This window comes from Oryctolagus cuniculus, chromosome X, assembly GCF_964237555.1.
Source record: "Oryctolagus cuniculus chromosome X, mOryCun1.1, whole genome shotgun sequence".
In the NCBI taxonomy this organism is placed as follows: Eukaryota; Metazoa; Chordata; class Mammalia; order Lagomorpha; family Leporidae; genus Oryctolagus; species Oryctolagus cuniculus.
Genome location: NC_091453.1, coordinates 113,787,529 through 113,906,334, shown reverse-complemented (window position 1 = coordinate 113,906,334; position 118,806 = coordinate 113,787,529). Strand labels below are relative to the sequence as shown.

Sequence of the window (118,806 nt, the reverse complement as noted above, 5' to 3'; positions counted from 1 at the left end):
TCTAACCGGAATAAGAGAGGGAGGAGATGTACAATTTGGGACATGCTCAATCGGACTTGCCCCAAATGGTGGAGTTAGAATCACACCAAGGGATCCCAATACAATCCCATCAAAGTGGCATGTACCAATGCCATCTCACTAGTCCAAGAGATCAATTTCAGTTCACAATTGATCACACTGATAGGTCTAAGAGTCAAAGGGATCACACAAACAAGACTAGTGTCTGCTAACACTAGCTGATAGAATCAAAAATGGAGAGAACGATCCATCATGGGAAGCGGGAAACACAGTAGACTCATAGAATGGCAGATGTCCTAAATAGCACTCTGGCCTCAGAATCAGCCCTTAAGGCATTAGGATATGGCTGAAGAGCCCATGAGAGTATTTTAGGCATGGAAAGCCAAGACACCCTGGAAAAATTAAAGAAGAAGACCTAAATGGAAGATCTCAGCGAGTGAGAACCCAGTGGAAAGAACGGGGCCATCAAAGAAGGAGGTACCTTTCTCTGAAGGGAGGAGTGAACTTCCACTTTGACTATGACCCTGTCGGAATAAGATTGGAGTCGGTGAACCCAAAAGGCTTCCATACCCTTGGCAACTCATGACTAGAGCCTAGGGAGATTACTGACGCCATAAACAGGAGTGTCAAATTGTTAAGTCAACAACAGAAATCACTGTGTACTTACTTCTCATGTGGGATCTGTCCTTAGTGTGTTGTCCAATGTGAAGTAATGCTATAACTAGTACTGAAACAGTATTTTACACTTTGTGCTTCTGTGTGGGTGCAAACTGATGAAATCTTTACTTAATATATACTGAATTGATCTTCTGTATATAAAGATAATTGAAAATGAATCTTGATGTGAATGGAATGGGAGAGGGAGCGGGAGATGGGAGGGCTGTGAGTGGGAGCGAAATTATGGGGGGGAGCCATTGTAATCCATTAACTGTACTTTGAAAATATATATTTACTAAATAAAAATAAATAAATAAATAAATAAGAAGTCGATGGGGATGCCTGCAAACATTTCTAACTGGAAATGGACCAGAAATAGAGGGTAAAGTTGTTTCATCTGCCCTGATGTATCTTTTTATAATGAAGCCAATACCAACTACCAACATTACATTTCTAGAAGTAAGAGACAAATTTTAAATGCTGTAAAGACTCTCTCTATAGACACTCTTTTCAAAAGCTTGCCCCTGTCCAGGAACACAGCAAAAGCCTTATGAGGATCCCTTTAAAAACATGTTCTTTGATATACTTTCCTTGTCCCTACAAAACTGCAGCCCAGTTAAGTGGAAAACCCATCAAATCTTTCTGTTCATAATAAAATATTTTTGCTTTAACTGTTTCTAATTTATTGGAGTTGAAATCAAATAGAATAGATTATGCCAGCACATGTTGGTCAATCTGACACAGTCCAGAATGCAATGCTTATTTTATTTTGTTGCTGCAAAAATACTGTTACAAATATCTATGACTATTGCATGCATAAGGTTGTTAAAATACATTCTCCTACTATAGCAGCACTGATAAATTACATAAACAAAGCTAGGAGCAAGCGTATTTCATTTGCTAAAATAACACTAAGAATGGTACTGAAGCAAAGCTTCTAATGGGCTAGCAGGCAGCAGGGAGATAATTTCAGTGATGATATGACATGATAAATTGCCTCTGCTGTGCACAACTTTCACTCCAGAAAATAATTCATCACCTACTCCCATCTCATTGTTCCTTCACACTGGTTCATGCATTATTTCCATTATCTCTGTGCAGGACCACGTTTGTCCTTTGTGGCTGTTCCTCCAAATATGCAAAATCACCATGGAAGAATGAAGCCACAAAGTACCACTGGCTTCTGGGTAACTTCTTAAATGTCAATATCATTGTTTGGTCTCATGTTCATGTTTGCATTGAGAGTTAGGAGATGCTCCTAGAATAATCACATTTTGAGGCAAGGCACCTTGAGAGGAGGAAAAAACAGCCATACTGTAACTATATAGAAGCTTGCTGTGGTGTTCTAGCACTTACTAGATGTGTGAATTTGTGGAATGAATTTAACCTTTCAGTTTCCTCATCTGGAAAAGAAGAATAATAATATCCATGCCTAGAGTTGCTATGAAAACTAAGTGAAATTATGACAATAAAGTGTTTAGCCATGGTGGGCATTTGGCCTGGTGGTTAAGATGCCAGGTGAAATGTCCACATCCCACATCAGAGCAATTGGGCTCAATGCCTGGCATGGCCTCTGAATTTATCTCCCTGTTAATGCACACCCTGAAAGGCAGTGGTGATGGGTCAAGTAGTTGGGTCCCTGAAATACATATGGGAGACCCAGATTGAGTCTCTGGCTCCTGACTTTGGCTCAGTCCAGTCCTGACTATTGTGCAAATCCCCCAATCCTCTCCCTATTTCCATCCCTCCCTCTGAAAAAAATGAAGTGTCTAGCCAAACAATTTGTGTCTGTAAATTGGCACCTAAGTACGATCAATCATTGAACAAATATTTATTGAGTACCTACCTAGCTAGTACTTGGCTAACATTGCTAGAAATACAACAGTGAGTAAAGTAATCAAAATCCTTTCACTAACTGATCTTAGATATACTGAGGGGAAAGCAAACAATAAATGTAATAAATAAATAATACACGGTAATTTATCAGCAGATGACAGTTTCTATGGAGAACAATGTAGCATGGAAGGAGAATATGGAATGCTGGGATTGGGAGTTGGGTGCTGGTTTTGGAGGGGGTGGTCACCTAAGATGGTGACATGTGAGCAGAGACTGGAAAGAAGTGAGTGAGTAGGCTATGAGCCATGAAAATATCTGGGGGAAGTATTCCAGGCAGAAAAAATAGCAACTCAAGGATATCAAAGTAGCAGTATGCTGGGGAGGACATAGTTCAGAACACCAGGGAGGCCACAATGGAGTGGTCCTAATGATAAGCAGATTAGCAGGAAATGAGGTCATAGAAGTAATGGAGACTAGGTCAGGTAATGCCTTGTAGTGCCTGGCATGTTGCAAGTGCTATATAGTCACATGTAATGGTTATTACTGTAAGACCATCATTATCATGACCTAAATATTAAAAGACTCACCCTTTGTTGGATTTAAAAATAAACTATAGAAGGAACAAGGGTGGTAGCAATAAGCACATGAGAGATGATGGTGGCTTGAATAAGAGTAATGGCAGTAGAGCTTGTAAGACATGGTCAGATTCTAGATATATTTTGCAGTTAGATCCAACAGGGTTTCCTGATTTAGTAGCTGTGAGGTATGAGTGAAAGAGGAGTACCGACGACTCAAAAGTTCTGTGTGGGGAGCAACTCTGACTAGACTGTTACTGGAATTAAGACTTATTCTATGCATCTGCTCTCCCACAATATGGCGCTGAGAAGGGAGTAACAACTTCTACGCAGCTGCCTCTCGCCAACTTGACTGATAAGCTGCAGGAGCTGATCCTGCTCCTGATTGGAGGAGAGCAGCGTACTCGGCGTGTGGGTAGCAGAGTTGGGATTGGTGGAAGAGGACTATAAAGGAGGAGAGAGACAACATGCACCAGGAACATCTAAGGGGAACACCTGAGCAGCCCCCGAGAGAGCCGGCCGGTGGTGTGCCGCTCCCCTGCAGAAGTGGGGAAAGTGGCAGGGGGAACCGCCCTTCCACGGAGGTGGAAGGGACGGTAGCCAACCCGGGAAGAACCAGCAGCAAACCCGGGGAGGGCCAAGCAGACAAAAGAACAGCGCAGGGTCCTATGTCGTTCCTCTGTGAAGAGGGGGAGCGACATAATGGGGCCGTGACTCAGATAAGAAACCTAGGCAGGGTTTAGTGTCGTTCCTCCACGAAGAGGGGGAGTGACAGTTCTGGTGCCTGAGCAACTGGAAAGATGAAATTGTCACACCCTTGGATGCAGACTATATGGGTGGAGCAGATTCTAGGCAGTCAGCAGCTACTTGTGAAACATGTAAAGTTAAGAGATGTCTGTTATACATCTGTGTGGACAGAGGAAGTAGGCAGTTGGATACAAAAGTCTAAAGTTCAAGGGAGAGGTCCATGCTGGCCTTATCAGTGTGGGAACTGTATATAAAACCATTTGAACTAGATGAGGTCACTAAGGAGTAAGAGCAGATGAAGAGGAAAAGGGACTGAATCATGATTCACTGCAATGTTAAGAAGTCAGGGAGAAGAATAGGAAAATCTATAGGGATACAGAGTAGATACAATCTTTCAGCAAGTGGGAGTGGACATGGGGTGTGGCTGCAAATAGGTAGGGGGTTACTTTTTGGGTGTGTTGGACAATGTTATGCAATTCATGGTGATGGCTGCACAATGTGCGTATATGAAAAACCACTTAATTGTACACTATAAAAGAGTAAATTTTATGGCATGTGAATTTTATCTCAAAGAAATCATGGAGAAGAGGAGGAATAGAGAGAGGAGATTGATAAGGAGTGGTCAGGGTAGTGGGAAGAAAATTATGAGTGGATTACCCAGAAGGAAAGTGAAAAAAAAAAAAAAGAATGTTTCAATAGGAATGTGACTAATGGTGCTGAAACTTCACCTAAGTTGAGTACAGAGGCTATTTCATTGCATTTTGCATCATGAGGATCATAGATGACCTTGATGAGAGCCATTTAGCTGGAATGGTGGAGATGAAAACCTGACTGGAGTGAGATGAGAAAGAAAAACTCATGGTCACACTTGGAGGATGCTGGGAAGGCATCTCATTGTTTTGAAAACTGGTAAATAACGGGAAAGAATCAAGCATGTCTCTCCTGTCTTTTTATAGAAGCATACTACTATAAGACCATATAGGAGATGAGAGGACATTTCTTTTTATAGAGATATTCCAGACAATTACCAAATGAGGATGGGATGATAGAATTCTTTCACCACTTTGCAATCCCCAGTGGAGCAGCAATAGCTGCTAACATCACACACACAGACCTTATCACAACTTGCCCCCCCCGCCCTTGCCTCCTAAAAGAAGCACACAACACCACTGACAAAGTGGCATTGCCCCCCCCCCCCCAAAAATCAACCCCACACTGATTAGGCTTCTAGATGCAACTAGCAACGTCCAGGAAATATAGGAGACAGAAGAGCACATTAAATGACATCACAGCAATGCAGTCAGTATACTCCAAACTGTGGGAAATTCTGTAAGATAAACAGTTTTCTCAAAAAAAAAATAAGTTTTAAGGGAAAAAAGGGAGAGAGGAATTAAATGTAAGAGAGATATATCAATTAATTACAATGCATGGACCCTATTTGGATTGTAATTTAAACAAACTTTTTTTAAGAAAAGTTTGTCCATTGTGAGACTATTGTAAACTTGAATACTGACACACTTTACATATTTGTATACAATGAAGTATAGAGTAGTTAAAATTATATAGGTATAAGCTGAATTACGATACAGTCAAAATTATACAATGTATGGGTTTTGATTTAAAATAATTTGGGAAAGAATTGGGTGACAGATTTAAAAAATGCTAGTTGTCAATGATTTTTGAAGCTGGTTGATGAGTATATGAGGGTTAATTGTACTATTTTTCTATGTTATATTATACTACACATTCTACATATATATATTTTTAAATTCTCCATAGTAAAAATTTGTGTAATGCACATATACCAAAAGAATCTTAAGATTTATTTATTTAAAAAGCAGTTTGATAGAGAGAGAGGGAGAGACAGAAGAGAGAGCTCTTCTAATGCTGTTTCACTCCCCAAAAGGATAATTGGAATATAAGTATTTGTTATAACATTCTGCATAGTTTTCTATATTTTTACAATTCCTCACAAATCCCAATGACCATGAATTTTAAAATGCAATAGAAGAATCTTAATTGTATTGTCTTATCCTTTTCTGAAATTATGGTGTCTAAAAATTTTGCTGGTGAAACTGGGATTCTTTTTGTAGATGTTAGGAAGCTTCATAATTTTCGTGGAATTATGTTTCTAAGAAATTCTCAAGGTCAGATGTCTTGTTCCATGTTTTTTCTATCCCTCTGGGACACTAGAACTGATTCAATGTTCAAGGAAGTACTCTTTTGGTCTTAAGTTTGTTTAAAGTTTTCATTTTCACTGCCCTCTAGAACTCTGCATTCCTTGCGAACCATCATTCTGCATCGTTTCCTTATATGTATAATAGATTATGGGGAAAGGAGGGAATGTGGGAGGGAGAGAGTGAGAGAGAAAGAGAGGGAGAGAGGGAGGGAGAGAGAGAGAAAGAAAGAGGGGGGAGGGAGAGAATATGAACAGGAGTAGAGAATTTAGAGACAACGAGAATAGATAACTCCTTGAAAGGGCTATAGTGTACAAGGAAAGACAAAAATGAAGCAGTTTCTAGAAAGGGAATTGGGTCAAGAGATGCATGTTTTCACTGATGGTAATTATCTAGTAAAGCAGGAAAAATTAATGATTTCAAAAGAGATGAGCTAATTGTAATAGCCATATTCTTGAACAGGTAAGAGGGGTGTGGGAATCTACTGAACAAGTGGAAAAGACACCTTAGATAGGAGATAGAAATTTCTTCCATTGAAGCATGTAGGAACTTTGGGGTGTTCTTTCTACCTTCTGATTGTTTCTATGTTTTCCGTAAAATAGGAGATTAAATCACAATTGTGAGAGTGACAATGGGAGGGGGAGTATTGGATGTTTGTCGAGAGAGGAATAGCTGTGATGTAGTCTGAAAGGCGAGTTGGAGAATGAATATCTATGGAAGTAGTCTGGTTGCCAGGAAGCTCTAAGGACTCACTTGTGGTTTATGGTCATCAATTTAAAGTGAAATCAGTCATCAGTTTCTGTGGTTTTGCATTTTCCTTTGGCTGTATTTCAGCTGCAGGTGCAGAGTGAGAAGAGAGTTGAATTTAACTAGGATTGGAACTTTGCCAAATGAGTAGGACAATGTGAGAAGTTCAAGGATTTGGATTGTATACCAGGGAGTCATCACAATGATTGGTGCGTGAAATTTTGCTCAGTGCTGTGGGGAGAGAGAGGACATCAAGGAGAGGAAGGACAGTGAAAAACTAGTAGGATCAATGGTCTAGATGTTCCATGCACTCCAAAGACAGTTGGAGTCACTGGTGGGAGAGAGTTGGACAGGAAAGAGATTCTACTCTTGCAAAGAGACATTGAAAGATTGGGGAGAAAATCTGGTAGCCCAGGTCTAGGGTATGATCATGGCAATGGATAGCTGAAGTGGGGCCGGGCATGGACAGAACCACTGGAGGTGAGGAGATCATGGAATGGAACGATCAGGTGCTATGTGTTTGTCCAAGTCATTTGTTGGAAAGTTAATCCTCAAATTCATGCATTAATGGTTCCTAGAGGAGAGGCCTTTGGTGTGCACTTAGGAATACATAAAGTCATAAGGGTGGGGTCCACAAGCTGGCATAAGTGACTGGAGGAGCAGCTGGAGCTAGGAGCTAGCATGCTTGCTCTGCTTCGGCATGTGGTGCCCTCTGCCATGTTCCAATGCAGTGAGATGCCTGGTCCATAATTTTGGACTTCCCAGCCTCCAGAATTGGGAGCCAGATAAACTTCTGTTCTGAACAAGTGATCTCAGGCATTTTATTATGCCAACAGACAATGGACTAAGAGGGGCCAGCATTGTGGCATACAGGGTAAAGCCTCCACCTGAAGTTCCAGCATCCCATATGGGGGTCAGTTTGAGTCCTGGCTGCTCCTCTTCCCATCCAGCTCTCTGCTGTGCCCTAGGAAAGCAGTAGAAGATGGCCCAGGTGCTTGAGCCCCTGCACCCACGTGGGAGACTGGAAGAAGCTCCTGGCTCCTGGTTTTGGATCGGCACAGCTCCGGCCGTTGTGGCCATCTGGGGAGTGAATCAGTGAATGGAAGACCTCTCTCTCTGTCTCTACCTCTCTCTGTAACTCTGTCTTTCAAACAAATAAAATAAATCTTTAAAAAAAGGTGGAAAATAAGAATGAATGAGTTTTATCATGAGTGTGCTGCACCCTGATCATACAAAACGACTGCTGTGGGTTGAACATGATTTGTTCTCTTCGAAACTTATGCCAAAATCTAATTGCCATGATGAGATATTAAGAGGTTGGTCCAGGAGGGACTTTTAGGAGGTGATTAAGACTCTGCCTTCATGAATGGGTTAAGCCATGTGTGCAATTAATAGGTTAATGAGTTATCTCCGGAGTGGGGTTGCTAGTTCTAGTGTCTCCTCTAGGTGTCTCATGTGCTTCCTGTCTCTCACCATGTTATGTCCTGTGCCATCTTAGGACTTGTCTAGCAAAAGGCCATATTGCCGGTTGTGGCCACTTGAACTTGGACCAGAACTGTAAGTCAAAATAAACTTTTCTTTCTAACTTACCCAGTCTGCGATATTGTGTCACTGGCTACAGAAAATGGACTAATACGGGGACTCTTTTTTGCGAGCTTTGTAAAGTTGAGAGAACAGACTCTGTCTGTGTCAGATGGGGGTGAGCAGCTCTGTGAAGGGAGACTGGGGAAGTGTGCAGGACTGATGCATTCTGTAAAGAGTGGCCATTGGTTTTTTTTTATTATTATTATTCAGGAGAGCATTAGGGATTGCATGTTGCATGAATAAGGAATTCACCTGTGTGACTTCCCCTGCCCAGACCACTGAGGATTTAATCTTGGTCAGCAACCAAAAAAAGCCTTAACAGTGGAGGTATACGCAAACTTGGGCTGCACCCCAAGCCACAAAATGCTGCTGCCCCACCTTTTCACACCCCACTTTCATCTCTACTGGCTCCAATCAGACTTCCAGGCCCCTCGCCTCTCCTGAAATGGTTCTAGTCAAGGACACTAATGACCTCACTGTACTCAGCTCAACAGTCCTTCCACCATCTCCATCGCAGTGCCCAGCAGACACACTCCTTCAAAGAAACAGCATCTGGGCCCCACCCCCATCTCACTGGCTGCATGCCTCCTCCTCTGCTAACTTCTTTTTTTTTCTTTTTTTTTTTTTTTTTTTTTGGACAGGCAGAGTGGACAGTGAGAGAGACAGAGAGAAAGGTCTTCCTTTTTCCGTTGGCTCACCTTCCAATGGCTGCTGCGGCTGGTGCACCGCGCTGATCCGAAGCCAGGAGCCAGGTGCTTCTCCTGGTCTCCCATGGGGTGCAGGGCCCAAGGACCTGGGCCATCCTTCACTGCACTCCTGGGCCACAACAGGAAGCTGGACTGGAAGAGGGACAACTGGGACAGAATCTGGCGCTCTGACTGGGACTAGAACTTGGTGTGCCGGTGCCACAGGCGGAGGATTAGCCTAGTGATCTGCGGCACCAGCCACCTCTGCTAACTTCTAAATGTGGCAACCAGGGGCCTCAGAGCAGTCCTTGGTCACCTCTGGTCTTCTGTTTTCTCTCTTTCTATCTGTTTCCCGTGGCGTTGCCTGTCCACCTCCATGGCCTTGACTGCCATGACTCTCTCCCATGCATAGCTCTTCCTCAGCCTGAACTCCCCTCTAGAATCTAGACTCCCACGTTTCCATCTACTTCACAGACATCTCAAACTCAACAGGTCCAAAATAGGGCTCCTCAGCTGGCCTCCTGTACCTTCAGCCAGTTTCCTACAACCATCCCTCACTATCTACAGTGGACTGGCTCCAGAACATCCCGTGGGTAACAAAGTCTGCAGACGTTTAAGTCCCTTGCATCAGATGATGTAGCATGTGCATATAAGCTACACTCAGCCTCCTCTACACTTCAAATCATCTCTAGATGACGTATAACGCTGAATGCCATGCAAATGCTATGGAAGTGGTTGTCGCAGTGCATTGTTTAGAGAATAATGACACCAAAACGCACTGTATAAGTCTGATACAGCTGCAGTTTTGTTCCAAATATTTTTGATCCACAGTTGGTTGAATCTGAGGATGCCAAGCCCAGGGGTGCAGAGGGCTCAATGTCATTACTAAGAATGTAATGAATGAGCAGCTGAACAAACCCAGATCAAACATCTTCTTTACGGGGCTGCTTCCTGTGACTCATTTTATTCTCTTCTGCCTTACACTCGGGAGAACACTAGAGTTAGAGCTGTGGCACAGCAGTTCAGATGCAGCTTGCAATGCCCTCATCCCATTTTGAGTCCACATCCCAACACTGTTTCCAGACTCCAGCTTCCCATCAGTGCAAATGCTAGGAGGCAGCAGTGATAGTTAAAGTACTTGGGCTCCTGCCACCCATGCAGGAGACCTGGATGGAGTTCCAGGCTCCTGGCTTTGGCCAGATCTAGCCCTGGCAATTGCAGGTATTTGGGGAGTGAACCAATGGATGGAGGCGCTCTCTCTCTCTCTCTCTCCTTATCTATCTCTGCCTTTCAAATAAGTAAAATTAATTTTTTAAAAAAGAATATCTTTTTGATAGTTATTTCTGGTAGCCATCCCAGAAAGGGAGACTTTTGCTTTCAGCTGGCTGGGTATTTCTGACTCACAGTGACACAGCCTGGCAAGCTAGCCCACGAGCGTCTCTTCCCATCCCTGCAGCATGCCTCATACATCACCCTCTGCAGCTAGCCAATGTTGTAACATCAAGGAGATGCACAGTGTAGAACATGGAACTGGCAGGGATGAGAAAGACACATTGGCTGAGTTGCCGTTGAGGAGCACAGAGCCCTGTGAGTGGTTAGTGTGGGCTTCTCAATCTCTGCCTTGTGAGCACTTGCCGTATCTACTCTTCCTGGGGCCTGGGAAATCATTGAAAGGGTGTGTATTTAGGAACTATGCTAGGGGCCACCATTGTAGTGTACACAACGGGTTAAACTGACAAAGCTGGCATCTCCTATCAGAGTGCCAGTTCAAGTCTCTGGGGGCTCCACTTCCACGGAACATGACTCTAGTACTTAGGTCCCTGCCACCCACATGAAGAAGTTTCTCACTCCTGGCCTTTGCCTGTGCCAGCCCTGGCTATTGCAACCATTTAGGGACTGAACTAGTGGACGGCAGACTGATCAATCGATCAATCAGTTCATTGGTCGATTGATCTCCATCACCCTGCCTTTTAAATAAGTATATAAATCTTATTTAAAAAAGAACTAGGGTAGGATGAGCTAGTTATAGATGAAGGAGAGAAAAGTAAAATAGATAAGGCCCTTTTAATTTTCCTCTTTGGTCATAGTCTCTATTTCTCAAAAGTAATGACAATGATAGTTGTCATTTTAAAAAAAGATGTATTTATTTTAAAGGTAGAGTGATAGAGAGAGAGAGACAGAGACAGAGACAGAGAGAGAGATCTTCCAGTTGCTGGTTCAATCCATGAATAGCTGCAACAGCCAAATCTGGCCCAGGCCAAAGCTAGGAGCCTGGAATTCCATTCAGGTCTCTCACGTGGACAGTAAGGGCCCAAGCAGTTGGGCCATCATCTGCTTCCTGCCAGCACATTAGAAAGAAGCTGGATAAGAAGCGGCCCAGCTGGGATACTGGGGATAGGGGATACTGGCACTGCCAACAGCAGGTTAACCTGCAGTAGCACAAGGCTGGCCTGGTGTCATTTGCTGAAGCACCTCATCTAGGCCAGGCACAGGGTGAGGCCTCTCAAGTGTATCCTCACAACGACCCTCTGAACCAAGCACTATTATCATTTCTTCTCTTTATTGATAAGGAAGAAAGTGAGGCTCAGAGACGTTCAGTGACTCCCCAAGATCACACAGCAGCTCAGTGCAGTGGCTGGACTCCCATGGACCCACTATCGATGTTAGCTGTTAGGGTTGCTACTACTCATACGAATCATGGGAAATACCTGAGGCCATCGCTGGCTCCAAGCCGAGTACAGGCTCCAAGACCCCAAGCAGGCTCTGAGGTGCACACCCCCAAGGCCTTCTAGAGTTTCGGGGGCCTGCTCAACGGGCCATGGGGAGCCCACCTTCCCCTGCTGCTTCCTCAAGACTTGGGAAGGAGGCTCCTTGGGTGGTGGGGAAAGTGATGGCTGGGTCTGTGTTTGGCTCCTTGGTTCCCACAAATGTCCTTAGCGTTTTCCATTTTCTGAGCACTTTTGTGAAACAGCTCTGATGTGGTTGATGGGATCTGTAATGGGAGCCAAGTCAAAGCCTTCCTCTGGAGGAAAGCTGGAAGCCTTTAAGGGTCTTGTCAGCGCTCACGTAGCCCACAGCCGTGTGCACCGCGTCGCCCCAGGCCGAGGCTTCCCGGCAGTGAGCTGGCTGAGCACAGTGCGCTCATTGATCCCCTGGGTGGGAAACCCACACCCTATCGTCCTGGCTTGGGCTGGCAGGCGCCTTTTTGCAAGGAGAGCTGGGCCAAGGCCTCTGATCTGCCCCGATGCTCCTTGCGGTTCGGGGGCTGCTGTGTCCAGCTCAAGATGCTTTCCCTGCCCATGTTGCCTGCGGTTTTTCTTTCCAGGACCCTGCAGAAGTTTTCAAACTTAAAATTACCCACATGCCAGGAATCCCCACAGCCTTCTTGGGATGGGGTAGATGAGCACCATATGCTGTTTATAGAAAAAATCAATGGCTTCCCCCATGGAGCACAGGGGCTGAATCGCTGGCTAACCCCTCATTTACCTTCGCAGCTGGAGCAGCAGCCCTGTGCATGGGACACGGATACAGATAGAAACTTGGCTCTGAAAATCTGCAGTTTGTATGAGAGCTGTGTTGCCTGCAGAGGCAGGCAGTGGGGAGGTCGGCATGCCCTGGGGGCCTAGAAGGCAGGAAAAGAAGACAGGTAGTGCAGCACAGTTACAGTCCTCCTCCCTCCCCTCCTCCCCAGAGAGAAGTCCTCATCTTCACCCCACCCAACATGAATCCTCAGAGAAAGGAGCTCTTTTGCTGGACTCCAAATACACATGCTCCCTGACTTCAATGTGGTCGTGTTCCTGTAAGGTGAAAATATTGTGAGTTGAAAATGCGTTTGATCCATCTAACCTAGCGTACATCACAGCTCAGCCTAGCTTACCTTAAACGTGCTCAGAACACTTCCGTTAGCCTTCAGTTGGCCAAATCATCCGACATAAAGCCTAGTCTACGATAAAATGCTGACTCTCTCATGTAACTTAATGATTGTGGTACTGAAAGTGAGAGACAGAATGGTAAAGGTACCCTTCAGCACTGGCATTAAGTCTCAGGTCATCAGCACTCAACTTATTGCGTGGCATGGACAATAGCTGCTCCTGCCTCCAGTATATCATTCATCAAGCCATTATTGAGGCCCTGCTATGTGCACGTGTGGAATTTCACTAAGTTCAGCCCCAACCACTTGACCCCAGTGATGACCCATTGTGATCACTGGGCCAAATCTAGAAGTTTGGAAGTGAGGGAAGTGAAAACTGGGCAGCTTGGGCAGCTAGTGAGTGAACGTTGCTGAGTTCCAATGGACTTTCACTCCTTCATTCTTGCATCCATTCATTCATTCATTCATTCACGCAACAACTCCTGAACACCAAGTGCTAGGGTGCCCACAGGGAGTAGCCTCACTGCAATCAGAGGTACTTTCAGATAACAGTAGCTAGCATTTGCTGAGCACTGACATGCTGAATGCTTTCCATATCTGTGTCTTTGATTGCTCTTTCCAGGCTGCCAAGGAGGCCCACATAGAGGGGGAAACTGAGACTCAGAGATTTTCCTAACTTGCTCAAGGTCACACAGCCAAAACATGGCAGCAGAAAAACTTGGAAAACCCAGTTGAGTCCAAATGCCTGAGGTCACGTTCTTTACGCATTACTGTGACTTCCTGTGATTTATTGCCTATTGTGGGGGTTTGCCAGCTGCAGCCTGCAGATCAAAGCTGGCCCACTGTCTGTTTTGCACTGAGAGCTAAGAATGCTTTCTATATATTCAAATGGTTGACTACAAATCAAAGACTATTTTGTGACACATGGAAATTATACAAAAATCACACTTCAATGTCCATCCATTAAGTTTTATTGGAACACTGTCACAACTGTTCATTTGTGTCTTGTCTAAGCCTTTTCCACTGCAATGGCAGAGATGAGTGGTTGTGGCAGAGATTATGTAACCTGAAGAGTCAAAAATACTTACTGTATAAACCTTGACAGTGAGGGTTTGCTGACCCTGGCCTAGCAGGTCAATGGCAGAAAAGGAAGAAAATTTCACCCATCTCTGAGTTCATGTGACCTCCAGAGCCCAGTACCCCATCTCAGCAACCTGGGGAGATCTCCAGGGAGCCGCAAGTGAGCATTTCAGAGGATGGCTGCCTTTGAGTTGTTTTCAGCACTACTTTCAAGAAGAGTCTCTGATGCCTGAGATGCTCAGGGTGGTATTAAGTTTTGCATCAAATGTTTAAAAGAAAATGTAGACGGCAGACTTGGAGTTGTTTGTGAACAAAGCTCTGAAAAGTGATCTTGTTGGTCTTTGCTGAGAGGTGCCAAATTATCTCAGGCTCCACTGGGAGCTGCCTGGGGGGCCTTATATGGGCATAATCTCCTAGCCCAGGCTTGCATTGCTCTGCAGCATGGCCAGATCCACTTTTTTTATCCATTTATTTATTCTTAAATTGACAGATAAAATTGTATGTGTTTATCATGTCCAATATGATGTTTGGAAGTATATAAACATCGTGCAATGGCTAAATCTAGCTAAACACGTGTGGTCAGATTTGCTTTTAAGGTTATGTGTGAGCAGTCTCAAGCTGTAGGGAGCGAGCTTAGCTTCTGCTGCCCTGGAAGAGAACATGTCTTGCACATGTCTTGTTTGTACATCTAAGATGACAATTGCCTTCCTTTTGGCATGTATCTTCCCTTGCGTTTGTGTGGAGGTGGAAGAAGCATTCTTGTAAGGGCTGGAGTGGGGGAACTGTCACTTCATTAGTCTATTTGTATCCTGGTATTAGTGTGTTTGAAGAGATGTCAATTCAGAAAACATCTAGTGTATGCTCATAGAGTGTTAGCTTACTAACAGTTCATAGCATGCCTTCACTCACTTATTCAACAGATATTTAGTGAATGCCTGCTAAATGCCAGATCTGCGGTAGACCAAGACTGCAACAATGAATGTGACAAACACAGTCCTTGTCTTGATGAAGCTAATATGGGGGGAGAAGCAGACAATAGACAACTGAAGAAAAATTAAAGATCATTCCAGATTGTGATAAGTGGCATAAGAACAAAGTAATGAGGAGACCAGCTGAGTCTAGGCAGTCAGAAAGGGTCTCTCAGATGAGGAGACTCTTCAGACCTGGAGGATAAGAAGGAGCTGGCTGGCAGCTGAATTTCCATGTTCATTGCACCATCATTAACAACAGCCAAGATATGGTATCAAGCTGAATGTCCATCTGAAAGGTTGTTCAGCCTTAAACAAGAAGGAAATCCTGTTTTGGCCACAGAAACACAAGGAATGGATGTTCTCAATCATATGTGGAAGCTAAAAGAATTGGTCTCATAAAAGTAGAGAGTAGAAGGTTGGTCACTAGAGTTCAGGAGAGGAAGACGGGGCACATCAGATAACAGCCACCAGGATATAATTAGATAAGAGGAGTAAGTTCTATTGTTCTCTAGTACAGTAGGGTGACTATAAACCACAGCTAGTATTTTTTACAAAGAATTGGAAGAGAGTTCAAAGTTCCCCAACACAAAGAAATGGTAAATGTTTAAGAAGCTGGAAATGCTCATTACTATGGTGTGATCATTACATATTGTACACATGTATTGAATTATCACATTATACACTGTATGTAAAAATACTTAAATTAAAAAAAAAGAAGGAGCTTGCTGGGAGACTTTCAGTAACTAAACTGGAAATCTTGGTGTATGAGAGTCTAGTTAAGAGAGTTAATGAAAGATTCATGCCAGTAACTCATTGACCAGAGAGCTCCATGTTGAAAAATCTAACACTGTAAATGTTTTTTGTTCTAGAGACTTCAAACTGGAATTCTAGCCTAGATTGGCCCCCAGACAATCTCCTCTGGTCTAAAGGAGAACAACAGGGCACCCACTACTGGACATTCAATTCCACAAGTGTTTATGGAGCTTCTTCCACAAGCCTAATGCTGTCTAGATTTTGTGGATCCAGAGACAACGAGACAGCAGAAACTCATGGTCTAGTGGTGGAAATAAGTCGCATAATCAAATAAGCGATTCGACAATGTGGTGAGTACAGCAGATGAAATATGTACAAGAGCCCAAAGTAGCCCAAAAGAGAGGGTGCTAAATGCATTTGGAAAGCCCAGGAAGGATTTTTGAAGGGCTAGAATGGCCTTCCAGAAGAAACGCCTATGCCCAAAGGTCCAGGGGCATGGGAAATTAGAAGACTGTGTATTTTTGAGCCTGAAGTGTAAGGTAGAAAGGGGTAGACATTGAGATTTGAGCAGGGAGCAGCCACAGGAGAGCTTTGGGAATCAGTGTTGCTAATTTGAACCACACTAAAGGTATGTAAACATGGGAAAACAGATCTCCCTGTTAACTTGCCTCTCTTGTTACCTAATCCTACTGGTTTAGACTCAATTTTCTAGGAAGCTATGGGGTTTCAAAGAAACTGCCTGATCCTTTTCCAGACAGATTTCATGCTTTTGGAAGTTGCTTTTTCTCCCTAAGTACTTTTTACTTTTCTTACAACTTTTCAAAGCATTTACCATATGGTATTTCTCCCAAATGAGCCATTATAGCCCCTTTATTGGAGGAGGGGTCTGAAATGAAGTCATCTGTCCCCTGAAGTGACAGCTGCAAGCAGAGATGTCCAGAGCGCCTTCGCCATGACTAGCTGTGGCTTCTCGGCCTCCTGTTGCTTCCTTCCTTTTCTCTCTGCTTCCCATTATATAAGAGCATTTTTGCAGAGATGAGCTCTGGGCTCGTTCTGAATATTTTAGGTGTCAAACATCCTGTTTTTCTCTGAGTAATGTGACCCTGTCAATGACCCACTGCATTTCAGAATGACATCATGGGATTATACTGAGAATGGTTGCAGAGAAGTGATTATGGGAGCCCAGAGACCTCTGCTTGGCCCTTTACCTTCCAGCAGTTGTTTGGCGAGGCTGAACAAGAAGTCTGCAAATGAATGTCCACTTGGCACTAGGGCAGAGGTTGGCAAGCTGGAGGCACTGAACAAAATCTGACCCACACAGCAGATGCATCCCAGCTGATTTGCAAATAAAGTTTTATTGGCACCCAGCCATGTTCATTTGAGTACTATCTACAGCTGTTTTTGCACTACCTGTGCAACAGCAGCTTTGAGTTAATGTGACAGAGCCCATGTGGTCCAGTAAGCTGGAAACGTTCACTATCTAGCCCTTAAAAAAAACTGTTTGCTGAACCCTGCACTGAAGGCCTCTCTGCTCACCCCTAGGAAGAGGGCATGTGAATTTAATGACATCCCACGATTCCGAATACCAACGCCCATTCCGTTCCCCTCTACCCCAAACACATGGTACAATAACAAAGTGGAGATTGATTTTTAACAAGCATATCAGAGCTTTCATGTTTGTCCGATGACATCAGAACTTAAACATTTGTTAAAGGAGCATTGGCCTTCCAGGAAGTTCCCTCGGGAGATTGCACACTCATTCCACTGCCGCTGCCAGCGTGCCGGACACTGCTGGCGCTGCTCTTCAGAGCCAAGCTATATGACACCTGCGAAAGGCCACTTCATCTTGGCTTTTGGATCCAAAGTAGTCTAGCCTTGTTGGCACAGCTGCCTAGTTGCCATGGATCAATGTTGGCCCATTTATAAAAAAAAAAAATCCAATGAAGCAGTAAAGATTTTCCTCAGAACAGGCGGCAGGTTCTGAAGGGGGCTCAACCTACGATGTCTTTAGGCAGGGGAGCTTCACCCAAAGGGATCAATTGTTCTGCTTTGGGGCTTTGAGTGCATGTTTTCAGCAGTTGGGCAATGTTATTTCTCACAAAAAGAAGTGCTCAGCAAATGGCTCACCTCCCTACTTAGAAACTGCTTCAGTGCTTCAAATGACTTTGCCACTGGTCCTGTATTTCCCATCTCTGCAGCTGCTGTCAGTGGGCTTTGTGGTGGTTTGGTGCATTGCACCCATTTAGCTAAAACTGAGATGGATTGAGATGGGCTAAAGGGTGGGGAAACCCTTTGCTCAGTTCCATTTCTCTCAGTCAAGTGTGGATGGGATAGGGTCTCCCAGGAACTGGAATGTGGTATGTTGTGGGTGGCCTGGCAGGGTTAGGAGAGAGTGAAGGCACTGGGCATGTCAGCATCTGGTGGTCTTTCTTGTCTCATGGACCACTATGTGCTCTGGTCTGCTGTGGTGGTTGTGGCAAACCATGAACCGGGTACTTATTGCTCCACATTTCTGCTTTCTCATTTTCCTTAATCTTACATTGCAGTGGAGTAAGTGTGTGGCCAGTCCTGAAGCGAAAAGATAACCAGTTAAGCAAGTTGCTTTTTGTATTTTCTTGTTCCTTTCTCTTCTTTCCATCCAGAGCCACTGCCTCCCCCCAAAAATGTCTAACTTTCATAAATCCACAGTTGCTTCATTGCCACTGTCTCAGCCACAGGACTCCAGGGGAGAGTTGCTCAGATTTGTGTCTGTGTACACACGTCCCACTAAATCAATTGTGCTTGGGTGATTGGGGGCAATCAAGTGCATTGCTAAGGGGAAAGGAGGATTAGGGCTGGAGCCACGAGTGGGAATCCTTTCCCAGAGCCCCTGGATTTGCACCCCACCCTCAGCCTGGAATTCATGAGGGGGTGGTCTGCGTCAGAAGGCTCTTTTGGTTTCATATATATATATATATATATATATATATATATATTTTGCTCCAGGGGTCAGAATTTAAACTTGAGAAAGTGGGACCTGGTCCTGATGTTACTGAGCCAGGTCTTTGTGTTCTGGTGGCCAAACAAAACCCAAGAGCTTCAACGCACTCAGCAGAGCTGGTGCAGGGGGAGGACGCTGACCATGCCATATTCATCTGCACTGCACACCTCTTATTAACATGTGTCTTTTCTGTACATTATGACCTACCCCACTGGGCCCCTCCACACATAGAATGTCTTGTATTGTTTGTACAGCACCACACAGAGATTATGTGCCCTCTTGGACCAGAGGGCACATAACATGCTTAATTGTCTATGACAATATGGCAAATACCAAGCAAGTGGGACTTGGGAGAATTTGTTTTATATTTTGAGCTTGGTGTTTATGTTGGTAATACTTAATGTTAAGTGTCTTCTGTGTGCAAATCTTTCAAAGGTCCAGTCCCCCAGGACTTCCATCAATCTGGCAGCATCTGAAGGAACTTGTGCTTTGTTTATCAAAAGCCTGGCATCACTGGTCCTTGGGAGATATCCAAGTTGGCATGGATTGCCACCAGAGGGAGGGGGAGGGGCACTTTGCTAGAGAGCGCTTTAGTTGACAGCTTTCAAAAAGGAAGAGAGGTGGCTTCAGCAATGTTTGTTGGAAAGCTCACAGCCCCAGTTGTGATGCTGAAAGAGAGAGAAGCTGTCCTCGCCTGGGCTCCATTCAGGTTCACTTCTTAATTCATAGGGGTGTGGAGCTCTGTTGGATAGGCTGGCTCCTTCTTGTGGGCAGAGCTTCTGCAAGCACAAACGTGCTTCTCTGTTCTTGTTGTTGGTAGTGTGGGTGTGGCGAGTGGGGAGGTGAGAGTCAAAGACTGCTAGAAGCTTCTCTTCCCTCCAAAAGAGCTGAGCATGCTCAAAAGAGCCATCCAGACAGCTCAGTCCTACCCTAGTGGTATGCTGGCTTTCATGAGTATCCATGTGACATCTGTGTCCTAGGCCTAACCTGTCACTAATTAAACAGTTCTTTAGCATCCACCAAAAGTTCTGAGGAGCCATCCTTTGCTGGCCCCTCCTTTCAGCCCGTCACTTGGCAGGGGGACGCTATTTGTTCTTCTTCCCGTGTGAAGGGTCCGCTCTATTTAGGAACATTTTTTGGCGATTGCCCTCCAAAGATCTCCCTTTATGAGTGACAAGGGCGATTCATGCTGGGAGAATGAAGGTCAAGGTCCTTAGGGAGCCACTGATGACACATCATGGGTCCCAGCTGAAGATTCCAAGTTCTCACATGGTTTATGGCTTCCACTTGAGGACTGCTGCTATCTTCCACACCTATCTTTGCTTGATTCATTCATTGATTCGTCATTCATTAGTCCATTCATGCAACCTATCCAACATGTGTGCATCCAACATTCATCTTGGGCCAAGCTTTAGATGCCATGTTATAATGTGGGCAAAATCAGACAAGTGTATCTTGTCTGTCGAGTGTATCTTCCTGCTGGGGAAGATAGGCAATAAGCAAAAGGGAAACACACGAGACAACAAGGGCCACCCTTACCACTCTTTTTTTAATTATTTATTTGACAGAGTTATAGACAGTGAGAGACAAAGAGAAAGGTCTTCCTTTCATAGGTTCACTCTCCAAATGGCCACCACAGCCTGCGCTGCGCCAATCCAAAGCCAGGAGCCAGGTGTTTCTTCCTGGTCTCCCATGTGGGTGCAGGGGGCTTGGGCCATCCTCCACTGCCTTCCCGGGCCACAGCAGAGAGCTGAACTGGAAGAGGAGCAAACGGGAATAGAACCCGGCACCCATATGGGATGCCAGCGCCACAGACGGAGGATTAACCAAGTAAGCCACGGCCCCGGCCCCCACCCTTACCACTCTTATTCAGCATAATACTGAAGTCCTAGCCAGGGCAATCATACGAAAGAAAGAAAGGGCATCCACACTGGAAAGCAGAAAGTCTAATTATCCATGTTTGCAGATATAGAAAAACCTAAAGATGCCATCAAAAAGGTGTTAGAACTGGCAAACAATGGTAAAATTTATTTTCAAACAGTACTTTATACTTTGTGTGTCTGTGTGGGTGTAAACTGTTGAAATCTTTACTTAGTATAGAGTTGATTTTCTATATATAAGACAATTAAAAATAAATCTTAATGTAGAGTGGGATGGGAGAGGGAGTAGGAGGTGGGATGGGAGTGGGGGTGGGAGGGCAGGTACAGGGGGAAGAATTGCTATATTCTAAAAGCTGTACCTATGACATTTATATTTATTAAATAAAAGCTTTCTAAAAAATAAAAAAAAGAACTGGCAAACAAACTCAGCAAAATGGCCAGATACTAAATCAGCATAAAACAATAGCATTTTTACACACCAGTAAGAAACTTACTGAAAGAGAAATCAATAAAGCATCCCATTTAAAATAGTTATGAAAAAATTAAGGAATAAATTTAACCAAGGAAGAGAAAGATCTCTACAATGAAATTATAGAACACCAAGGAAAGAAATTATAGAGAACCACCAGAATGGAAAGATGTCCCAAATTCAAAGATCAAAATAATTAATATTGTAAAGGAAGGAGGCTGCCCCTGGGGGTACAATCATCTTTCTGTATTCATGGATTCTGCAGTCTCAGATTCAACCAACCTCAGACTGAAAATGTTTGCTAACTGTGTACTTAACAGGTACAGACTTTTTATTCTTTGTCATTATCTCTTAAACAGTACAGTCTATCAGCACATCATATAGCATTTACACTGTCTTAGGCATTATAAGTAACCTAGAGATGAATCAAAGTATGCAAGAGGATGTGTCTAGGTTATATGAAAATCATACAGCATTTTACAGAAGGGATCTAAGCATATGCAGATGTGAGGATGCTTGAACCATCCCCCACAGAGATAAGGGACGTTGTAGCTACTCTTTGCTGAGTAATATGCCAAGTAATGCAAAAAAAAAAAAAGGGACAAATGAGACAGGAGTGTCTGTGCCTATGGGGCTCACTGTTTAGTAGGGGACGTGGACAAAAGAGAAAAACAAATTTTAACAGTGAGAAAAGCCCCCTGCCAGAGAGGAGCACAGGGCAAAGTCACCAACCAGAGGAATGGGCACCCAACTCAACCTGGGAGTTTTAGTCTGAGAAAAAAAAGCCAATAGCAAAAAGAAAAAAACAATAGAGATGACCTTGGATTAAAACAAGTGGAGTCAGGAGTCCTGGAGACCAAATGCAAAGGGTGTGGAACCTCCAAAGGCAGTTTGTGATGGGGTTCCCTGGGTCTCTGCTCCTTGTCCATCATTGTGCCTGTTGATAAGGTAGGCTCCTGCCTCTAACCCTTAAGAAAGACTTGGTCCTCAAGGAAATGCACACAGGGTGGGCATTTACTCTAGTGGTTAAGACACCTGCACCACATACTGAAGTGCTTGGCTTAGACTCCTGGCTTCAGCTTCCTGCTCATACAGATCCTGGGATGCAGCAGGTAATTGCTCAAATAGTTGGGTCCCTGAGAGACCTGGATTGAGTTTCCAGCTCCTGGCTTTGACCTGTGTCCTGACTGTTGTGGAAATTTGGGAAGTGAACCAGTAGATGGATCTCTCTCTCTCTCTCTCTCTCTCCCCCCCCAAATAAATTTTTAAAAATTTAAAAAACACAAAGTACTCCTGATGTTGTTACAAAGTATAAAATAAAAATATAAAATCCTGTATATGGGATTTCAACTTTCTAAGTTTTATTTGTGTAACTAAGTATTTATACAGTTAAAAGACAAAAAGAAAATACATCAAAATGTTAGCAATGTTTATCTTTGGGAAGCCTTTTTATTTAAAATAATTTTAAAATGGACACATGATGATTGTACTGATTTATGTGGTTGAATTGGAAGTTTCTGTGCACGAGTAACTTGTGTAATGGTCCAGTCAGAGTAATTAGCACATCCATCACGTCAAACAGTTGTTTCCTCATGGTGACATACTCAGGGTCCTCTTTTCTCTCTATCATGGTAAGGATCTAGAGAAAAGGGAGCCCTCGACATGGTTGGTGGCAAAGTAAATCAGTACACTCACTGTGGATAGAGATTCCTCAGAAGCCTAAAAATAGAGCTGTATACAACACGATCCAGCAATCCACCTCTGGGTACATATTCAAAGGAAATGATATCAATGTCTGAGGAAAAACATCTCTGCACTCTCATTTGTAGTGCAGGGAAGCATTTTACATCTTCGTATGTCTCAGTTAAATATTTTTTACATAATGCACAGGCACTGTATAATCTAAAAAAGCATTGTTACTACTTTGAAAAAAAAGTGCTGTGTGATTCTGTTTCTGTGACATTCTGGAAAAGGCAAAACTACAGGGACAGAAAAGAGATCAGTGGGAGGGCATGAGGGGGCAGGTGGTGTTGTGGCATAGCAGGTAAAGCTGCCGCCTGCCGCGCCCGGTCACACCAGCATCCAATATGGGCCCAAGTTCATGTCCCAGCTGATCCAATTCTGACCCAGCTCTCTGCTTTGGCCTGGGATAGCAGTAGAAGATGGCCCAAGTCCTTGGGTCCCTGCACCCACGTGGGAGACCTGGAAGAAGCTCCTGGCTCCTGGCTTTGGCCTAGGCCAGCCCTGCCCTTTGTGGTTACTTGAGGAGTGAACCAGTGGATGGAAGATCTCTCTCTGTCTCTACCTCTTATTATAACTCTGACTTTCAAATAAATAAAGAGAGAGAAAGAGAGGGAGAGAGAGAGTGAGCGCAGTGGTTGCCAGAAGCCTGGGATGAGACAATGGGTTAAGGACAAAGGGGCAAAACGGGAGCTTTGGGAAAGGTGAGGCTGTTCTGTGTCTTGATTATGGTAATAGTCACATGTCAGCAGGTTTTCTTTCTCAAAACTCACAGAACTGTAAAATAAAGGGATAAGTTTTAGAATATGACAATCATACTTCAGTAAGCCAGAATTTGTTTTGAAAAGTTAGGCTGGGTTGGCTGGTGCCGCGGCTCACTAGGCTAATCCTCCGCCTGTGGCACCGGCATACCGGGTTCTAGTTCCGATCAGGGCACCGGATTCTGTCCCGGTTGCCCCTCTTCCAGGCCAGCTCTCTGCTGTGGCCCGGGAAGGTAGTGGAGGATGGCCCAAGTGCTTGGGCCCTGCACCCCATGGGAGACCAGGAGAAGCACCTGGCTCCTGGCTTCGGATCGGTGTGGTGCACTGGCCGCAGCGCGCTGCCAGAGCGGCCACTGGGGGGGGTGAACCAACGGAAAAGGAAAACCTTTCTCTCTGTCTCTCTCTCACTGTCCACTCTGCCTGTCAGAAAGAAAGAAAGAAAGAAAGAAAGAAAGAAAGAAAGAAAGAAAGAAAGAAAGAGGAGAGGAGAGGAGAGGAGAGGAGAGGAGAGGAGAGGAGAGGAGAGGAGAGGAGAGGAGAGGAGAGGAGAGGAGAGGAGAGGAGAGGAGAGGAGAGGAGAGGAGAGGAGAGGAGAGGAGAGGAGAGGAGAGGAGAGGAGAAGAGAAGAGAAGAGAAGAGAAGAGAAGAGAAGAGAAGAGAAGAGAAGAGAAGAGAAGAGAAGAGAGAAAAAAGAAAAGGAAAGTTAGGCTGCGGGACAGCACTAGCAGGTAAAGCCCCAGCCTGCAGTGCCGGCATCCTGTATGGGCGCTGGTTCAAGTCCTGGCTGCTCCACTTCCCATCCAGCTCTCTGCTATGGCCTGGGAAAGCAGTAGAAGATGGCCCAAGTCCTTGGGCCCCTGCACCCACGTGGGAGACCCGGAAGAAGTTCCTGGCTCCTGGCTTCATATTGGCACAGCTCCAGCTGTTGCGGTCAACTGGGGAGTGAACCAGCGGATGGAAGATCTCTCTCTCTGTCTCTACCTCTCTCTGCCTCTGCCTTTGAAATAAATATATAAATATTTTTTAAAAAATAAAGAAAAGTTATTCTGGCTCATGTTTCTAGTTCTATCTTCTCTGGAGGATCTGGTGAAAGTCCTGAAGGTTTCAGAGGGTCTGGTCTTGTAAGGAAGATTAAAGAAACAGGTAAGGAAAGTTTTCATATTCCTGTCAGCATCTTAAAATTCAGCCTCAGCCAGTGCGGGCTTGAGCTTTGTTTTTGTTCTTTGCTCCTTTATTTAAAGTCACTTGAGACCAAGATTTATGTGAAAGACATAGTTTTCCTTGGTATTTAATGAGGTGACTTTAGTATGAATTCAAGTATATGATTTACAAGTTGAGTGATATCTTTATGAAACATTTACATGTGTGACAACACCTAGTAAAACTTTTTATTGGAAACATTGCTTATATGGTGAGAACAGACCGTCAAAATCATCCCCCTTGGAGCAGACACATCACAAGCTGGTTATTTACCCTGCTGTTCTTGCCAGCATCATATCTAAATTCAATCTGACGAGGAATAAAGGAAAGAGCGTGTCACTGACATGATGGTGTTCACGAATATTGGGGTTTTCATTTATTTCCAGGGACATTACATAAAGACTATCTGTCAGTAAGAAATTACATGAGTTAGAAGCTCATGGTTCCTGTCCTGAACTACTAGGGGGGACTTTTTTTTTTTAAAGATTTACTTATTTATTTCAAAGGCAGAGTTATAGAGAGAAAGAGGGAGGGGAGAGAGAGAGGAGAGAGAAGGAGGAGGGAGGGGGAGAGAAGGAGAGAGAGAGAGAGAGAGAGAGAGAGAGAGAGAGAGAGAGTCTTCCATCCACTGCTTCACTCTCCAAATGGCTGCAATGACTAGGACTGGGCTGGTCTTAAGCCAGGAGCCAAGAGCTTCTTCCAGGTCTCCCACATGGGTGCAGGGGCCCAAGGACTTGGGCCATCTTATGCTGCTTTTCTAGGCACATTAGCAAGGAGCTGGATCAGAACTGGAGCAGCCAGGACTTGAACCAGCACCCATATGGGATGCCAGCATGGCAGCTGGCTGCTTTACCTGCTATGACACAGTGCCAGCCCCAAGAGACACTTTTTCAAATTCAGTCACGTCATTTAAATAGTTGAGACCTGTTGTGTGCATTAAGACAGAATTACATCATTGTCCATAGCTACTGATGCTAAAGGCTGTATAGTTGGAGTGTAACGGAAGCCACCCTTCTGTTTCTTCCTCAAGTGAACAGAGAGTGTTCTGCAGATCACTGTCATGGAATGAAGGTGGGTCACTGGCTCAATACAGAGAGCAGAAGCATTCCAGGTAATTTTGGCTTTAATTGACTATGAAATCTCTTCTGTTTCTCCTTAAAAGTGATTTGAAATGCGTGACCCAGGGACTGCACATACAGATGCTCCTGGTTCAAAGAAAATCAGTTGACAAATTATAAATACCAAAAATGCCAAATATCTAAGCTACCAATCCTGGTAAAGGGTATGGTGAAAAAATGGCAGAGTTCTTGACAGAAAATAATAAAGCCATTTCTTCTATTATATTTATAAACTAGGAACTCTGAGTGCTAAACCCATATATCCAATTTTATAGCCTTGTAAGTCTGTCTGTGCTGCCAGGCTGTGAGCCTTTTGAGAGCAGGAACAATTCCTTATTTGCTTCTGACTCTCCAGTACAGAGGGTATGTGGGCACTCCAACAAAGTTGTGTAAGGAAAGAAGGAAGTAAGGGAGGGAGGGAGGGAGGGAAGGACAAAAAGGAAGGAAGGAAGGAAGGAAGGAAGGAAGGAAGGAAGGAAGGAAGGAAGGAAGGAAGGAAGGAAGGAAGGAAGAAAGGAAGGAAGGAATGAGGGAGGGAGGGAAAAAAAGGAAGAAGAAAGGAAGGAAGGGAGGGAGGGAATAGAATTAGTAGAATCAAGCCATGGGTCACGTGTGAGAGGTCTAAATTTGAAGCCCACTAGCAACACCCCAACAACAGGCCAAAATAGCAGAGTTTAGCTGGATACAGTCCAGTATGAGAACAAAATTGCTAGCTTTACATGGACTATGCAGCTTTTGTCCTGGACTCTAACCAGGGCCAACTGGGGAACCTGAGTAGCCATCTTGAGAATGCCATGCAGGCTATCAAGAGGAGTAGTTGAGAACACAGAATCACTAGCCCCAGTGGTGGTAGGGTCTAGCCTCGGGAAGCAAGCTTCCTTCTCCCACTGATGTGTACACCTGAGCTCCCTCTGTGGAGTGGGGGCTGGGGCTGGTTCAAGAAAACCTTGGGAAGAGAGAAGGGTGGCTTTTCCTTCTTTAGTGTCCCTAGGGGCTACACCCCACTCTCACCTGGGAAAGACCAAGGTGAGCCACCAAAGTTGCCTTTATAGGTGAAGGGCACTTTTGTGGGATTCTTGGCTTAATATATATTTTAGGTCAGCACATCTAGTCCTACCGTTTCTATGTAGAGAAATAAAACCCCACCAAGGAAGAAATGCAATCATTGTTTAACACAGAAGCAATCTTAGGCAGTAGCTATCGAGGCCAACACTGCATTTTTGAAAAATGACATCTCTGTGGATCATCTTTCCCTCAAGGTAATTCTGAAATGACGTTTCCCAACTTCTCTGGAGGTAATGAAGTCTTCATCTCGGAAACACTGGCTGGGTGAGCTTGTGACTCACACCTCAGATGAATTAATAAAAGTTGAGAAAACAAAACCCAGATGTTTCCCTCATCTTATTATACTCCTCTACACTTTTTTTTTTTTTTCAGTTATACTGTCCCACTGGCTGATTTGCTTCTATTGAGGCAAAAATCAATTTTTGCACGGTGGGTGTGCATGCCTATTCGATGAACTCTCGCAACAGTTGTTATTTGGCTCAGGCTCCCACAGAGGCTGCAGCTGAGGCCCCTTTTTCAGCAAACTAATGGCACACCGTGTTTGAGGACAGCATAGCAGAGGGCTTTGGACACTAGATTGAATTTGCTAGCGAACTCTTGCGATAGCCTTTGGGGAAAAGCAAGAAGCCAAGCAGTCCCTCTTCTTGCACATAAACCTCCACAGAACCAGAAAGGGTCTGGCCAACTAGCCGTGGCTTCCTTTCCACATCCAGGATTCATTCCTGGCCCTTGACCCTCCTGGAAAATGCTAAGAACTGCAGTTTAGAAAGCCCACAACATATATTTTCATTTTTTCTGGCCAGACTAGTGAGGCTACACTGAAACCCAGAGTGACGCACTTATAAAAGTTTCCTAATAACACCAACCATCGGTCCCTGAGAACTTCTGAAGCTATCTGATTTTTGCAAGGATGTAAAATAATAGATTTTTCCTCCATCCATTGTACTTGGTTAAAGTAAATATTTCCCCCCAGACACCACCCAAAGCAAAAAAGCTCCAGAGCTTCCTAGGTTAGGATGGGAGAAATGATTGCAAAACTCAACATCTTGCAAACTTGCATCCTTTCCCAACCTTCTTGTTTGGGCTCATAGTCCCTTTCTCCCATTCCTCTCTTTTCTTGAATGGGCTCCATGAATCCTTACATAAGTGATCCAGAAGGAAATAGCCCCACTATGATGCTTCTCACACAATCGCAATGCTGTTACCTAGTAGGATGCACTCTTGGTCACCTCTGTGCCCCCAAGTGCTTGGCTCAGAGCTCAGTCGGATGAAGTGCGCAGTGTGTATTAACTGGAAGTTAGTAAAGAAAATATTGGTTGGCCAGATTGTTTAAATATCAACCTCCTGATTGTCCTTAGGGAGTGAAACTGTTGAGTTTCAATAAAGTGTTTAAAAAACCAATCTTGTAGCACAATCAAGGGGTCCAATTGCCATTTCCTTGCTTTCTCACCCTAAACCAACTCTGAGATTGAAAAAATAGGCCACTTCCACTATTTGACAGAAGTCTTCCAGGGTTTTCAAATGAAAAAAAAAAAAAAAACCAGCTCACATGCTTTTTGCCTAGTCCACATGGGAACACAAATGTATAGGAAATTCAAGTGAACAAAAAAATCATGCAATAAAAGCCTCATGACTCCCAAAGCAACCAAAAATTGAATACTTCTCAAGCAATTTTTGTAGGATTAGTATTTAAATACACAGTGAACCACTTCAGTTCCAACAAATCTGGAGAAATTAAATCTTGTTTCCAAGAAGTTCTCACAGAGCTTTCAATGCATTTTTCCATCACTGCAAAAGAAATAATTTGCACAACTAAGCTGCCTCTCTTGAGTGGGGCCTAGTGCCCAACAGACAGCACTGAATGGAAAATGAGCAGAACTGGTGTCCGACTGGGACCTTGAAGACAGGACTCCCCAAGCTGAAATTGCATTTTGGGTTCCTAGTAAGAGACAGGTTCCCTTCATCTGGCAAACTTGGCCAGAAATGGTCAGGTCTCATGAAGTTCAGGCTTCAGCATGTGACAGCCTGGACTAAGCCAGTTCTGATTTCAGTCCTCACCACGGCAACTACTTGGGACATCTCCAACTTGCTGAACAGGAGACTCTGAAGGAAAGCAGCCCAGACTAGCTGCATGGTCGGCACAGAATTTTCCATATTTTATTGAATAGCACCTCATCAGCAAAACCTTAGAGGACTTAACTTCAGTTTCAAAAGCTTTCTGAATTCCAGTCAAAATGTCTCAATGTACAGCATTGCATTTGATCCCCCTAACAGTCCTGGCAAAGCTATGTGGGACTAGCTTTCTAATCCAGTACCAACCACAGTGCCTGGCACATGGTAGGAGCTCCATAAATGTTTACTGAATCTGTGAATTGTCATCATTTTAAAAGAGAAGAAACAGGCTTGAAGAGGTTTGAGCGGTTGCCTGCAAATGCCCAGTGGCAGACAGGGCTAGGCCTCTGGTCTCCTCACTGTTAGCTCGCTTCTTCTCCCATTCCATTGTGCTGGCCTTCACAATCCAACTGATTAAAGGCCAGGCAGGGCATTTTGCTCCTTTGTTGAGCATCTACCCTATACCAGAACTTTGCACCACTCTTCCCAGTTTCTGCCCGGTTGGTTCTTTCCAAGTCTTGGTTTTACTGGTACCCCATAAGCAAAGCCTAACTACTCCTCCCACCTACAACTGGCCTCCTCATACCCATTACCCTCTGTCACGTTTCCTATTTGTCACTCATCCAACCTTTAGTTATCTGATGTGTTTTATGGTCTATCTTGCCCAGCTGGAACGTAAGCTCCACAAGGGCAAGGTGCTAGCCAAGGCTTCGACTGTCAGTCCACTGTGAGATGAGGGTGTGCTGCAAGCCAGTGTGGTCCAGGCGTATTCAGAAAAGCCTTGAGAACAACGGACTTCTATGGTTATCCAGAGAATAGGAAGGAGATGGGGTTGTTTGGCCCAGAGACAGAATTCAGGGGAGACATCCAGCTCCTCTTTTCACATGCCTGAATTTCAGGCAGTAACAAAGAACAGAGGAGTGGACTTGCCCAGGAGATCCATCAGGATGGTGGATGGCAGCGAACTGCAGGAGGGGGAGTGGATTTAGGTTCAAGGTGCTGCTGCTTATGCTTGTACCTGTACAATTGTTGGAGGCTTATTATTTTCCCCCATTACAGATGCCAAGAGGGTATTCTCACATCGATTTTAATCCTCACTCTACACACACAGCACAGAGCATGGTGTATTTGTCACCCAATAGATATTTGGCTGGCTGGCAGCTGTATGGAATATCAATTGCAGGCCACTGTTCACTTTGCTTGTAATGCTCTTCATCCTGCTCCTCGTCCTCACTCACCTTCACCTGGCTGACCCTGGACATGAGGTCTAAGCTTAAATCACTTTATAAGGAACATCTTCCCAAGTCTCCACACCACCTGACTACATAATACTCCATACTTTTCCTTCATAGCATTTATAATGATTGTATTTAAAGTCGTTGATTACTTAAGATGGACATTGTTCTACTAGAAGACAATCAGCCTTTCTTGCAAGAATGATTCCTAACTCCCGGAGACAGCTGTCAATACCGCCTATAGAATACTTTCCATGAGCACTGGAGCTGCTTAGGTGTTGACTATTTTCATCATGTGGCCACAAACATGGTGCTCAGATCTCTCTTGAATGAACTTTACAGCTAAGAAAATGGGAGGGTCAGAACGGTTGAGTAAGTGGTCAACACTGCGCACTAAGCCAGTAGCACAGCCTGCCTAACTTCAAAGCCTGACCTTCTTCTACTACACAAAACTGTGTGGACGTGAAGCCATTGTGTTCAGGACCAGAAACTCTGCTATGAAACACAGATGCTTTGGTGAAAATATCAGGAGGCTAAGTATGAAGGAATGCTACTAGCTAGGCTGCATTACCCACGGGTTTGATGAGACACAGGATGGCCCTTTGCTAACAATGCAACAACCTTCCCAATCAGTGGAATTCATGCCCAGCAGCTGCCAACAATGTAGTAAATGGTGAGACAGCTGAGATTTCATGCACTACCCTGGCCTAATGGCAGGTGGTGCCTGCTGGTTAAAAGTCTACAACTGGGGGCCAGCGCTGTGGCAAAGCAGGTAAAAGTCACGCCTGCAGTCCCAGCATCCCATATGGCTGCCGGTTCAAGTCCCAGCTGCCCAACTTCTGATCCAGCTCTCTGCTATGGTCTGGGAAAGCAGGCCCAAGTCTTTGGGCCCCTGTGCCTGCATGGGAGATCCAGAGGAAGCTCCTTGTTCCTGGCTTTGGATCGGCCCAGCTCCAGCCATTGTAGGATGGAAACTCGCTCGCTCGCTCCCTCTGCCTCTCCTCTCTGTAAATCTGCCTTTCAAATAAATAAATATTTTTTTAAAAAAAAGTCTACAACTCCATCAATCTTTCTGGTTATACTCAAGGTGGATTAGACACAGCCAGTAGAGTAGTGGTTAAGAATCTTGCCTTTGGAGTCAGACTGGATTTGAGTCCTGGCTCTGTCAGTTACTTGCCATTTCTCTGTAGCTCAGTTTCCTCATTTGTCAAAAGGGGTTAATAACAGAATGTACCCACACAGCATGATTAAAATTACACTGTAGATCCAAAAATATCTTGTGTACACACTGCCTATACCTAAGAAGAGCTCAACAAAGCCTCATCCTACATCATGTAGGGTGTACGTCCTGTGAAGGACTCCCTGATTACGTCAAAACATCAGTCCTGTCATGGCCTTAGGCTCCTACACTGGGTCAGGTTAACAAATGCACTTTGTCAAATCCACTGTGGTGAATTTGTAAATACAGATTGGCTGAAGCAAATAATCTGTTGCATGTAGGTCCCCACTCGTGTCCCTCGGGGGCCATGCATAAGGAAGCTGGAGTTGACAGCAACACAACAGTACCTTGCCATTGCCAGACCAGACCATGTTGCTGTCAGCACACTCTATCCCATAAAAATCCTCAGGTACAAAGAAAGATGTTTCTTTAACTAGGAGGAAGGGCTATGTGTATGATCATGCTGTCAGCCAAACTTGGATCCACCCTTCTACCCAACTGGATACAGAATTTACTCTCAACATATAATGGAACAAGCATTTTCATGACACTCTCCATTACTGAACTAACAGGCTACAAATCAATGCAATGGAATTTGAGGGCTTTGAGTCATATTTCTTAAGTGGTCCAGTCATGACCATAAACAAATACATCCACCCTTATACATAAGCACCAAAAATTTGCCACCCCATAAGTTAAGTTCTGTAAGGTTTCTGTTTGTTTTTTCAGTCTTCCTCCTTTTCCAGTAGGTCTATAGGTAAAAAAATAAATGAAGTCAGCACTCTTTACATCACATTAAACCGTGACTCAAATACAGTGAGTGGTTATTTGCAAGGCTATAATTTTTTTAATGACAGATTTTTCCTAAAGGAAACCACTATAACATCTGTCCAAGTACTCCAAGGGAAAACAAAAAAAAAATACGTAAAGATTAGAAGTCTATTATTTTAACAGCACACTGCCAAACACGGACAACCAGGATTAATGCCAAGAAACCTTAAAAAATAACTTTAAAGTATGCAACGTTCAAGTCATCCAAACATTTAGGTGCCACAAACAACGGAAAAACAGGTCCAAGAGCAGTTCTACTTGTGCATGATGGCAACTCAGACTGTACTTCATCAAGGTCCATTCCGGTGTCTAAACCCAGCATGTGTCTGAGCAGAGATGGTTTTCTCTTCTTTGCTTGGAGATGTGTGTACATAGATTAGAGGAGAGGAAATATCTTCCAGATGCTGATGGAAGCACAGCAGGCTTGCTTCCCCTTTGATAAAGTACAAAGGCAGGTTTAGTTGACTCAAGCTTTATCAGTTTCCCTAATGAAAAATCTTACGCATGCTCAAACAGACGAGTTACTGAATTTGTCATGCTAAGTATTTACAGCCATTTTCATAAAGTGAGCTCAGTAACCTGACAGAACAAAAAAAAAGTAGTTGTTAAATTATTATGTAACCTTTTACAACTTGGATAGTATAATGGGTAAATGACACTGACATTCAAAGTTCCTCAAGCATATATATTAACAAGAAATTATTTACTGCATGAAGAGGCACACATCATATAAAACATACACTTCACAGGAGGGATTCCTGCATGGCAGGAAAGTCGCTACCACTACATAACAAATGGCTATGCCAACAGTCAAGGCTGCCACTAAAGGGTACAACAGAATTCCCTTAAAATCTCGAGGAGTGCTTGCAACAGCACAGATACCTTTGGGAATAGGGACACGTTTTGTTAGCAAAGATTATTTCTCTGTGGAAAATTTGGACATCATGTAAATAAATCAATTTTCTGACTGGATAACATTTAAGGCAATGCTTCACAGACCTGAGGAGGTACATCCACAAAAGTTTCTTTCTTCTGAATCATTAACAGGTCAGAATCAGCATCAAAAAAAAAGTATTCCCCTTCCAAGCTCTCACTGCACCTTCAAGTCTTTTCAGCATTACAAATTAGAATCTACTCTCACACCCTGAATATGAAATAGGAAATGCTTCTGTGCTCTTCCTTGAAAACTGTCAGGAAAACAAAGACATGGCAGCTTAGATATTTGACATGAAAAATAACATGAAGAGGAAGACAACTACACTGTCACACACAAAGGAGCCACCTTACAATCAATGCTCCAGAGTGCTAACATTCCCCTTACGGCTGACTTTGGCATAGTGTGGATCGATCATGGATTCATAAATTAAGTTTTAACATCAACTACAGACTAACAAATGACAATTAGACACAGTAAGTTCAAAAATTTTACATTTTTGCTCCTGTTTGGCTGCTAAAGAGCAGCGATTTGAACTGATATAAAAACTTCTGACAACAAAGCTTGCTATACAGATAAAGTATATAATCAAAAATTAAGCAGCAATTAACTTTCTTATTTAAACTTATCTGGTATAGAGTATTTACACATTTGGGAAGAGAGATCTCTAAAACCACCATTCTCTTTATTCCCGTTGCCCTCTGCCTGCCCCAGTCCCTCCAAGTCTCAGCCAAGTGCCCTGAACTCTATATGCCTGTACTTTGGCTAAGCCAGCTGGCTGACTCCCATGTTCTTCATCTGCAAGAAAAGAAATAAGGGTCTTCGAAGTCATCTGCAGCCTCCTTTCTGCACAGCAGTGTACTGTAGTCAGCAAATCTGTTCTTTCACAGCAAGGCAGGAGAGGGCTTCCACACTCCCTTCCCTAACCCGAATGGGGCAAGATCATAATGCTATCAGCTCCTTGCACCAGAGAAAGGGAAAGGAAAAGGTCACAACAAAGGCAGTACAGTCAACAAAAGTTTCCCAATAAGGAGCCTCTCCTGTCCCTGGTATCCTAGGAACTAACACTCCCTCTTCCCTCTCCCTCCTCCACTGCACACACAGAAAATTAATTCACACCACAGGAACTTGGTACTCTGGTTAAGTGTCAGGTAAATGGAACAAAGAGTTAACTCTGTCACGTTTTGTAATTTAACTGGAACAGAAAGATAACAGAACACACAACATTACTGTGAAAGAAACTTTCTAAAACAGATCCAGCCTACACAGTACAGCCAGGAAAACTAAAAAATGATCTGTTCACAATCTGCCTTGTACAGGATATTTATATTCGTTCTAAGCCATATAAATAGCATTTATATAGCAGACACATTCAGAGACATGCACTGGGACTTTTTAGGTAGTACAAATTTCTTCACAATCACATGTGCAAATTGTACAAATCACTAAGTGAGGACTAATAAGCTTAGGCTGGGCCGTGCCTTGTATTATCTAACAAATTTAACGGGGGTTCAGAGTCATCCATAGGAAGAACCAGGCGTGTCCCACGTATGACCAGTTCATGGTCCCCAAAAGCAAGCTCTCGATCCAAGGCATCTTCAGAATTGTTCCCCATGAATCTTCTAGGGGCACTGGATGCTGCTGATTCAGTGTTCACAGTAGAATCCCCATATGTCAAACTGATATCGCCATCGTTAAGAATGAGATCGGAATCGTCATCTTTCAATTGTTCCTGGTTCTAAATATAAATGAAATAAGGTTTGAGAATTGTTAACAAATTTAAAAACAATTTCCAACAGGAGAATTTTAGAAGATTTCCTATTTAAAACCCTTCGGCAGTAGCCAATTGCCCTCAGAATAAAATCCAAAGTCCTTATCTTGGCTTAAAAGACCCAGTGAGACCTGGCCCCTTCAACTTTGTCTTCTGCCACAATCTCTCCCACACCAAAAGCCCCATTGTGTCCTGGGCAGACTGAAGTGGTGACAACTGCCGAGATTTCTGCTGCTTTCCCTTGGCGTCAGGCTGCTCTACATGCTGTCTTCTCTACCCCCTTCACATGACTAGCACCTGCTTATCACTTTCTACCAGAAGTCTTCCTTGAGCTTCCAGGTCTAGGTCAAGTGTCCCTCCTATGTGCTCTCGGGGCATCCCAGCCTTGGCCCTCTCCCTGTAGTAGTGCTTACTATTCTACATGGTTTGCCTTCAAGGGGCTTAAGTCTTATGAGGGAGATTGGGAGGAGAAGATGAAGACATAAGTGGTTATGACACAAACGTAAGTGCTACATGGTCCAACCAGCTAACAGAATTTGGGGCATAGAAAAATATACAGACCCCTCACTGTATTATGTCTTCTAGCTCCATAAGCTTTGGTTCTAAAGAAAACCATGTGGCCAACATGGTATACTTAATAAAGTTCTACAAAGGGAAAAAAAGTCAAGAATATATAGTTCTGGGCCCAGCATTGTGGCATAGCAGGTACAGCCACTATCTGCAACACTGGCATCCCATATGGGCACTGGAATGAGATCTGGCTGCTCCACTACTGATCCAGTTCCCTGCTAAGGCACCTGGGAAAGCAGCAGAATATGACCCAAGTGCTTGTGCCCCTGTACCCACATGGAAGACCCAGAAGAAACTCCTGGCTCCTGGCTTCTGCCTGGCCAAGCCCCAAACATTGTGGCCATTGGGGAGTGAACCAGAGGATGGAAGTTATCTCTCTGTCTCTCTGTATCTGTCTCTATTTATTTCTCCTCCTCTCTAACTCTGCCTTTCAAATAAATAAAAAATAAATCTTTTAAAAAAAGAATGTTTAGTTCTATTTTGGTAGATAGAACACGTATGGGTATGCAGAAAAACCTGGAAGGATATTCAAAAGATAATGAGTTTCATTTTCTTCTTGACATGTTTCTGTACTAGTTTGCTATTGCTAGAAATTTCCCTAAATACTCAGAAACAAAAAAATGGAGTCAAGCACCCAGAGTCACCAACCAGCCAAAATCCCTTCCTATCTAATGTGGTTATAACAATAAGCCCAACTTTTGTCTTTCACAACACAGCTCGTGTGGCTCTTTCACAGGGCAGCAGAGGCTTGTCAGTACCTTCTAATGCCTTTATTGAGTTTGAAATTTGGGGTATTATCTACAAAATTTTAAGATCCACATGCCTTTTGACCCAGCAATTCTACACATTTTAATATGCTTGGGTAAATTCATACGTAAAAGGAGAGTAACTCTAAGTACTGTTGATAATAATAAAAAGTGTCTATCCTTAGAATAATATATACATGTAAGTTTGTATAGATAAAATATATCAGCAAGTATTCACTGTAAACCTTCAAAAAACACTGCCTCTGGGGAATGTAGGTAAGAAGGTGGCAACTTTCACTTTTCACTTTGTATATTCCATATTGTTAGAATATTTGGCCATGAATATGTTAGTTTTATAACTAACACAGTTAACAAAAATAATGTAAAATTAAGTTTAATGTCTGTTTTGAGTTAGATTACCCCCCACCACCATTAGATGTTGAAGTCCTAACCCCCAGGAAATGTGAATGTGACCTTGTTTGGAAATCAGGTGGGCCCTCAGCTAGCATGACTATTGTCCTTCTGGAAAGGGGAAATCTGGACACAAAGATAGGCACACATCCAGGGAGAATACTATGTGAAGATGAAGGCAGAGATTTGGGTGCTGCATCAGGAAGTCAAGGAATGCCCAAGATGGCCAGAAAATTCCAGAAGCGAGGGTAGAATCCTGGAGCAGATTCTCCCTTACAGTCCTAGAAGGACCCAATCTTGCTGACACCTTGACCTTGAACTTGACCTTGAACTTCCCAGGCTTAAGAACTGTGAAAAAAATCTTCTGCTGTTTAAGGCATTCACTTCATGGCACAGGCTGGCATCAAAGGTGTTTCAGATTTTGAATTGTCTTCAAATCTTAGAATACTGGCATATATATATAATGAGATAGAATCCAAGGCTAAAAATGAAATTAATTTATGTTTCATATACTCATGCTCTGAAGGTAATTTTATATAATATTTTTAGTGTGCTTGTGTTTTGACTGTAACATATTATATGAGGTCAGGTGTGGAATTTTCTACTTCTGGCATCCCACTGGTGCTCAGAAAGTTTTTTGGAATTCAGATTTTGGATTTTCAGATTAGGGATGGTCAATGTATACTTCGTTAGATCAGTGCTAGCAAACTTAAAGAGCAGTGTGTCATGTCGTGCTGTATTGCACAGACACAAAATTGTTGTGCACCTTTTTTCGCTTTTTGTGATGGCAAGCAGTCTCTCCTGAATCTATAAGCCAAGCTTCAGTACCAGAACTAACAGAGCTGGCTGAACTCTCTGAGAACAGTCACTTGAGCTAACAGAGCACAAGAGACATGGAGACAATGCTTGGGAGAGGAACCTGGACAAGATGGGTGGGAGAGACCAGGCAACATGGGATATTCACATCCCACCAGCACAGTCTGTCAGAAATGTATACTGATTCAACATAATACAAAGCTGTCAGGTACTTTTCTCTGGCCCAGATGCCACCCCTACTCTGCCTACTGGTTCTCATGCATTGCCTGCAGAGTCTGCTCTAATGTCCCCCAAAGGAGGTTGTAAGAAGTGGCAGGTGCATGTCTGTAATGCTTCTGTCTATTGAAGGTTCTGAGTGTTGTATCCAAGAAGTCAGAACTGGTGGGCTTTGTTAATAGTGGAGCCTACTGCACATCTAGAGCATCTCTAAAGGGTCAGTTTAGAATCAAAGGGATTTTTTTAAAAAATTTTAAAAATTAAAATGTTTACAGCTAAAAGCAAAGGCTGTTAGCATATCTGTCATTTTTTTTCCTTAGCTGCAACATTTACTGAATTACTAATCATATGTTGGTAGCTAAGGAAAAAATATGGTATCTAGATTCTCTATGTACACTTGTGCCTCCTAGCAATGTGGAAGAGAGGCAGATAAATCTTCCCTAATATCTAAAAGTTAGGAGGTATGAAATAATAATCTGTTGCATTTCAAAGGTGTCAAACATTCTTTTGTAATCTTCTTACAGCAACTCTGGTGACCCTAATTTGTAGATGAAAACATGTACATTTTGTACTGGGGTCAGGCCACATACTACAAATAAATGAAAGACAGCATGGGAGCACAATGACTTATTATAATCCTCTATAATGAGGTACTCTCCCGTATCTGTTATCAACTCATGTCTCAGAGGCTGTGCCCTATACATAGGGTTCAGTGTACTGCTTGGGTAGACAAAATATGCTTAAATTCCCTATCATGGATCTTGTACCTCAAAGGCAAACTGAAATAAAACAGCCCATCCATAGAACACAGACATACAACTTACTGAGGAATTTAGTTTGTGGATAAAAGCAACTTACTTCGTAAGCCTGGGGGCTGGTCAAGCATCTGGCGATGGGTCCGCAGCAGGCAGGGAGTGTAGTGGTGAGAGGAGGCCCACTGTGGGTCAGCAGAGGCTTCAGATAGCTGCACTGATTAAGGAAGGGCTGTATTCTTTGGTTAACAATCACTGTCACAGCGTACCAACCACTTCAGAGGCTAGCAAGAGGCTTTCCCATATGCCATATGATGATCTCATTTCATCATCACGTCATGGCAGTGACATCAAAGGGGGATTTCCTTGTCATCTCTATTTCACAGACATGGAAACTGAGGCTCAGAGAGGTGAAGGATCTTCCTAAGGTCACACCATTAAGTAAATGGGGCTGAAGCCACCAACCCAGATTGGTTTGATTTCAAATTTTGTGCCCTTTCCGCTAGTATATCATACTGCTTTTTTGATTTCACTAAAATCACAGAGAACACAATATCAATCTAGGATTCTCTAGCACTGAGGGAGATAAGACAGAATGAATAGAATGATAATGGTCAGAAGCCAGGTTGAATAGTCTAGTAGAATATAATAATATTAATGTTTGTAATCATTTATTGTGGATTCACGTGGCCTCTTGAATGCTATGCATCAAAGCTCAGTATCAGGTTGATTCTTCTCCCATGAGGCTACAAAGAGGAAAGGGAAGTCAATTCTCAAAAGATATTTTAAAAAACTGCCTGAGGGGGCCAGCGCTGTGACGCAGTGGGTAAAGCTGCAGTGCTGGCATTCCATAAGGGGACTGCTTCCAGTCCCGGCTACTACACTTCTGATCCAGCTTTTTGCTATGGCCTGGGAGAGCAGTAGAAAATGGCCCAAGTCTTTGGGCCCCTGCATCCGCGTGGGAGACCTGGAAGAAGCTCCTGGCTCCTGATCAGCCCAGCTCTGGCCACTGTGGCCATTTGGGGAGTGAATCAGTGGGTGGAAGACTTCTCTCTCTCTCTGCCTCTGCATCACTCTTTCAAATAAATAATAAATCTTTAAAATACCTGCCTGAATCAACAGTTTCTCTACCATAGATCCTCATTTCAGTATTTACTTATTCTCCAAAAAATAAAAATAGATGTGATAACATGATATCAGGAGAGAAAAGTGGGACTCACCAAAAGAGAGAGAGAAAGGAAGAAGGACACATATGCCATATTCTTCACTTTCTGAGAACCTAAGGTTGTTTGCAATTAAAAATGAGAAAGTCAGAGAATATTTCATGCATTCCCATAGTAATAAATTCTAAGTAAAGATTAAGGCACTCCATGTAAACACACTTCATAAAATACCTGACTACTCTAATTAATAGGGTGCCTAAAAGGTTATCTATAGAAGTGAAATTGACACTCTGAGATGCGATGATTTTGAACAGCCCTTGTCTCCACTACAGAGGAACAGTTTTTTTCCCCCATACTATTTGCTGAACGCTGTACTTAGTGTAGGGTTAAGCTGATGTGTATAAAGTTAATCTAAAATAGATCTTCGTAACAAATAAGAATGGGAATAGGAGAGGGAGGAGGAAGAAAGGTGGGAGTGCAGGTGGGAGGGAGGGTAGGGAAGGAAGAATCACTATGTGCCTAAAGTTGTATTTATGAAATGCATGAAGTCTGTGTACCTTAAATAAAAGGATTCTGGGAAAAAAAATACCTGACCACTCAAAGCCACTGAAAAACTGGAATAATGAATTCTACTAGTGCATCAAGTACAGAAATGACCAGGTCCTGATCTTATGGTACTAAATAGGTGTTTGTATAAAAACAAACTCCTCAAAAAGCAAAACTTACCAAATCATAATAAAAAGAAAAAAAGAAACAATAGTTCTCTATGTATTAAAGAAATTTTAAAATCTTCCCAGACATATAGCTCCAGGCCCAGATGCTTCATTGGGAAAATATTTCTAGCACTTAAGAAAGAAATTACATCAATGTCATATAAACTCCTTCAGAGAACAGAAAAGGAGGGAAAAATTCCCTACTCACTTTACAAGGCCAGCATAACCTTGCTATAGAAATCTGACAGACATTACTATAAAAAAAGATCGCAAGCTAACATCTCTCATGAAAATAGAAGCAAAAATCAAACACAAAATATTAACAAATTAAATCCAGTGACAGACACGAGGGAGAACACATCATGACCAAGTAAAATTTGTTCTATCGATGCAAGACTTGATTAACAAACAATCAGTGAAATCGACATAACAGATTAAAGGAGAAAAAAATAAAACCTCAATTGGTGCATAAAATTATCTGATAATATTCTATGCCTGCTCATGATAAAAATCTAAAGTATACTAGAAATAAAAGGAAATATTCTTAACTTACTACAGGTACCTCCAAAATCCTAAAGCTTAACATCATACTTAATGGTGAAATAATGAAAATTTTCTCTGAGGTTACAAATAAGAAGAATGTCCTGCACCATGACTCACATTCAGCTGTTACACTGGAGATGTTCAGACAGTGTAATAAGAAATGAAAAAGAAATATAAGAGATTAGAAGGAAAAAATAAAGCATCATTATCCATACGTCACTTCATTATATACACAGAAAATTAGAAAGAATCTATAAACTATTAGAAATAGCAAGTGGGGGTCAGCATTGTGGCACAGAGTTAAGCCACCTGTAATACCAGCATCCCACATGAATACCAGTTCAAATCCAGGCTGCCCCACTTCTAATCCAGCTCCCAGATAATACACCCAGGCAAACAGCAGAAGATGGCCCAAGTACTTAGGCCTCTGCCACACATGTGGGAGACCCAGATAGAGTTTCAGGTTCCTATCTTTGGCCTGGCCCAGCTCTGCAGTTGAGGCCACTTGGGGAATGAACCAGTGATAAAGATCTCTCTCTCCCTATCTCTGTCTCTGTCTCTTCCTCTGGAACTCTGGCTTTCAAATAAATAAACAAAATACATAAATCCTTAAAAAAAGAACTAGCAAGCAAACTTAGTAAGATTATTGGACACAAGCTGAAACTGTAAAAACTGACTGCATATCTATATGTTAACAACAAAACGGGGTGGATATTTGGTGTAGTAGTTAAGACACCACTTGGGACGCCTACATTCCATATCAGAATGCCTGGGCTCAAGTCCTGGCTCTGCTTCTGATGCCAGCTTCCTGATAATATATACCCTGGCAGGTAGCAGGCAGCAAGAAATTGTATCCGTGTCACCAATGTAGGAGACTCAGATTCAGTTCTGGGCTGCTGGCTTCAGCCTGACTCAGCTGAAGTTGTTGTGGGCACTGGGGAATGAAACAGTAGATGGAAGATCTCTCTCTGTGCCTGTCTCTTTCTCTTTGCCTTTCTTCTTCTTTTTAAGATTTATTTATTTATTTGAGAGGCAGAGTTACAGAGAGGGAAAGAGAGAGAGAGAGATTGATTGATCGTCCATCCACTGGTTCACTCGCCATATGGCTGCAATGGCTGGAGCTGGGCTGATCCAAAGCCAGCAGCCAGGAGCTTCTTGCAGGTCTCCCACATGGGCACAGAGGCCCAAGCGCTTAGATCCTCTTCCACTACTTTCCCAGGCCATTAACAGGGAGGTAAATCAGAAGTAGAGCAATCAGGAATTGCACTGGAGCCTGTATGGGATGCCAGCACCACAGCTGGAGGTTTAACCTACTGTGCCACAGCACTGGCCCCTATCTGCCTTTCAAATAAATAAAAATAAATAAAAACAATAACAATAAACAAGTAGAAAATTAAATGTCATTTGCAACACCATCAAAAATATCAAATACTGGGGTAAGCATTGTAGTGCACTGGGTTATGCTGCTGCTTGGGACACCTGCACTCCATATCAGAATGTGGGTTCGAGTCCCAGCTATTCTACTACTGATCCAGCTTCTTGCTAGTGGCCTGGGAAAGCAGCAAATGAAGGCCCAAGTACTTGGATTCCTGCCACCCACATTGGAGACCCAGATGGAGTTCCAGGCTTGTGGCTTTGGTCTGGCCCGGCCCCAGCATTTATGGGCATTTGGGGAGTAAACCAATGGATGAAAAATCTTGCTCTCTGTCTCTTCCTCTCTCTCTCTGTCACTCTGTCTTTGAAATAAATAAATAAGCAAATCTTTAAAAAAATCAAATACTTATGGATAAATCTAAAGAAACATGTACAGTACATGTAGAGTGAAAAGGACAAGACATTAATGAGAGACATTATAAAAGATCTAAATAGGGGCCGGTGCTGTGGTGCAGCGGGTTAACGCCCTGGCCTGAAGCGCCGGCACCCCATGTGGGCGCTGGTTCTAGTCCTGGCTGCTCCTCTTCCAATCCAGCTCCCTGCTATGGCCTGGGATAGCAGTAGAAGATGGCCCAAGTCCTTGGGTCCCTGCACCCACGTGGGAGACCTGGAAGAAGCTTCTGGCTCCTGGCTTCAGATCACCGCAGCTCCAGCTGCTGCAGCCAACTGGGGAGTGAACCATCAGATGGAAGACCTCTCTCTCTCTCTCTCTCTGCCTCTCCTCTCTCTCTGTAACTCTGATTTTCAAATAAATAAATAAATCTTTAAAAAAAATCTAAATAAATGTTTATTGATTTAAAGTCTCAATATTAAGATATCATTTCTCTCCAAATTCAGTATGGATTTAATGCAACACCAAGAAAATTGTTGGTAGTCTGTGTGCATGTGTACACATAAATTGAAAAGCTGTTTCTAAAATTTATTAATGTAAAAAACTAAAGTTGCCAACACAATATTGGAGAGCAAACTTAAGAGATTTACCCTACTATTGGATAACAAGACTTTTAACACAGTATAGTAATAAAGAGAGTGTGGTACTGATATAAAAATAGAACTAGAGTCTAAAAATTGACCCCCACTTATTCAGTCAAGTGATTTACAACAAACACTCCACTGCAATCCAGTTGGCATACGGATGGCATTTTCAATAAATGGTACTAGGTGAATTGGATATCCATGTTAAAATATAGATCCTGACTCATATTTCATATAAATAAAAATTAATTTGTAACAGATCAAAAATATCAAATGTGATAGCTAAATAATCAAACTTCTAGAAGAAAAAACACGAAAATATCTTCTGAACCTTGGGATATACAAGATTTCTTAAGACACAGAAAAAACTAAATAAAAGAAAAGATGAACAAAATGGACTTCATTACAATGAAGTTGTATTCCTCAAAAGTAAAGATTAAGATGAAAAGGCAAGATACAGATTGAGGGAAGATATAATATATGTAATTGACAAAAAACCTAATTCAGGGATATGTGTATAAAAATAACCATAACTCAATAAGAAAAAGAAAAAGACAACTCGGTTTAATAACGGACAACAGACTTGAACAGAGACACTTCACAATTGGATATCCAAAAAGTCAAAAGACATATGAAAGGGCGCTTGAACTTAAATTCAAAAGGCTAACCAATACCAACTTTTGGTGGAGACATGGAACAGCCAGAACTCCTTTAACTTGCTGGTGCAGGTGATAATGAATGCACCAAATTGGCTGCAAACAGTGAAGCTGGTTACAATCACCCTGGAAATCTGCTTGGCAATATCTATTAAAGCTAAACATACACTTGTCTTAAATTCCATTCCTTGGTACATACTCAAGAGACATGAGTGCTTGTGTCCACCAAAAGACACATGTGTGTATTTGTGAATGTGTGCATGCATACATTATGGATAAACTACACAAAAGATGTTGAATGAGAGAAGCATAAAAGAGTGCATAAGGGACAGGCATTGTACAGTAGGTTAAGTCACCACTTGGGGCATTCACATCCCATACTACACTGGAGTGCTGGTTTGAGTCCTGACTGTTCTGCTTCCAATCCAACTCCTTGCTAATGTGCCTGGAATCCCTGCCATCCATATAAGAGACCCAGATGGAGTTCCAGGATCCTAGCTTCAGACATGTCCAGCTCTGGCTGTTGCAGGCATTTGGGAAATAAACCAACAGATGGAACTTCTTTCTTTCTCTCTCTCTCTCTCTCTCTCTCTCTGCCTCTCCCTCTGTCACTCTGCCTTTCAAATAAATAATTAAATCTTCTTTAAAATGAATATATATGATTCCATATTCATGAAGATCCAAAACAGGTAAAACAAATCCATGCTGGGGGACAGGGAAGGCATTACTGACTGCAAGGAATCACAAGGTACCTTCTGGGGTGTTGGAAATGTTTATACATATTTTGATATGGCTGATAGGTACCCAGTGTAGACATAGGTCAATATTCATTAGACTGTACACTTAAGATTCATGTACTTTATTGTATTAAAGTTATACTTTAATTATCACAATCTGGCTACACAAAGGCATTAACACCTAGAATGATGAATAGTTAGTTCTATCTGGTCACTAGGTATTAAAATGATCAGATTTTTGTTGAGTACTACTTAATAGGGTTGTACTGAGCCAAACAAATCTTGATGCTTACTTCTATAAGAATATATAGAAAAATAAGCTATCATTCTATTCTTTCTCTACATGAGGATTATTCATTTGCTTTGTATAATGTGTAGAAAATATGCAAAACATTTTATGTATGTAAATACTGCAAGTTTTTGTTAGAGATGAAAAAGTCCCAGGAGACAAAGGAGTAACTTATATCCAAATGCTCACAGTGGAGCCAAAAATGATGACATAATTTTTAAACAATTTTTAAAAGACAGGTGCTCTCTCCCAAAGGGAGCTTTAATACCACAGATATGACTGTACTTTTTGTTTCCATATAGTAATTTAATTTTGAAGTACTTGCAAAAAGTGAACGCAAAAATCTGGTAAACAGAATACAGTAACTAGTAGTTTCTAATCCTAAGTGTCAAGTGCACTTTTCTTAAATATTCAAGGCTTTGATCATAAAGTTGGAAGGAAAAAAAATCTTTACATGACTCTCAAATTTGCTTCAATGGAATCTACATGAAATTTTGATTTATTTACTCATAAATCTTAGCCTGAAAGAACTCCGTTTTCTATTTTAATTTTTAAGAAATTAATTTTAATTGTGCTGAAATGCTTTTTAAAAGGCATTATTTAAGCAGGTTATAGACTATAACAATACTCAAAGTATATATAGCTATGAGGAAGACTCACAACAGGACAAGAAGGAAATTTTGTGACCAAAAAAAAAAAAAACATTAGCTACCAATAGCATTCTGAATGAAGAGGGGGACTTTCAGTTTTTGGAATGTCAGAGGGTAAAAGGCATATTCTTGAAGATTGCAGTATCTGACACTGCTGCTTTCTTATCTCACTCTCAAGTTTTTTCCCTTTTGGAGTCTTTTCTCTTTCACCCCATCAAGTACACTACGAAGAACCAACAAGTACCTTTTTCAGGCGTCAGTACATTAACCAAAGGCCAATAAATATTAAAATTTGCTCAATAAATAAACCCATATAGCAAAGAAAGCATGTCATGCAGGTTCTGGATTCCCTCCACATAGGCAGCTTTTGTACTAACCAGTCCCTACTGGCCTTCTGGCTTTGCACAGACATTTATTTGTATGGGTTTCTTTTTCCACTATACTGTTGGAGAACCAGGAGACTGAAGGTAGGTTTTGTATTCTTCAAGAAAGCAATGGTCAAAACAGTTGCCTACTAAACTGAAGTTACTCATGTTCATACTATAATTTTTTTCTCAATGATCTTATGATCAGCTGGTGCCATAGCTCATTTGGCTAATCCTCCGCCTGCGGCACCAGCACCCCAGGTTCTAGTCCCAGTTGGGGCAGTGGGTACTAGTCCCGGTTGCTCCTCTTCCAGTCCAGCTCTCTGCTGTGGCCCGGGAGGGCAGTGGAGGATGGCCCAAGTGCTTGGGTCTCTGCAACCACATGGGAGACCGGGAGGAAGTACCTGGCTCCTGGCTTTGGATCAGCACAGCGCCGGCCGTAGTAGCCATTAGGGGAGTAAACCAACGGAAGGAAGACCTTTCTCTCTGTCTCTTTCTCACTGTCTATAACTCTTTCTCTCACTGTCTAACTCTGCCTGGCAAAAAAATTAAAAAAAAAGGATACTTATGATCAAAGTTGTACCATATCCGGAAAAGCCAAGCACTCTCTGCTTTGGTAGTTCTCCTTTCATTTTCAGGAACACCCTGCAGACAGGTAATATATAAATCAGTATATAAATCAGTATATACACAAAGATACAACCACATTTATTTAAAACTATCAGAAACAGAATAAGAATTCGTTCCAATGTGGATAATATTAGAAATCTAGTAGCATGGTGCCAGCTCTGTGGTGTAGCGGGTTAAGCCGCCACCTGCAGCACTTGCATCCCATATGGGCACAGGTTTGAATCCCAGCTGCTCCACTTCTGGTACAGGTCCCTGCTGGCGCTCCTGGGAAAGCAGCAGAGGATGACCCAAGTACTTGAGCTCCTGTACCCACACAGGAGACCCTGAAGAAGCTCCTGGCTCCTAGCTTCAGATCGGCCCAGCTCCAACTGCTGTGGCCATTTGGGGAGTGAACCAGTGGATGGAAGATCTCTCTCTCTCTCTCTCTCTCTCTCCCTCCCTCCCTCCCTCTCTCTGTGGGTGTGGGTGTGTGTCTGTAACTCTGTCTTTTAAATAAATCAATCAATCTTAAAAAAGAAATGTAATAGCATGTATTTTTAAGCTTTGGAATAAGAAACTGAAATATTATTCTGAATACCTCTATTACTCAGGTGGCTTGATAATTTGTGACTGTACTGTCATTTTTAAAAATCTGTGTGTAGTAATTCACCTCCTAAATCTGAAAGAGTTCATTCTTCCAGGCACTTTAAATAAGAAACATCACATCAACATCCTTGAGAGTTGTCATGAGTATCAAAAGTAGCCAGTTTTTTCAAAGTTGCTACAATGTTCTTAGAACACTAGCAAAATGAAAACAAGTAGGGAAATTTAGTAAGGCTGACTGGTTAGGAGGGAAAATGAACATAGTAAGCAGGCATCTTTTAAAATAGCTTCCAAAAGTAAATCTATGTCCCTATTTGTAATAGGATGTAGTCAGTAATGCAGTTCTGTGTTTTGGTTCCAGTTTCAGCTCATTAACATTAGTTTATATACATCCTTTTCCCTCTCTGGACCCAAACTTCTTCAGGTATAAAATCTAAGGTTTAGAGACTTCTCAAGGCTGTTCCTAACACCAATATTCACTAACAATGAATAGCTCCACAAATAGCACAGAGTTTAGATGTCCCTCCTAGTCCTCAAAATAAAAGACTCTTTACCCCCAACATGTATCCACACACAGGCAACATAAAAACATCTGAGCACACTGTATAGGCTTACAAGAGCCCAAAACCACCTGAATTGTCGATTACTTTTTCACATCGTTAGGCGTAGTTTGTGTGTCTCCACTGCTGGAAAATCAATTTATCAATAGCTCTCACAGTGGCCTCACCACATGAACACCTGATACCCATACCCCCCATTCCATACTTACTATAATGTTCCTCTGTGCTTCCTAGTGGACATGCAAAATTATTGAGTAAACAGAATAACCAACACATTTAAACAGTTTTTAAGGCAAGCAAAAATTGATGTTTTTCTGTATGTTACAACTGGTACCCATATACCTGGCGCTCTCTCTGTCGCTCCATTTCTCCCCTGTGGTGACAGAGGTGACAGAGGTGGTAGTTTTATACAGACAGTGGTCAAGCATTTGTCTTGTGACCTCTGTGGTGATTTGATTCTTGTTTTGGTACAGGAGTGGAGGCACTGAGGAACCAGTTCCCCTGGGACTCTATTCCTGCAGCATGGCATAACGAGAACTTACCCAGCCTGGTTTGTGCAAGCTTTCAAGCCCATGAAATTCTACTTTAAGGTTCTGACCACAAAAGAGGCATGTACTTACTATATCACATACACACAAATTTACTCATCACTCAACAGCTGACAAAATTAGCGCTTAGGAAATGAACCCGATAAACATTTTTTTGAAACATACCCTAAAGACACATATACTGGGGCTAGCTTCAGTTAAGACAAAGAATTGTGTTTTGAAAGTGTTTTGAGACACTTTCCATTTTCAAAAAGCTACTTTGTGTGAGTTCTCATCTAACATCTAGTACAGTCACGTATTCAGTGGGGCTCAGAAGTCAGTAAAAAAGGGGGATGGAAAATACCAGAAAAGGGTTGTCAGTTCAGAGAGGCAGTCAGTTACACTGCAGTCAGTCCAACAGGCTCAGGTTCACTGAGAAACAGAGACGTGGAAGGAAGGAAGCAAGGAAATGTGGCCAACACTGAGGCACAGAGTAAGAAAGTGTGTTCCCCTAGTACAAGCAGGGAAGACTGGGTCAAGCTCCTAGGCAGTTCTCAAGGGCAGCTGCTGGTCATCCAAACTGAAAGTTATACAGGAAGAGCAGCTGGAGTGAGGCTTACATCAGAGACAAGGCTTCATGCGCACACCAAAGTGGAAAAAGGCTCCTCGTGCCAGAGCAGTCACTTGAAAACCCAGAAGCACTTAACAGACTACTCTCCTCTGGGGCAAAGGCCAGGATGGTGCACAGATAGGAAAGGTATCACCTTTGATATCCACATGCCACCTAAAATTTGGTTCTGTCTGTATAGCGCAGTGACAAATGCCAGGAATGATGTAAGTTAAAAGCTGAGGCAAACAGCTTAGGATCTAAACAGTAGTGTGAAGTCTACCGTAGAATGTTTTCTTTCCAAATGACCACACATTCAACAGAAATGCCAGGGACAACACAAATGCATATTTACCAAATGTTCTTGGTCTGAATCAACACCAACCCTAAAGGAAAAAACACAAAGAGCAAATGAGATTTTGAAACCATGAAAAGGTCTATCTACAAAAGTATACTTGGCCAGCAACTACCATTCCCAACACAGAAGCTATGTAGAACAGTTAATAGCTTCTTGCTTCTCTGCTGTTGTCGATGTAGATTTTTGGCTCCTGCTACTTTCCTTAGCAACAGCTTGGATTCTAAGGCAAGCAGAGTATACTAATGATCCTCTTGCTGAAATCTCACTACTGGTTTCAGAAAAACAACATTTTCTTCCCTGAATTTAAGTCTACTTTAAGCAGACTCAGGGAGAACACTGCCTCTACTGCTGAATAAGAATGACTACGTAGATCTAAAATCAAGGCTGCCACAATGGAATTCTGGGAGGGTGCTGCATGTTTTCGGACCTTGGCACTCTCATGGCAACATTCTGTTATGACGACTGAAGAGAGGGTCCAATTACAATTTTCCCATTGAATAGACAGACATTAGTCTTGGTTCTTCATAATTTAAAAATATGTTTTCCATAGCCCAGGAAAGAACTTCATTAAGAAATTCTCTTTGGATCTGTGATTGTGGTGAAGCAGGTTAAGCTGCCACCTACAAGCCAGCATCCCATATTACAGTGTTGGTTTGAATCCCAGCAACTCTGATTCCACTCTAGCTCCCTGCAAATGTGCCTGGGAAATCAGCAGAAGATGGCACAAATACTTGGGCCCCTGACATTCACATGAGAGACCTGGATGGAGTTCCAGGCTCCTGGCTTTGACTTGGCCCAGCCCCAGTTGTTGTGGCCATTAATGGAGTGAACAAGCAGATGGAAGATTTCTTTCTCTCTGTCTCTCTCTTTCTCTGTTGTTCTGCCTTTCAAATAACAAACAAATCTCTTTTTAAAAGGGAGGGGGTAGTGTGGCACATCAGGTTAAGTCACCACATACAGCGTCAGCATCCCTATCAGAGTGCTGGTTCCAGTCCCAGCTGCACTGCTTCCAATCCAGCTCTCTGCTGATGCGCCTGGGAAAGCAGCAGAAGATGGCCCTACGTTGGGCGCCTATCATCCATATATGGGAGACCCAGATGGAGTTCCTGGCTCCTGGCATCAGCCTGGAACTGAGAGTTCCCAGTCCTAGCCACTGTGGCCATTTGGGGAGTGAAACAGTGAATGGAAGAACTCTTTGTCTTTCCTCTCTCTGTCACTCTTTCAAATAAACAAAATAAATGTTTAAAAAGATAATTAAAAGTTCTCTTAGACACCTTTGTAGCCCTTAAACACAGGAATTATCAACTGTTCTTTCTTCCTCTGTTTCTCAGGTGTTTTCTCTCCTGGCCATCCCAGGCACTCCAGGGCAGGGACTCATTCTGACTCACAAAGTCAGCTGCATAAGGTTCTCCTAGCTGCCCGGCTTCCAAAGAGCTAGCTTCTAAAGCACAGAACTCACTGGGTTCCTCCTTTGACAACACTCTGAGGGTGGCTTACATCCCACAGGGCCAAATCTGTAGGTCTTTATGTGGCACTCAAGACTCTGTATAAAACGAGAGCCTCCTCACTGCAACACACCTTGGTACACTCACTTCCCCAAATTCTCTCTACATTCCTTATACTAGTCATATTCATCCACCCCTCTCCTCAGACCTGTCCTCCCCTGAGCTTCCATGCCTTTGGGCTGCTATTCCCTCAGCTGACATGAGCTTGCCTTCAATTTTCTGTCCTACTTGTTTTTCAAGTTCCAATATTTCTATGTCCCACCAAGCAGAATCATTTTGTCCTCTGTGCTTTCACAGCACTTCCTAGAGTTCTTTCTTAAAATGCTTAGTATAGTAGAGTTATTTACCTGTCAGTCTCCCCAAAAAGACTGTGAGCTCCTTGAGGGTAAAGGCCATGTCTCAATTCATCTCTGTATCCCCAGAGTCTAGCACAGTACCTGACACACAATAGGTGCTCAAAAGTTTATCTATTAAGTTAAGTACTGCAGACAACACAGAAAAAACAGCAGCATGAGAAGCTGTACCAGTAGCATCCCAGAATACAATTAACACCACAGGGGGAAAACTGGAAGACAAGGGAATCACAGTCAGGTATTTGGAAACAGAAGGCCATGACCAGATTCATAATCCAAAGAAAGGCTCATTTTTTTCTTTGTTAAAATGGCCAAGAAGCTGTTTAATATCTTCTTAGTCACATCAAATGCTAACATCATCTATGCATCTCAAGTGACATCTAGTGGTCTTGCAGAAAGCACACTTGTAATACTTAGATGGAACATTATCAGAAGCCAGTGCAATTGAATAACATTTATAGAGCACTTATTATTTGCCAGGCACTGTACTAGGCACAGGGCATAGACATGAATTAAACATGGCCCCTGTACTCCAGGAGCTCAGAGACCAGTGAGGGAAACGGACAGAACTACAGCATAATCCCTAAGGACTCGCTATCAGAGAGTACTGTGTTCAAATCTGGACTCAACTGGCTTTGGCTGTGAGAACTCAGCCAAGTTATGCAGCCCTATGAATTGCAATCCCATCACCTAGAAAACGGGGCTAATATCCACCAGAGTTGCTACAAGGACTAAATGAGAAAAGGTATTAAAATATTGTAGGGGGCCGGCGTTGTGGTGTAGCAGGTAAAGCTGCCACCTTCAATGTCAGCATCCCACATGGGTGCTGGTTCCAGTCCCGGCTGTTCCACTTCCAATCCAGCTCTCTGCTATGGCCTGGGAAAGCAGAAGATGGCCCAAGTCCTTGAGCCCCTGCTCCCACATGGGGGACCTAGAAGAAGCTCCTGGTTCCTGGCTTCAGGTCAGCCCAGCTCCAGTTGTTGCAGTCATCTGGGGAGTGAACCAGTAGATGGAAGACCTCTCCTCTCTCTCTGCCTCTGCCTCTGCCTCTCTGTAACTCCACCTTTCAAATAAATAATCTTTTAAAAAATTTTAAGGATGTCTGATACATTATTAATGAACTCTAAGTAGAAGCTCTTAAAACACTATTATTACAAGGCTGAATGAGATCAGTGCTATAATAGACCCAATGTCACATAAACAGTAAAGCGGTTCTGAAAGAAAATAATTGGGCAACACAGTGGTTAAGATGTTGCTTGGTACATCTGCATCCCTAAGAGTGCACTGGTTAGAATCCTGGCTCTGCTTCTAATTCTAGCTTCCTTCTAATGTGAGCCCCCAGAGGCAGCAGGTGATGTGTCAGAGCAGTTGGGTCTCTGTCACCCACATGGGAGATTTGGATTGAATTCCAGGATCCTCACTTTGGTCTAGCCCAGATCAAGCTACTGTGGGCATTTGGAGTGAACCAGTAGGTAGAAGATCTCTATCTGTCTCTGTCTGTCTCCCCCTCTCTTTCTGCCTTTCAAATAAAATCAAAGTAAATCAATGTTTAAAAAAAAAGGAGGAGGGGGAGGAAGAGGAGGCAGCACTTAGCCATGGCATCTTCTAGGCCACGGGAAAATAGGAACAAAGGCTTGAAGACAGATAAATGCAAAGACTACATGCTAAATGACAGGAAGCCAAATGTGACTGTCACAAATTATGTGAGAGGATGCAGGAGAGCCGGAGCTGTGGTGTAGCGGGTAAAGCCATTGCCTGCACTGCCAGCAACCCATATGGGCACCAGTTCGGGTCCTGGCTGCTCCACTTCCAATCCAGCTCTCTGCTATGGCCTGGGAATGCAGTAGAAGATGGCCCAAGTCCTTGGGCCCCTGTACCCACGTGGAGACAGAAGCTCCTGGCTTCAGATCAGCACAGCTCTGGCCACTGGGGCCAACTGGGGAGTGAACCAGCAGATGGAAGACCTCTTGCTCTCTCTGTCTCTTCTCTGTGTAACTCTGACTTTCAAATAAATAAATAAATCTTAAAGAAAAAAAAGGATGCAGGAACAGGTGGCTGGTTCTAATCCACTGAGGAGCCACTGGCCACACAACAATGAGAATGATCCTCTCACACTGTAATTTAATCTTGTCACTCCCTTGTTTTAAAATCTTCCAAGATTTCCAATTATATTTTCAAATCCAAACTCCTTATCATACCTTTCTGAACCCTATGGTAAGGGTTCCACAAACGATACCCCATGAGCACATTTGGTACCCCTCCTGTTTTGGTAAAATAGGGTTTTGTTGGGACACAGTCACATTAGCTGGTTTATGTACTGCCTATGGTTGCTTTCATACTAGAGCTGAGTAGTTAAGACAGAGAGTCTATGGCCTGCAATGCCTGAAAGATTCACTATCAATCCCTTTACAGGAAAAGTTTGTAGACCCTGTGGTCTTCCCCACCTCATTTTCTACCTATCTTTCAATCACTGTATTACTCCAGCCATGTGAACTATGTGTATTAAAGGGGCCAAGTTTGTTCTTGCCTTAGGGCCTCTGCACTTACTTTCCCTATGCCTGGAATACTGTTCTTTCTCATCGTTTACCTGGCAATACTGTGTCACTTGCACAGACTGAGCTCAAATGTAACCTCTCAGAGACACTTTCCTTGCCTCCTCATGTAAAATACACCACTATTGCCAGTCACTATTAAAGTTCCTTATCTGACTGCCATCACAGCAATCAATATTATCTATTCATTTTATCAAAAGCTGTCATGTTCTTTCATTTGTTTACTGGCTTACTGTCATTTTCCACTAAAGTACAGTCTAGGAGAACAGGAACCTTTTCTCTTACTACTACCACTGCCTTTTTCTAGAGCTCAGTTTCTTAACCTTAGCATTACTGACATTTGGGCCCGATAATTCTTTATGGGCAGGTGGGGAATGTCCTGTGTACTACAGAATGTTTAATAGCATCCATGGCCTGGGCCTCTAACCACTAGATACCAGTAGCAGGCCCTGCTCCCAGTTATGACAATGAAAAATGTCTCCAGACAACTACCAATGTCCCCTGTGGGGAAAACAACTATCCTAATCTGAGTTGGAACCTAGAACAGTATCCAGTACATGGCTGGTATAAATTGTTGTCAAATGAACAAATACAAAGTACAGTCGAGATGCTGTACTTTACAGACATTAGTTCACTGAATCCTTACAACAACTATAGGAAGTAGGTGCTAAGAAACACATATTACAGATGGGGAAACTGAGGCTTTAAAAGGTTAAAGGTCACAGCAAGTGAAGGAGTAAGAACTCAAAGCAAAATCTGTCTACATGAATCATAAGCCTTCAGGCCTTATCATAATCCTCAAAATTGTACTAGACAAACTTTAGGGGAGAGAAGGGAATCTTAAAACACAGCCTCTGTTTGCAAAGGGCCCCTGAACTCCAATAAAACACTAAAACTCAAGAAGTTATCTAAGACTGTAAAGCAATGTATATAATTAAGCGCCAACAATGTTATAGGACAGGCAAGACAGGCCAAAGAGCTTTCAAAGCTTCTGATACAGATTATGTATGTGAGTAATTAGAGCCTTATCTTGTGTTGTTCTTTTGGAGGAGGGTCAGGGTGAATATGGGTATTTTGTTTGGTATTTGTGGAGGGCAGTTTGGGAAGAGAAATGCTTCTACTTAAACACAGAAGACTCCATTGAAGACTATTACTTTTCCTTAATTATCTTTAATTTTGTTCTCCTTAGTAAAGTAAGGAAGAATCTTCATTTCTAGACTGTTGGGAAAAGAAAAGGGCTCAGTCCTTCTAAAACTGACCACACTTATTTCTTGATGCAACTCAGTGTAGAAGAAATCCAGTGAAAAGTGGAGGTCCCTTTGTCCACCAAGTAATTATTTATATAACTTGAACAACTAAGAATCTTTCTAAGTCTATTTTTTCACTTGCAAAATGGAGTTTACTGTGATTAGATAAATAAGTAAAAAGCACTTAGCACAATGCCCAGCACATAATAGGTGTTCAACAAATGCCAGGTCCTTCTTGAAGTAATATTAGGGTTATCAGAACATAATTTTTGATCAGGTTTTTCTATTATACAACAACAGCACATAAGTTATAAGAAAGGGATTTCATTAGTAAAGAAAGAGAAAGATAGTAACAACAACATCCAAAGTATGATTTGGAGCTAGCTGGGCTTTAGAACATTAAAAGAAAGGCATAATAGAATGGGAAAAAATGGAGGACAGATTCTACAAAATGTGTAATCTGTTTTCTCTAATGAACCTGATGTATTCTGGAAGCTGGGTAGCTTTTCACATCTACAAAGTTTCAGCCAAACACAGAACTAAAAGCTACAAAGGCTTTAGCAACATCGGCTGCTGTATCCATGGAAACAAATGCAGAACTCTTGAGATACAACAGAGCTTTCAAATTGAATACATTAACTAGTACACATCTAAGACTAAGACCTCAGGATCATGGCCTTGTATTTTTAGGTTAGAAACAGTGCTGATCATAAAAATGAGAAAGAATGTGATAGCATCTAATGTTGATTAAGGTTGGAGAAAATTGGATTGCCTTATATGCTATAGATAGAGGAAAAAAATTTTCATCCAACCTGATGATATGGATCAAAAGCCTTAAATATAGATATATCCTTCAGACCAAGTAATTGCACTTCTAGGAATGCTCCTTAGGGAAACAATCAAACAAGGACACAGTAGTATGTACATTTAAGAATGTTCACATTGCTAATGGTAGCGGCAGCAGCAAAGTCCTCAGATGATACTGGTAATAGCAAAATCCTAGAAACAATATGAAAGTTCAACAACAGGGATCTGTTTAACTAAATCAAGAAAAAGATGTAAAAATATTTACTAATGAAAATGTCCATCATATATCACATTTAAAAATCAGTCCACAACAGAACCTTTAGTGCTGCCCATTTTTGTGAAAAATAATACAATGCATAGCAAGTGGTCTGGAAAGATACCCCTCAAACTGTTAACAACGGTTTTTATTTTTCTTTTGAATTTTTCATTTTTTGAACTACATGTCACACACTTTTTAAAAGAAAAAATAATTTGCAGATTCCAAAGCTTCAGAAAGCCAAAGCTGAAAAAGCTCCTCATGACTAAAAGAAAAATAAACCAAATGCAAAGTTAATACTACAGTGAGGTCCTCAGTTACCACTTACCTGATATGCAAGCACGACAGCATTGCAGTAGTGCCGCCACCAAATACCCACACAGTAAAAAACACTATCAGAAGTGTGGTGCTGAACATCATTTGGCGAGCATAAGTGGCAGTATCACGAATGGCCAGAGCAAATGCCATTGCCCCACGGAGGCCTACAATGGAATGGAAGAAGTTTTTTTTCTAGTAACTCATTACCAATGCAGGCTTTATAAATTCAGAGTAATAAATTACATTCTAAAATCTTAGAAGCATGAGAACAAATACATAATAAATAACAGAGTACTTCAAAAACTTTATGGAAATGGAACTATATCATCTTATCTTTAAAATCCACACATAGTTTTTTCATAATATGAATCTTTTATGAACTTTTTGAAGACCTCTTGTATTAACATGCTTGAATGCATATACAAAGGATTTAATATATGATAGTGGCATCATTTTAACAAATCTTTAAATTTTATTTTTAAATTAACATAAATTTGCTTTTTATTACATCTCTATGAGTTTTGACAAATGCATTGAGATGTGTGACCCTGATCATTATCAAGACCCCCACGCCAAATTCCTCTGTGCTATCCATTTTGAGTTCAACAGCTTCATCACCTCCCCTCTCAAAGCTCTGGCAGATCACAGATCACAGATCTGTTCTCTACTGCTATGATTTTGTCTCTTTGAGACTGTCATAAAAAAGGAATCATATATTATGTAACCTTTGGGCACTGGCATCTTTCACTCAGCACAGTACCTCTGAGACTCAGCTATGTTGTGTGTATCAATAGTTTGTTCTCAGAATGAATGGTATTCCATGGCATGGTCAAGTGAGTTGTATCCAGGTTTTGGCAATTATGAACAGAATTGCTATAAACATTGACTTACAAGGTTTTGTGTGAAAAAACATTCATCTTTATTTTCCTCACTTTATGTGACATATTTCTAAACCAAAGATATAGATCCAGCATATGAAAAAATTCCCATAGGAATGAGACACTATAAAAAGAACTTTCTATTTCAGGATGCAATTTCAATGCTTTAAGGACTCTTATGCTACCAGCATAACATTTCAGCTTGAAATCAAGCTCACATATGAATTGTGAAGGGCTTCTTGGGGTGGGGAAGAGACAAAAATTATAACTTACCAGCAAACATCATCATATGCTGAAAATTTGATCCAATCTTACTTCTTCTACCCAAATTAAGTAAGAGGGACAAGGGGTAAATATTGGCAGCTCTTCCCAAGAAAATAGCAATCTAAAATTATTAATAGGTTAAGGATCATGTTTTTTTTACCATTAATATCTCTCAGACTCTAAATTCAAGATGGTAAAAGACTATTTTAGGGAGCCCAGTTTTTACCAAACAGTTGCTTGGTTCCATTGTCTAACAGAGGACTGTCCCACAGAACCTTCTACAGTAGAAATTTTCTGTATCTGCACTGTCCAATATGGCGAGCACCTGAAATGTAGCCAGTGTGAAGGAGGAACTGAAGTTTTAATATCTTTTCTTTTTTTTTTTTTTAAAGATTTTATTTATTTATTTATTTATTTTTTGACAGGCAGAGTGGACAGTGAGAGAGAGAGACAGAGAGAAAGGTCTTCCTTTGCCGTTGGTTCACCCTCCAATGGCCGCCACGGCCGGCACACTGCGGCCAGCGCACCGCGCTGATCCGATGGCAGGAGCCAGGAGCCAGGTGCTTTTCCTGGTCTCCCATGGGGTGCAGGGCCCAAGCACCTGGGCCATCCTCCACTGCACTCCCGGCCACAGCAGAGAGCTGGCCTGGAAGAGGGGCAACCAGGACAGAATCCGGCGCCCCGACCGGGACTAGAACCCGGTGTGCCGGCGCCGCTAGGCGGAGGATTAGCCTAGTGAGCCGCGGCGCCAGCAATTTTAATATCTTTTCATTGTAATTAATTTATAGCAAATAATCATATGTGGCTAGTTGCTACCAACTTAGACAACACAGTTCTAACATGGAAAATTCATTAGAGGAAGAGAAACATGTTTAAGCAGAGCTTCTTTACCATATTTTTAAAAGACTCATTCATTCATACACTCATTTGAAAGACAGAGCAACAGAGAGAGATGGAGACAGAAAGAAACAGTGACCTCGTCCATATACTGGTTCACTCACTGAATGGCCACAAAAGCCAGATCTGGGCCAGGCCAAAGCCAGGAACTCCATCCTGGTCTCCCACACGGGTGGCATGAGCCCAAGGACCTGGGCAGTATTCCACTGCCTATTCAGGAGCATTAGTAGGAAGCTGGAGTAGAAGTAGAGTAGCCGGGACTGCAACTGGCATTCTGATATATATGAGATGTTGGTGTCACAAGGGGCAGCTTAACCTGCTGAGCCACAACGCTGACCTATCTTTACCATGTTTTGAAGATTGACTATAATAGGTTAATTCAAGGTCATTGTCAGTGTTGACAGAATGAGGAAAAAGACTAGCTAAACTTCCCCTTCCTCCCTCAGAACAAAGAAAAGGAGCACATTGACCACATCATAACACTGAAATTCCTGCTAGCCCTAATATGTCCCAGTAAGTCTACACTTCCAACCTGCTCCAAAGGAAAGGTTTAATGTGCACTCAGATTGGTTTTAACTAGAAACCTTTCCTCCAGTTGCTAGCTATAGATAATCTTGTTTTACAACTACATCTTTAATTTTAGGGTTCATAACACAGTTTCCACCCCATTTCCTGAAAGGAACATAAAGGAAAATGTCATTAAAAACAAAACAAGGTTGAGGAAATAGTGCTGGCCTAAGGAATTTGGGAAAAGGGTAGGGTCTGTAAGCTGAAAGGTGACAGGAACTGCCACAAAGCATTGTATGCTCGTCCATAAAGTTGCTTCCTGTGGGAGTGCTGGTTCACAATTCTGATACTGTTATCCAAGTCTATTGGAACTGAACAACTAAGTAAAGGTATGGCAAATGGCAGGAGCCAGGTTTCTTGCTGTTGAAATGGGAGTTTACAGATCAATCAAGGGAAGAGGCTGTGTAGACAGTGATATGAACTCATGTTTAGCTTAATAGTGATACAGATGGTTACACAGAAAACACTGATAGATGTATGCACATCTATGAGTTAGTACATCCATACAGATTTAGTTAGTATATACATATGTATTTCCTTGCTCTGTCTGCCAAGAGGGCACTTTGGCTTCCACCTTGGTACACTCTCAGCTCATTCATTCTGGCAGAAGCCATGCTATGAGCTGCTCCATGGAAAGGCCCACGTGGGAGCCTCCATCCATCAGCTAAGCCAGTGAGTTGATTCAGCCCCAGTCAAGGCTGAAGAGAAGCCGCTGCCAACAGTTTAACTGCAACCTTGTAGAGATAGATCCTAGAGACAGAATCACCCAGAGAGGCTGCTTCAGGATTCCTGACCCTTAGAAACTGTGTGAGATAATGCACCTTTGATGTCTTAAGCAGCTAAGTTTTAGGGTAATTTGTTACAAAATAAATGATACACTTCCTTATGTCACTCTCAGCAGATGATCTCACCTACTACTTCACAGATAAAATAGGCCCCCTCCAGTAGGAGCTCCATCTAATACATGCCTGGCATCTCTACATAACCTATTCTCTCTTGTCACAGTGAAAGAGCCAGCCCTCCTCTTAGTGAAGGGCAACTCCTCTCCATATACTTTGGGCTGTATCTCCTGCCTTCTCTTGAAGCTTATGCTACTGACTTCTCACTTACACATACGCAGCTTCTTTCTTTAAATTGGTTTTAAAGACTCAATTTGCTCATATGAGTTAGTGAAGGGAAAGAAGGAGGGAATGAGAGAGCAAGCACAAGCATACATCTTTTTCTTTTTTAAAAAAAATATTTATTTATTTATTTATTTTGAAGTCAGAGTTACAGAGGAAAGGAGAGACAGAGAAAAGAGAGGTCTTCCATCCACTGGTTCACTCCCCAGTTAGCTGCAACAGCTGGAGCTGCACTGATCTGAAGCCAGGAGCCAGGAGCTTCTTCCAGAACTCCCACACAGGTGTAGGGACCCAAGAACTTGGGCCATCTTCTACTGCTTTCCCAGGCCATAGCAAAGAGCTGGATTGGAAGTGGAGTAGCGGGGACTCAAACTGGCACCCAAATGAGATGCCGGCACTGCAGGCAGCCGTGGCCTTAGCTGCTACGCCACAGCGCCGGCCCCCAAGCACACATCTTAATTCAACCTTTTCTCATCTTGTACCTACTTTCCTGTGGCATGATCTGCTAACTGTTCCCCAGAATCTATCATTTCCTTCTCTTTAGTAGAACAGGACAATTGTATCTTTTGGACTTGGCAGAGTCTCTTGACTTTTATGATATTTCAATCTGTCAACAATACTTGTGCAATAAACAAAAATAAAAATAGGGGCTGGTGCTCTGGCACAGGAGGTTAGAGCCTGGCCTGTAGTGCCAGCATCCCATATGGGCACTGGTTCAAGTTCCAGCTGCTCCACTTCCAATCCAACTCACTGCTAATGTGCCTGGGGAAATCAGCAGAGGATGACCCAAGCACCCACAAGGGAGATCCAGAAGAAACTCCTGACTCCTGACTTTGGATCAGGTCAGCTCTAGCTATTGCAGTCATTTGGAGAGTGAACCGGTGGATGGAAGACCTCTCTCTCCCTCCTCTTACTCCCTCCCACCCTCCCTCCCTCCCTCCCTCGCTCTCACTCTCGCTCTTGCTCTCCCTGTAACTTTCAAATAAATAAAATAAATCTTCTTAAAAAATAAATATAGATGGGGCCAGCACTGTGGCTTAACAGGTTAAACCGCTGCCTGCAGTGCCGGCATCCCATTTGGGCACCATTTCAAGTCCCGGCTGCTCCGCTTCCTATCCAGCTCTCTGCTGTGGCCTGGGAAAGCAGAGATGGCCCAAGTCCTTGGGCCTCTGCACCCATGTGGGAGACCTGGAAGAAGCTCCTGGCTCTTGGCTCCTGGCTTCGGATTGGCTCAGCTCCAGCTGTTGCAGCCAATTGGGGAGTTAACCAGTGGATGGAAGACCTCTCTCTCTCTCTGCCTCTCCTTCTCTCTCTGTGTAACTCTGACCTTCAAATAAATAAATAATTTTTTAAAAAACATCCCATAAAAAATAAAAATAAAAAATAAATAAATATAGAACAGAAAAAAAGTTGTGGGGCCAGTGTTGTGGCACAGCAGGTAAAGCTACTGCCTGTGATGCCAGCATCCCTTACGGGCACCGGTTCATGTCCCAGTTGCCCCACTTCTGATCCAGCTCCCTGAAAATGCACCTGGAAAATGCAGCAGAATATCCTGCAAGTGCTTGGCCCCCTGCTACCCATGTGAGAGATCCAAAAGAAGTTCCTGGTTCCTGACTCCAGCCTGACCCAGCCCTGGCCATAGTGGCCATCTGGGTAGGTGAACCAACAGACAGAAAATTTCTGTCTCTCTCTCTCCGCCTCCCTCCCTCTAATTCTGACTTTCAAATAAATAAATAAATCTTTTTTTTTTAAAAAAAAAGTTGCAATCTTAGGGCCAAAGCTGTGGCGTAGCAGTTAAGGCCGCGGCTGCATGCAGTGCCGGTATCCCATATGGGCGCCAGTTCGAGTCCTCGCTGCTCCACTTCTGATCCAGCTCTCTGTTATGGCCTGGGAATGCAGTACAAGATGGCCCAAGTCCTAGGGCCCCTACACCTGTGTGGGAGTTCTGGAAGAAGCTTCTGGCTCCTGGCTTCGGATCGGCACAGCTCTGGCTGTTGTGGCCAACTGGAGAGTGAACCAGTGGATGGAGGACCTCTCCCTCTCTCCCTCTCTCTCTCTCTCTCTCTCTGCCTCTCCTTTATCTGTGTAACTCTTTCAAATAAATAAATCTTTTAAAAAAAGGTTGCAATCCTTATCTGCCTTTCTCAAAGGAAATTTTATACATTTCAGTGTGTTCTTATCAACAATACCCACCCCAGACTACATGAATATCTCAATTAAAAATAGTTTGAAAATAGAACACATGATAAAGGATACAAATGCTCCTACTACAAATGTTGGGTTAAAGACATGGTTCTGGAAGGTGAACAGTGTCAGTCCCATGTAGGAGAAGATGAAATTCTCTGCCAAGAAATTGAGAAGCTCAAACAACTGAAATGAAATTTTAAAAGATTAGTCCAGTAAATAAATTCCATCATACAATTTTAAAGCATGAGTATTATTAAGATAATGAAACACACATTTCAAATACAAGATGTTCATGCATACACCAAAAAATATGTAATTCGGAAGGAAGCAAATATAGATGGCATTTCCAGTCCCATAGAAAAAGCCTGGAATGTTATCACCCCCTGCCCCAATCAGCTTCTCTTCTCCAAACTCCCATCTTCAGTCCTTCTTCTCTTCCTCCTCCAAACCCTGACGACTTTTCTATTGGAATGTTCCTTGTGTCCCTGCCACTGGCCTAGTCTAGCCTTCATCACTTCCCCTAGAATGCTGCCAAACAACCCTAACTGGTATCCTGCCACCCACCATCTTCCACCCTGCCCATCCAATGCATCCCTAAAAATAGCAGTTTAAGGTACCTCCCTCTTTTTTTTTTTTTTTTTGACAGGCAGAGTTAGACAGTGAGAGAGAGACAGAGAGAAAGGTCTTCCTTCCGTTGGTTCACCCCCCAAATGGCCGCTACAGCCGGCGCGCTGTGCCAATCCGAAGCCAGGAGCCAGGTGTTTCTCCTGGTCTCCCATGCGGGTGCAGGGCCCAAGCACTTGGGCCATCCTCCACTGCCTTTCAGGGCCACAGCAGAGAGCTGGACTGGAAGAGGGGCAACCGGGACAAAACCGGCGCCCAATCTGGGACTAGAACCCGGGTTGCTGGTGCCACAGGTGGAGATTAGCCAAGTGATCCGCGGCACTGGCCAGGTACCTCCCTCTTTACTAGCTATAAATCTAATTCAATTTCTATTATCCTGGCATAGAGAGCTTCATGACAACTCTTAATTTTAAAGTGGTATAACTGAAACACAGTTATATAACTTGCTTCTGGTTACACACCCAGCAATGGGTAGAGTCAAGATTTGAAATAATATATTTACTTCAGAGTCCCAGGTTTAATTAACACCACAGGGGTTGGCAAACTTTTCCTGTGAGGGACCAGAGAGCAAAATATTTGGGGTTCTGCAGGCCACAAGGTCTCTGTTACAATTCTGCTAGTATAGCACAAAAGCAGCTAGACCATATATTTTTTAAAAATCAGTGTGGCTGTGTGCCAAGGAAACCTTATCAGTAGACACTGGAATGTGAATTTCCTTTAACTTTCATAGGTCACAAAATATTTTTTGATATTTTCCCAACGGTTTAAAACATAAAAACCATTCTCAGTTCTCAGAATGGTGAGGGCTGGATTTGGCCCAGGAGGTTCAAATTTCCCAAGCCCTGCTCCACTTCCTACAGCCATCTAAGTGTATTAATTCGCCCTAGACCTTTCCAAGTCCTTCTCAACCGTCTAGGCACACCACCTTCTCTACGACAGGTCCTCAACTTTTCTGATGTCTTCTATGGCATACAATCTGAAGCACACCATCTTAAGTTCTTATGAGTTGTAGGCATCTTGTATCTACAAGTTTTCTACCACTAACAAGATTGGAAACTTTTATTCTGTTGGTTTTTATTCCCCACCCATACTACGTAGGAAAATAATGAATCATTCAGCTGGTTTTCTTCTCTACACATAATGCACTGAATTTACTGGTAAGAAGGATTTGTAACCCAAATTATGTGCTTAAGGGGGGAAAAGCCTACTTTCTTTTGAGGTGTTGGGAAAGCAAAGGTCATTCACTATGTTTGTGGCTCAAGAAGAAATAAATAAAGCAAAGGTACCATTGTTCCTGCTTTAGCATTGGTCCTCTCTACGCTAATTTCACTATGTTCTAATTATCTGGCAAAACTTAAAGCTTCACAGTTCTCACTCTAACCATAAGCAGGTATTTATCTGCTTTTATTCCTTGAAGGCTATTTCCTTTACAATTCCCTCCAAGTACCCTACACATCGAATCACTCAGCACCATCTAAAGCCCAACCACTGTTGTAGTCTCCTGATGTTCCAGAACCAAAACAGCTTTGCATTGCTTGAATGGAGACTGAAGAAAGTTAATCATCTCTGTATCACTCAGCAGAAAACTGAGTCACACCAGAAGTTAATCAATCTGTACAACATGACAATCGTTCTAACCAAAACTAAAGTGAACTTCCAAAACATTCCTCTTAGAAGTTATTAGATTAGGAAAACAGTATGCGAAAAGGAAGTTATCTGACTGGTTATTGGAGCCACAATAATAATAGGTACTACATATTCTGCTGACCTATGTCCATTCTAAAAGTTGTCAACCTTCAATCTATCAGTTCCATTTATTTCTAGAGTCAAAAGAAGAGTCTTAAATAGATCAATGATTAATTCTGAGTAAAAAAGAAAGCCTCTCTGTTTTGAAAGAAGGAAGTTTATTGTCAACTACAATTTTCTCACCTGTTTAGTTCTGTGCTGAGACTCCGTAGACAAGTTATTGTAGGTATAATGTGCTTGTGTGATGCCACAAAACAATACTGCAACCACACCTATAAATATAATGAGTTCCAAGTTTATGTAAAAGGATGATTCCCAACTTTTACACTGAGGCTTTATTTTACAGACACAAATTATATGCTTAGGATCAAAAGTTTCATTTGTGACTTCCTGTTGAGAAGAAGCACATTTCATTGAAAATATTTTTTACATTCTAAAGTGGTAGCCTATATCCCAAGCATAATATGTTCAAAATACTAAAGAAGTTGATCCATTTGTAGAAGAAGTGACTTGCAAAGTCACTCCTCATTAGGGTTTATGATCAGAAGGAGAAAGTAACCTACCTGTGAAGCCCCATGCTTCAGCCAAGAGGAAGGTACTCCAGGACATCAAGAAGAACAAGCCTGTCTCCAATAACTGGAACTCCCGTAATTTGGTAAACTTTGTTACGTAAGACTGTTAAGGTTGGTAACAAGATCTTGTAATATGACAGTGTGAGCAGACAAAATAGTCTAAATGAGGCAATCATAGAGGCAAAAGAAAGGTTCTCTGGCCTAACACAAAAGTCAGAGAACAAGGAGGCACCAAAGTATAAAAAATTTCTAAAGTGAACATCTTCCTGCAGTTTTCAGCCTTCCCTTTAGTGAGGAAGTCCTACAGTTTAGCCACGCCTATTGCTTTAAGGGTGTCACTGTCAGAGACCTTGCCAGAAACCATGCAGCAAGGACAGAGAGCCAGGAACAATCAGGCCCACAACATGCCAATTCTATTAATTTATGACTCAAACGAAGACTTCTGCAATTTTAGCAATTTAAATTTATTAAAACATGTAATTTGCATGAGATTTGACATTTATTTGATCTTCTATCACCTTCTGTGATGTAGAGCACTCATTCCATGATGAAGAAGAAACTAAGGCACTTCATTCACTTACACTACTCTAAAAAGTATCTATAGACAACAGTGGAAGGGGCCTATGCCAAAGAGTGACAAATCTCAGACCAGAATCTAGAACCACCTCGACAACTACATGTTGCAACAAAATGATAAATAAGATATACCTGTAGTTCCTATCCTCAAGGAATATGCAATAAGGAAGAGATATTATCTGTTCTGTCTCCTTCTTCATAACTCTTTCACTTCCCCTTTATGTCTCAGTTCATCATGAAAAGGTCATAAAAAAGTCTCTTCCAGCACAAAGAAGCAGTATACTAACCAAAGAGAAAACAGAAATATTAAAAAAGGTATTTTTATATTAAAACATATTTGTTGTATAAGAAAACAAATAAAAAACAAAAAAAATTTGTTTTAAAAAAACAAATAACATGTTATTTGTTTTACAAAAATGTATCTTTACAAGTTTTAGAGCTGGAAACTAGATACTATCTAGTGACACTCATCTTTCTGTCATCCCTGCCCTCCACTTTCCTATACTTGAGAGCCAAAGAGGTGAAGTGTCAGTTTCTATCATGTTTGCATCTGTCCCTATAACAGAAGCTCCAGGGAAGCAGAAGCCACATTTGTCTTGCTTATCTTTGATAACCACAGTCCACAGTACAGTATCTAACATGTAACAGGCAATGAATAAATGCCTTCTGAATGAATACAAGAATTGCTTGCCCAATATTTCTCATAGGTCATTAGTGGCAGTACCAGGACTATAGCCCAGATTCTTGGCGTTCCCAACCTGAAGCTTTAGAGCATAAAGGTTAACACTGGGAAAGCTGAGATGTCCTCTGATATATCCTAACCTGGAACCACATGTTGTTCATTTGGTGGCATGGTTGTACATTTCATACTTGTCCTATTAAAAAAAAAGAACAGAAGATGGCCAGGCTGACCAGCAGCACACAACACCCAAAGGCTTTTTGGAATATATCTGCTGCTACATCGATTTAATTTACAGCCTTAAAATTCACCCTCAAGGGGATACTATGTCTAATTAGATTATTTTTTAAATTTAAGTTTTAGATTAACATAATATTTGAACACATTTAAAGGAGTACACTGCAACTTCTCAACACTACAAAAAGTTTACACTAATCTTACCAACTCATATTGAATGCTTTAGGGCACTGAGCTCTATGCAAAGCAATGAAGTCCTCTAATTTATTTACTGGTAAACATTATTGCTTAATATTTTCAAACCAAGCACTTGGTTATAAGGTTAATAATTACAATGCAATATCCATCAGGGAACTGGGAGAAACCACAGAATACAGCATTCAACTACTCAATTAAAGAAAAGATTAACATAATAGCAGGATATTAAAGCTGTCACCACTCCAGTAGCAGCACCCATGGCGAAAGATCCACTGAAGATCCCAAGGAAAATCCCAATAGACTTGAACATGGCTGTGACATCAAAAGTGTGACTGTTGTCTCCAGCTGGCTGGTATGCCACTATTGAGCTACAAAAGAGAGAACATTCTTACTTCTAGAAGGAACTTTTACTTTAAAACATTAGCAGTATAGAGATTAAAAGAAGAAATCAGAGGAAGAAAAAAATCTCCAAAATCTATGGGTTTCAATTGCCAAAACATTGTCAAAAGGTGGTTTTTCATTAAATGACATTTTAGGAGGTGAACCTTTTAAATTCCTCTCCTTGTAAGCAGAACCAAGATTTTCCCTCCAACCTCAATATACTGTACCACACTATTCTTTTGTGATTCTGTTTAATAAATGTTAGTGTTGAGTGCCTGAACACCCTAACATACTAATGGGAAAGAACTAATTAAAAATTCTACTTGTTTCCAGCAGAGGTACAGATACAAAGATTATTGATTGTTCAATACTCAACTTGATCACCTTTTGGTTTTCCTATATGGGAAAAAAGATTACTGAAAGACCCTTTCTTTCCAACTTTCAGAATATCAGAATGAGCCATGTGCTAATATCTATTCACTCACTCAAATGGACTTTTCTTTTTTTAAAGATTTATTTATTTGAGAGGCAGAGTTACAGACAGAGAGGCAGAGACAGATCCACCATTCGCTGGTTCACTCCCCCAAATGGACACAATGGCCAAAGCTGGGTCAATCCAAAGCCAGAAGCCAGGATCTTCCTCCGGGTCTCCCGCAAGGGTGCAGGGGCCCAAGGACTTGGGCCATAATCAACTGCCTTCCCAGGCCATTAGCAGGGAGCCTGATTGGAAGTGGAGCAGCCAGGACTCAAACAGGCACCCATATGGGATGCTAGTGCTATGCCACAACGATGGCCCCTCAAATGGAATTTTTCAGGAGAAAGGATTCAAAAGGCCATACAAAGAATTAGAATCTCCTTAACAGTACTTTGAACACAGATGGATCCTCTACCCCAAACTTGGGACAGTAAGTCACTCTGAACCAGGCTATGAAAGGCAATTATAGAAGACACTCTCCATCTTGAACTCACAGTCCAAACGTGGTCTGAAAAAGCTTCTTTATAATGGTCAGCCTAGGAAATAGAAATAGCTGAGAAAATCACTGCTGCCAGCAGGTCTCTGCCAACAGTGCTTATCATTATGAAATCAGTTCTCATCTCAGTTAACTGAGATACCAACATTATAAAAAGTCCAGACTCCAAGACATCATACAAGTTGAGTCAAAGAAAAGGAAGAGGAAAAACATATTCTTAAAAAATATAATGGGGGTTGACGTTGTGGCATAGTAGGTGAGGCCTCCGCCTGTGGTGCCAGCATCCCATATGGGCACCAGTTCAATCCCAGCTGCTCCACTTTCCATCCAGCTCCCTGCTGATGGCCTGGGAAAGCAACAGAAAATGGCCCAAGTGCTTGGGTTCTTGAACCCACATTGGAAACCCAGAAGAAGTTCCTGACTTCAGATCAGCACAGTTCCAGCCATTGCAGTCATTTGGGGAGTGAATCAGCAGATGGAAGACCTCTCTCTCTGTCTCTCCCTCTCTCTGTCTGTAACTCTGTCAAATAAATAAGTAAATCTTTAAAAAAAAATAATTAATTCTCCCTGTGGTTTCTACAATGTTTCTCTAGTTCAGGGACTGAAAAAAATCTGCTTGCTATATCATGTACAAGTTTTTTTCATGCCTCCAAGATTAAATTAAAAAAATCTAAAAGCAAACTAAAATTTCCTAATGTGTATCTATTTAATTGAAGTATAACACTGACATTAATACCTGGTAATGACACCTAGAAATTTCTGAGACTCCATCTGAATTGAAAGTTTTAAATATTTGTGTTTAAATGTTCAAAATAACTAAATCCTTTTTTGGACCAGCCATTTGATACTGTTTTGATAAATAGGAAGAAGCTTTTAATACTATGCTTTTTGTTGTTAAAACAACCTTCCTTCTCCCTGGCAACATTTTTCAAAATGCTGAGTGAAAAAAATATCTATGCCATGCCTCCTGAGGTTGATTCCCCTGGATCAGTTCATGTAAATTCAAGATTCACACTAATCATTATTTATTCTTTAATCACTAAAGTATGTATGAAACATTAAAAATAATTTGGGCTAAGAAGAGATGAGAGAGGTTTGTTTTCTTCTATTTTAGGCCAATGCTTGCCTCTGCATTGAAATCTGAACTAATTTTTTCCACAGCGGACATTTTATCTTTAGGCAGCAATATTTTTATGATTTACAAATCCTGAAAGTAACACAACGTACTCTTTAGAGGGAAAATACCACTCTATCATTTCACTACCCCTACAGACCTTATTTTCTTTCTGGGTTTCCTCCCTCTCTTTTTTGTTACATGCATTCTGTTTCATCCTCAATTGTAGTCCTAATGAACTCACAGCTTCAAATTCTACTTCTTATTACAGTCTCTATAAACATGTTAACATTTCAAAGTAATCCAACTGGATAAAGCATCATTAAACCATTTCCCCAGGGTTAGACATTTAAAGGCTGATTCTAATATTTCTGCTACTATAAATGACAATGTGGATTAACATCTTTGTGCTTTTTTACATATTTTGAACTATTTCCTTGTACTACATTTCTTTTTTTTTTAAAGATTTATTTATTTGAAAATCAGAGTTACATAGAGAGAGAAGGAGAGGGGGAGAGAGAGGAGAGGAGAGGGGGAGAGAGGGAGAAAGAGGGAGAAAGAGAGAGAAAGAGAGAGAGGGAGGGAGAGAGATCTTCCATCTGCTGGTTCACTCCCTAGTTGGCTGCAATGGCTGGAGCTTCCACCAGGACTCCCATGTGGGTGTAGGGGCCCAAGGACTCGGGCATCTTCTACTGCTTTCCAAGCCATAACGAGAGCTGGATCGGAAGTGGAGCAGTGGGAACTCGAACTGGCACCCATATGGGATTCCGGTGCTGCGGGCAGTGGCTTTAACCACTATACCGCAGCGCCGGCCCACTTGCACTACATTTCTAAACATGGACTACCATCTTACTTATGGCTAGTTTCACATGTTGCTCAACTACTTTCAAAATGTTCTTAGTGTAGGGGTGGGGGGCAGGTGGGAGTAGTGTCATGATGCGGCAGGTTAAGTCAAGTCCCAGCTGCTGCACTTTCAACCCAGCTTCCTGCTAATGTGCCTGGGAAAACAGTAGAAGATGGCTCAAGTCCTTGGGCTCCTGCCGCCCACATGGGAGACCTGGATGAAGCTCCTGGCTCTTGGCTTGGGCCTGGCCCACCCCTGGCCATTGTAGCCATCTGAGGAATGAACCAGAAGATGAGAGATCTCTCCCTCTCTCTCTAACTCTGCTTTTCAAATAAAAAATCATTTTTTTAAAAAGTTCTCTGGTCCAGCAATGTGGCACAGTAGGCTAAACTATGGCTTAACAAAACTAGCATCTCATTGTAGAGCTGGTTTGAATCCCAGCTGCTCAATTTCCAATCCAGCTCCCTGCTGCTGCACCTGGGAAAGCAACGGAAGATGACCCAAGTCCTTGGGCCCCTGCCACCCATGTGGGAGAGAGAGATGGATTCCTTGGCCCCTGGGTTGGGTCTGGCACAGCCTTGGTTGTTCTGCCATTTTGAGAGTGAACCAGCAGATGTAAGAGCTCTCTCTGTCTCTCCTCTCTCTGTTTATTCTGCCTTTTGAATAAATTTAAAAAAAATAAAAATGATCCAACAGAAACATTCTCAATAACTCGCAAAAATTTACACATAAATATCCTTATTGCAAAGCTAGTCATGGTAACGTAATATTAGAAAACATCAAATATTAATCAATAGGGGATTGGAAAGGTTAATTTGTAGTGCATCCATATAATAGGATAATAGAGGTGTTAATACAGTACCATGTGCAAGTGAAAAATTCAAGTTACATAAAATTAGATATAGTACCAGGCCTATGTTTAAAATTATTAATGTATTTGTATATAAATGTATATAAATATCCTAATGAAAAAAGTCTGGTCTCTCTCATTTTGTTTCAGGAGCCATGTGGGAGACCCAGATGAAGCTGCTGACTCCTGGCTTCAGCTTAGTCCATTGCTGGCTGTTGCAGGCACTTGGAGAGTGAACTATTAGATATATGATCGCTCTCTCTCTCTCATTTTCTTTCAAATATAAATAATTAATTAAAAAACAACTTCAAATATAAATTTCAAGAAGGGTTGATTAACATGTTAATTGGCAAACAGAACTCTTTCAGAAAGAGGCTCCCTCCCCTTTGATGCAAAGCTATTTAAAATATATGAGGAGGAAACCTATTATCTTTTAATCCCATTTTTGAAGCCCCTTCATACATGGCAGATTATCATCAAACTAAGACCATACACCACAGAGTGGAATATTTGCATCTTATGTATTTTAAATCACATCAAAGGCAGATAAAAGATGATAATCAACACATTTCCAAGCACTCCAGCCAGTAACCTCCCAGAGTCAGCAACACAACTATTTTCCCTTCAGCTCTTGGACAAGAACTCATTAAGATACTCACACAACTGACAATGTTCCTGCTCTGACACTATCTAGACAGAGTCCTCTTTCATGAGAGTTCCAGCATAGAATGTAATGAGTTAACTTATCTCATCAACCTAGAATGGTACTAGCTACGTGCCATCCTTAGGAGAACTGAGAAAGAATCACACAAATGGTTTTCCATTCGGCTTCATTCTCTCACAGAACACCATTTGCAAAAGGCTGCAACTGAAGGACCAGCACAACCCTTTATGCTAAGTGCTATATGGAAAGGGCTTCTCTTTATGTATGATTCACACAGAACAATGGATCCCCCCCTCTCCTGCTCCAAGCTCAAAATCTTTCAATAAGGTTTTCTTGCTTCCCCCAACAATATTCAACCACTCCTAGAGTTGCAGGAAATAAGAAACCAAAAACCAAGGCACAGGGCACATCACTTCAAGACAGGACCAGAGCAGAGATTGGCTGACTCTTAATCCATCAGGACAATGAGAAAGGAACATTTCCTTAATAAGATGATTAAGCAGGAGAACTGATGCTAAAAGTAACTTCCTATACCATATTGTTTTCATTCAGCAGCACTGATAACCTCACATGTATCTAAGTACTAGAAGATTAACCATCTTTATAGCTTCATTTTTATAACACTTAATTTACAACTACAGTATCCATTTCTTCCTCCCTTCAAATAATATACAATTTTCATTTTGTACATATCATCCATCACTCAGTGCTTATGTTCAGTATCAATAGGAGCTACAGCCTTTAGATTTTATTTCTTAAAATAAACTTACAGTAGTTGCAGACAGTTGCAAAACAATCCAGCAATAAATATGGCAGGGACGGTGTGACATTTATATAAGTTGCATTCCCAAAAAAAGACTGTATCTGTTTTATATATTTCATACATATCATTTAAAGGATTAGTGTAACATCTCAGAAACGGTAATTCCCCACTTAGCAGTCAGGCAATGAAGGCAACCAGGCTATGCAAAGCAGAGTGACTTACTATTCTCTTTTAGCTATTAACAAGGTAGAAATTAAGGAGAGGGGCCAGTGTTGTGGTGTAGCAGGTAAGTCACCTCCTGCAAGCCAGTTTGAGAACCGTCTGCTCCATTTGCAATCCTGCTCCTTGTTAATGGACCTGGGAAAGCAGCAGAAGATGTCCCAAATGCTTGGGCCCCTGCACCCATGTGGAAGACCTGGAAGAACTCCAGGTTCCTAGCTTTGGCCTAGTCCAGCTCTAGCAGCCATTTGGGAAGTGAAACAGTGGATGGAAGATCTCTCTCTCTTTTTCTCTAACTCTGCCTTTCAAATAAATAAAAAATAAATATTTAAAAAATGAAGGAGAAACATATAAAGAGACGATGTGAAGGGCTCTTCTCACAGAAATTTCTGGTATGAAGGGAAGGCAACTATCTATAGTGGGTAATATTTGCTTAGTAAGAGTGGGTAGGCAGGACTGAGTTTCTCAGAGCTTCAAACCTGTTCTTCCACGTGCAAACACCTTGTAATAACTTGTACAGTAATTTCTATAATTAGACAAAAGATACTACTCATTCAATAAATGTCTTCAATAAAAATATATCAACACTTCCAAAGATTAAAAATCTTTCTGAAATGATTATTTTAAATAAAAGAAACACAAATTAAGGTACAATGAGATACTTCTCAATTATCAAGTTGGCAAAAATATAAAAACTTAACAAACTCTCTGGTGAAGCTATAAGGAAACAGACACTCCCTTAATTCAGTGGGTAAAGTGCAAAGTGGTATTATTATTTTATAGGCAATTTAGCAATGTTTAATAAAATTCCAAATATATTTATCCCTCAACCCACCAATCTCACTTCTGGGAGTTTATCCTACCCTCATACTTATGCATGTACAAAATGAAAAAAGTTCAAGATTAATCACTGCAGTGTTAATTGGGTCAGCATAGAGTTGAAAATCCTTCAAATATGCAGCAAGGAGAGACTGAGCAAATAAACTATAGTACAGTTCACACGTAAAATTCTATGTAGCTGCACACAAAAAATAAAACTCGTTTTTAATATGAAAGATCCTCAGAATATACTTATGTGAGAGAACATATATAGTAGGCTACTTTAAAAATAAGAAATGAGAGGCAAGTAAGTACAGTTATGTATATTTCTGCTTAAATTTGAATAAAAAATATTAGGATACACAAGAAACTAATGAAATGGTTATCTTAAGGGTCTGCGAACAAGTGGAGAGGTACAGAAGTAAAATTGACTTGTGAACATGTGAATATATTATCTGCTCAAAAAATTAAATCCAATTAAAAAATAAAATGGTGGTTGTCTTCTTGGAATTGTGCCTATGAAATACATAAAATCTGTTCTCCTTACAATAAAAATGTTTAAAACAATATACACAAAAATATTAAAATACAAAATTATATAGAGAGTACAATCATAATCTTGTAAAAAGATCATGCACAAGAGTAATATATAACATTTTCTCTTCCTTTTCCTTCCCTTCATTTTCCAAGTTATCTATAAAGTATGTCTTTCTTCAAGAGACAAAAAATGCCTCATTGATGCAAATGTTTCCATTCATAATGCACTTTATTCAATAAGAGCCTTCCCATTCCTAGTAAACACACTTTGAACATTTAAAAAATAATAAGAAAAGAAACACTTACGAGGACAGCACTATGGCCACAGCATCATTGAGGACACTTTCACCAAACAGAAGTGCATAGAGTTCAACATCTACTTGAAGCTCATGGAATATGGCAAGAACAGTCACTAGCAAGTAGAAATAGAAATATTCAGACATTACAAATAACACATATTCCCCTCACCAGACGATTATAAGAGTTATTTACAAATGCATTTCTTCATCTTTGAATTCAATCCCCCAAAACATTCTCTTATACCATATTAAAGATTCAGTGATTTCATGTCAATATTTTGCTCTTCCCTAAGTGTATACATGGAACATCTCCTTTCTCTCTCTTAAAAACAGCTGAAAATAACCTAGCAGGGCTGAATTGGCCTACATTTTTCATGCAAATGTTAATATTCCCATTTGTGCATTTCCTTTCCATAAAGAATAAATTCAAAATTTCTTATAGACCAGGTGATCATGAATTTTTAATTAAGAAGAATATTATGAAAAGCATCTCCTGCTACAAACATTATTTTTGCCTTGCATCTTTACAGCTCACTTCTATTTGACTGGCAAACTGAAAGTACACCAGTTTGGCAAAGACAGTAGGAAATGAAAACACAAGTTTAGTTTTTAGTTGGGATGGAATTTATGACCAGAATTATAGCTGCTATATTTGATTTAAAAAGAAGCCAACTATCAGGATATTACCGCCTCTGAAGGAAAAAAACGAAAACAACAAATCTTTCTCTTAGGAAAGCAATTACATGAGAATTCTTAGAAAATCAGATGAGATTGAAAAGTTGCATTATAACTGTAACTGCTGAGTCACATACAGCTCACTCAATAAATAAACCCAAGTAGTCATGAAACATTAATATAAGTAAAGATAGGGAGCCTTTTCCAATGTCAGCTATAAAAACAGGAAACCTGCATTTTAAAGATATAATTTCTACTGCAAGGCATTGCAAGTGGGATATACTGATACCAAATCTTTCCAAGAGAAAGAGAGAGGAAGGGTGAAGCAGTGTTGCTCTTTTGTAAAGAGAACCTATCACTCACCCTTCTAGCAAGATGACAATTGCAAAATAACAGAATTGGGACAAGTACCTACATACTTCAGAAAAAAATAACTGTTCAACTTTATATATGCAAAATATTTTTGCTTTAATCATTTGGGCAATACTATATATTAATATAAGAAGTCAACCAACTTAAGTTTTTCATAGGCTCTTGAAAAGTAGAAGAGGTTGCTGCTAGCATGTGGACACAGAAACTGGAGACAACCGGCTCTTTGCAAAAAAAAAAAAAAAAAAAATTCCTACCTGCATACCGATAAAGGGAGTAGTACAAACCAAAAGGTGACAACCTTGGTTATCTTTAAGGAAGCATTTTGATTTCTATCTTTAAAAATGCCAAACTACACAAATATCTCTAAAACAGTCCTCTGACTAATCTTTAAAATCCTCTCTTATGGAGTTGACACTGTGGCGCAATAGGTTAAAGTCCCCGCCTGCAATGTCGGCATCCCATTTGGGTGCTGGTTCGTGTCCCGGCTGTTCCACTTCCAATCCAGCTCCCTGCTAACATGCCTGGGCAAACAGCAGAAGATGGCCCAAGTCCTTGGGCCCCTGTACCCACATGGGAAACACGGAAGAAGCTCCTGACTTCAGATCGGCTCATTTGGGGAGTGAACCAGCAGATGGAAGACTTCTCTCTCTCTGCTTCTAACCGCTATAACTGTCTTTCAAATAAATAAAATAAATCTCTAAAAAAATCCTCTCTTATGAGTATAGAACACATTTTTCTCCTTCCTCATAATGTCATGTGTTATCAGCATTAACACAGGAATTCAGAGATAACCTTATGATCCTTCCTTTAATTGTGCTGGAATGATAACTAAAGAAGATGATTAACTTACAAGGTCAAAGGTAAAACAGAACAAACTTCTACCAATGCCTCAAGGTATAATAAAAGAAAACTTCCATCCTTAGTTCAGAAACTTCAGTCTATGTTCCTATCTCAGTATTTTCATCCTACATTTTCCTCACATTCTAATTTGAATGTGGTTGTTAACTTTACCAGAACTATTAGGAAAATTAAAACCTAATTCAGTACAAGTAAATTCATTCTATAACACAACTTTCCAGAAGATCTGACACTAAAAGGACAGGGGAACAAGCTGTGTTAATATAAAAATAATTTTATAACCATGAGGCCAATATTATAAAAACAATTCCTCAGTATTTATTAAAGGTGACAAAGGACCCAAAATCATAGCCGTGTTAGCACAGTTGCCTAACAATCATTTTAAAACTTTGTTTTCTTACTGTTAAATGCAGATAGCTGAGTATAAATGGAAGATTTTTAGGGAACTGGTTTTCAACACATTTGGAAGGACGTATATAATTATTACCCATTTAAACTAATTTATAATCAAGTTCATCTGCTCCTATACGCAATCACTAGGGACAGAAACCAGTCTATGTGGTGGGTGTTCTGGCGCAGTGGATTAAACTGATGCCTGGGAAGTCTGCAACCATACCAGAGTGCCAGTTCAAGTCCTGACTACTCCGCTTCCCATCCAGCTCCCTGCTGATGCATTTGGGAAGACAGCAGAAGTGCTTGCATCCTTGCCATGCATGTGGGAGACCCTGATGAAGTTCCTGGCTCCTGGCTTCAGCCTGGCTCAACCCTGGCTCTTGCAATCACATGGAAAGTAAACCAATGAATGAGGTCTCTTTAACACTGCCTTTCAAATAAATAAATCTTTAAAAAGAAAAGAAACCAACCTGAATTTCTGAAAAGAAAATCTTATAGCCCTTAAATAAACAATTTGTGGACTGGTAATAGGCAAATGTAAATAAAAAGTTAAAAAAATACAAAAATCTGTGCATAAGTCAAAAAGAATCATGAATTTTGTTTCTTCCTCTGCAATTGGAAAGTATAGTACCAATCATGAATTCTACACCCCAACAAAATAAATACCCACATGTGCTTTGACTGGAAAACACTGTATCTGAAGTGCTAAAGCTCCATTCATGGAAAACATACCTGGATCAGTCGCCGATACGATTGCACCAAAGAGTAGGCAATCTGTAAAGTAAAAATCTCCTGCAAGTTGTCCAGTCACTTTCATCAGTGTCACACAGCCATACATTATTGACCTGTTCAATAAACATACTCTTGACTTTAGAAAAAAATTAACTGGGTTAAAGAAGTTAGAATAAGAATTAAGAAGATGCAAGGAGGGTGCTTAGCTAAGTAGTTAAAATGCCCATGTCTCACAGAGGAGTGCCTAAATCAGATTCCTGGCTGGGAGGCAATAGGGATAACCCAAATAATTAGGTTCCTGTCATACCCTCCCTGGATGCTGTGGCCATGCAGGGAGTGAACCATGGACAGAAACACCCTCTTTCTGTCTCTTTTTCTCTGCATTTCAAATAAAAAATAAAAAATAATTTTTACAAGAAGAATAAAAAGATAGGTCTACTGTAGTATATACTTTCTGACTAATCTCAAATTTAATTCATGTCATTTAAGTATGGTATCACCAAAAAAGGCAATTAAAAAACAAATAAATAAATGTGGTAACACCCTGGCCTTAAGGAAAATTTACTGCAAAAACCCTTAGACACATTCAGAAATATGACATTTAATAGATCAAAAATGCATTATTTCAAAATTACATTTTGAAGTTTAAAATGTATTTTGAGCTTCAAATACTTACCCAATAACAAAACAAGAAATTGCTGTTCCAAGAAAGGCATATGCCAGAATAGATCCAAGGTTTCGAAAGAAATGTCTCTGACAAAAACAAAAAAAAAGTTACCCTATGTTAGAATATTCACCAATTTCTTGTAAAAGGTTTTCCATTTTAGTGTGTCATGCTAATACTATATGTATTATTCACTAGAAGAAACAAGAGAATTCTTACACAGGCATAAATTTCAGCATCTAAAAAGGATAAGGAGAGGGTAAGCGAGGAGACTCTGGAAACAACGGCCTTTTTCTGAAATGTTTAATATTCCTTAAAACCCATGAGTTTGGGGCTGGTGTTTTGGTGTAGCTGGTAAAGCTGTCACCTGCAACTCCAGCGTTCCATATGGGTGCCAATTCAAGTCCCAGCTATTCCACTTCCAATCCAGCTTCCTGCTAATGGCCTGGAAAAATAAATGGAAGATGGTACAAGTGTTTGGGACCCTGCCACCCAACGTGGGAGACATGGAAGAAGCTTCTAGATTCCAACTTCAGCATGGCCCACTCCTAGCCATTGCAGCCATCTGGGGAGTGAACCAGTGGATGCAAGATCCATCTCGCTCTAACTCTCACTTTCAAATAAATAAATAAAACTCCATGAGTTCAAAGGAAATGAAATACAAAAGCACTTACCCTTTTGAGACTATAACCTGCATAAAATATGATAGGAGGAAGTAGTATGTTGAAAAATACTTCCGGATCAAAAGTAACCTGTTAAAACAAAGAGTTATTTTAGATGAATCCCCTTAGAAGGCCTCATATTACATTATCAAATTATAATAAAGAAAAAAGATGAAATGTTACACTGGTCAAAGGCAAGAATATTAGTATGGTAACAATGTTTCATATAGGATAACTGTTGTTCTGATAATCTCAATAACAATAAATTATGAAATACTTTTCAACCACATAACAGAGATAGTATTGGAACAATCAATTAAGTCATATCTGTGGAAAGTACATTAAAATATTTAATAAAAATCTATAAAATAGGAGAAACCATGAACATATCTTTGCTTTAAACAAAAGAGAGCCAAAACTGGTGATTCTAAAATTTAGAAGCATGGCATTATCATTGGCAAGAGGAAATAGATTTGTTATATCAGTGATATCTCTAAAGTGTTGAACATCTCTAATTTGAAATTCCCAAATCTGAAATGTTCCAAAATTCAATACTTTTTGAGTGCCAACATGATGGCACAGGTAGAAAATTCCACCCCAGGAAACTTTGTTTCACGCATAAAATTATTTAAAATATGATATAAAATGAGCACCAGGCTTTGTGTATAAGGTATACATGAAACATACATGAATTTTATGTTTAGACTTGAGTTCCAGGATACCTTATAATGTCTATACAAATATTCCAAAATCCAAAATGCTTCTGGTCCCAAAAATTTCAGATAAAGGATACTCAACCTGTATAATATGGAGTTAAAAAAATTCTATAAAACCAGATTTCTAATCCTGAAAGCCCAACTCATTTTAAGACTTATTTGCTATAATAATGCAGATGCCCCCTTCTGCTCATAAGGCTGCAGTAGGATTTTACATAAACACAAAGATGCCACAATTACACATGCTAACATGTAGTTATTTAGCATTTTTAAGAAACTGGAATTTTCCACAAGTGGAGAGAGCTCTTGCAAGTAAATGTTAAGGTCATATGATATTTTAAAAGCATTAAAGATGGTCAGCAACACAATTTAGTAACTATAAAAGTCAAGTCCTGGGGCCAGCATTGTGGCATAGCGGGTTAAGCGGCCGCCTACAGTGCCAGCATCCCATAAGGGCACTAGTTCAAGTCCCAGCTGCTCCACTTCCAATCCAGCTCCTAGATAATGGACCTGGGAAATCAGTAGAAGATGCCCTAGGTACTTGGGCCCTTGGAGACCTGAATGAAGGTCCTGGCTCCTAGCTTCAGCATGGCCCAGCCTTGGCCATGAACCAATGAATGAAAGCTCTTTTTCTGCCTCTGCCTCTGCCTCTCCCTCTCTGTAACTCTGCCTTTCAAATAAATAAAACTTTAAAAAAAATGAATATAGGGGCCAGCACTGTGGCTTAGCAGGTTAAGTCTCGGCCTATGGAGCTGGTATCCCATATGGGCACCAGTTTATGAGTCCTGGGTTGCTCCACTTCTAATCCAGCTCCCTGCTAATGTGCCTGGAAAAGCAGTGGAAGATATTCAAGTGCTTGATCCCCTGTACCCAAATGGGAGACCTGGAAGAAGCTCCTGGCTCCTGGCTTTGGATCGGCCCAGTTCTGGCCACTGCAGTCATTTGGAGAGTCAACAAGTGGATGGAAGATATCTTTCTCTCTGTCTCTACCTCTCTCTAACTCTAGCTTTCAAATAAATAAATGAATCTTAAAAATGAATATAATTAAGGCAAGAAAGAACTCAAAGAAATAAAAAATGTATGGAATGTTTCAGATATTACCAAATAAACTAAATGTGCTAAAGTACTATAAGGACCATCTGCACATTCAAATGTATATAAATTCTGCTTAACTCAATTCTGGTCACCATTTATTACAAATGTAAGTGATACAGAGTGAAACCAAAAGGGTTACAGCACTTATCCTCAAGGAGAAAATGAAATGTCCAGACATACACATTTCCTTACATTATTACATTTGTTAACCGAGGTTTAACTCCATTTAAAAAGACTAATTATTTAAAATATCATTTATTTGTTGTTCTTTTGAATCACTTGCTACCAGTTAACATACTTGAAAAAAAATCCAAAGATTCCCTTTAATATATAAAACTTACCTTTCTAAGCATCTCATTATCTTGAACATTATTAAGTTCATGGGAACTAATCTCTCCTTTCAGTGTATACTCATAAAATTTTCCACTAACGTTTACCAACAAGGTAGTTGGACTTGACTGCACTTCACAGCTCAGGGTAACATTATTTACATCGCTTGGAACATGAATGCCGTACCGAAGCACAAGGCCCACCAAAAGACCTGGAAATAAAAAAACAACATAAGCTCTTCTTGGGAACAGAGATCACTTCTTTTGTATCCCCCATCACCCCTCTGGATTCATAACAGAAAATCTCTGATGGTAGTCTCCTGTGGCCTCAAATCAATTTTTAAACCAAACACAGTTACAGTTTAAAGTATTACTAAATTCACATATACAAGAGCCCACTTCATATAATCAAGTACAATAGGAAGAAAAAAACATTCCTTAGGGTAACGACACAGATCACTGCATCTCTAGATCAATACAAATGATAAGGGAAGTGACAAAATGCCTTTGGGGCTGACATCGTGGCACAGAGGGTTAGGCTGTTACCTGTGATGCCAGCATCCCATATGGGTGCCAGTTCAAGTCCCAGCTGCTTCACTTCTAATCCAGCTTCCAGCTAATGCACCTGGGAAAGCAGCAGGAGATAGCCCAAGTATTTAGGGCCCTGCCACCCACATGGAAGACCCAAAGAAGCTCCTGGCTCTCTGCTTTGGCCCAGCCCAGCCCCAGCCATTGTGGCCATTTGAGAAGTAAACCAGTGAATGGAAAATCAATATATATATATATATATATATATCCATCTCTCTCTCTAACTCTGCCTTTCAAATGAATAAATCAATCTTTTTTTAAAAAGAACAAATATCTTCAAATTATCTGTACAAAGAATATGCTCTAAGGCAGGGGTGGGGAGCATCTGGCTCATGTCATATAAGGCTCACAAAATCATTTGGTCTAGTCCTGCCATGGCATCCACAGGTGGCACTTGAAATCCAATGAATTTATAGCAGGGTAATTTTTAAGTTGATAATATTATATAGCCTGCAAATGATGTTATAATATCCAAATGGCCTTTGGCAGAAAAAAGTTTCCCCACCACCACCCCTGCTCTAAGGTGTCTCAACCTGACAGTTCAGCCATGTTAGAATTGTGTTTTTCTACCTAAATCCATCAATTCACAAAACTTAAACACATACACTGCCCAAGCTTATTCCCAAACAACATGGCTGGCCAAATAACACACACTTGACAATTGGAAAGTCAATATTTGTAGATTGACTGAGTTCTTCCATTACTGAAAGGCCAGATATTGCTTTTAAAATATCGGCTTCAAAATCAAAACACAGAATAGCAGTCCTGAATCTGGGGCTATGAGATCACTATATACCTAGGATTTTACCTGGATCATCCTATTGATATTCAAATATGCACAATGTTCAATGCACAATAAAGCTGTATTGATCAATCACAATTTTTTAATAACAGCTTGAGAAAATTCACATATCATAAACTTCACCTTTTTTAAATTGTACAACACCACGGTCTTCGGTATGTTCCCAAAGTTGTATATCAATCATTACTATCTTAATTTCAGGATATTTTAATTGCTACAAAAAGAAGGTGCAAACCTAACAGTCCATTCTCCAACCTCTCAGTCCTGTACCCCCAGCAACAACCAGTCTGCTTTCTTTCTCTATGGATTTTCCTATTCTGGACATTATATATAAATGGAATCCCGTAATATGCTGCCTTTTGTGTCTGACTCCTTGCACTTAGTACAATGTTTCCAAGGTTGATCCATGTTGTTGTATATATCAGAATCTCATTTTTATGGGCAAATAATATGCCTTCGTATGGATACATCTCAACAGCAAATTGAAGCCAAATTTCTGGAACTTTCCTTAACTCCAAGATGCACATCATATTACTAGCAACATTTTATCTTCCTATTGCCTTTCATTCTGACTAGCCAGCCATTCTTTTAATATGTGACTAGAGAACTATGCTAGGTAGGCCCCCAGGGTTCAGGACAAAAACAAGGTCTCTCCTGCAAGGAGTTTCCAATCCAGTCAGCAAAAATAGACCACATAAAAAATCATATTACAGCATATTTGTATAGAAGGCATTAGAAAAACAGAGAAGAAATACCTAACCAAGCCTGAGGTAGTGAGGCCAAAGGGGAATTTTTCCAGAGGTGTCAACTGAACAGGTAAGCAAAAGAGAAGAAAGGTTCTATTTCAGTTAGGGGAATAGCAGCACATATCCAGTTAACGAAGCAGGAGAGCACACAGCCCATCCAGGGAGTCAAAAGTAGTTTAGTATGGCAGGCTTCTAAACCGCAAAAGTTGATGTTAGGAAGATAGGCAAGAGCTGAATCATAAAAAGACTTTACATGTTGTGGAAGGGAGTTTTAACTTTATCCCAAAAGCAAAAGGGAATCATTAAAGTGTTCTAAGCAGCAGCTTTACATCAGATTTCTATTTTCAAAAAAGTAGTCTAGACTAGAGACAGTCTAAGAGGCCAGCTAGATGGCCAGCACAGGAGTTCAAGAAATAAGAGTTTAGGATTTAATCTACAACAAAAGTGACATAAAGAGAATACAGAAAAGGACTTTTAGAAGATACTAAATTTCAGAAATATTTGACGACACAGAATAGAATAGGGGTTAGGGAGATCAAAGACAGAGTCTTAATCAACTTGGTAATCAAGTGGAGAAGTTGGCCTGAACACCTAGGTGGACAGCAGGACCATTCATTGAAGTAAGGGATACAGGCAGAGTAACAGATTCACAGGCGGAAAGGCTCAGTTGAGTTTTGGACATGCTCAGTTCAATGTATCTGTGATGCATGCACAGTTGGAGTATGTGACATCTGAAGCTGGAAGAGATATATACTTTTGGAGATATATACTTTACAGTAATAAGACAGTGCAAGTCAGGTGCAGATGAGATCCCCTGTGGAGCAAAGAAAATGGAAAGACGACTATAGATACAGACCTGGGATTTTATTCATTAATAGCCAACATTAAGGGGCTGCTAGAGGGGGAGGGACTAATGGAGACCAAGAAGGGAAAGCTGCTGGAGTAGGAAGAAAAGAGAAGCCAGTTGGTGGCAAAGAATTCAGGAATAAAGGGAAAATTTTCTTTTGATGAAGAGCAAATGATGAAAACTATCAAACACTGTAGCAAAGTCAAGTGAAGCACATATTAGAAGTATCCATCAGGTTTGGAAACAAGGAGGTGATGAGTGACCTTGATAATGGCAGTTTTATTGGAGTAGTAAGGATAGAAGCCAGACCACAGGGTATAAGAGCAGTAGTTGGCCAGGAGTGGAAGAGGGAGCAGGAAGGGATGAGGGGTTCTTTTAGTTAACTCATAGTCACATATACAGCTTAGTATGGGGCCTACACTGTGGTGCAGTAGGTTAAGCCACCACTTGCAACACAGTCATCCCATATCTGAGAACCAGTTCAAGTCTCCACTGTTCTGCCTCTGATCCAGCTCCTGCTACTACTGCTAATGCAACTAAGAAGCCAGCAGATGATGGCCCAAGTACTTGGGCCCCACCACTCATGTGGGAGACCCAGATGGAGTTCTTAGCTCCTGGCTTCAGGTCTGGCCCAGACTTGGCTGTAGTGGTCATTTGGGTAGTTAGCCAGTGGATAGAAGATTGATCTCTCTCTCACCCTTGTTTATTTATTTGTTTCAAATAAATAATCTTTTTTTTTAAAGAAGCTCAGAAGTTGTCCCCTTATATTTGCATGTAAATATCACAGATAAGCTACAACAGATACTAACATCAGCAGCATATTTTTCGAAGGATTATTTATTTGAAAGTCAGAGTTACAGAGAGCGAGGGAGAGACAGTGAGAGAAAGAGCTTCAATCTATTGGTTCACTCCCCAAATGGCCACAAAAGCCAGGGCTGGGCCAGGCCAAAGTCAAGAGTGTGGAACTCTATCCAGGTATCCCACATGGGTAGCAGGGTCCCAAACACTTGGGCCATCTTGCACTGCTTTCCTAGGCATGTTAGCAGGGAGCTGGCTAGGAAGCTGATCAACCAGGATCCAAACCAGAGCTCATATGGGATTCTGGCATCTCTGTGCCACAGTGCCCGGCCATAAATTCTTCTCATGTCTCCAAGCACAACTGTGCAAGGAACCGTATCCACTGGTTCTACTGCATGCTCAACCGTATGCTAAAATATCACCAGGTGCCCTGAGGAGGATCAGCACTTGGTCAGCTTTGAAACATACCCTTTGGCAGACAGAACAGTATGGGCGATAATTACTGAGGCTGGGGAAAAAAAATCAAGATCCTTTTATGATGGCCATAGGCATGTGAAAAATTTAAATTTGTTTGAAAAAAGTTGACAGATCAAGTTAATATGGGTTCCTTAAAGGTCAAATTCTGGGGATGGTGCTGTGGCATAGAGGGCAATGCCACTGCCTACAGTGCTAGCATCCCATATGGGCACCATTTCGAGTCCTGACTGTTCCACTTCCAATCCAGCTCTCTGCTATGGTCTGGGAAAGCAGCGGAAGACGCCCCAAGTCCTTGAGCCCCTACACCCATGTGGAAGACCCAGAAGAAGCTCCAGGCTCCTGGCTTCAGAGAGGCCCAGCTCCAGCCTTTGTGGCCATTTGGGGAATGAACTAATGGATGGAAGACCTCTCTCTCTCTCCCTTCCTCCCTACCTCCCTTCCCCCTGCTCCAACTCTGCCTTTCAATTAAACAAATAAATCAAAAAGAAAGAAAAAAGCTGCTGTTCAGAAGATAGTTAAAAAATACATTTAAAAAAAAGGTCAAATTCTAATCATGGAGTTAAAGTGATTCTCAGTACAGAGAAAGCACACACAAAAAAGTGTGTGTTAAAAGTCTTTGTTAAGATAAGGCAGAAACTTCTAGACAGAGGCACAAAAAATACTGACATTATAAAATTTAAAATTACCACTAACAGGCAACAAGAAACACAACCACAAAGAGATATCTTTCACTCAAACAGAGAAGCCCTACTCCTCCTACACATTCCTGACCCACTTGTACTGGAAACCCTCCCAGTGAATGAAACTCAGAATCACCCAAGGCCCCACCATTGCAAGACTCTGTTAGGAGAAATTGGTATTCTTATGGATTCTAGCCCATTCTTCAAGCCCAGAGCACCTGACACCTCTGACAGTCAAAAGAAATCACTGCCGAATCAAGTATGGCCAAAACTGGTAAAAAAAAAAAAAAAAAAAAAAAAAAGAATTCTACAGATTAAAAGAGTGTGTATAAACATATTTACTACTTGCTAAGAAAAAAGGTGCCATAGATTTTGTGTTAAAACCTAATGTAGGGGCAGGTGTTGTGGCACAGCAAATAAAGCTGCCACCTGCGGTGCCTGCATCCCATACGGCTGCTGGTTTGAGTCCTGGCTGCTCCACTTCCGATCCAGTTCGCTGCTAATATGTCTGGGAAAGCAGTTGAAGGTGGCCCTAGTCCTTGGGCCCCTGCACCCATGTGGGAGACCTGGAAGAAGCTCCTGGCTCCTGGTTTTGGCCTGGCCCAGCTCTGGCAGTTGCAGGAGTAATAAGCAGTAACATTGGGGAGTATACTAGCAGATGGAAGATATCTCTCTCTGTAACTCTGCTTAAAAAAACGGGGGGGGGGTGGGTAACATAACTTAAGACAGCCAAGAAACTCAAGGCTTTTGCTGACCTCTGATAGTTTTACATGCAATTATGCATCTCTTTGTATCTTAGCGCATTCTCAACAGTGGCTCTTCCAACCTTTATTCTCCTTCTCAGGTCCCCAGTCCCACTTCCTACTTCTATGAGATGCTAAGAGCCACTGACATTAGCTACGTCCACTCCAAGCCTATGTCAATACAAACTTTTATCTTCAGCCTCCCTCTCAGGAAAGAGAAACCTCCTTTCCAAAGGAACCCCTTCACCAGGACCATAGCCAATTACCATCCTGATTGGTTTGTATAGATTATTCGATCCTTATCACCTCTTGACATATTTATCCTTGTCACAGTCCCTGCATCCTCATCTGTAAAATGGGGATAACGGACTTGCCTCACACTATTTTTCATCAAGTGACAAAGCCAGAATTGTAATTTAAATCTTCCAATTCCTAAACCTCTACAAATTTCTAATCACCTCCTTACTGTCACCTCACCATTCTCCAGTGGTTCTCTGGAGAACCACCATGGCTTAGGTCACCACTCTCTCACAGCCTTCCAAGCCACCTTTAAATCCCGCCCCCAAAGATATAACTATTACCTCATATATGTGATACTACAAGGTTGAGTGTAGCGCAGTATCAGAGGGAAAAAGCACAAGTTGTTAGACAAACGCATGAATTCTGCCTACACCAAGTTCAAGTTTGTGCTCTTAGGGCAGTTAACCTCTCACTGAACTTCAGCTTCCTCATATGCAGTGATGATAATATTAATTCACTTTGTCTTTATAGTTAAGCTTTATCTCTTCAACAGGAAGCAATGTACTTGAAGGGGCTAAAAAAAAAAAAAAAAAAAAAAAAAAACAGGCCTTTTGAGCCAGAATGACTGTGTTTGAATCCTGGCTCAATACTTATAAGTGACTTTAGGCAGGTCACTTATTCTCTGTGAGCCTCAATTTCCTCATATGTAAAATGAGAAAGATAATAGTCCCTGTCTTCCCAAGGTTGTTTAGAGGTTTAAGTGAAATGATATTGGCTGTGTGCCTAACACCTTGTCTAACAGATTACAATGCTCAATACATATTAAGTCACTAGTCACTAGATTATATATGCTTTGTGAGCAAAGACTATGGCTCACACCTGTATTTTCCATCAGATCTTACACAAAATAAATGTTTATTGATGAATCACATGAGTTAAGCCTAGGACCTTGAATGCCTTAAGTGTAAGGCAAAAAAAATATTCCGTCTTTTATACTATCTGTAATCACACTGCAGTGAGTGATCACTTTTCAGGCTTAATTAACTACCTCGACAATTTTTACTAACAGTGACTCACTTTTAAGCTTCTTAAGAAAGCTAGACCAAGGAACAAAATACGTGGGCGCCTTGAGATTGTGTGTTTGCAACCAGAGCAATTAGTCCACATTACAATCTAGAAACTGACCACACTGGCAATTTAAACTGTTTTTTTTTTCCCCTACCCTTGTTTCTCAAAATGATAAAGCAAAGGCTTGTTTCAAATAGCATTTTCCTTGGATTTAAGTAGCTAAGCCTACACCACAGGAATAAGATCACCTGTGGGCTGAATGCTGGAGGTGGAGGCATTCCCTTTACACCTAGAAGCCAAGCTGAAAAATAAAGATCTTAAAATAATATAGTGGGGGCTGGCGTTGTGGCACAGCGAGTAAAGCCACTTTTTGTGATGCTGGCATCCCCTATGGGCGCCAGTTTGTGTCCTGGCTGCTCCACTAATGATCCAGCTCCCTGTTGATGTGCTTTGGGAAAGCAGCGGAAAATAGCCCAAGTCCTTGGGCCCCTGCACCCACGTGGGGGACCCGGAAGAAGTCTCTGGCTCCTAGCTTCTACCAGCCCTGGTTGTTGCAGTAATTTGGGGAGTAAACCAGCAGATGGAAGATCTCTCTGTCTCTCCCTCTCTCTCTGTAACTCTGCATTTCAAATAAATAAATAAATCTAAGAAATGTAGTAACACAATAGCTATGATGGTGCAAGAGTCATTAGAAAAGGTAAATGAGAGTAATTAGGGTTAGAAAGCTTCAACTTCTTTAGTATTTAAAATACTTCGGCCCAATCCTATTTAGTCTCCTAGAACTGCATTTGGGAGTTACTTAAGGGGCTGTTTAACCCACATTGCCCAGACAGAGAAAATGGGAAGGCTAAATAATGTCAACTTAATCCCAGATTTGACTCTCAGATTAACACTCTTGTACTATATATATTCCATATTGGATACTTTTGCTTTGCCTTCAGAAAATATTAATACTAAGGCACTCTATCACTTTTATCAACTTAGAAACTTCCAGAAATACAATCAGTAAGCCTACTTTTCCACTTTAGCCCAAGACTTAGATGAGGTTAACAGTATCAGCTACCCAAGAGCAAATATTTTCAGAGCAATTCAAAGTACCTATCTGATATTTTAAAATAACACTATCTTGGGGCAGGTGTTGTACAAGGAGTTAAGTAACTGCTTGGGACAACAGCATCCCATATCAGTGTTTGGTTAGAGTCCAGCTACTCTGTGCTTCCAATCCAGCTTCCTACTAATGCACCTGGGAGGCAAAGGATGATAGCCCAAGGGCTTGGTTTCCAGCCACCCATGTGGGAGACTGCATGGAGTTCCTGGCTTCAGCCTAGCTAGCCCTGGCTGCTGCAGGCATTTGGGGGAATGAGCGAGTGAACCAAGACCTCTATCTCTCCGTCTCTGTCACTCTGCCTTTCAAATACATGAATGTCTTTAAAAACACGTTTGCCTTTTACTTTATAAAACTGAACAATTAAAAGAACTGTCCTGAGATTAAACCAAGACAAAGCAATAGCAATAATATTAACAACACAGCTAGCATTTATTGAACTTTGGAATTAAGCACTAGGCTAAAAACATTGCTTTCTCACCATAATCCTACTATCATTATCCCCAATATACGAATACAGATGAGGTTAAAAGGGGGAAGGACATTACTTAAAATCACAGTGGGACAGGAATTCAAGCTTGATTTAAAGCAAGGTTCTGCAAACTATACCCCTTGGTCTGTTTTTGTATGGCCCAAGAGCTAAGAATGGATTTCATTATGCTAAAGGTTAAAAGAAAATGCAACAGAGACACAGAGATCTATGTGACCTGAAGAGTCAACAATCTTTACTATCTAGCTGTTTACAAAAAAAAAATTACCAACTTGTGGTCTAAAGCTTCGTACCTTTAACTACCATGTCATATCTCTATTTGGAAAGAGGTATCAGTGATCAGTTCCTTGTTTAACACTGAAATACTCACTTGACACTCATCTAAATATAAGAAGCCATTATTTTCTGTATGTGTATACACACAAACACACACACACATTTCTTCAAGTTCATTGAAGGCAAGGGTCTTATACCTCTTTATAGTTTTGGTGCATTAGGCTAATTGTTAAGGATAGCAAATAAATCACATACTGTTATATAGAGAAATGCTTATCTGTTTGCCATTAGGGGCCCTGCAAATGAAATGCAAAATAACTGAAATACAAAAACCACCTAACATATTTAAAAACAAAGAATCCCAGTGAGCAAATATTTCACATACAGGCTTAGAATTCTATTAAAGTAATGAAATCAAAGAAATAAGGCCAAGTATGTGCATTTTCCTGAGGTACACAACCACCTTTCTGTGTTATCCTTGGGATGAATACTCTAGAAGTCTGGATTTACTGGAAAAGTGTTGGAGGGGAGGGTGTTGCATGGAGCAATGTCTTTTGTGCCAAGCTTCCTGTACCTATCTGCAGATCTGAGGGCCAAATCTCAACACACTCATCAGTTTAAGACTGTTCTGAATAAAGATAATCTTAACACCTGGGACTGCACAGACAGGATTGTCTGCTGTCATCTCTTCAGTTGCAGCCTCACAGCCAGATTCAAATGGTCAGCAGTATATAGCTTCTTTTTCCCTTGACGCCCTAGCAGCACTCAAAACGCCTCCAAGCCAATCGTTTGATTTCCTCTTCTCATCTCCCCTTGTTGCCAAAAAAAAAACAAAAATAAATACGTACCTCAAAAAGAAGGCACACTGAGACATAAGAACCAAAGCCATTTATTTGGCAATCGGTCAATAACCTCATGTCAACAACAAGTCACCCACACTGCATGTATGTAGTGTTTGTAATTGCTGCTTCGGTGAACTGTCCTGATCATCATGTAGTACACCACTCTGCTGGAAGAACCTTAACTCTTCCCCACCCTCACTTCTGTACGCCTGAATTGGAAGGGTCAACCATTCTCCCTGTGACAGATATTACAGGCATAGTACGAGAAACCAGGACATTATAAATAAAGCCCTAAGCCTTCTAGAGCCTATTTCACGCTCAGATTGTCACTTGGGCTCCACAACGGAAAGGTTTTCGTTTGTAACCTCGAAAGGACAGGGCGTAGCAAGAGCTAAGTGATGAGGAAAGGTCGACTCTGGCTCCAACAGAAGGCCAGGCCAGATCCTGGGCAGCAGAGACACCGCCGCAGCTTCCCTGAACCTTCCACAAACTGCCACCCGGGAGAAATAGATGCCAACGATGCCTTCCCCTCCCCCAGCCCCCAGCCCAACCAGAGACACCGCACCCACTCCCTTCCCATCCTCAGCCAGTATCCCCAGCTCGGTAGCCAGAGAAAAGGGGGGGAGGGTGCTAAGGAGAAAGGGGGTGGGGTCGGAGGAGAAAAAGGTGTGGAGAGGCAGAGAAAATGGTGAATGAGGCTTAAGAGGAAAGGGGGTGAGGCAGAGAAACGGGGGGCGTAGCAGAAAAAAGGGAGTGAGGTAGAGAAACGGATGGGAGGGCGGGATGTCGAGGCAGAAAATGGAAGGAATTATAAGGGAAGGTGAATACAGGCCGAGCAGGGCCAGGAGAGGAGACAAGCGAGGCAGTCGGGGGGCGGGGTGGGGGGGACGGTGGGGGAAAGGACAGGAGTTAAGGCACTTGCCATAAATCATAGCCAGGCCAGTTTCGTGCAGGAAGCGGGCCCGGCGGTGCTTGAAGAGCCAGATTGTGAGAATGGTGAGGGTGAGCAGCAGGATGAAGATGAGTAGGTTGGCGCTGTCCTGCCGGTGGCTCTCTTCAGCTTGTTTCTCGGACACTATCTCCTCGTCCATGGCTCTCGCCGCTCGGCCAGAGCCGTCTGAAGCCCCGGCCCAGCCAAAGACGCCCACTGCGAGGAGCAACCAGAGGGGCCGCATGAGCCGGCGAGTCCTGAGACCGCCGCCAACGCCGCGACGGAGGGGCGCCCGCCGCCAGCCGCGTCCAGCCATCTCTCCCCCCGCCCCCCGCCCCCCGCCCCACTCCTCACCGGCAACCGCCCGCGGTCGGACCACTCCCCGAGGGCTCACGGGAAAGGGGCGGGGCCCGAGGGAAAGCCGTCGGAGCGCGCGCCGCCACCGCCGCTACCGCGGCCGCCGCCCTTAAAGGCGCCGCGGCACCCCAGCTCCCTGTTTCCAATTCCTTTGCCCTTCTGCCTGCGGACGAGCACGCTCGGTGCTGCCGGCAATTGGAAGGCTGTCAAATTGTAGCCCACTCCTTTCGGCCAAGGAAACATTGGTTCAGTGTAACCAAGCAGAGGCAGGCTGAGTTCTACTTTGACCGTAGTCTTAGAGCTCTCGAGGGAATCGATCTTTTATAACCCATCTGAATATTGTCCCCCAGTGTCACTTAACAGGTTAAGAAGTTGTCCCCTTGGGAATGGCTTCAATCTCCATCTCTGGAGTTTAAATCGTATTCTGCTTGTTCTGTTCTCCTTGGAAAAAAAAACAACACGGTAGCTCATAAAATAATTGACTCAAAGTGTGTGTGTCTGTGTGTGTATTCGGTTTTCTTTACATGCAAAAAGTTGATATAAATAATCTCTCAAGCTAGGAACCTACACAGATAAATTCATTAACCTCGCAAAAAAATTCGATCGCTTTGTGCCCAGGTTTACCGAAGTTCAGAAACACTCCACCCTCTCTCCCAAAGAAGCAGTCTTTGGTGGTGTGGTGGGTTTCTCACTTCCCTCTAAATTCTTTCTACTCCTCTTTAGAAGTTCCCAGCGGAGACTTCACACTTAACCCCTCTCTTTCTCAAGGAATATTTTCTTGTTCTCAATCTGTTTCTCAATGAGAATTTTCACAGTTCTCACCTCCTTACTCTAGCTTTGTCTTTGAGAACAGTGGATTCCTCTTTTTTCCATGCTTTTAAAAATCACTCCTTGTATGCGTGGGCTCTCTTTGCTTTCTCTAGACTTTATTTCTCCATGAATGAGTTACAAATGTCAACTCCTAGCCTGCCACTCTCCCAGCAGGTCTCTACCTGTTGGATACTGATCGTATCTTGCCCAGACACCTACTAAAACTAAAAATGTTTTGAAATAGCTCTTTCACACTTTATATATATATACACACACACACACACACACATATTCTTTCTGGGGCTTGCACTGTGGCATAGTGGGTTAAGCTGCTCCCTGCAGTGCCAGCATCCCATATGGGTGCCAGTTCGGGTCCTGGCTGCTCCACTTCCAATCCAGCTCTCTGCTATGGCCTGGAGAAGCAGTAGAGGATGGTCCAAGTCCTTGGGCCCCTGCACTCGCGTGGGAGACCCAGAAGAACCTCCTGGCTCCTGACTACGGAGCAGCTCAGCTCTGGCCATTACAGCCATTTGAGGAGTGAACCAGCGGATGAAAGACCTCTCCCTCTCTGCCTCTCTGTAATTCTGCCTTTCAAATAATAAATAAATAAATCTTAAATATATAATTTCTTTCACCCTTAAAATATATATATATACTTTCTCTCTCTCTCTTTCTCTCTCTCTCTATATATATACTTTCTCAATCTTTGTACTATCAGAGGTACTACTACTAATCCCATTTCTGTCATTCTGATTAGAACTCAAGATTCTCAAATGTTTTCATCTCATAGTCATATAAGCTCCCTTTTACAACAAGAATGCCCAGGCCACTTCAAGCTGCTGCAGTATGGATTCATACCCCTCCCAACTAACCAGCTCTTTAGACTCTGTAACAGTGGTAGGATTAAAAAAAAAAAAAGCTCTAAAATGGTGTTTAACTCCCAGTCCTGTCCCTGTCATGTGAGTAACTGCCCTAGACCACGGACTGTCACTGTGTGCTCATTCTCTCCTATTACTACCTGGATCCATGTCTTTCCAAGAATATCCATGGATGCCTGCCCTCTACACCCTGACCCTAGCCTAACCACACTTTTCCTGTTCACACAGGGGTAGGCATTCTAAAGGCAAGAAACCCAGTTAAGCATCCTTTGCCGGTTTCCTGCTGTCCCCTTCTCCCCGGAATATTGTGGTCACCCCAAAAGACCTACCTAATGAGCTTAATCCTTTCTTGCAGTGTAATCACTCATTCCAAGGCTGTTTCAGCAACACAGAACTACTTTCCACTCCCACAGCCTATGGAACTTGAAACAAAACTGTTAGATTGCTTCTCTGACCACAGTTAAAGGAGCACCTTTAAGCCAAGAATGTGGCCCCAGCAACTTAGTCTGCGCTGGTAACCATCTCTTTATATCAAAGTTCCAGGAAGAATGTTGAGATGGCAATCACTCTACCAGGCAGCCAATCCTGCAAGCTTTCAGCTCCTTCTAGAATGTACTTCTCTGTGGACACTTCTGACTCCCACCTCCCTGTTTCTCCTCTCACCCATGCCCTTCTTGAGCACATGCCCCCTGGAATGCCCTCTTTTGTAAGCAAACCACCCAAGTCTCAGCTGCCGGAATTGATGGCCCCTCCACCTCCTTCTTTTACTGGAACCTGAATGTCTCCCAGGATTCACGTCTTCTGAAGCTGTTTCATGTGGAGGCTGTTCATTTCATCCCAACCTCACTCCCACACACACAGACGTGCAATTCACACCCAGTATCATATGGCCTGAAGGAGTTGGCACTTTGCTCACTCCCCATTTTTAAAAAGATTTCTTTATTTATTTGAAAAGCAGAGGCAGAGAGAGAGAGAGAGAGAGAGAGAGAGAGAGAGACAGGTCTTCCATCTGCTGGTTCACCCTCCAGATGGCTGTAACAGCCGGAACTGTTCTGATCCAAAGCCAGCAGCCAGGGGCTCCTTCCGGGTCTCCCACGTGGGTGCAGGGGCCCAGGGACTTGGGCCATCTTCTACTGCTTTCCCAGGCCATAGCAGAGAGCTGGATCAGAAGTGGAGTAGCTGGGACTCCAACCGGCACCTATAGGGGATGCCACCACTGCAGGCAAAGGCTTTACCCACTAAGCCATAGCACTGGCCCCTCCCCATTGTTCTAATCCATTACTTCTCCCTCCTTCATTAAGGACCTAACAGCTTCTCTCCCCTCCTTGCTGTTGTCATTTACTGATTTCCTAGTGTGGCCCACACATTCACAGATTATTTATGCATCTGATTCCCAGACTACCCCCTCCCTCCCAGCCCTGCAATCAGATCATCCTGAGCAAATGCAATGTTAATATACAGAACTCACCAGCAAATTCCAGTTTTGCCTCCTTTTTTACCAGGAAAATCCTACCCTGCAGCTTTTTCATTAGGAAAATCACAAGGCATTCTGGGGAAATCCTACTTGAAGCTTTTTCATTAGGAAAATGCTACCTTGCAATCTACTTAAACACCCGACACCCCTCTAGCTTCCTGCTGCCTTCCAGGATGTGCCTCACAAAACTTTCCAGGATACCGTCAGGCTAAGTTAGGAGCCAATAGGGCTCCATGAGCCCCCTGAGCAGGTCTCTAGCCCACCCTCCAGGGTGTATTTTCATGTTAGATTTTTAAGTTTGTTATTTCAGGTCATGAGCACCTTGAGGGCAAAGACTAGGTGTCACTTATTTCTGTACTGACAGCACCTAGCACAAGGCCTAACCAAAAGAGGTACTCAGTGTAACATACACAGGAACTTCAAAGAGTTTATGGAAAATGGAATTAAAGGATAAGCTTCTTGGGGTGCAAAAATTGAAATTCACACATGGCTTTTTTTCACAATATATATTTTCCATGAGCTTTCTGAAGATTTTTCATATGCAGGGATTTAAAAATACTTTTTTGGGGCCAGCACTATGGTGTAGCATGTAAAGCTGCCGTTTGCAGTGTGGGCATCCCATATGGGTGCTGATTCGAGCCCCGGCTGCTCCACTTCCAATCCAGCTCTCTCCTATGGCCTGGGAAAGCAGTAGAAGATGGCCCAAGTCCTTGTGATGTAGGCAAGCATACAGCATAAAATTGATTAGGCTTGTGAGCTGGAAGCACGCTTTCATCACGCCCCCTGTGTGATCTCATGCCCCTATTTGACCCCACTTGTGCACCCACCTGTGGATCAGACTTATTAACCACTCCCGTTTGGAAGTAAAGACCTGAAACACGATGGGCCTGGCCCTTTTCCCATTTTTTCACTTTGCCCTTCTTTTTCTTTCCCTGTTCTTGATCCCCTTGCTGCCCCCACGCCTTCAGGGTGTGTGGCCTTTGGGCCACCAGCTCCATGCTTCCTGGCCTGCATGCTCCTCCACAGGGCTGGCTTTTAGCCTGCTCTCTGCTCCGTAGGAGTCCAGATTTCCCTTTCTCTTTTAGATAGAGTCCTCACTCTCCTATGCATTTTTCTCACTGAATAAAAAGCTTAAAACTTAACATGCTGCCTGGTTTATTTGTGCCAGTATTCAGGATTCTTCTCTGAATGTGTGGCAAGAGCCCACATGGCTTATTAATATTAATATATTAATAAACAAATCAGTAACACTTGGACCCCTGCACCCATGTCAGAGTCCCGGAAGAAGCTCCTGCCTCCTGGCTTCAGAGCGGCCCAACTCCGGCCATTTCAGCTATTTTGGGGCATGAACCAGCAGATGGAAGATCTCTCTCTTCTCTCTCTCTCTGGCTCCACCTCTCTGTAACTCTTACTTTCAAATAAATAAATAAATCTTTAAAATATTTTGCATCTAAATAAGCTAATCTTTTAATTCCACTTTCATGAGCTGTTTGAACTAGCCTCATATCTGTGCATCAGCAAATGTTTCTTAAATATAATTCAGTGCCGAGAAAATCTCCAGGTTGTAGACGATACTAAATCCCCCTATGTATACAGGTTCAATCAAGGATAAACTGAAAGAGGGCTTTACAGTACTTGGTACATAGTAAGTGCCCAAGTAAATAGCTGATAACTGAGTAAAGTGGATAAGTTTAGTCTACACGGTCCTTGATTCATTGGAGGTGCTTGCTAAACACTGAATTAACTAATTCACTTCTTGAGGGAAAGGCTGGAAAGCTAGGCTGAATTCATACTGTGGAAGGTCTCCATACTATGCAAATTCTAACTTAATCATTTCCCTGATCAAAAACTTCCCCAATGTCAATTTGGCAGCAGAAAGATGGTAAATGAAGTGCAGAGAGATGAACAACAGGAGGCCAGTTAGGAGATTAGAAAAGCAGTCTTGTTGAAAAGTAGTGAGGCCTCAATTTAGCAGGTATGGTAGGAATGGAAATGGGATAAGGAATTCAGGAGACAATGATTAGGTGCATGGGTGGGAAGTGCTTGAGGAGGAATTGAAAGATGATTCCAAGGTTTGGAACCTGGATAACTGGAAAACATAGGTCTATGAGTAGCATTGTTATGTGAGTCAAAAGGTCTAATCTGAATGAAGGAATGAAGGAACTTGTGTGGCATCCTAGTGCAAATATCAAAATAGGCACTTAGAAAGTTGACCCTGCAGTTCAGGGGTGAGATCGGAACCAGCAGTCGACTTGGCAGCCATATATGCAATGTTGAAGCTGTAGGAACTATTGCATTCTCCAAAGAAGAGAAGGTGAAAAGAGACCTCAGTCTCAGGGCAATAGTAGCCTATGTTCTAGTAGAATAAAGAAAAGGTCGGTCACAGCCATCAGAATGCGGCGTAAGAATGCTGGAATTTTCACAGTTTACTTTCTGAACAAACCAACCCAATGTGCTACAAAAAGCAAGTAAGATTTTCAGTGCCATTAGGAAGGACATTTGGAATGAATAGTCATATTAACCTCATACAAGTAACCTAAAATGTGGTAAAGGAACTCTAAGAGAAATATTAATAGATCTGGAAACGGCCCAGTTAAGAACAATTAAAATAATCAAAAGGGAGAAGTATCTGACATTTTCAGAAAGAGTAAAGAGATACAGAATTTCCTCAGCTTGGAAAAATAGTTGTGAGAGTCAGTAACTGTGAGACTATTATAACACTTTATATGTCTCAATGCTGAAGACAGCCTTATCAGATAAACATCACAATCGTGTTCATTTTACAGACAAGCAAACTGAGGCACAGTGAAGTTCAGTAACTTCTCCAAAATCCCAGCAGTAGAAAATGAAATGTCGGAATTCAAACCCAATGTCACTCTAGGGCCTATGTTTTTAACCACTGTAGCATAAATTACCTAGTAAACAAATAAATCTTTAAGATAAGAATCATGTAACCACAGTCTCGTTTACTGAGATTCAAAATGCAATTTCTAATGCATCACTTAATGCTTTAAGGAAAATACAACTTTTTGCTTGAATTCCTTACAATGAGTGTACATCACTTTTGTAAGAAAAAAAGTAAAGAGGATGCCATTTTGATATTGAAAATACTAGTTTACTCAGCAGGTACTAAATTTCCAAAATTTGTTACCTAGAGAGGTTGTACTAAATACAAAAAACTTGAAGAAAATTTAGTATGTGCAATAGATATATATTTCTTATAGATACCTATAATAGTCAGGAACATATTTCCTAAGGAAAGTGTTTTTTTTTTTTTTTTTAAATCTAGGTAGGAAAAGACAACGTGTAGTAGACAGGGAGAATCTGCATGGGAAGTGGAGACATGGATGAGTAGCATATGAAGACATCTGTGTAGTTGGGTGGCACAGAACAGTTAATGAACTTGAAGACAATTCTGTGATAGCAGTGCTTTCTCTATTCAAGGGACTATCCTGGGAAACATGAAGTCTTTGCAAATAACATCCCAGGAGGAAATTCTTTAGACATTATTCTTACCTTCTGTAACATTTACATAATTTGTACACAGGACATACGAAGAACAGCTGTTTCATTTAGGAAAAATTAAGGCACTTCCAGGGTCATTTGGGAATTTGAATATTCTTTCCCATGAGGTTTGCCTTTTGTTCTAAAATCTCATGAAAACAGTGCTGCCATTAGCTGTACCTTGCACCTTGGAGATTAACTCTAATCTAGAGAACCCTGTCTGAAGGGATTCAAGGTATTTCTCCAAAGGATACAGTCCTTGGTAACTGTGACTATGAATACTCTGGCTTCCCTTCAGGGTGCAGTCTACACATAAGACAATTAAAATCCCACTCCAAACACACGATTTAACCATTTATTATTGGAAAATGTGAAACTAGGCTAGCTTATTTTGTACTCAGTATATGAGTAACAGGTTGAAGAGAGTGAGGAATGCATTTTAAGGGGAAACAAAAAAAATCTCAATGTCTGAGGAGGTCAATTCCCTGAAGAACAGGATAATGCAATGATAGCTTATACAAATAGCAGATTCTGTACTGGCCTCTTTTTTTCCCCCATAACTTCATCTTTTGAAAAGAAAGGAAACAAATCTCAGATCCCTTCAGAACATTCCTGATCACTTTCTGTGTCAGATACACTGGTATTAGAAGAGTTAAAACAGTAGTGCACTTGAAAAGCCTAATTTCAATTTGACCATTGTCTGAGTTAAAACAAAGTTCTAGGAGTTTTTTTTTTTTTAACTATCTTTTCCATCTTGCCACCTCCCAGGGGTAGAGAAGCAAGTACTTTCTTGCCAAGTACCCAGATTACCTCCTGATTATTCCTGATGGTGAGACTTATAAATACATTATACTGCATTTGATATTGATCAAATACTGTGAAAAATTTTGGCAAAGAGGTGAAGAAGCTGGAGAAAAATAATGACTGTGACTAAAGGTTTGGAAAACGAGATCCAGCACCAAAAATATATAGGCAAAGTTGAGGAAATATGAAGAATCCTGGACATCTTTTATTTTCTAGTTTCTTTTTTCAGCTTTTTATAATCAAAAAGTTATCAAAATTTAAGAGTGCCTGCAAGTCCACAAGGGTGTGACCTCAATTCAAAATAGAAGGACTCTCTGTAAAGAGTCTTTAAAACAGAAATACATCCATCATACTTTCCCATATCCTTCATTCAACAAACACTTATTGAAAGCCTACGATGTGACAGTCAGTGTTCTAGACACAGGGAAATCTCTGTCCTCTTGGAGCTTACGTTTCTGTGCTGGAGGAGAGAAAGCAAACGATAATAACCAACACAATAAACAGGTAAGTTGTACAGTATGCTAGAAGGTGATATGAAAAATACAGAAGGCTAAGAGGATGAAGAATGGGAATTTAAAATTTAAATTTAAAAAGGGTGGTCAAGATAGGCCTCTAAGCTAGCGAGGATGAGCAAATTGATGCAGCTAAAAGGTAGAATTCTGTTAAGGTTAGGGGAACAAATGGTGATTACATTTTGCATTTACGTTGTAATATATAGTTTCCAAAACTGTGCCACTCAGCCAGTGGATACTGGAGGAACTGATGCAGAGTTTGGAAAAAAGGATGAATTCTGGATGGGCCACTCACATGGAAACAAACGTCCAGCTGGTAGTCAACAGTGGGAATCTGGGGTTATGATGAGTTATTTGAAACAGAAACGTTGATTTGGAATCAGGATCATATCTACGCAGGTGAGAGCATCAGGGGAGAGCAGAGTAAAAACAGGCCCATTTTAGGGACTGCATACAAAGAAAAATGGAAGAACAGTACATTTTGTCCTTGGGTTTAGAGAGAGAGCGCGAGAGAGCGAGCACGCTCGCTAGGATTGCATCCTTTCATTTCCCCTCTTTCATTTCTTCCCTAAAGTTAGCTGTCCTCATCACAAGACACTTGGCGCCAAGCTACACTTCTTTTGTGGCAATCTTTCGTCAAGCCCTTTGGAAGGTAAGAAGGGAACTAACATTTACTGAGCATCCCCCGCAGGCCAATTGTTTAGGGCTCCAGAGCCCAGATTGCTGCCCTTGACACTCCAGCTGCTTCCTCGGTTTAACACCTTTGCCTCCTTCAGCAGTGCTTGGCCTAGAAGGCGGAAGCGCAGGAAAGGTCTCCAGAAAACAAAGGACACAACTTGAAGGAAAACCAAAAAAAATTAAAAACTACCGTCGGGAGCCTGAGCCTAGCCCTTAACCGACTTTCACCAGCGCCTACCGGCACCTACAACTCCCGCCCCTCAGCCCCACCCGGAACCTCCACAGCCCCCGCCCCTTCTCCCGCGGCTCGCGCTCATTTGCCGGCGCCTTTCACTTCGCGTCCTCATTGATCCTGCTTTCCCCTCTTCTTCTACGCTCTTCGCTCAGCCCCGCCCCTGTCCTACAAGTCACAAAGCGCAGGCTCGTTGCTCTCCTGGACCTTTTTCCGTGTCCCTTACCCCTTCTTCCCGGCATTCCTGTTTCCGCTTTCACACTACTATCGGTTTTTCACCACCACCAAGGCACTTCGCGCTCCGGGCTTCAGTGACGTCATCTCTCAGCGCCGCACTGACACCCGCCGGTGGAAAAGGGAACAGCTCCGCCGCCCTTCGCCTCTTTGTTGGGCTACTGCTCCTTCAGTTATCATGGCGCCATCGCTGTGGAAGGGGCTGGTAGGCATCGGCCTTTTTGCTCTAGCCCACGCCGCCTTTTCCGCTGCTCAGCGTAAGTGCATGGGGGACAGAGACTGCTCCCATGTGGGACCCTGGGGGCGGTGTGTAGGTGCATCCCTGCGGGACTGTCAGACCGAGTGTCCAAAGAACGGTCATTGGAGACGTTACAGTTTGGGGTGACTAAGACGAGCAGTGCCGGGGTCCAGGGTGGAAGCTTTGGAGTTTGAGTTCGAGGCGAATAAGGCATCAGATATTGCGGGAAGGTTAGAAGGGAATGTCTAGGAGAGGATTCAGAGCGGGAGTCTATTCCAGAATCCAGGACAAGTGATGTCAAATCCAGCACGGGGCAGGTCAGGCAATGTGGAATAGAGGAGTCCAGATGCTCTCGGTCTCGTGACAGCCAGGTGGACAACATTTTGGGTACTCCTGGGCTGTCCAGATACAGACGGAGAAGTAAAGTGACCCGTGCATGGCCTTAGGGAGACCCGGGGGAAAGACCATTAGACTGGAAGTCTGAAGGACTAGTTAAAAATTTGCTTTACTGCTATAAGTGTATGTGACCTTGTGCAAAGGATATGTGCTTCACTGCGTTGTAAAATTCAGTCTTTGGTCATTGGTTGAAACTGCATTGTGCTTAGGTGCTAGGGGTACAGTGATGCCCGGAGGAGTTCAAAATCTAGTGGAAAAGCAAGTGGATTGAGAAATGATCACAACAAAGTGATATATATGCTGTGCTTAAAGCATATAAGAACGCGTGGAGCTGGGGAATTAAGTATCTTCGAGCCTTGCTGCACAAAGTGTGCTCAATTGACCAGCACCAAGAGCTCGTTAGAGACACCCAGGCTCCACCCCAGATCTGTTGAAACAGAATCTGCGTTTTAATAAGATCCCAGATGATTTGTATGCACATTGGTTTGAGAAGTACTGTCCTGGAGGAGATTAGGCTACACTGGTGTACTGTCATTTTCTACAACAAGCTTCAGCTGTAAAATTGTATAACCATAGCACAAGGAGGGCCCTGGGAGATTACTGAAGTCTAATCCCTTCGTTTTACAGATGAGGAAATGCCTGGCTAAGGTAGTGTTAGACTCAGATTACGCTTCATGCAAACAGAAAAGCTAGCTGGGAATTGAGCAGACTGTAGGAGGTTAGTCAAAATCTATTTTTGGTATTGGTTTGATTTTTCTTGTACACCTGTCCTTATGATAAACCTAGTAAATTGAAACTTAAGAAATGTCTCTAAGTATATTGCTTTTTTTAAAAAAGAGTCAATACATGCTTACTCAAAGCAATTTGAATATTTTAGTTCAAAGTACATTATTAAATAGGGATTATTCTAGGTTCATCTAGAATCAAGATTCTGTATTTTGTGTTTCAGTTTATGAGAATGCCTTGTGGATTTTTCACTGCAGTGAGACCTTACAATGCTCATGTTGGGAAGATGCTAATATTTACCTTTGAGATTGTGTCATGTTAGATTGTAGCAGGAGATAGTACACTATGGTGTTGCATCATGCTCATCTTTACCATAATGAACTCTATTATAGCAACACACTGATCATATACTACATTTCTTTTAATCTCCATGTTATTTCCATTTTGCTGTTAGGGAAACTTGGGCAATGAAAAGATAATGCGATCCTTTGATACTAAGAAACGTTCCCGCTCCCACATTTTAAGGCTCTGAAATTGAAACATGTGTTACAATCATTGAGTGTGTCTTAAATTGAATGAGATACAGTTAATTGAAGAGCTATTACTCTACTCCAGGTTTATCAACTTCCACATCTGATTCTTTTGTCCCTTGCTGCCTTCTGAGGTGAAAGCAGCTGCACAATTATAATTAAATAGCAGTAAAAGCAGAAACTGATGTCCTGAAATTCCTCTTCCACTGCCCCAGTGTGCTCTCTTAGGAGAAACGTTTCCATAGTAGTGTTACTTTGTCCATACTATGTGATGTTGGTGCTGTTTCAGAGTTGAGATTTTCTATAGATTTACTATTTTTTTATTATTGTAATTTCTTTGACTAGTTTATGCAATAAGTAGTTTCAGAGGCTTCTACTTTTTGTGGTAATGGAAAGAAAAATTATGCTTAGGTATTTCTGCCTGATACTTGCTCACCTATAATTTTTTACCCTGTTTTATAAGGTGACAAAGCAGGTCATGATGAGAATAAAATAGTTCAAGATAAGGCTGACTACCCTAGAAGATAGAAGTTTTTGAAGAATTAGGATTAGCATTACTTTATATAGCATATAAGTCCACCGCTTATTTGGTATATTGATTTGATTGTATTTTAAAAAAGAAATATGATTTATACTTTCCTTAATGGTATGCTTCTGGTTTATAGATCGTTCTTATATGCGATTAACAGAAAAGGAAGATGAATCACTGCCAATAGATGTAAGTTGGTCATTTATATTCTGTTAAAATATATTTTAAAAAGTTAACCACTAGTCAAACAATACCCTATACCTTGAGTGGTTGTGTGAGTGCAGCCTGTTGAAATCCTTGCTTAGTGTATACTAAGTTGATCTTCTGTATATGAAGGTAATTGAAAATGAAACTCGATGAAGGGTGGGATGGGAGAGGGAGTGGGAGAGGGGAGGGCCGCAGGAGGGAGGGAGGTTGGGGGGGGGAGCCACAACAATACAAAAGTTGCACTTTGTAAATTCACATTTATTAAATAATAAAAAGAATAAAAAAAGTTAACCACATAGGTTATAGTTTTTTACTGATTTTTATTCTCTTAACAATTTCCAGACATGAAATAACATCTGTTCTCTACTCTTTATAAAATGCAAAGATTTTGTATCTAAAATTATAGATGAAATAGTCTTTCTAGAAGTTTCTCTGTTCATGGTATGAGATGGATTTTTTTTTAAAGATTTATTTATTTATTTGAAAGACAGAGCATGAGAGTGAGTGAGTGAGTGAGTGAGAGAGATCTTCCATCTGCTGGTTCATTCCCCAAGTGGCTGCAACAGCCAGGTAGGAGAAGCCAGGAACTCCATCTGGGTCTCCCATGTGGGTGGCAGGGACCCAGGTACTTGGGCCATCTTTCACTGCCTTCCCAGGAAGAGAGCTGTGTTGGGAGCAGAGCAGCCAAGACTGCAACCCAATGCTTGGATATGGGATGCTGGTATTCCAAGCAATGGCTTAAGTCACTGTGCCCCCAATGCTGGGCCCTTGGCTTTACTTTTTAGAAAAGTTCCTATTTATATAAAGTTTTAAAGCAAGTAAAACAGTATGTTGTTTAGGGATATATATAGGTGGTCAAACTGAAAAATAAGTATTTGTAAGCTCAAATGACATATTCATGCCTCACTCACAATTTTTCTGTTTACTGTGTTTGAAATTATAAGAGTAGTAAGTTCTTTGTAACAGAATCAATACCTGTAAAACTGAAAACCGACCCCACACAATTGAAACAACAACAAACAGACCTCATTCCTCAGCAATTCTCTGAACAGTTTGGAGTATGTCAGTAGTTCAGACTTCTTCCTATGCATAAACAATAGTGTCTTTATTTGTGTATGTGTAGTTTTGCCAAATCAAAAACAAAGTCTTTTTCTTTAAAAGAAAAATGGTTACATGTGCATATATATATAGTTTTACAATTTGCCTTTTTTATCAACAATTTATCTGAAACATTTTCATGATAACTCAGGTTGACAATATTCTTGTTAACAGTGCCATTGTTTGCATTGTGTAGAGTAAGTGTTCTTGGTACAGTGGTGGTGGGAATGTAAACTGACATTACATGACATCAGATTTTAACTCAGAATAATACCTTGTGGCTAATTTTGACTGTAGTCATCTGTAATTAAGGATATTTTAGATGTGGCTATTAAGTTATTCTCTTATCACTTTTGCTTTTTGGTGGATACACTTGCACACACACACACACACACACAGAGGTTAATTTGTGAATATTTAAAATAACTTTGTTCTGTTTACAAATTGGAAAGTTTGAAATAAAGAAAATATACCAGAAAATATACTGTGCAGCGGATTAAGCCACAGCTTGTAACAACTGCATCCAATATTGGTGAGCCAGTTTGAGCCCTGGCTGCCAACATGTCCAGTCCAACTTCCTGGTAATGTGCCTGGGAAGGCAGCAGGTGATAGCCCCCTGCACCACACATGTGGGTGACCGGGATGGAGTTCCTGGCTCCTCGCTTCAGCTTGGCCCAGCCCTGGCTGTTGCAGCCATTTGGGAAGTGAACCAGCAGATGAAAATCTCTGTCTATCTCTCTATCTCTCTGTCTCTCTGCCTTTCAAATTAATAAATAAAGAAAATATGCCTATAATCCCATGTTGGTTAGTTTCTAATTGAAGGTTTTTGCTTGGACAACCTCTTTGAAAGCAAGTTGATATTATGTGAGAGTACTTTAAACAGTGTTTCCACTTCTGTGTTCCAGGAGATATATACAAGATTATTCATATTGCTTTGTAAAAGTTACAAACAAGAAACAATCTAGCAACATGTAATGGGCAAATTGTGCTATCTTCATATAATGAAATACAAAACACAGTGAAAGTAGACTACAGCTACATTAGTATAGCAGGGATAAATTTCACTATCAATGTTGAGCGAGAAGGACTAGACCAAAAAGAGTACATTTTTAAAAATTCAGAATGGGCAAAAGTAAGCAATATATGTTTTAGAAATATGTACATGGCTGGTAAAATTATCAAGAAGAGCAAGGAGGGGCTGGTGTTGTGGTACAGCACGTTAAGTCATCACCTGGAATACCAGCATCATGTTTGAGCCCTTGTTTTAGTCCTGGCTACTCCACTTCTAATCCAGTTCCCTACTAATGCATCTGGGAACGAAGTGGAAGATGTCTCAAGTGCTTGGGTTGCTGCCACCCATGTAGACCAGGATGGAGTTCCTGGCTTTGGTCTGGCCCAGCCCTGGCCATTACTGCTATTTGGGGGAGTGAACCAGCAGATAGAAGCCCTCTCTTCCCCTTTGTCTCATTCTGCCTTTCAAATAAAGAAGTAAAGTTGTTTTTTTTTTTAAGAAAAGCAAGGAATTGGTTAAAACACAGCTAGTTACAATAGTTAATGTTGAGAGAGAGTCTGGGATGTAATTGGACAGGGATATGTGAGACTTGAAAGATAATGGTGATGTTCTGTTTCTTAATCTGTGTGGTGGGTGCATATTATTGCTTTTCTTTGCACTGTACACATAGGCTTTATATGATCTGTGTGATGTTGAAGAATAATACAGTAAAAAATTCTTAGCTGCTCTTGAAAGTAGGTAATATTTGATAATTGAGTTCTGAGTGGCTCACTAGCATGGCAGTACTCAGTGATTTTGCTTCTTTGGGCATGTCACTAAGTTAATTTATCAAGGCGTCAGATGTATTTTTCCCACTGAGCCACAGAATTTGTAGAAGATTTTATCCTGAGTCAAAATCATTTCAAGTGAGAATTGACTCCTTAATGAGTGATATTGAGAGAACTACCTGTTAGAGGCTGAGAGAAGATTGCAGATGCTTCTAATAATATTTGTGTGCTCTTGTAGTAATTTCAATCTTTATACTCACAGATAGTGCTTCAGACACTTCTGGCCTTTGCAGTTACCTGTTATGGTATAGTTCATATTGCAGGGGAGTTTAAAGACATGGATGCTACTTCAGAACTAAAGAATAAGTAAGTCTTTTCATTTTCATAGGCTTGAAGTTCATTTTCATTGCATAAGGGTTTGCTTTACTTGTAAGCTAAAATTTATGTTTTCTGGTACGTGAAAGTTAATTTTGTTTTTACATTTTGATTATGCAATTTGTGTGAGTAATGAGGTAAATATATTGAGGCAGTATTTGAAATGATAGGGCAAATGGAAGCTGAATGGCAGATTTTTGGCATTAGAATAAGATACAAAGTTGTTTTACTGGTTGCTTAATATTATCAGTGATTGGCTGGTTGGCAATAGATAGATGGAACAGTAATCCCACAGAAATTTTAACCAAGCTTCCTCCTTCTACCCTTCCCCCTTATTCCCTTCCTTCTTTCCCCTTTCATTCCCTCTTTCCTTTTTCCCTCCTACTCTTCCTCTACTCTTTTCTTCCTCTTTTCATCCTCTGGTCCTACATTAGTCTTTGGAAGAGTAAGGGGATTTCTGTTTCCTCTCACTTGAGTTTATGTTAACATAAACTCTGCTCTCAGGCCCTTTTCTATCCCTGGATTAAAGAATGTTTGTTATTCTACTTGCTTTTCTCTTCTGTACTTCTTCTAAGCTATTTTCTAAGCTATTGTTTCTTTGCTTGCTTTCCTTTTCCATATTTTTACTTTCCTAACATCCTCTGGTTTTGTTGAATTCCATCTTTGGACTTTACTCACCTTCTTGATCTGGAAATGATAAACCCTTTATAATATTTTTTGGAAGGCTTCACAGTAAATAATTATATGTTAGAGGAAATGAAATCATCTTCCCATTTACATTTACTGTTATTTACATTTTAAATACTTACATATTAGGCCTCCTGTTTTGTAAAGGATGATACTTGCATATTTAGGTGGGGTAACTTTGAGATTTGAGTTTTTAATCAAAGGAAGGATTCTCTTGTTCTTTCCAGGAAAATAATATTAAAAACAAACACAATAAAGGCCATACACTGAGGTGTTTGTGAACTCATTTAGACCATATATATCTCACTGGGGAAAAAAAAAAGGAAACTCCACTCCCACCACTACACTTAGAAAAAGTCTATGAAGAATCACAGGCAAGGAGCCAGGAAAGAAAGAAGTGAAACAGAATGGCGTTAAGTAGGTGGTAGCAAAAATATATGAGCTTGGACAATAGCAGGTACAGAGGGCCAAAAGATTCTTGGAAAACAAATCTGTGAAGTAATCATGGCTTGAATTGTGAGCACCAAATGAGAATAATCAAGGAGTAATTTATGTACTGGTTTTGTAAAAGACCATTTAGCACGGGTTACTGTTAGATTTACAGGGGTGATTAAAGTTGAGCTAGTACTTACATTGTTCTTCTTAGCGGAATGGCTGAGTAAAAAAAATTGAGGGCTTGGGAGCAAGCATTTAGCTTAGCAGTTAAGATGCCTGCATCTTATATTGGAGTTTCTGGGTTTGATTCCTGTCTCTGGCTCCTGCCTCCAGCTTCCTGCCAAGGCAGACCCTAGGAGGCAATGGTGATGACTCAGGTAATTGGGTTTCTGCCACCTGTGTGGCAGCCCTAGTTTGCAGTCCTGGCTTCTGGCTCTGGTCCAACTTCAGCCATTGCAGGCATCTGGGGAACAAACCAGCAGATGGGAACTCTCTGTCTCTTCGTGTCTCTGCCTCTCAAATAAAAGAAAAAATAAGTAAGGTAACAGTTTAATGCTGCCATTCCAGGTTTGTTATTCTCTTTGAGCAGGAAAAGTGAGATACAGTATGGTTATCATTTATAGACTGATTTCATGAGCTTATAGTTAGTTAAAAATGTAAGCAATAGGAAATGCATAATTCACTAGAATCCTGCTATTTTCAGATAGGCTTTTGTGAAGATTATCTTAAATTGATGCCTTCTTTTTCTTTTAAGGACATTTGATACATTAAGGAATCACCCATCCTTTTATGTCTTTAACCACCGTGGTCGAGTACTGTTCCGGCCTTCAGATACAACAAATTCTTCAAATCAAGACGCATTGTCCTCTAACACATCGTTGAAGTTACGAAAACTTGAGTCGCTGCGCCGTTAATATTTTTACAAATTATAATAGGACAGGACACAGAGCTCAATATTGGAGTTTGGGGCATAAAACACTCCCCGCATTAGTATTTATATTGATCTCTCAGACCAATTTAAAAAAAAAATCTATGGCCCTTGTTTGTACACTGTTAGTCAAGTCCTTAATGCAGTATTGGTTATCTATGAAATGAGTCTTTGATTGAATTTCATATAAGGAATTTTTTTCATTTAAGACAAATTAACATATTTTGTAAAGTCACTGTTTTGAACACATTGAAAAATGTTGATGGTTTCTGTGATTATTTATTTTCTTAAATTTCTTTTCTTTTGCACTACAGTTTTTAGGATCCTTTTGGAAATACTGTGTGACTACTGCATTTTGCAGCATGAATTATAGTAAAATGGTCTTCAGTTCTTAATAAATGAACTTCCCTAATGAGACCAAAATGGTGACTTTTCCACTCTTCTTTTATCCCCTAAAAAGTGGCTCTGCTTCAGCAGATATTTGCCAGTTTTTAATTTATCCATGACTTCTTACTCCATCCCACTCCCGTATACTTTCTAGCATTGACTTGTCTTGTTTAATTACTTCTCTGAGATTCTGTGTAGTGAGAAATTTTTGTGTTAGAAATTCCTTGTCATAGCAGAAGTATTTAACAGGTTCAACTTGTTGTAAAACTGTTTTTGTTCTCTTCATTTATGTGTAGAAATGTGCTCGAAGTGATTATGTAGTATAGGAATAGTTGAAGATAGACCAAAAATGACCATTTGTGATTTCATTATCCTGCCTATATAAAGGAATGATAATTGTTGAGGAAAATGGATTACTTGTCATTAGTTTAACTTATTCAGAGTCTCTGTTAGTTTATTCCATGCTAAACTAGTGAACTAAATGAAAATAAAGGAAACTTCCCATTAATCTAAAGGCAGACTTAAAGGAATTGGGCCAAATATGTTCTAAATATTTGGAATGAATATATTTTTTTAGAAACTTCAAGGCCACTTAAGAAATTGTCTTGTAGTTTTGATTTATAGAAGGTTTAGAGTTTTCTATCTTCACTCTGTTGGTGAAGTTTGAGGATGAGGATACAGAATTGAATTGTTTTAGAAACAGTGATTTTACTCTAGGAGAAATTTGGCTAGCTCTTTGATCTAGAAAGCTGCAGGAATCTCACCATTTTGGTATAAAGAATAATGCATTTTTTAATTGTACAGGTGTAAACACATTGCTTTTGTTGAATTGTATGGGTGTAAAGGGAATAACTGTATGCAGGTTTGAAAAGGAAATATGCTTTAGGCAAGAGTCATAAGATGCCCTTATTCTTGATGGCGTTTTTCCATTAGAAACGAACCTCATTTCTTTTATTCTGCCTGGTAACGCACAGCCCCATGGCATGAGATGAATTTGTCATTGGATTTTTATTAGTGTTGTTTTGTTCTGTTTTGTTTTGCCAATCCAGTCTGTCTGTGGAATACTGACTCTGCTCTCTAATGAGAACAAAGTTAGAATCTGCCGATAGCCTAAAATAATTTAGGAATATGTTAAAAGTGTGGAGTCGGGAGTTAAAGTGATGATAATTAAATCAAAATAGTGTGTGAAAAGCAAGCTCCTTATATCAGTCTTGTCTACCTTTCCTCAGGTATAACTTGATTTAGGAGAGTTTCTTGTTTTCTTCTCTTTTGGGGCTGAATTCCTTTCCTAATATGTTTCTGTAACATTGTTGAGATGTAGTTTGCCTGCCTTATAGTTGACCCATTCAGAGGGTACAATTCTGTGACTTTTAGTGAATTCACAAAATTGTGAAATATCGACCACAATCACTTTTAGAACATTTTGCAGTCCCAAAAAGAATCTCCCTGCACTTTAAAAGTTGCCTCATTTTCTCCCAATGCCACCCCCCAACCCCTGTCAACCCTAGGGAACTACTAATCTACTTTCTATCTGTATAGATATACCTTCTCTGGACATTTAATATAAATGGATTCATAGAGTATCTGGTCTTCCATGAGTGACTTCTCCCAAAGGATTGTTATATGGAGTGAGAAGTTGTTCTTATCTTGTGATTAATTATTGCTGTGAAAGGACATGATTCGCCAATTGAATATATTTAAGGAGAGAAGATCAGATACTTAACAGGTTTCTCAGTTGATCAGATGTAATAGATTTTTTTAGGCATTCATAATGTATTACTTATTATATTTTGGCTAGTTTCTAGAATGGATATTGAACTCTTTGCCTGCCCAGTTAGGAAAGACCTGCTAAAAATGATGCCAAATAATTTGGCAAATAATTGACATAGTAATTTTCAGTGTGTACATCTTTGCTAGCAGCTTGTATACCTCGGGCTAGCTGAGCTCCCCAAATTTCTTTTTTAATTGACTCCAGTCAATTTCTGCTGACTTTTCCAAGTATGTACCATAGGACTAAAGGTGATTTGGGTACATTGTAACCCTGCTAAATGTATTAAGTATGGAACTTGATTTACAGTACTATGAGACAGTCTGTTACTGCCTAAGGTAGTTTAAAAATATGTGAGCTAGCTCAGTTTGCAGTTGACTGTGATTTCAGTGACATTCAGAAGTGTGTATCAATCAAAGTTCTCAAGAATACTGGAAGACTCACTTCTTAATAACCAGGGAACCAGCCAAATGGCCCAGTGGCAAAAAGTGCAGACTTCTGCGTTGGAAACTCTTGTGCTCTCTAACTTCCTACTGATGGTTTCCTAAGCACTGTGGCTTAGCTTTGAGTGGCACAACAGCATCTTCCTGGTTGTATGTGGCCTGTTTCCATGATGTATTGAGTGTTTGTTGTGAGCATCAGTGCCTGTAACACCAAGCTAAACACATTTTTTGGATATGTTCTCTCTCTTTAAATGACCTTACCCTGTCCAATAAATAAATGATTGTCTCACCCTGTTTTTGGTAGTGGTTTTTTTTTGTTTCATTTTGTTTTGCGTTTTTGATTTTTAATCTCATTTCTTCTGCTTCTCTGTCCCCAGAAAAATGTAAGAGCTAATTTTATGACTATATTTTCCAGTGTGATTTTGTTTTACTAAATTCAATAGATACTTTCTATTTAATTGTACATGTAAATTCTATTGCAGTTTTAAGCTTTAATAGAATGTATAATCTCATATTTATGAATCAGTAAGTGCTCTTTGAAGTATAGGAATTAGTCCTTGAGCAGAGTGTCTATAATCATTCCATCACAAATTTCTTATAAGCAAACAGCCCATACAAAATGTCACTTTGTACCTAACAGGAAATCGTGTTTAAAGCGTAAGAGAATGAGAAAATGCAAGGGGAAAAAGTTCTACTTTGTAAAACTTGGCATTTACCTAAAGTATTTTGAAAACACCACCAATATTCAAGCCTACATAGGACTACCTCAAAATAAACTGCTAAACAAATGTTATTTTAAAAGGAGAAAAAAAGGCACACATGACAAAAGGATCAGACAGTACAGAAAGGCATAAATCTTTTGTTCTCTTCCTTCCTACCCTACTATTTCACCCGAAGGTAGCCAGCATCAACAGTCTTGTTGTTCTTATAGGAATAAAACCTTTTATTTGCCTGTGAACATATATTTTAAAAATTTTGTATTAAGGAATCAGACTATATAATATTCTGTACCTTGCTTGCTTATGCTGTGTTTTATGAAATCTTTATCCATACAGAAATAATGATTTTTAATAACTATGGTGTCCCAGTATACAATAATGAGCTTTTAGGTTTCCAATATTTTATTAAATTATATTGCAGTGAACATACTTGTACATATAATGAGATTGTATCAGTAGAGTTAATTTATAGCAATAGAATTGCTAGATCAAAGAGTAGTTTTCATTTTCAGTGCAGTGGTCTACTGCCAAATTGTCCTCTGGAAACCTTGGCCCAGTGTGCTTCTACATACAGTGTGAGAATGATTGTTTATGATACCGGTGCTGATAGTGGGTACTACTTTTATGTTTGATCATGTGAAAGTAAATGAATGATATCTTGCATCTTAATGAGGAGATGGAACACATTTTCATGTTTATTGATTACTGATATTTTCTGTGAACTGTATGATTATGTTCTGTTTCCTATTAGATGATTTGTTTATTGATTTGTATGAGCTTTTTGTAAGCTAAGGAAATTGATCCATTGTCACATGTTTAATAACATTTTCCTGTATATTATTGATTTATGTAGTTACACTTATCAGTCTTTATGCCTTCTTTCCTTAGAAAGGACTTTACATTTATGAATAAATGTATTTTTCCAGTACTTTTAAGTTTTTTTTTTTAACATTGAAATCTATGATTACTTTGGAATTTATTTAGGTAGTAGCAATGAACTAAGGATTAAATATTTTTCTCTTCCAAATAACTGGGTATCCCAACTCCATTTATTGACTTGTTTCCATACTGTTTGGAAAAACCATCTCTCTCTCACACACATACACACACATTTCTTGGCTCTGCAGTCCATTGCAAAAAAAAAATACCACTCTTTTCATTATTTCCAGTTATATATTTTCATATATGGCATTGCTAGTCCATAAATTATTCTTTACTGGGATTTTTTTTCTAGTTGTTCTTGTGTGTTTGTTTTCCAGATACTTTAGTATCATTTTGTCCAAACCTGGAATCATATTGATATTTTTCCTAAAATTTTATTTTGAAAAATTGCAAACCTATAGAAGATGTGAAAGAATAATAATGGTGAACAACCTTCACTTAGACTCACCCTTCCTAACATCTTTCCCTGTTTCTTTTGCTCTCTTCAAATGGCTTTTTCCCCTCCTGAATTATTTGAGGTAAGTTGCAGGCTGTTCCTCCAAGATTCACAAATTACATTAGTGTATCTCTCCAATCTTCAACAATCTCTCTACCTCTTTATTAAAATGGCATCTTATGTTTTAAATTGTTATTTTCATTTTATTCAAGAGACAGAGATCTTCGATCTGCTGGTTCATTCCCAAAATGCTTGCAACAGATAGGGCTTAGTCATGCTAAAACCAGGAGCCTGGAACTCAACCCCAGTCTCCCATGTGGTGGCAGGGACCCAAGTACTTGAGCCATCGCCTGCTGCCTCCCATGGTGCACATTAGCAAAAAACTGGAATTGGAAGTGGAGCTGGGACTTGACCTCCCCCTCCCACCCCAAAACTCAGATATGGGATGTAGGTGTTCCAAGCAGAGTCAACCACTGTGCCAAACCCCTGCTCCTGAAGTGGTATTTTCTAAAATAATTTTATTTTTCAAAGCTATTTTATATTTATAGAAAAATAGGAAGATAGTTAAGCGTTCCTATATACCCCCAAATTTCCCTTATTGTGAACAGGGTGGTGTGATGCATTTGATACAATGAACCAATGTTAATACATTTTTATTAACCAAAGCCCATGCTTTATTCAGATTTCCTTAGGTTTTACCTGATGTCGTTGTGCCCTAGGATCCCATTGAAGGTACCACATTGCATTTAGTCATCAGGTCTTGGCTTTTCTTGGCTGGAACAGTTTCTTAGACTTTCCTTTTATTTGTGAGCTTGACAGTTTGGAGGGGTACTGGTTAGGTGTTTTGTAGAATAGTCCTTTACTGGACTCCTCAGATGTTTTCCCAGGTAGGAGACTGAGGTTGTGTGTGTTTTGGGGGAGGGAGGCCAGCAAGGTAAAGTGCCTTTCTCATCACAACATATGAAGGGCACATATTTATTGTCACTATGGATATTGATCACCTGGTTGAGGTAGAGTTTGTCAGGTTTCTCCTCTATACTGTGCTTTGTGGAAGGAAGTCATATACAGCCCACACGTAGCAAGTAAGGAGTTTTGCTCCACCTCTTTGAGGATAGAGCATCTACATAACTTATTTGGAATTCCACTGCATAAAACATATTTTGTTTCCCACTTATTAATCTATTAATTTAGTTATATAGGTTGGGACTCATGGTATTTATTTTATGCTTTGAATTACCATGTGATACTACTTTATTTTGTTGTTAAAATTTTTCCAGTTTTGGTCATTGGTAGAACTTTTAGTGGACTCCCGTGCCCCTTTTACATACTCCTATCATGTAAGTGTAAATGTATCTATTTATTGAGTGAAATGTAAATTCATGGTAATGTTTAATCCAGTACCACATAGATCATTCTATTCCCTTCCCCTCGCTTATCTCTAAACTGCCACTCCAACTGAGAAACCTGACTCCCACCATCTGTTACCCACTTACTTGATTTGTTTAACTCCAGTATCCATGTAAAGTGGTTTCAGAATTGCTAACCTGTTCTCTCATGGGAACAACATTATCAACTAGGCCGCAGTGATTATGTAAGTTTTTCTGTTTGTTCATTTGCCATTAGTTTTACAGACTTCCCCTCATTTCCAAAGTGAACTTAGGTCAGCACTCCCCCACTCCATTGTCACTATGTTTGTGCCATCCATCTGTAATACAGATTGTTTAGTCACATTCTGCATTCCATTTCGATAGCTCTCTGACTTCCTAAATGATTCTTAAAGAATTTGTAGAAAGTTCACTTTTTCTGCTCTGAAGTGAGTTTTGACAAATCCATAATATTATGTATCAACAATTGCATTACCCATATAGAATAGTTTCATAGCCCTAAAAATCTTTAGTGTTTTGTCTTTTCATCCCTCCATCTCCTTCCCCTGAGCCCCTGATAACCTCTGATCCTTTTATTGTCTGTAGTTTTGCCTTTCACAGAATGTCATATAGTTGGACTCAGACCATATATAGCCTTTAGAGACTGGCTTCTTTCACATAGTAACATGTATTCAGGGTTCCTCCATGTGTCTATATGTGGCTTGATAACTCATTTCTTTTTACTTCTGAATAATAATATTTCATATGGATGTTCTCAAAGTTTGTTTATACATTCAACTATCAAAGAACATCTTGGTTGCTTTCAGTTTTGCTGGTTATGAAGCTGCTACAAGCATTTACATGCAGAATTTTGTGCAGGCATAATTTTTTAATTAGTTGGGTAATTGCTAGATCATATGGTAAGATTATGTTCAACTTTATAAGACATTGCCAACTGTCTTTGAAAGGTGGTTGTACCGGCCGGCGCCGCGGCTCACTAGGCTAACCCTCCACCTTGCGGCGCCGGCACACTGGGTTCTAGTCCCGGTCGGGGTGCCGGATTCTGTCCCGGTTGCCCCTCTTCCAGGCCAGCTCTCTGCTGTGGCCAGGGAGTGCAGTGGAGGGTGGCCCAAGTGTTTGGGCCCTGCACCCCATGGGAGACCAGGATAAGTACCTGGTTCCTGCCATCAGATCAGCGCGGTGCGGCGGCCATTGGAGAGTAAACCAACGGCAAAGGAAGACCTTTCTCTTTCTCTCTGTCTCTCTCTCTCACTGTCCACTCTGCCTGTTAAAAAAAAAAAAAGAAAGAAAGAAAGTTGTTGTACCATTTTGAATTCCTACCAGTTCCTGTTACTCTGTATCCTTGCCAGAAATTGTCAGGTTTTTAAATTTTAGCTATTCTAATAGGTGTGTAATGATATCTTTCTGTTTTAAGTTCTCATTCCCTAATGATAAGTGATGTTGAACCCTTTTAATGTGATTATGTGCCATTTGTATTTCTCTTTTGATGAAGTATCTGTTCAGGTCTCTTACCCATTTTCAAAGTGGGTTGTTTGTTTTCTTATTGTTGAGTTGTAAGACTTTGTGTATTTTGAATTTAAGTGCCTTACAGATGTATACTTTGCAAATATTTTCTCCTACTCAGTGGTTTATCTTTTACTTTTTGTAAAATGTGTTTGTTAATTTGAAAGTCAGAGTTATACAAAGAGAGGGAGAGATGGAGAAAGAGAGATCTTTTATGCACTGGTTCACTCCCCAAGAGATCACAATGGCCAGAGCTGGGCCAGGCAGAAGCCAGGAGCTAGGAGCTTCTTCTGGGTCTCCCACATAGGTGCAGGGGCCCAAGCGCTTGGTCCATCTTCTGCTGCTTTCCCAGACCATAGCAGAGAGCTGGATCGGAAGTGGAGCAGCCTGGACAAAAACCAGCCCCACATGAAATGCCAGTGTGGCAGGCGCTGGGTTCACTCGCTACACCACAACGCTGGCCCCCTATCTTTTACTTTGTAAAAAAGATTTTATTTATCTGAAATACAAAGTGACACAGAGAGAGGGAGAGACACACTGAGAAAGAGATCTTCCATCCTCTAGCTCACTCCTCAAATGGCCACAAGAGCCAGATTTGGGCCAGGCCAAAGCCAGGAACTGAAAACTCCATCTGGGTCTCCCATGTGGGTGGCAGGGACCCAAGTACTTGGACCATCATCCGTTGCCTCCCAGGTGCATTGGTAGGAACGTGAATCAGCAGAGTTAGTACTTGATCCCAGACACTCTGATAAAGGGATGCAGGCATCCCAAGCGGCAGTGCCCCATTTCAGTACCTATCTTTTCATTTTCATTTTGTAATGGTATCTGTCACAAAGAAGTTTTTAATTTTAGTGAAGTCCAACTTACCAAGTTTTTTTTTTTCATGGAGCATGCTTTTAAAAGCTCATTTCCAAACTTGAGTTCATCTAGATTTTCTCCTATGCTTCCTTATAGTTTTATAGTCTCATTTTACATTTAAGACTGTAATAAATTTTGAGTTAAGTTTTGTGCATGGTATAAGATCTCTGTCTAGGATCTTTAAAAAAAATATATGGAGGGGCCAGCGCTGTGGCACAGGGAGTTAAAGCCCTCACCTGAAGCGCCAGCATCCCATATGGACGCCAGTTCTAGTCACGGCTTCTCCTCTTCTGATCCAGCTCTCTGCTATGGCCTGAGAAAGCAGTAGAAGATGGCCCAAGTGCTTGGGCCCCTGCACCCACGTGGGAGACCCGGAAGAAGCTCCTTGCTTCAGATCAGCACAGCTCTGGCCGTTACGGCCATATGGGGAGTGAACCAGTGGATGGAAGACCTCTCTCTCTGTCTCTATCTCTCTCTGTAACTCTATCTTTCAAATAAATAAATTGAATCTTTAAAAAAATAGATATCTAGTTTTTCCAACACCATTTATTGAAAAGACTGTGCTTTCTCCATTGAATTTCTTTTGCTACTTTGTCAAAATCCAATTCCCTATATGTGTTTGGGTCTATTGGGTCTACTCTGTTCCAGTAATCAGTGTGTCTGCTCTTCCAATACCATACCATCTTAATTACTGAAGCTTTATGTTATGTCTTGAAATTGGATAATGTGAGCCCTCCCACTTTGTTCTTATTTTTCAGTATTGTCTATTCAGGGACTTTCATATTTCCCCATAAACTTTATAATCAGTGTTTTCAAGAGTTATAAAATAACTTGTTGATTTTGTGATTGAGATTGCTCTGAATCTATAGATCATTCTGAGAAGGACTAACATCCTAATATTAAACTTTCAATTTGTGGACTTGTACTATCTCTTCATTTGTACACATAGTTTTCCACATTTAGATCCTGTGCATATTTTGTTTGATTATATACATATATTTCATTATTTTGGTGCTATTGTGAGTGATATTATTTTTAAATTCAAATTCCAATTGTTGATATTTTAGGAAAATCAACTTTTGTATACCAACCTTATATATTATTTCTTGTCATTTTTTTTAAATTCAGAAATGGATTTTGAATTTTGTCAAATGCACTTTTGTTATCTAATGAGAATAATATTTTTTCCTTTTTATGTATTAAAATGGTGAATTATAAGAATGGATTTTCAAATGTTGAATCATCTATGCATTCACTAGATGAAGCAAGTACTCATTAAAAATAGCAGCTTGGTATAATGTTTGAGTTTTAAATTTTCTTTTAATGTTAGTTCTGATTTTATAATTTTGTTCAACCACAGGTTCACTAATAAGAGTCTTCTAAGGGTTGGGATTATTCCTTCCATGGTTATTAAAGATATGGATTTTTGTCATATTTTATATGCCCTTCTTTTTATGGTCAAA

General features: G+C 41.2%; 2 protein-coding genes across 7 annotated transcripts; one reads left to right on the top strand and one right to left on the bottom strand.

Annotated features, from left to right (window-relative positions):
* Window positions 1-32,305: 32,305 nt before the first annotated feature.
* On the bottom strand, window positions 32,306-91,968 carry SLC9A6 (solute carrier family 9 member A6). 6 transcript variants are annotated; one of them, XM_051827581.2, is made up of 18 exons: window positions 91,846-91,968; window positions 91,483-91,707; window positions 80,871-81,070; window positions 78,731-78,808; window positions 78,069-78,145; window positions 77,393-77,505; window positions 74,370-74,475; window positions 67,123-67,269; window positions 65,203-65,303; window positions 64,823-64,911; window positions 62,339-62,452; window positions 57,507-57,618; window positions 56,366-56,519; window positions 51,170-51,259; window positions 49,315-49,345; window positions 46,619-46,698; window positions 38,635-38,740; window positions 32,306-34,984 (listed from the first exon to the last, which is right to left on the bottom strand). In XM_051827581.2, the coding sequence occupies exons 2-18, from the start codon at window positions 91,649-91,651 to the stop codon at window positions 34,712-34,714; spliced, it is 2,040 nt and encodes a 679-aa protein (XP_051683541.1). In that variant the 5' UTR covers window positions 91,652-91,707; window positions 91,846-91,968; the 3' UTR covers window positions 32,306-34,711. The 6 variants fall into 6 exon arrangements, with proteins under 6 accessions (XP_051683541.1, XP_069923029.1, XP_069923030.1 ...); XM_070066928.1 differs by having other exon boundaries at window positions 65,203-65,314; window positions 67,134-67,269; XM_070066929.1 differs by lacking the exon at window positions 51,170-51,259 and having other exon boundaries at window positions 65,203-65,314; window positions 67,134-67,269.
* An 8,844-nt stretch (window positions 91,969-100,812) lies between these two features.
* On the top strand, window positions 100,813-111,794 carry MMGT1 (membrane magnesium transporter 1). The gene is made up of 4 exons (XM_017349949.3): window positions 100,813-101,231; window positions 103,530-103,582; window positions 106,740-106,843; window positions 108,729-111,794. Exons 1-4 carry the CDS (start codon window positions 101,153-101,155, stop codon window positions 108,886-108,888), a joined length of 396 nt encoding a protein of 131 aa, XP_017205438.1. The 5' UTR covers window positions 100,813-101,152; the 3' UTR covers window positions 108,889-111,794.
* The last annotated feature ends 7,012 nt before the right edge of the window (window positions 111,795-118,806 follow it).

Coding starts and splice junctions, on each gene's coding strand:
- SLC9A6 (XM_051827579.2), bottom strand. CDS start 91,807: ATGGCTGGACGCGGCTGGCGGCGGGCGCCCCTCCGTCGCGGCGTTGGC. Junction 67,270..74,369: donor GTGGCCATAGTGCTGTCCTC/GTAAGTGTTTCT, acceptor TCTCTTTTGTAG/CTCAATAGTGGCATACCAGC. Junction 51,260..56,365: donor CTGTCGTGCTTGCATATCAG/GTAAGTGGTAAC, acceptor ATTGTGTGTCAG/GTACTGTGCTAGACTCTGGG.
- MMGT1 (XM_017349949.3), top strand. CDS start 101,153: ATGGCGCCATCGCTGTGGAAGGGGCTGGTAGGCATCGGCCTTTTTGCT. Junction 101,232..103,529: donor CGCCTTTTCCGCTGCTCAGC/GTAAGTGCATGG, acceptor TCTGGTTTATAG/ATCGTTCTTATATGCGATTA. Junction 103,583..106,739: donor ATGAATCACTGCCAATAGAT/GTAAGTTGGTCA, acceptor TTATACTCACAG/ATAGTGCTTCAGACACTTCT.